General features: G+C 35.3%; 8 protein-coding genes across 12 annotated transcripts; 2 read left to right on the top strand and 6 right to left on the bottom strand.

Annotated features, from left to right (window-relative positions):
- Positions 1-7,850: 7,850 nt before the first annotated feature.
- LOC106674019 lies at positions 7,851-10,368 on the bottom strand. The gene is made up of 3 exons (XM_014406449.1): positions 10,210-10,368; positions 8,083-8,289; positions 7,851-8,026 (listed from the first exon to the last, which is right to left on the bottom strand). Exons 1-3 carry the CDS (start codon positions 10,246-10,248, stop codon positions 7,901-7,903), a joined length of 372 nt encoding a protein of 123 aa, XP_014261935.1. The 5' UTR covers positions 10,249-10,368; the 3' UTR covers positions 7,851-7,900.
- Positions 10,369-14,810: 4,442 nt separating this feature from the next.
- LOC106674220 (intraflagellar transport protein 88 homolog) lies at positions 14,811-29,278 on the bottom strand. Of its 2 annotated transcripts, XM_024226675.1 has the most exons (18): positions 28,628-29,278; positions 28,492-28,565; positions 21,507-21,737; positions 21,395-21,448; positions 21,175-21,332; positions 20,921-21,116; positions 20,644-20,861; positions 20,439-20,548; positions 20,263-20,378; positions 20,038-20,188; positions 18,078-18,277; positions 17,835-18,021; positions 17,375-17,522; positions 17,209-17,320; positions 16,918-17,152; positions 15,813-15,938; positions 15,060-15,194; positions 14,811-15,001 (listed from the first exon to the last, which is right to left on the bottom strand). In XM_024226675.1, exons 3-18 carry the CDS (start codon positions 21,669-21,671, stop codon positions 14,862-14,864), a joined length of 2,451 nt encoding a protein of 816 aa, XP_024082443.1. In that variant the 5' UTR covers positions 21,672-21,737; positions 28,492-28,565; positions 28,628-29,278; the 3' UTR covers positions 14,811-14,861. The 2 variants fall into 2 exon arrangements, with proteins under 2 accessions (XP_024082443.1, XP_014262316.1); XM_014406830.2 differs by lacking the exons at positions 28,492-28,565; positions 28,628-29,278 and adding an exon at positions 26,415-26,695.
- Positions 26,678-30,363, top strand: LOC106674221 (60S ribosomal protein L24). Its single transcript, XM_014406831.2, has 6 exons — positions 26,678-26,787; positions 26,879-26,954; positions 29,285-29,370; positions 29,435-29,596; positions 30,112-30,175; positions 30,248-30,363. Exons 1-6 carry the CDS (start codon positions 26,783-26,785, stop codon positions 30,320-30,322), a joined length of 468 nt encoding a protein of 155 aa, XP_014262317.1. The 5' UTR covers positions 26,678-26,782; the 3' UTR covers positions 30,323-30,363.
- A 2,529-nt stretch (positions 30,364-32,892) lies between these two features.
- LOC106674314 lies at positions 32,893-37,564 on the bottom strand. Of its 2 annotated transcripts, none has more exons than XM_014406957.2 (3): positions 36,469-37,564; positions 35,548-35,673; positions 32,893-34,843 (listed from the first exon to the last, which is right to left on the bottom strand). In XM_014406957.2, the coding sequence occupies exon 3, from the start codon at positions 34,213-34,215 to the stop codon at positions 33,532-33,534; it is 684 nt and encodes a 227-aa protein (XP_014262443.1). In that variant the 5' UTR covers positions 34,216-34,843; positions 35,548-35,673; positions 36,469-37,564; the 3' UTR covers positions 32,893-33,531. The 2 variants fall into 2 exon arrangements, with proteins under 2 accessions (XP_014262443.1, XP_024082444.1); XM_024226676.1 differs by having other exon boundaries at positions 35,542-35,673.
- Positions 37,565-38,180: 616 nt separating this feature from the next.
- On the bottom strand, positions 38,181-41,609 carry LOC106674301 (prefoldin subunit 1). Its single transcript, XM_014406939.2, has 4 exons — positions 41,393-41,609; positions 41,177-41,299; positions 38,468-38,596; positions 38,181-38,411 (listed from the first exon to the last, which is right to left on the bottom strand). Exons 1-4 carry the CDS (start codon positions 41,426-41,428, stop codon positions 38,307-38,309), a joined length of 393 nt encoding a protein of 130 aa, XP_014262425.1. The 5' UTR covers positions 41,429-41,609; the 3' UTR covers positions 38,181-38,306.
- A 2,783-nt stretch (positions 41,610-44,392) lies between these two features.
- On the top strand, positions 44,393-101,697 carry LOC106674061 (WD repeat and FYVE domain-containing protein 3). 3 transcript variants are annotated; one of them, XM_014406501.2, is made up of 49 exons: positions 44,393-44,800; positions 48,750-49,765; positions 49,838-50,004; positions 51,485-51,687; positions 51,909-52,057; positions 52,130-52,419; positions 52,506-52,621; positions 52,682-52,921; positions 53,539-53,684; positions 53,757-53,895; positions 53,954-54,106; positions 54,205-54,419; positions 55,401-55,699; positions 55,756-55,977; positions 56,063-56,464; positions 56,543-56,679; positions 56,804-57,259; positions 59,058-59,290; positions 59,356-59,583; positions 59,654-59,871; positions 60,070-60,251; positions 60,309-60,457; positions 60,522-60,699; positions 60,761-60,919; positions 74,837-75,038; positions 75,097-75,301; positions 75,368-75,460; positions 75,565-75,718; positions 75,789-75,953; positions 76,127-76,416; positions 79,005-79,125; positions 79,202-79,358; positions 79,420-79,574; positions 79,635-79,867; positions 79,934-80,050; positions 80,481-80,619; positions 84,391-84,602; positions 84,682-84,814; positions 84,916-85,304; positions 85,916-86,136; positions 86,192-86,445; positions 86,508-86,735; positions 86,918-87,109; positions 89,540-89,753; positions 91,840-92,171; positions 94,351-94,685; positions 96,863-97,054; positions 99,957-100,065; positions 100,663-101,697. In XM_014406501.2, exons 2-48 carry the CDS (start codon positions 48,777-48,779, stop codon positions 100,054-100,056), a joined length of 10,503 nt encoding a protein of 3,500 aa, XP_014261987.1. In that variant the 5' UTR covers positions 44,393-44,800; positions 48,750-48,776; the 3' UTR covers positions 100,057-100,065; positions 100,663-101,697. The 3 variants fall into 3 exon arrangements, with proteins under 3 accessions (XP_014261987.1, XP_024082447.1, XP_014261988.1); XM_024226679.1 differs by lacking the exon at positions 100,663-101,697 and having other exon boundaries at positions 44,394-44,800; positions 99,957-100,144; XM_014406502.2 differs by lacking the exon at positions 100,663-101,697 and having other exon boundaries at positions 44,394-44,800; positions 91,840-91,994; positions 99,957-100,144.
- On the bottom strand, positions 67,311-72,528 carry LOC106674062 (intracellular protein transport protein USO1-like). Its single transcript, XM_014406504.2, has 2 exons — positions 72,291-72,528; positions 67,311-71,531 (listed from the first exon to the last, which is right to left on the bottom strand). Exons 1-2 carry the CDS (start codon positions 72,336-72,338, stop codon positions 67,428-67,430), a joined length of 4,152 nt encoding a protein of 1,383 aa, XP_014261990.1. The 5' UTR covers positions 72,339-72,528; the 3' UTR covers positions 67,311-67,427.
- A 1,433-nt stretch (positions 101,698-103,130) lies between the features above and the next one.
- LOC106674267 (probable pyruvate dehydrogenase E1 component subunit alpha, mitochondrial) lies at positions 103,131-108,274 on the bottom strand. The gene is made up of 7 exons (XM_014406890.2): positions 108,098-108,274; positions 105,877-105,945; positions 105,641-105,814; positions 105,370-105,588; positions 105,069-105,317; positions 103,543-103,791; positions 103,131-103,428 (listed from the first exon to the last, which is right to left on the bottom strand). The coding sequence occupies exons 1-7, from the start codon at positions 108,134-108,136 to the stop codon at positions 103,240-103,242; spliced, it is 1,188 nt and encodes a 395-aa protein (XP_014262376.1). The 5' UTR covers positions 108,137-108,274; the 3' UTR covers positions 103,131-103,239.
- Between the last annotated feature and the right edge of the window lie 3,128 nt (positions 108,275-111,402).

Below are 111,402 nucleotides of genomic sequence, written 5' to 3' on the forward strand. Positions count from 1 at the left end.
GAGCGTCGTGACCCTTAGCCCTTTGCAACCACCGACGCCTCCGAGGTCAGAATTTTGAAGAAAAATTAAACGTTTTTGGGGAAGAGAGAGTGAGTGATATCATTCAACAACACACACATTAACAAACTGACGTTTGGGATCGAGTATGTGGTCGAAGTGAAATAGTTGTATCTTCATGCCAAAGCAGTCTGGGAGAAAGGGATCCAAGATAATGGTTTAGATATGGCTCCAAAACCGAATATTGGTCAGGAGCTGGCATTTATGTAAATAAACCAACGACTAGAATTCTTATAAGCCTTGGACAATATACCAACGTTGTTCAAGCGGAAACGGGAGATAAAAAAGGCTTGGGATTATCAATAGAAGAATAGCCATCTACTCGGACAACCAGGTGGCACTGAAGGCAATTGCCGACGGTAAAGTCCAGAGTCGCTTGGGATTGCATTAGAGTCTGTCAGACATTGTGGAAAATAACAAATCAGGGTACCTGGACATACAGAGCAGAGGGGCAACGAAGATGCTGATAAATTGTCCAAGGAAAGTTCAATGAGGAAACGTATTGGCCCTGAACCGTTTTTTGGCTTACCAAGATGCCAAAAGCGCGGATACATTAGACAATGGATTGATAATAAATCTTACGCTCTATGAGAAAGGCTTTATCAAAAGTCCATCGCAGAACTACTACAACAAGGACATGCTAGGACTAGTATAATAGTTGGAATGCTAACTGGACACTGCAGACTCCGGAGGTATACGTGTAGGACTCGCGGTGGCAGAAACAAGCCTGTGCAGATATTGCCAAGAAGAAGAGGAAGCAGCTTATCATGTCCTCTGTTGGTGCTAAGGTGCTATGTAGGCTGAGATTCCTAACCCTGGGAGAGAAAAAGCTAGGACCTGAAGGATACGCACAGGAGTCCTTGAAAAAGCTTTGGGGTCTGGCAAAAAGCTTCAAGCTTAACGAGGAGCTCTAGATAAAAAAAATGAAGAGCTCGATAGACAACTGGTTGACTACTTGCAATACTGGTCGCAGTGCACGGGTCATAAAGAGGCCGGCTCCTACATAATCTATCTTCATGCTAAGCTTTGGACTTTTTATTCTTCAGTGCTCCACAAAAAGATAATTATAATTGTTTTAATGGCATTCGCTCACAATAAATCACTCACTATCTCTCTCTCTCTCTCTCTCTCTCTCTCTCTCTCTCTCTCTCTCGCACGGTAAAATATGTAGGACCATCACAGTTTTCAGTAATATATTTATTTTCATGTCCCAACTATCTTTTAAAAAAAAGTTGAATGAATTCACCGACTTTTGGGGTGACCCACAATTGGGTTAATTGTATAATATGAGTAAAGGTTGTGTTGCGAGTGAATGTATTTATTAGCGTGATTGTGTGATGTGACAAGGTCTATGGCGGGAAATGAGTACCCCATCGACCCTCAATTGGATCGTGGGTTCGAATCCCGCTCGTGCCATTGACTTTTTATCTCAACTAAAAACCTTAATTAATTAGTGAATTGAATGAAACTAATTGTTGGGTTCACCAAGCTTTCGGCAACTTATAGTGCCATCATCAGAGCCTATTTATTAAAAATTTAAAAATTTATAAAAATAAATAATAGACAATTAACAAAATAAAATAATGTACATACTTTCCCAAGAGAGCAGAAAACGATTAACATGGTAAAATTATTGTAAAAAAGTATTGGGTTTAAGGTTATGAAGCACATGGCCAGCAAATTACATTAAACATGGTGAAAACAGTCAATTATAAATAATTATTAATATACACTATTTAAATTAACAAAAACAATAATTTATAATAAAATCTAACAGTACCTCGCTAGTAAAAATCCATATGATTGTGGTTTCAACAGTTTTGTTCTGACTAGCAATTTCTTATAGGTAACATTTATGACCACAGAGTATTTTGACTAGAATTATAGCTATTTATAAAGACTGTACATAGGATTAAAATTAATGAGAGAGAGAGAGCAACAATTTTAATCCATGTACAGTCTTTATAAATAGCTATAATTCTAGTCAAAATACTCTGTGATCATAAATGTTACCTATAAGAAATTGCTAGTCAGGACAAAATTGTTGAAACCACAATCATATGGATCTTTATTAGCGAGGTACTGTTAAATTTTATTATAAATTATTGTTTTTGTTAATTTAAATAGTGTATATTAATAATTATTTATAATTTTATATATCGAGTGTGGCATGAGGCCTGCTATATAAGATTAAAAAGTTACTGCCCGATACATACTACCGGCTGGTTAAGTCCTATGTGACCGACAGAAAATTTTTTGTCAGCTATAAAGGAGCGAACTCGGAAGTACACAACATCTCAGCGGGTGTTCCTCAAGGAAGTGTTCTGGGACCCCTCTTTTACATTCTGTACGAGCATGACTTTCCAGCAGATAGCAACATCGAAATAGCCCAATTTGCCGATGACAAAGCAGTACTGTCCCAAAGTATCACGCTCAGTGATGCTGAAACGAAGATGCAGAATTACTGCCAAAAAATTGATGATTGGGCACCCAAGTGGAAAGTTAAGCTGAATTCAACTAAGTCCAAACTCATTAACTTCACTTATAAGAAGACCTCAAGGCCCTCACATATAGTACTCGGTGGAACCTACCTCAAGCGGACTCGTATAAATACTTAGGGCTGCACTTGGACTCGCATCTCACCTGGAATAACCACATATCCTCATGTGTAACGAGAATTCGCTTGCGTATTCGCAATATCAAACCAATTCTCTCTAGCAATTCTGTCCAAATTCCACTTAAGCGACTCCTTTATCTAAGCTTAATAAAACCAATTTGGTTTTATGGCTCGCCCATTTGGTGTTCTGCACCGCCTCGCAAATAAAAAGGATACAAACGCTGCAGAACCGTGTATTACGGTTAATAACAAACGCGCCCTGGTTCGTAAGGAATGAACAGCTCCACCATGAAATATCGTTGACATCGGTAGAAGACGAACTAAAAAAGAGATACCCGATGCTGCTTGCCAAAGCTGACTCCCACCCGAATCCGGCAATTGCACAAATTCCAGGGAATATGCCTCCACCCCGCCAACAAAGACGGCTAAAAAGAAAGCATCATACGGACTACAGATTATAAATATGTGTTAATGTAAATAAGTGCTAGTGTAAACGTGCGCCTGACGTTATATGATTATAAATAAAAACAAAAAAGTAGGTTAATTTATTTATTAATGAGATATTTATTTATCTCAAATTATTATACTCCAATGAATTATTGTGTGGACTGCCATAGGACAGGACCCACCCTCAAATGTCATGTTAATCACACTTTTTGTGTGTGCTGTATATCAGTATTTATTAGCAAAACATAATGTGTATATACACAAGAGTTAAATAAAATAATTTAAAAAAAAATAGGCCCTGATGATGGCACTATAAGTTGCCGAAAGCTTGGTGAACCGAACAATTAGTCTTTTCCTTTCTTCGCCTATCTATTGACCCCCATGAAGATTAAAACTCCACATAACACGTTGTATTCCTCATTATAGTAAAAATTCGTACAAAATAGACTACTGTGTCTAGAGTAGTACATTCCCGTATTAAAAAATTTGGTTTATTGAGAGTTATTCCCTTGACGGGTTTTAAATGAATTGTAAAACGCTCTCAAATAATTCAATTTGTATTTTATTGTCCAAGGGAATAAATGCGATGATAAAAGTCGAAGGTTTTCGATTGTTTAAAAGGCAGAAAGAATTGTTTCATTTTCATATAATTCCCTAAGAGATAAATTACATCACACTGTTAGTAAAGTTGCATTTGCAATTCAAATAGTTTGTAATTCCGTTGCGACAACGAGTGGGGTACATGTGAAGCACTGCCCTACCCATTTCGAAGATTGCCTAAACATCAATCGAGAGCGGATTCGTATTGAATACCTCTCGAATACATATTTTTAACAAGGCCGATATTTTTATGAAGGCCTTATTTTCACTGGAGATAAATTTAATTGCTCGGCAATGATTACGACCAATTTTTTTTATAGTTGAAAACGCAATTTCTCCATTTCGCCACAGTTTGATTTGTTCGTTATGGTCAATTTGCCGTCGAGTGAGTTGTTTCACAATTTTAAGTAATTATGGTCTTGATCTCTAAATAAGCAGTTAATGTTAGTTAACATAACATAATTAACATTGTCTTTGTTTTCTTCCTATTCAAATTAAAAACCTATTATAAGAGAAGTTATCCGATAATTTGTCACGCCACCTCTCCTAAGCTCAGTTTGTTTATTGTAGTTATGTGTGTATATGTGAAAAAAGAGATAAAGTATGCGTATAGATATGTAAAATACAGCCTGCAATGCTCTCTCCCTAATCCAAACTTAGGTACGCTGAAAGTCCGAACAATCCAGCAATTCGAACTGGGAAAAATTCAAGAAGTAAGAATTTCAAAGGAACGAATGTAATTTATTTGACAATTAATTAAGGTTTTTAGTTGAGAAAAAGTCAGTGTCACGAGCAGGATTCGAACCCACGACCTTCGGCTAGATACGCCGCTACTCTACCACTTGCGCTATCGTGACTTCGATCCACTCGGGGAAGATCGTGGGTTCGAATCCCGCTCGTGACACTGACTTTTTCTCAACTAAAAACCTTAATTAATTGAAAGATATTAATTGGTCAAGCGGACTACGAAAACTAGTGAATATAATTTATTTGAATTCGTAGGTTGTATGCAAAAATGAGGTTCCTTCCTGTTCCCAAATATATTCAGGTGTATTTTAAGCTAATGAAAACAATCTTTTTTATAAAGTATTTTTTTTAAATATTAAAAACTTCACTTATAATATATAATTAAAATAGAAATATGGAAGGGGACGATGGCGGAATATAGACCCTCAATTGGGTTAATTGTATAATATAATAAAGTTTGGGTTGAGAATGAATGTATTTATTAGCGTGAATGTGTGATGTGACAGGGTCGATGGCGGAATATCGACCGTCAATTGGGTTAGTTGTATAATATAGTAAAGTTTGTGTTGAGAGTGAATGTATTTATTAGCGTGAATGTGTGATGTGACAGGGTCGATGGCGGAATAATGAGTACCCCATCGACACTCAATTGGATTACTGGTACAACATAGTAAAGTTTGTGTTGAGATTGAATGTATTTATTAGCGTGATTATGTGATGTGGCAGGGTCAATGGCGGAGTATCGACTCTCCATTGGATTAGTGGTATAATATAGTAAAGTTTGTGTTGAGAGGGAATGTATTTGTTAGCGTGAATGTGTGCTGTGACAGGGTCTATGACGGAATAATGAGTACCCCATCGACCCTCAATTGGATTAGTTGTTTAATATGAGTAAAGTTTGTGTTGAGAGGGAATGTATTTATTATCGTGAAAGTGTGATGTGACAGGGTCGATGGCGGAATAATGAGTACCCCATCGACACTCAATTGGGTTAGTTGTATAATATAGTAAAGTTTATGTTGAGATTGAATGTATTTATTAGCGTGAATGTGTGATGTGACAGGGTCGATGGCGGAATATAGATCCTCAATTGGGTTAGTTGTATAATATAGTAAAGTTTGTGTTGAGAGTGAATGTATTTATTAGCGTGAATGTGCGATGTGACAGGGTCTATGACGGAATAATGAGTACCCCATCGACCCTCAATTGGATTAGTTGTTTAATATGAGTAAAGGTTGTGTAAGAGTGAATGTATTTATTAGCGTGAATGTGTGATGTGAGGGAGTGGCGGAATATCGATTGCTTCATTGACATTCAATTAGGTTTGTTGCATTACATGGGTAAATAGAGATGGAGGAATATCGAGTACTCCAACACCCTTATTATCCACCCAGGGAGTTGTAGCCCACTCAATGTGGAACTACAGCGTTGTATAATGTGGTTAAGGCTCGGGGTCCTGAAAATGGGCACCTCGTGTCTGTGACCCCTCCCAACGCTTGGTTTCAAGGGGGTGTCCGGGCACAAAATAATGGTGCAGCCCCGAGGGCGTGGCAACCTCTCTAAAGCACAAGCTGTACTCCTGTCGACCTCGGGTTGGCATGGTCTGCGGGTGCCTTATCAGAGGCACACGAGGGTTAGGGTTCCAGATCCTGTCTGCATAGACGGGGGAGGGTGCTTAACCATCTGTACTATGGGGTAACAGAAATGTTCCAAAATCCAACCCCTGCTAAACTGGGAATGGATTCGTAGTGGTACGTGACGACGCCTCTGGCGGGAAGTTAGAGAACAGGCTGTCTTCTACCTGCGACTTTAGCACGACACTTGCGTATGATCACCGTTATACACTCGGCCTCTCGGCAGCGTATAAGCGTTGAGGACGCTATGATTATGTTGAAAAGTCCCTCGAATGCGTGAGTAGTGGCGGATGGGAATGGGTAGTGAATCGGTTGCTCCTACTCGAGTATGATTTGCAAGTAGGTGTAGGCTGAGCTCGACTGGAGGCTTTTAACGTAGGCGGTCTCCTCTAGGGGGTGGTTAGCAATTCCACTTTAAACAAAACCGCGGCCGGAGTGGATCCGCTAGTTTCTACGCTCGAGAAGCCCCAGTACTCTGGGAGGTAGAGTGGCCTTCTCTATCTAGGGAGTGCGTGGGAGGCCAGGCTGATGTATTTCGGCTTAGGTAGTGCGGCATACGGTCTGATGCTTAATGCAGACCCGACCACTCGGAATGGGCAAGCGGGGAGCGAGGTTGTTTTGGGCCTCCGGGGCTGAGCTGCCTCTACACCAATGATGCGGCAGTAACACCATTCTGTCGTATGTGGAGGTGTGCCAGCTCTCATCTTGAGAAACAAAACGTCCGATAAGGCCGAATAGGCTTAAAGTTAAAGATCCTCATTGTCCTTTTAAGGACGACCGAGTATACGGGAAAGCACCCTTATTGAATGAATAAATAGGAGTGAATGTATTTAAGGATGAACGTGAATACGAATGGTGCTGATTTGACCTAGCTGTTGATAGCACCTGGAGCCTAACCTCGGAGGCTGGACAAATAAGACTGAGGTCTGCCCCAGAATTGCCAACACCCGGGGTGGGTGATTCTCGAGTCTGCCGGCAATGTACTATAAATAGAAAAAGCTGGAATTGCCGGTGGACTACGAGGAGCGAATAGGCTCCACTAAATGTTTGTATGTATGTAGATGTACGGATTGGAGCTTATGTAAACCCAAATCCTAAAATAATAATAATAAAACATTTAACAAATAAAAACAAAAAAAGGTTAACAATGGTTAATGTTTTATGGTGTGGATAATAAGTAAAACTCTGGTTATAATAATAATAAAAATTAAAATAATAGAAAATAGTATTTGGTGAGGTACCCCTCGACCCTAATTATAGATTAGATTATTAATTTTGTGTGTAGGTCGATTTAGGAATATCGTGTACTCCACTGACTAATCAAAATGAGTGCAATGTAGATAGGTGTGTATTGTATTTATTTGTGCGACTGTATTATAGTTAGTTTCAGGCTAGATTATATTTTGCATGCTTTGGATGGAATGACCTAGCTGTCGAAAGCCCCTGTTGGAGCCTACCCCGTTGGTTGGGGGGTAGGTGAACTCTGAGGTATACAGCAAATCGGAGAAAATGAAAGTTCAAATATTTGGTGGACGCCTTCTACCTTTGGTCGTTATTTTCCAAATCCACATTGTACCAGACTTGTGCCGCATAATAAACCTCTTGTCTTCAGCACCCAACTCATATAATATAATAGTTTGAAGAAAAATGACAAGTGGAATTTTCACATTTTGGGATATTTCTTTCAGTGGGAAACTTTTAAATTCCTACGTTCAAATAGAATAAATTAAAGTGACCAAAGAAAAAAAAAAGATTTATATGATAGTTTAATTTTTAAATTAGCCTTGAAAAAGTGGAACTAGTCTTCCCCGCCTCCGGTAAGTTCTCTCAATGTGTAGTAAGCCACCTTGGCCACGTAATCCATCGCTTCGTAAGGTATGAGAAATTTATGTTTTCCCGTGTCAAATTCGTACTTGCTCTTTAACTATAAAAAATATTAATTTACTTATTATTTCTATAAACGTTGCCATGGGCTCTTACGTTGGGAAATTTTCTGATTTCTTTATACTCTTCACCTGTCAGGGCTGAGGTCGTGTATACCGTCACCTCGCATCCGTGGACACAAAGCTGCCTGGGGTTCTTCTCCGGTTTGATGTTGTACTGAGGGTTCTTCCAGCCGAACCCCTTGGCCATGTCCCGCAGCTTCAGGGTGTAGTAGTCTTCATCATACATCTCGACCGTACTGCACTGTTAAACAATTGTGGTCATCACCATCGTTTTTTCACCAGGGAGGTGCAGGGTGAGATATTTCTCAACCTACACAACCGAGTATGATTTTGCTTTCGATTTTAACTGTAAAAAAATGTATTTTCGATTCCGTTTTCAAATAATCGAGAAGCAACCGAACAAACGAAAAAGCAAAATAACATCGCAACCATGTCGAAATAAAATACATTCTTATCTGATGTTGAGATAAAAAGGCTGGGATTATCAATAGAAGAACAGCCATCTACTCGGACAGCCAGGAGGCACTGAAGGCAATTACCGCATCGATGGTAAAGTCCAGAGTCGCTTGGGACTGCATTAGAGTCTGTCAGACATTGTGGAAAATAACAAATCCGGGTACATGGACATACAGGGCAGAGAAGCAACGAAGAGGCTGATAAATTCACCAAGGAAAGTTCAATGAGGACACCTGAACCTTACCACGATGGCAAAAACGCGGATACATTAGACAATCGATTGATAATAAGTCGTCCGCTCAATTGGAATGTAGACTAGCACAGAGGCACGCGACAAAGTTGATCAAAGGACCGTCGCTGAAACTAACAGTACAACTACTAAATCTAAGACGTGCTCTGACTAGAATAATAGTTGGATTGCTAACTAGACACTGCAGACTTCGGAGGAATATGTATAGACTCGGAGTGGCAAAAACAAGCCTGTGCATATATTGCCAAGATGAAGAAGAAACAGCGGAACACATCCCCTGATAGTGTGTAGGCCAATGGAGGTGATTCTTAACCCTGGGAGAGGAAAAGCCAGGGCCTGAAAGATCACACGGGAGCCCTTGAAAAAGCTTTGGGTTCTGGTAAAAAGCCTCAAGGTTAACAAGGAGCTCTAGACAAAAAACGGAGATGCACGATAGACAACTGGTTGACTACTTGCAATACTGATTGCAGTGCACGGGTCATAAAGAGGCCACTGCAGTATAATTTATCCATCTTCATACCAAGCTTTGGGTTTTTTGTTAAGCCTTCTTTAGGGCTCTACAGAAAGGCAATTATAATTGTTTTAACAGCATATGCTCACAATAAATACAATGTTTGCAATGCAATAAGAGAGAGAGAGAGAGAGAGAGAGAGAGAGAGAGAGAGAGAGAGAGAGTGAGCGCCGTGTAAACGTCTTAACCGTTAAGTACACCAGCGCCCTTTATTATTTATTGGACTTATACTCCGAAAGGTTGTCACTCCCAGATGTGCTGACCCTAGGGTCTATACGTCAGGGGAGTTCACCCACCCCTTTATGCGGCCGGGTCGCTAGTATCCCCCTTAAGCCAGATGCCCAGGAAATCGTCGATTCCCAACCAACGGGGGCTGTCTGGAGATGCACAAAATAGACCGATACTGGTCGCGGTGCACAGGTCGTAAAAAGGCCGGCTCCTATATAATCTAATCTATGTCATGTACAAAGCAATTTCCTGTTCTGTCGATAGTCCAGCTTTTCAGCTGACAACTTATCCACAAAGACGCTTTTGTACGCTTGTTCTTCCTGGAGCTCGGCATACACCTCCAATACCGCCTCGCTGCATATTTTGCAGAACATTGGACGTTTATAAACTGCCTATGTGCTGTGATGATCTTCAATGGAGAATGTGAAGGATCGGATTCCTAAGACACGCGAGACATGTTTTCGACGTATCACCTAAGCATTGATATACTCTGCTGAGGACTATGATGTAGATACATAGCATAGTTAAGCATATTTTAAGTCACTAAACTAGATACCTGAGACTAGAGTTTTTATAACTATCCCTTTAATTTAAATTGTCAAATAGTTCGGAGATATTCATTTACTAGTCAGTAGGTTATAGCACAGCCGAAACTCCTTAGTAAATACTATAAATATTATAAATTATTTATAAATAAACTATTCTCGCATACTTACAGATTTTTTCTGACCCCCTTCATATTGTTGAACTTCCATTTTTCCAGTTATAATGCCGAAAACTATTGCCTAACAAACGGCAAAGGTGGTAATGTGGGAAAATGAACATTTACGTTCCTAATAAAATTTATTTCACATGTGTTATTAATCAATAAAAACGTAGCAAAATGAACTGGACGCACTTTTGTCCCCGTTAAAACAAGCTAATTTCACTTATTCGCTTGAATAAAAACGATATATATTACAAACTGGGTGGAAATGTTACGATTCGAGGGGCGAAATGTCACCGATGTTAGAAACTGGGTCCAGTCGGACTGGCAACATCCTTGTTTTCTCGTTCCCCTTGACTCACTGATAATTCGGATTTTACAAAAATATAATATATTCACCTACCGTACAAATACTGAAAATTACACTATTGAACCGATTAGGTAACAAGACTTTAAATACTAGCCGCAAAGAATAATTGATATTGAAGAGAACTTAAAAAATATAAGTATTATGCGGTCCGCGGTTCGACTTTATGCGTTGTCTGTGGAATTTACATGAAATTGTTATTATATAAAAATTTGAACAAGTATTGCAAAGATATTTCTATCGAGGGGGTTTGCTAAACACACCGTTATAACAAACATGGTATATTTAGATAGACATTTATTTTTATATTTACTTTATGTTTATTTTTACGAGCCAAAAACCTATTTTTTTTAAAGCGTATGCAAAAGTAAAGAGAATTTTTTTTTTTTTTTTTTTTTGACGGGCTTCCGACATCTAGGTCATTTCAGCCCCCAACTAAGTCTATATTCTATTTACACTTTCAAACACTACATTCATACACATAAATACATCCATACAGTACACACATTCCGTTTGGTCGGTGGAGTACTTTTATAAATATTCCGCCATCGACCCCGAACACACACTCTTACCCTCTCTACGTTCGAGGGGCAATGATGGCGTTATATTTCACCCTCACCCCTCGCCATTCACGCTAATAAATACATGCACTCAGACAAAACATATAGACACAACACATAAGACATATTATATACAATTAAAAAAAAAATTCCCCTAAAAAGCGGAACAGGGGACTGAAACTCGCTAGTGTTCGAGAACTCTTCTTAAGTCTGGCGGCATGCCTACACGCTCTCTCTATGGAGCCAAGGCATGACACGTCTCTATTATGTGGGACACATCGAGCAACCTTTCTCTACATAAGGGGCACCTGTGCGGGCTTTGGCCCAAAAGCAGGTGCCCAGTGTCAATAAATCACTGTTCTATACATCAATAAAAAAAAATTAAAAGCCTTATGAATAAAACAACATAAAGATTTAATTAATTTTAATTAATTAGGGGGCATAGTTATAATTGGGCTTAAAAAAAAAAAAAAAAAAAAAAAAACCTGTCTATACAGGGTGTTCAGCTACTCGTCTTACAAACTTTGCCAGTAAATTCTACATTCAAAATGGAACCAAAAGCTCTACTTAACTATGGTCCAAATCTCAACATTTTCGGAGTTATTTAGGATTTCAAGACCTTGCTTCAAATAAACGATGATAAATCCAAAATAAAAAGGTTTTTGAAAAATTCGTTGATACCATGTCACCAATACTAAAATTGTAAACGTTGGTGAAATAGGCGTTTTAGTAGCGAGAACATTGAGAAAAATAATTTTCAAAGTTGAAAAATTTATTATGGTAATTCTAAACTACTATTTCCAAACCGAGAGACTAGCAAATTTCAGAAAACCTACTCCATTTAATATCCTTTTTAATGGTGCAAATGCTTTTTTAATTACTTTAATAAAATCGAGGGGGTTCGATAAACACACCCTGTTATAACAAACTTGGTATATTTAGATAGACATTTATTTCTATATTTACTTTATGTTTAATTTTACGAGTCAAAAACCTTTTTATTTATTTCTTAAAAAAAAGGAGAAAAAAATATATGCAATACAACTAACTCAACATTAATAAAGAATAAATCACAGTTCTATACATCAAAAAAAAAATTAAAATCCTTATGCATAAAACAATAAAACAACATAAAGATTTAATTAATTAGGGGGCGTCGTTGGCCGCAACGGTTTAGGCGTTGACACGGCGCTCATCACCGTAAAGTAAAGGTCCCGGGTTCAAATCCAGCGGCCCTGCATTTGGACCCGACATTATAATTGGGCTTTTTTTTTTTTTCAAAAGCACAGGCACACCGAGGGTTGATATGATCTGTTGAGAACCCTCGTAGAAAAAATAAAAAATTAATTAAACATCCTGTCTATACAGAGTGTTCGGCTATTCGTCTTACAAACTTTGCCAATAGATTCTACATTCAAAATGGAACCAAAAAGTCCTAATTAACTATGCTCCGAATCTCAACAGTTTCGGAGTTATTTTACTTTTTCTGATTTCGTCATGACACCATCACAAGTCTAAATCTGAGTGATTCATTCATGTCGGAATGAAAGCAATTATCGCAAATTTCTTCTTTCTGGCTATGACCGCAATAATGAGTTAAATGTACAAGTAGCTTTGGTTTTTCAAAAAGGCTAGCACAATTTCGAAGTACTGACAGACAAAAACCAGTAAGAATAGATAGGCTAGGATGATCGGGGATGATCAAGTTACAACTTTTTAAGATGATTGCTGTATATTAGACATGTATATGTTACACTTTCTTAATCCGGCTGCAACATGAGTTGGCTCAGTGGAGACAGGAGGGACGTGTGGATTCCACTAAGGGAGAGACAAGAGATGGTCAATGAGACGGGGTGCAAGTGTATTTACAAATATGACGTTAAGTTGGATACTTGGTATTGTTGTGAAGAGGTCACCCCCCCCCAAAAAAAAAAACAGGAAGCACAGATATAATTCTGTGTTTGAACCTGTGTCAGCCAATCTATGCAGCGCTTGCTTCTTGCTCCTCTCCTTGTTGATGAAGTCGTGCTTCCACTAAGGCAGTGGTCGGCAAACCATCATCCAAAAGAGCCAAATATAAACAAAAATACAAAATTGAAGTTTATTCAGATCCATTTTTTAAACTTAAGCTTTGTTTTAGTAGACATTTTTATGGAAATAATTAGAATTAAAAGTACACTCTCAAGCTTGCCTTTGCTAAATATGTTTCGTTTAATTAACGGTACATTAAATAAAACTTTGTATCATTCTTATATAAAGATAATATTTATTTAAAAATATCACAAGTTAAATAATATAAAAGGTATTCTTAAAAAAAACTACAAATATTCCACTAATGGTCTTGCATTTCCCTGGAAAGTAGGGGTAAGTCAGGTTTGTATGTTGTTTTTAATTTTAGGCACAATTCCAAGTTCTCATCGATAAGTCGATTTCTTAATCTACTCTTGATAAAGTTCATGCTTGAAAATGATTGTTCACAGAAATATGTAAACCCAAATAAGGAAAGAACAACAAACGCTAGTTTTTTCAGTTGATCATCATCATCCAGGTGTTAAAAATCAACATATCTTCCCTTGCCAGATCTTTCAAAGCAGACCATTTGTGCTGTAAACTTAATTCACATTTATTTTTCGCCAATAGCTGTAAATCAGTTTAAAGACGCTCGAATTTTGAGCTCCAAAATTCTTTATTTTTTAAATTCAGCAACTGCGTTTCAAAGCTGCCAATATCAATATTGAAGGGCAAAAAATTAATGTTACCGTGGCATTCAGAGGTTTTTTTTTTAACAAAGGCTAGTGTCGCTTTGTTGTTCCTAAAGTCTTTGAACCTGCTGAGCAAATTTCTTCAGAAAATGTCTGCGCACATCGTGCTTCCTGATGAATAATACAATGGTAAGTAAGTATCTCGTGATTAATTTTTTCTTTAAAAGTAGTGAAAATCCCATTTCTTGCACCTGTAATACTTTTCACTCCGTGTCAGCACTAAACATTTAGTGAAAGTGCCGCAGCTAAGAAGTCAAAGAGCCGTGGTTTGCCGACCACTGCACTAAGGGAATTAACTTAATAAAGTGCTTCCTGCTTCTACAGAAGTTAATTAATTAATACAAGTAATGTCCTATATTTAGGGTAGAAAATATGATTTTTTTTAAAATTAATACAAATAACAATTATTCTATTTAGCACTATTTTTTTTTTAATTAAACTAAAAATAAACGGAATTCCATTCTATACACATGTCTAAAGTTCCAAATTATCAGGACTGATAAAGAAATTAGAAAAGAAACAAACTCACGAGTCACTCTTCCATTTCAAGCTGCACCATGTTTGCCGTGATCAGCAGCGTTCTCTTCGGGAAAAACCTTTTGCGTATATCAAACACCACTGGATCGCCACACTCTGCTTTTTTTACAATTTCTTCCATGTCTTTTTTTTTTTTCCAAACTCAGAGCCCACTAGCCTCAAAGCCCTCGATTCAAACTAAGCTCAATTCAACTTCTTTCTGACACTTCTGAAATTTATTAAATTTGTTCGGAAAAAAATGTAAAATATATATATCATACGACACATTTTAAACTGATCGGCACTTGATCAGTCCTAACGAGTCTGCCTACTCTAACACGATATAAATTCGCAAGAGCAGACTTACAATAATATTGGTAAATTGGGTTATAGCAACCCCATGAAATTTCAGTCAATCAATAAATAATCGGTCATATATTTTTTTATTACAAAAGTATTATTCTGGAAGAAGGTCTTGAGTGATTTCCTCATCGGCGAAGTCCTCCTCTAAGCTCTTCCCCCATGGTGTCTTCGGAGGCAGCATACCAGTTCTAGGCCTCTCTTGGATTGGTCCCAATGGATCACTGTAGCTCGCTTCTGAAACAAAAAGATTTCGATGTGAATTAAAATTAACTCGGCTGGATAAAAGGCTAACCAATGTGCTGCTGGTGTGTCATTTGCTGCTGTTGGTGTGATGTCCCTCCTCTTGACGGTGGCAAAGGGGAATCCAAGTTTCCTGGGCTCAATCCTCCCCTACCGCTTGAAGACCTTCCACTACTACGCCTTGAACCTATGTACAATTAATAATAACAATATATTTTACAGAAAAAATATAACAATATAAAATCAAAAATAAGAAAACAAAGGAAAAAATTACTTACGTATTAAACAATATGTAAAGTAAGAAAATAGCTTTAAAAAATATTTCATACAAATATACAGAAAAAGATCAGATTTATCATTGTTATTTTAAAATATAAATGTTATTTATGCCAGAAATGTACCATTTTAACAGGATTATAGCAACTTTTTTTTGTAATATTAATAAAATACCCCTTAATATTTTTCTGTGCAATAACATTTTCTATTTAATAACATTATAGAATTGCATAAAATTCAAATTAATACTTAAAGTAATCATTTTTTATCTAAATTAATATCGCGAGCGGGATTCGAACCCACAACCTTTGGCTCAATTTGGCACTGCTCTGGCATCGAAACTTACTTGGTTACTTAGCTGGTTGTGGGTTTGAATTCTGCTTGTGAAATTTTTTCAACTCAACCAAGACCTTAGATAAAAGTATAATTAATTAAAATAATTAATGCGGTCAATTATGTCTACTAAACATATATGTATTAATTTAATGCTTAATGTTTGAACATCAAGAATTGTCCAAGTATTCCTTACCAGACCTGCTGCTGCTGATCCTCTCGCGGATTTCTTTAGCTTTTTCTGCTCTTTTAAGCTCCATGGCGTATTCTGTCGTTTCTTTCAGACCGAGATCGCTACAAAGCCTGACTAAATACTTTAGACCTAAAACAGAGCATTTTATTGATAATTATTACTTATTAAATATTGTTATAAATTAATAAACACAAAATAAAACAGACACACACTTTCATTTGATTTTGTGTGGGTCACAGCAACTTTCTTATTATTAACTTATAGAATTTCCTTGAATTTCCTTTATTATATTATTCGTGCAGACCTTAGAAATTAATAGAGCTTTGAACTGTTGGTTATACATTATTATTCATTATTTATCACTGAACAATCATGAAATTATTCTCCCCATTTCAATTTCTGATGTCACTGTTAATAAAGTCCATGAACCTCTTACTTACAAGTTTTTTTAAATGTAATTAACTGACTAATTTAATTTCATTTTACGGCTGCATGAATAAATTGTAAATATATGTTGCATAAATTCCTGGGATTCAGATGTTTTTTCACTAAAAGAGCTCAGGTTCAAAATGAGGGCCACTGAATCCGACCCGGAACATTCTGAGTCTTGCTTTAATTGTTTAACCGGAGGGAAAGGAAAAGAGAGTGTGATTGTGTGAGAGAGAGAAAGAGAGAGCAGAGCATAAGAGAAAGTGAGTGGGAAGGAGAGTCATATGAAAGACCAATTCCAGCTTAGCCTCTATTTTCAAATTTTCGATCCGTTCTTTTGTTCAGTGAATCCCACAACTCCCTTCAACTTCAATGAAGAAGGAATGAAGATTTTTTAAAATGATTTTTTGAAGGAAAATTGCCAGTATTTTTATGTAACAGTATTCTAATTTGCAATAATACTGTTTTGTATTTGCAATAATAATAAAGTTTTGTGTTGGTTGTTAAAATTGGTTTTTTGTGTCTATTTTTTAGCACCTTCTGTAATTCAAATTTTTCAGTAATCCGAATACTCCCCTACAATAATTAGTTCAGATTATAGAATTATCATATTCACTTGTCATATTCACCATCTGTATATTAAATTCTAATCAACTGTATTTTTAAAATTATAACTTACATTCAACATTTTCTGGAAACCTAGTCAAAGTGTTTTTGTATGTGTTAAGGGCTGCTTGATAGTTTCCAGCTCTTCTGTGACAAGAACCGATTAACAACGGCCATTTGCTCTCGTACGGTTGCATCAATGCTGCCTTCTCATAAAAAGGAATTGCCTTCTCAGGTACTCGATGTGTGACATAATAAGCGCCAAGCCAATCTAGAACTCTGAGATCCGATGGCAAATACCGAAAAGCCTACAAATAAAATAAATAAAAATTTTAATTCCGCTTGTTAAATAAATAGTATTTACCTCATAATGATAATGGTATGCTTGTTGCTTATCATTGTCCTCATCATAAATTTCCCCAAGCTTTTGCAAAATACTCGGATCTGCTGGCACTATGCTGAGCAGTTGTAAAAACCTACAAACAATTGCGTAAAAAAATTTCTATTAATTTTGACTCAGTTCTACGTACCATTCTATGGCCTGATCGATGTCTCCGACGAGCTGATGGAGATGAGCGAGTTGATAGAGAACTGGGGGGTGGCTGCTCATTATCGCATGAAGTTTAAGAAAATAATCCAAAGCGTCTTCATACTGCTCTAGTCTTTTGTGCACCAAACCTTTAAATATATTACACAGAAGTGAAATAAATTTTTTTTATTATAATTAAATAGTGTTATTAATGAATGTTCTTGAGTTCAAATCCCATCATAACCCTTAGACTTCTATTTGAAAATAATTTTTAAAAAAGTGTAAAGTCGTTCTAATCTTATCTGTGACACCAAAAGGGTAGAATTTTGTGTGCCCCTCTGTATGACTTACTTTTTAATTTGTTTTCTGCTAGTTGTAGCGATAAAAACACATACAGAAAAAAACTCCCACCAGAATTTATTGAAGCGTGGGAAAAATAATAACAGAAAAAAAAATCATACCAAGATTATAAAGTGCTGCAATGCAAGTAGGATCGTTATCAATTGCTGTTAAATAAAAATTTTTGGCCTTCTCAAAATCTCCTTTCGCAAGTGCACAATTTCCCAGATTCACAAACGCCGCTGCATTATAACTGTCTGAAAGACGAGCAAGCTCTGCAAATTTCTCCGCCTCGTCTATTTCTCCCCGCTGTAAGTAGTTCAAATTAGATAATTGACATGAGTCGTATGACTTTAATTTTATACGTGATAAAAGATGAAGGAGAGGTTAGTAGCAGCGGTGGTCGCTAATCGTGCCTCGGTACTTTTCTGCAAACCTTTCAACGTTTCAATCGCTGGAGGAAGGTCACGCTGCTTTAAATACATGAGGGCTCTGTTCACCTCCAAATCACCCGCCAGGCTAGGATGGGCAGAATTTCTTACCGCCTCCATGCACCAATTGTAACCTAATAACAATTATTATGTTACTAAACTTTTTTTTTTTCGGATACCAGGGACTGGAGGAGTTCCCTCCTGAGCACTGCAGCTGTGCTGTACAGCTTATTGTACTTTATCCCTGGCTCCATATTTGGGGGGACCCCGATATGCCGGTGTTCTTCCATCGAAGAAACTCATTTTTGAAGGAGGTTGGGACCAAATTCAGTGTCGCTGAGATCCGATCCCGCCTCTTCCATTGATGAATGTCGTGTCAATTTCTTTCAATTGCGGCCACCGGTCCCCTTAGGCGACAGAAAAAGTTCAGAGGCGACAGTGGGGATCGAACCCACGACCGCGGGATCTACTAGCTGAGAGTCTGACGCCTTAACCACTCGGCTACCGTGGCCCCCTACTAAACATATACTGCAACATGTAATTTTATTTATTAACAGAATGTTTTCGACCTCATGACAACAAATTGTTGAGTCCACTGGATAGACAAATGTAAATTAACATTGAAGAGGACTTATGTCATGCGGTCAAAGACATTCTTTTAATAAATAAACTTCCAGGATGCAGTATATGTTCAACCACCTACAATACAAATAATAAAGTTTTAAAAGAAACAGCAAAAAAATCATTTTTTTTTTTTTTAATTATTATATTCCCATACATTCTATTTTACTTTGTTACTGATTTACATAACCTTAAATCTGTACGTGTGTGTACATACTACCCACCAACAATTCCAGCTTTTGTAATTAACAATAAATTACTGGCAGACCTCAAGAATCACCCACCTTGGTTTATCCGTCCATTCAACAAGGTTAGGCTCCAGGGGTTATCAAAAGCTAGGTCATTTCAGCCCCCAATGCAATCAGTTCCTGAATCCAAACCTATTTGCACTCTCACTCTTCTTTCTTATTTACTGATGGAGTACTCAATATTCTACCATTGCCCTTATATCTGTTATATAACTAACCTACTTGAGGGTCAATGGGTACACAATATTCTGCCATCAGCCCACTTACACTACAAATTCCCACTAATAAATACATTCCCTCTCAATACATGCTAGGGACATAAAACTATCAGAACTGTATGCAATAAAACAACCCTGATTCCTCCAAGAATAGGAACAGAGGACCCACAATTTGCTGCCATGCTCAAGCACAATTCTCATACGGGTGGCATTCCTATGCCCTCTTTATATGGAGCCAATGGATTGCACCTTTCAATTTGGTACACATCGAGCAGCACTGCATGTCAACCTAGCATGGCCTATTCTTAATCGACCAAGGTTGCTTCTTCTACAAGTCAGATCCTCCAAGGGCCACCTATCAACAATGCCCTTAAAACAGGAGAGTTTCTCTTCCTGCCTACCAATACTCCCACTTTCTTTTAATCAAGTTTTCTTTTATTGCTTTTTTAGTGTCAGAAAGCTGGATTGTGTTGGTTAAGTCAGGAGGTTGGGATTTTCTGGCATTAGCCGCCTCTTCTGCCTTTTTGTTACTCTCCAGACCTATGTCCGGTACACAAACAACAACTGCCTTTTAGTAGATGTGCTACAGTTCATGGTGTCTTTCCAAAAATTCCTATTTTATTTTGTTTGGAATTATTACCATAAGGAAGAGAATAAAGGCAAAACTTCTATGTTGGAGACCATCTGAGACTGCAAAGGTTAAGGCTACTTGGCTTTTTTCAAACACTGGCACCCCAGGGGTTGATATGGTTGATATTTCTTATACATTAGATAATAACTTTTTTTAAGATATAAAAAACGTCTAACCAGCTGTAAAATTATTGTCAATGGCTGGTGCAATCAGTTTTGCTGCTGTTAAAATGCTATTGTAAGCTTGGTTTCTCAACTCTCGTTCCAATCTTCTCAAATTGTCATCCCGAATAACTTCAAAAACTAGCTTTTGGCTTGGATCAACATCCTAAAGGCAATGTAATAACAGTTTTGAATTATTATTATTAAAGTGTTTATACATTATTGTTAATTTATGTTTACCATTGCAGCATATCGTTCTTCATCGATGTCGAGAGGTATGGCAAGCAACTTGGAAAAGCTTTCTTTCATTTTATCCTTGTCTCCCATTGCAAAATAACAGATTACAGTGTATAAACCTATTTTTCGATCAATTTAAATTAATGAAATACTACATTTTACAATTTAAAATATTTTACCCGCTTTGAAATTCGGCCTTTCTTGCATTATATATTCAAAGCTGCTGCATGCTTCATTGTACTGGCCCATTTTGACAAATAACAACCCAATATTATGCATTATTTTAACCCTGAAAATTAGAATAACAATAATAATAAATAGATGCATATATAATGCAATAGACAGTTGTTATTAAAATGTATAAATTAATTTGTTTATTCAAACCTTAAGTCTTTGTAAGTATTGGGAACTTGATCAAGCGCCATTCTATACATCTTTATCGCCTTGGGTATTTGGCCAAGCCTTACATAAAGGTTGCCCATATTGACTTTAAGTTGGTTTGAATTTTGGAACATCCTGTTTGATGTGAGAGCAGTGTATGTATTTATAGCTTCTGAGTTCATTTCATTGTTTTGGTATTGTGTAGCTAAGTTGAACAAAACCTAGAGATAAACAATAATGATTTGATAAAAGTAAAACTATACAAATAACGATTTCATACTAAAGAGGTAAGATCAATGTTATGTGTGTCACCCATGCCAGATTGTTCCTGAACTCTTATCAAGCTTTTTTCTTTTCCTGACGCCTCTTTTGCCTTCTCGAGTGCTCCGGTAAAGTCCTTTTTACTCGCAAGGATACAAGATTCATCAACTAGTTCAGTTATTGATTTTTCAATTCTTCTTATTTTATCTTCAATTCTGGAGAAAAAAAAATGTTTCGTCATCGACATCCTCTTTTAAGTATGATTTTAGTTACCTTTCTTCGACTCTTTCAGTCAAAGGTGTTACAGAAGGTCTAGGAGTGATGATCATATCACTTCTCTGAGAAGTATAGCCGGCGCCTCTCACAGCTGTCATTGGTCGGTTAACTGGATCAGTCATTCCAGTGACTGGTCTAAGACTGCTTTCTCGATACTAATCAGTAAATTGAAATAATGTTGACACTTAGTCGTTAAAAAAATTGTTTAAAAACATACCCCTGATGATGTACCAAGTCGCATAGCTGTACCTGGAGTCTTAAACCCTGTGTACTAAAAGCAATAAAGTTACTAACAATTCAATTATTGATAAATAAATTATACAAATTACCAGTCTTGTCCGCTTGCCGTAGGATGATTTAAGTGCATCTTGCAAGTATTCGTCCTGATCTATATTTTTTGTATTGAAAGCAGGATGATAATCGTCGTAGCCGCTGTAAAGCTCATCCTCATCCTTTGTCGGAGTGGGTGCATGCAGCCTCCCAAGAAAGGCCATTTTTTTGTGTTTTAACCAGAAATTACAAATTGGTTTCTATTGTATTTGAAGCTGATGGTCAAATATCTAATAATAAAAAAATACAATTATTGACAGGTATAAATATTGCAAATTTAAACTATCAATACGTATTGAGTCTATATCTTCTAACATAAATTGTGGATGCTACTTGGTTTGTTGTTAATATATTTTGGGTTAGTAAGCCATTGGAATTGGCAATTTTATATTATATAGTAGAGGTGAAGTGGTCCCATGTTTACAAAGTATCAAGTGTGAATTTCCCCAAGGAAATAATTTATTTAGAAATCGTGAGATGCGGCCTGGTTTGATGTAGGTTTCAGAAAAACATTTTCTTTATCGTGCCAACGTTTCGATTTTTATTGAGATCATCTTCAGGGCCTGGGATTTACATTCCAATTGGATGTGGAAAAGTGAATTTATACAATGCAAAATATATTTTTTATATATTCAATCAAAGTATTTCTACTCACTCAAAGTGTTTGTCTTCTGTGTAATTGTGCCATTCTTGCATGTCGTGTCGAAAGTGCCAGTGAGATTTTGCTATTTTGTGTTTATATACGTTGGATTTTGAAGGGGTGGGGAAAGATGTCGGTATAGAAAAGACATTTTTGAAACGTTGGCACGATAAAGAAAATGTTTTTCTGAAACCTACATCACACCAGACCGCATCTCACGATTTCTAAGTAAATATCGATTAACGGTCACTAATCAAGGAAATAATGTTTGTTCTTATCCTTGGTCTGAAATCTAGCATTACAGACAATGTACCAAGAATCATTGTTGATTCAGAAGTCATTATTTATTCTTTGTTGGGTGATGAGGAGTATAGTAATACCTGGGGCTGATTCGCCTCAACTAACTCTATAATAGAAGATTGTAATTTGTATTTATAAGCTCGATAAAGAATTGGAACAAATTAAGTCTCATAGAAGTATAAATGACAATAGGCTATTGTAGCAGAAGGTTAATAAAGGAAGGGTCCCTTTTAGGTCAAAAATAACTTCGGAAGAAATAAGACATTGCATAAGACATAGGAACATTAATCTCCAGGAAAGAAGATATTGCAAAGATGGAGCTACCGCTATAGCAATCTGCTCAATAGTGACAGATGAGAAGAAGAATTTGAGGACATTGGAAGCATAAAGTTCAAAGAAAATGAGGATGTAGTTGACAAAAATGATGGGTGCAATAGGTAAGAAAAAACCTTTAAAGCCCCTCGGATTGACAGTCTACCCGTGGAGCTATTTAAGCGTGGCTAAGGGGAAAGCTATAAAACACTCCATAACCTAATTATATCCATATGGTGGCACAGTGGAGGAAGGATATTTTATGACAGTACACAAAAAATGGTGTCAACTGGAGTGTTCAAATTATAGAAGCATTTCACTCCTAACATCTGTATATAAGTTTTATCAAACATCCACTTTAATAAGCCCCTCTTGGCCGACAAAGATTAGAAAATACCAGGCAGGCTTTAAGAAAAATAAGTCCACAGTAAAGATCTTTTCCCTTCGGGTTAATTTTCTAAAGAAGTATTAAATTCCAGGTGACCATACATCACTTCTTTATAGATTTAAAATTATAGACTTAAAAGTGCTCATGAAAGTGTCATACACCCAAGACTGCCCAGATGCCATGCAAGAAATCAATATACCACAGGATGATAAAAATGACAATGATGAATAGACATGTTTAGTCTGGATTCAGGATGCTGATTTCAGACAGATAAAATACTGAGGCAAGGTGACATTCTAACCTGCCTCCTGTTTGACATAACCCTAAAAGAAGTAATAAGGGATTCTAGCAGCCAGACCTCAGGAACCATATTCACCGAATCCATACAACTATTGTCCTATGACATAATAGCACACACACTCCTAGAGCTAAAGGGTGGTTTGCAAGAAGCAGCCATAATCATGGGTCTTACCATTAATGAGGACAAGACCAAATATGTGTATGTAGGAAGAAGTGGCCCACTACCATGGCAAAATGGTATGGCAAACTGTTGTGGTTCAGACAAACTCTACAAAGGGAAGTAAAGAAATTCCTTGGTCCATTGATTTTACTGAACCTTAGTTTAGACAGTAGTCTGCATATACTTTCCCGTTTAGGTTACGTTATAATCCTTTTGTCATGTTTTCTGGCATATTTTGTTTGTGTGCAATTATGTCAGTGACCATGACCGGCTTTTACAAAATATGAACTGGCAGCCTCAGCAAGGAGTTTGGTTTTTGTATTTATTGCTGCTATGATATTATACCTAAATCAGGAAGATATCAGTACTATTTTTACTTAATTTCATCAAGCCCTGTTTAATTGTTGTTAATGAGTTGCCTCTAACTTTGAAAAGCATACAGAAGCTGCCTGATGGGACTAAGGAAGTTCAGTAGTTGTGTTCCATGTACATTACATAGCTAAGCTCTATAGATAGAAAATATTTGTAGCAATCACATTTGAATCATGGTGCCATCAGCAATGTTTAGAACTGCAGCTGTTCCCTGAGGATTTGGAACTGCCTCTGTACAGTGCCATCATTGAGGATCAACGACCAACATGCTGCATGTCCTTTGCAGCATATTGCATTTTTTTTGCCAGGGTCTTGTTGATTTTGTTCGGAAAGCCTGGTTTTACAGATATGAATATAGGAAATTAATTTTCTATTCGACTTATTTTGTTTCCTTTTTTGCTCTCGCAGGTAATACATATAATTTCTATTTTATGGGCTTCTAAATGCGAATTCTGTTTGCCGGTAGGGGCCCCTTTGTGAGTTGGAATCCTTGCTTTAGTTCTTTGAAGTGTCATTTTTATTATTTTCAAAGTTTATCGCATTTCAATCTTGTAATTTGAAAATCCTGTAAATAATTGTAACATCTGAAGTTGATATTGTAAATTCTCCTTTTCTTATAATTACATAATTATGTATATTCTTGGAATAGTAATGCACTCCGAACTCTGGTTGACAGTCTTAATACCATGCCATAGTAATACTGCGTTTTTTTATTTTATCATTTAATGACCTGGGGGGGGGGGTCTTTGTATCTCCCAAGAAGCTTTTTTTTTTTTTTTTGGCCTTATGATCTTTGCATATTAGCCATGACGAATTCTTATATATGTTGTTCAAATTGGGGGTTATCGGGAAAAAAGGGCCAGAGGCGACAGTGGGAATCGAACCCACGACCGCGGCGTGAGAGGACTCTCACACTAACCACTCAGCTACCGCGGCCCCCCTACGGCTAAGCTATGTCCTTTACGACCTCAAGTATAGCTAAGGTCAATAGATAGAAAACATTTGTAGCAATCTTATTTGAATCGCGGTGCCATCAGTAATATTCAAAACCTCAGCTTCTGTACCCGGAAGGATTTGAAACCGTCTATGTATACTACCATCATCGAGGTGCAACATCCTATTTGAAAGCAACATTTGACAGAATCAGGCATACTACTCGTTCCTTATATTGTTGAATGACCTTTGGGAGTTTCTTTCTATCTCCCAAGGAGCTATGTCCTTTATGACCTCAAATATAGGTAAGCACAATAGATGAACACATTTGCAGCAATTTTATTTGAATCGCAGAGCATCAGCAGTATCCAGTACCACAGCTCCTGTTCCCCAAAGGATTTGGTACCATCTGTGGGCAGTACCATCGTTGAGGGGCAACGTCCGATTTGAAAGCAACATTTAGCAAAATCAGGTATATTAGACATGTCCATATATGATTTATTGACCTTGGGAGAGGGGATTGTATCTCCCAAGGAGCTATGTTCTTTACGACCTCAAGTATAGCTAAGCCCTATAGAAAGAGCACATTTGTAGCAATCTTATTTGAATCATGGTACATCAGCTGTATTCAAAACCACAGCTTCTGTCTCCCAAGGGATGATACAGTATCATCATTGAGGGGCAACGTCCTATTTGAAAGCAATATTTCACAGAATCAGGCATATTAGTCGTGTCCTTACATCTTTTAATAACCTGGGGGGGGGGGTTGTATATCCCAAGAAGCTATCTTCTCTGTCAGAAAGTTTACTTTTCCCAAGCATAGTCCTTGTATTCACATAATATTGGGAACCCTAAAAAATGGGTCTTTAGAGTTCGGTTTGGCAAATTGTAAAAGTACAAGATGTAATGTCCTGGTGAGGGGTCCTATGTTCTTTATGATGTCAAGTATAACTAAGGTCAATAGTTAGCACATATTTGTAGGAATCATTTGAATCAAGGTGCTGTCAGCAATATCCAGTAGCTGACCTCCTGTTCCCTGAGGGATTTGGTTTCATCTGTGGGCAGTTCGTCGAGGGGCAACGTCCTACTTAAAAGCAGCATTTATCCAAATCAGGCATATTAGTTGTGTCCTTACATCTTTGAATAACCTGGGGGGGTTGTATATCCCAAGAAGCTATGTTCTCTGTCAGAAAGTTTACTTTTCCCAAGCATAGTCCTTGTATTCACATAATATTGGGAACCCTAAAAATGGGTCTTGAAAGTTCTGTTTGGCAAATTGTAAAAGTACAAAATAATAATTGTTAAAAATTAGTAACAATGAAATAAATTTGTTAAATTCAGCTGTCAGACAGCACAAATTGGCTGTGAATGAAATTTATTTTTCCTTTTTTTTTTTGTTTAGTGAAATTGCACAACTGGCAGTTGATATTTTAGAACATTTATAATTACTTATTTAATAGAAATTATTAAATTATATGTTTTGTAAAACAAATTGTAATTACCAAATGGTTTTTGGATCCGAAAACGTCCCCTGACAGCTTTCTCGTTTTGGAGTCGTCGGCTAGTTTCTACGGCGACTGGGTTGTAAATAAAAGGAAATCAATCTTTTTTTTTAAATCTCCCGCGCATATTTTAAACGGCAATTCCTTGTCGTCAATTTTTGTAAATAATAAAATATTAAATGTTATAAATATTAAAAAAGGAAGAAATTTCTTTTATTAACCGTATTCAGATTTTTAACATATTTTTTGGGGTCTAAGTTTTTATGTCAGCAGTGAGTTCCGATATGAAATCCCTCTGGAAACCTGCCTAGCCTCTAACCAACTGGCAACCGCACAGTCAGTCTTTTCTGTCCGCGTATCTATTTACAATGAAGTCAGTATTTTTATCCGTTTTTATTCAATTAATCTTCTCTCTAATAAAAACGGAAATGTGTCGATTTTTAATTGTTTGCCTTTATTTACAGGATCGGCCTCTGCTCGTACAGCGGGTACAAAATCTACCCCGGACATGGCAAGACCATGGTCAAGTCCGACGGAAAGGTTAGTTCTATTGTTTATTCCATCCTTTCTTTTTTCAGTAGTCGTATTTTCTTGTTTGAAATTGTAAAAGAAAAAAATAACATTATCGGTCTGTCGAGGTCTTTATCATTAACTATATTACAAAATATGTCAATTCTTGACAACAATTGTGTAAACTTGACATCTCTGAAGTTTCTAAAACTGGGCATCGTGTGCTACCTGGCTACGTTACAATGTTTTCAAACACTTTCACACAAAACCAATATGACACCACAAGAATAGCACTTCGTTTATGCCCTGAAGATGATCCGAATGAGAGTCGAAACGGCGGCAAAAAAATAAAAAAGGTGTTTTGTAAACTACTTCATTCTTGACCGCTTCTCACGAATCCGACAAATTTATTATGCACCTGCTCCCATATTGACTACAGGTATGCAATTATTACATTTTGTTTTGATTTTTTAACAGTGCTGAAAGTCCTATGTATATATAGGTATCAAACACTGATGACTTGTTGGCATCCAGATTTCCTATATAAGTTTTGAACGTATCGGTTCCTGGTTCGGGCAGTCATGGACAAGGACCCAAGTCTGTGATTGTTCTAAACAATGGCAGGTTGCATCCGGGATTATATTGAATCTCTTTAAGACGTCATACTAGATGCAATGCTACGGAAGTTTTTGTGACGGAAATTTCGTGATAAAAACCCGCCTAACCCGAACAAGCCACTACAGCAGAAATGAACAGAATGATTCCAACGACTGTTTGGATATGCAGTTGATAATGTGACTCAGTTGAGCGTGCACGGTACAATGAAACTTTTCATTTTGTGTGTTTACAAGGCAATGGAGAAGCGGAAGAGAAAGAGAGAACATTGGATTCATCCATTGAATATGAAAAGGGTATCACTTGGTCAGTTACACTGCCTGTATGGGGAACTTCGAAGATATCCTCTTCTTCCAATACTATAGGATTACTATAGAAATTCCACAAAAAATTGGTCCAAGTCTATCCTAGATCAGCTTCACTTGTAGTATGCTTGTCCAACTGCCTACCACTTCCGTTCTACACGTCAGTCATAGTGTGGTGCACTCCATCTGTTTTGATCTCTTTAGACAGAACCCAGCGGAACATTCTGTTGACGGATGCTGGTGCACCAACGGAGAGACGTCAGAAATTTCCGTTCAGTCTGTTGCTGGCTGTCTGTTTTGAATGTAAGTTTGTGCAGCGGAAATTTCCGTCTAGTGTGCGGCCTAAGTATTCACCAATTCGTCCATGTCCGCTCAACGTTTGTTTCAGCATGTAGGGATAGTTGTTGAAGTTGTAGGTTCTCAGGTGAGGTACTGCGAGTGTAATTTCGTGCTGTACTTTCTTCACTTTTAAATTGAAGTTCAAAGAAGAATTTCTATTGCTTAAAACTGTAAACAGCATTGTTTTTCATTCTTGGCTGTGCCGGCGCACGTTACGTCGGGGGGGGGGGAATGAAAAACGTGTTTTTCTAAACGACCTCATTCTTGACCGCTTCTCATGACTTATACAAATTAAAAAGTTTTCAAACCTCTGCTCACAAACTGTTTGTATGTTTGATGAAAAGAATCCTTTACTGTGTGAAAAGTTCTACTTCATTATCACCTAAAAATTAAACACAAAAACTAGAAATGGAAAAAAAGATATAATTACAATTTATTTTATACCTGGATATTGTAAACGAACACAAGTGCGATCAATAGCACCTATGTACTTTGGAAACTTAATTTTGAACATTTCACACAAACAGCCATTCTTCTAGATTCACACAGATTTCTAAAATCACAAACTGCCATGATCCTGTTGCATAGAATCTGAGTGTAGTGTGTAACATAAGTTCGGTATAGATAGCATCATTTCTGAAAACATAACATCAAGACAACAAAAAAATTAATAGCACTTAACTGGTAATAAGAGGAGTTATTGTATTTCTTATCATCTGTAATCCAAAGCTTGCTGCATTAACCTTCTGAATCTATTAAAGAATTCATCATTATCCCATTCGTGAAAGCGTTCCTGTATGGTTCTAAACCCCTTTCTTTGTAAAGCTATTAACTCAGGGAAATCATCATCTATTAATTCCTTTAAAAAAATTCATCCATTTCAATCTATCTCAAGACAATTCCATTTGGAGCGATCAGTACTTGCTGATCATTCAAATGCTCTACGTGGAGCAGGAAATAACCCTGTAATCTCATTGGGCATTTGATAAAGTCCACAAAGGAACAAGTGGACATAATGCAATAATTTATAAATGCCATATAATTTAAGCAATCCATTTTCAGTTTTGTTTCATACAGTCATGTTGAAACTTATTTTTTCAGACATTCACATTTCTTAATGCTAAGTGTGAATCTTCCCACTTAATGAAGAGGAATCCAAGGAATGTCACTTGGACAGTCCTCTACAGGTATTTATCAACTTATTTTAATTAAAAATTGTATCAGCAAGTAGTATTTTTTTTTTCTTTTAAGGCGTAAGCACAAAAAGGGCCAGGAGGAAGAACAGTCTAAGAAGAGGACGAGGAGAACGCAGAAGTTCCAGAGAGCCATTGTTGGTGCATCCCTCACAGACATTCTTGCCAAAAGGAACATGAAACCCGAGGTCAGGAAGGCGCAGAGAGATCAAGCCATCAAGTGAGTTATTTTTATTTATTTTTTTAATATGATTCGCTAGGTTTATTTAACACATTCAGTAAAATCCAATGGGCTGGTCGGACGCTCAGGTACGTCCTCACCCCTTTTATGATCTTTGATGATTGGTGAGGGTGGGTTTCTGGCCTCAGTTAGACCCAAGCTGTTCTATATTTTTTTTCTCTCTTTCTTTTAGACATCCATTGTGTATTAGATACAAACAGTATTTCCTTTAATTGTCGTGCTCGATATTTTAAAACAAAATCCATTTCATTACAATTTAATATCCTTTTGTTTTATTTCTTCCCTTCTCTTTGGTCTTTCCCCCTCCATTTTTAATAAAACGTCAAGTTTAACTTAGCTCAACTCTTTTTCATTATTAAGGTAACATAAATACTTGCAATTATGCATAATGTAAAATGGGGGTTAATGTGACTTGTTTATTTAATAGAGACATTACTTCAGTTATTTATTGTTCGTTAGATATTATTTTTTTAAGATATATTTCCATTTTACAGGGCTGCCAAAGAACAAAAGAGGGCGACCAAAGCGGCCAAAAAACCTGAAAAGGTTGCCCCTAAAGTGAGTTATTTTTCCATTTAATGTTGTTTTTTAATATTAGGTCTGTTTTTTCAACAAAATGTTGTTTTTTAGGTCAAGGCACCTCCTAAAGCCAAGGTATCTAAGGTACAACAAAAATCTGCACCTAGAGTCGGAGGAAAACGATGATTTGTAATAATGTTAACTTAAATACATCTGTTTCAAATATATTTGAGGTTTTATTATTTTTCCCTTATCGAGTGTTACAGTACTTAATTTATTTGTAATAGTTGAAAAATGTGTATTTTTCCATCCAATACAGATGAAAATGTTCATTTTAATTTTAAACCTGATAAAATGGTAAAGAGAAGTAACTGAGTGATTAAATGAGTTAATTTATAATGCTCATGTAAAAAAAAATTCTTTATGTTTTACATGTTGAGCACCTCCCATAGACCTTCTGAACATAGAAGTGCTGGTAGCACAACCCTGTCCAACTGATCCAAGTCCCATTCCAAATCCTCATTAATCTACTTGGTTGGAAACTATTTAACCAGCATACAGCATATCACATCTGATATTCTTTATTAGACATTAATTGTTGTTTAACATACACATGACATGGTGAGCCATCACTTTTATTTCACTAATTTTATTACACACACTTTTATTACACTATTTGCTTTCATAAATATTTTCCCTATTACTCACTCTAGCTAAACCAAGTTCCCACTGTTTGTCGAATAGTAGGTCAGTCTAATTTTCTTCTTACTCCCCGATTATGAACATTGTTTACTTAATTACTTACATTTACTCTATTACTTAAAAAAAATCAAAATATTTCACGGATTGCTCATTGTTCTATAGTTTTGTAATTGCACAACAGATCGTCTTGTGAGTTGGGGGAGAAGTATACTGTTGGAGATTGTGTGGGTTTGGGTAAATATATTGCCTTTTGAATTTTTTCAGTTGGTATATGTGAAAAATTACACTACTCTAGTGACTTGAAATTTATCTTTGGTTGTCTGTTATTACAGCTCAACTTTTCTTCCTTTCTCTATTTAGATACTCAAATATTTTCAATTGACTACTATCCACTATTTTATCAAATTTTAAACCTAGTATCAGGGGCATTTAACTAATGTATAATTTGTGGATCTACCTTCAGCCTGTGAACTTTTTTTTTTAAACAAGTGTCATTATTGCCATTAACATTCAACTGTTAACTTAGCCAGTATTAAAAATTATAAGTTTTGCTCAAATCACGCAAAAGGGTTTTTTCTAAAGTTTTCTGCTTAGTGATTTGGAGATGTAGAAGTGAATTTTAGGGGTATGGGGTGGTTATTCTGAAATTTTAAAGAGCTATTGTATTCTCTCTTCATTACCTACAGTGCATCAAATTTTATGAAGAAATTTGATAATTGCCCAAGTTTGTTTCCTTGACTATTGTGTTGTACATCTGTACAGGAGGTAGTAGGGCGTGATCCTTGTTTTACGTGCATAACACATTAATTTGGTTTTGCAATTAAACATCATCATCAAACATGATTTTTCATGAAAGCAATGTCTTAAAATTTGTATCGCTTCCTCTTGTTCCTTGGTCCTCAAAATATGGGTGAAGTAGATTAAGCTGTTTGTCCCATTGTCACTAGAAAAGGAGTAGTCACAAACCGTTTAATAAAATTTATTACAGTTAAATTATAATTAATTAATATAAGTTTATATAATGATTTCAGCTTCTCCACCCAGGGAAGAAGAGCCTGCATTAATCCAATCCGCATACAGCTGGAAAGAGTACTGCAAGACTGTTGGCTGTCTCCACCTCAATCAAATTGGAAGAACAACCAAAAAGAGGCATCATGTCAGTGTAATTATGGGTTTTCGTTAGCATAACAACATTCAATGATAGTAGTACGTTTTCTTAATTTGCATGCTTATTCATTAAATAGATATAGGTGATAGTTATAATGAGTTCTTTTTTTAATGAGGGTTCGCAACAGCAGAGGTTATATAAACCCTCGGGGTGCTGGTGTTTTAGAAAACAAGCCCATTTGTAAGTATGTCGAGCTTTCCTTCTTAAAGTTTATTATGCCCTTATCCAGTCCCATATCCAGTATGGTGTAGTTTGCTGGGGGAGTGCCTATAGAAGTGTGACCAGTCCGATCTCTGTAATTCAAAAAATAATTTTTGTGTGCCGGTATTTTTGAAAACAAGCCCATTTGTAAGTATGTCAGGTTAGAATGCAGGGCCGCTGGATTCGAACCCGGGACCTTTACCTTACAGTGTACCTTATGGTGTGTCTAAACCATTGCAGCCACCGACACCCCAATGGATGTTGTTGATATTGTTTAAGAGATGTTGATGGGAAGGTGAAGTGAGGGGTGGTTAAGTAATTGGTAATTTTGAATATCTCAACATAGGGAAATGAACAACCAGAGCCCATCTATCTACTTTTTAATGGTTCTGCGCCGCCGCAACCTCAGGGGATGTCAGCCTCATCCGCAATCTGTATTGCCCCTCCTGTTTTTTTCTTTTTTTTTTTTTTCTTCCCCCCTTCACCAACAGTAAGCCCTGATGGAGAGTTTATTTCTGCATGCATAATAAATACAAACAATTTTACATTTTTAATTTTTTATATATCTTATTTTTAATGCATGTTATTTTTTTAATTATGATAAAATCAGAAAAACATAACAACATGACAAACATAAATTTTAAAAAATATATTTAAAAAATAAATAATAACAAAATAAGCTTAACTATCAGGCATTAATTAACAACATCTATACGTTTAGTAAAAATAATGAAACTGTCTTTATCTTATTTTAAGAAGTCTTTCATATGGTAGCCATTTTTCCCCGGTGCACTACACCTTCCTCATAAGTTGTACTCTTTTATAATTCATAATTGTATTCTATTCCAGCAGGAAACAATCCCAAAGGATATGCCTGATGTTTTGGGCTGCGCTGTTCCCACAGCACAATTTGGTGACAGAATCTCACTTATCTTGTGGAGGTAGCCTCTGAATATGGACCATGCCCAGTCAGAATGGTAGTCGTGTTGCTAAGGCTAAGTGGTAAATCCTTTATTCCTACCTTAGAGTGAAAAAGGAAAAAACAGCCTTGTTTGTGCTGCTCCTGTTGTCTCCTCCCAATTCAGGTACCATTAGTTGATGGCCTGGTATTTTGTTGAATGCCACTACCAGGAGGTCATTAGATGATGCATTTTTAGCAAGGCAGTCCCCTACCTCGTTACCTTCTAATCCGTTGTATGCCTTTACCCAACTGATATATGTCTGGATTACCTGTTGTGCTAAGTTATTAATTTTGTTTTCTCGATCAGGTGATCCAGCCCATGTTTGTTATACAATGACTCCAATGCCATTTTGCTGCCTATTTTTATGTGGGAGAATGCATTGTCCCTGCATAAGAAATCAACTCGGCAGAGGGGGTGTCATTCTCTTCTGCTATTTGCCTTGCCCTTCCTGCATATGAAGCCACCTCGACAGAGGAGGTGTCATTGTCTTCTGCGATCTGCATTGCCCCTTCGGTGTATGGAGCCTTCTCAATCTCGGATTTGTGATCCTCTTCCATGATTTGCATTGCCCCTTCTGTGTTCAGAGCCTTCTCGACCTCGCGTATATCATCTATTTCCATGATCTGCATTGGCCCTTCTTTGTTCGGAGCCTTCTCGACCTCACGGATATCATCTTCCGTGATCTGCATCGCACCTCGTCCATTTGGAGTCGTCTTGACCTCGGGTTTGTGATCCTCTTCTGCGAACTGCATTGCCCCTTCTGTGTACAGAGCCTTCTCAACCTCGGGGATGCCATCAACTTCCGCGATCTGCATTGCCCCTTCTGTGTACAGAGCCTTCTCAACCTCGGGAATGCCATCATCTTCCGCAATCTGCATTGCACCTCCTGTGGACAGAGCCGTCTCAGTCTCGGGTATGTCATCTTCCGCGATCTGCATTGCCCCTTCTGTGTACAGAGTCTTCTCAACCTCCGGGGATGCCATCTTCTTCCGCAATCTGCATTGCCCCTCCTGTGGACAGAGCCGTCTCAGTCTCGGGGATGTCATCTTCTGTGATCTGCATCGCTGCCCCTCCTGCGTTCAGAGCCATCTCGATCTCGGGGTTGTGATCTTCTTCTACGATCTGCATTGCCCCTTCTGTGTTTGGAGCCTTCTCGACCTCGCAGATATCATCTTCTTCCACAATCTGCATTGCCCCTTCTGTGTACAGAGCCTTCTCAACCTCGGGGTTGCCATCTTCTTCCGCAATCTGCATTGCCCCCCTGTGGACAGAGCCGTCTCAGTCTCGGGGATGTCATCTTCTGTGATCTGCATCGCTGCCCCTCCTGCATTCAGAGCCATCTCTATCTCGGGGTTGTGATCTTCTTCCACAATCTGCATTGCTCCTCCTGCATACGAAGCCGCCTTGCCCTCGAGGATGTCATCCTCTTCTGTGATCTGCATCGCCCCTCCTGCATAAGGAGACACCTTGACATGGGGGATGTCATCCTCTTCTACAATCTGCATTGCCCCTCCAGCTTATGGAGCTGGCTCGATCTGTGGCGTTGTGTTATCCCTAGCATTGTCATCCGTTATCCAACTTTTCAACAAAGACAGTGTAGCTGGAGTAGGTCTTTGCGGCCGTTGCCTTTCTGTTAAGCCAGACAACAGTCTTTGCAGTTTTTCCCACTTTTTCCTTAAAAAAGATTGATTATATTAACAATAATACTTTTTTTTTTTACATAATGGCTGGTCCAAAACAGCCACATATTTGTTTTGCCTTTTATCAATCCAACTGAAAATAAATTATCTATCTATTCATTTGAAATTTGACAAACAATCGTATTTATTGATCAAAGAGTAACATATTGTGTCACATACATAAGTCGATAAAATTGGGGCAATTCTGTTAAAAATATCTTTGTTTTTTTAAATTTGAGCATTTAATTCTCATTAAAAGGTAGATAGATGGGCACTGGTTGTCCATTTCCCTATGCTGAGATATGGGAAATTACCAATTACTTAAACACCCCTCACTTTACTTTCCCATCAACATCTCTTAAACAATATCAACAGCAAGTAATATTATCATCCGCCTGAATTGGAGTTGTTATGTGACCCATGTGAATGAATAAAAAAAGCTCATTGAGAACATCTCTGAAAAAAGTGAAGTAAGCTGCTGGATATGACACAGTTCTAGGTCCTACTTGGTAGCATAACCAGAAACACCACTACAATCCAACTTCTTTGGATAGGCTCAACGACTTATTAATCTTTGTACTCATTATAACTATCACCTATATCAACTATATCCATTTAATGAATAAGCATGCAATTTAAGAAAACGTACTACGATCATTGAATGTTGTTATGCTAATGAAAACCCATAATTACACTGACATGATGCTTCTTTTTGGTTGTTCTTCCAATTTGATTGGTCTGGAGACAGCCAACAGTCTTGCAGTACTCTTTCCAGCTGTATGTAGATTGGATTTATTGCAGGCTCTTCTTCCCTGGGTGGAGAAGCTGAAATCATTATATTAACTTATATTAATTAATTATAATTTAACTGTAATAAATTTTATTAAACGGTTTGTGACTACTCCTTTTCTAGTGACAATGGGACAAACAGCTTAATCTACTTCACCCATATTTTGAGGACCAAGGAACAAGAGGAAGCGATACAAATTTTAAGGCATTGCTTTCATGAAAAATCATGTTTGATGATGATGTTTAATTGCAAAACCAAATTAATGTGTTATGCAAGTAAAACAAGGATCACGCCCTACTACTTCCTGTACAGATGTACAACACAATAGTCAAGGAAACAAACTTGGGCAATTATCAAATTTCTTCATAAAATTTGACGCACTGTAGGTAATGAAGAGAGAATAGCCCTTTAAACTTTCAGAATAACCACCCCATACCCCTAAAATTCACTTCTACATCTCCACATCACTAAGCAGAAAACTTTAGAAAAAATCCTTTTGCATGATTTGAGCAAAACTTATAATTTTTAATACTGGATAAGTTAACAGTTGAATGTTACTGGCAATAATGACACTTGTTAAAAAAAAGTTCACAGGCTGAAGGTAGATCCACAAATTATACATTAGTTAAATGTCCCTGGTACTAGGTTTAAAATTTGATAAAATAGTGGATAGTAGTCAATTGAAAATATTTGAGTATCTAAATAGAGAAAAGAAGAAAAGTTGAGCTGTAATAAACAACAGACAACCAAAGATAAATTTCAATAGTCACTAGAGTAGTGTAATTTTTCACATATACCAACTGAAAAAGTACAAAAGGCAATATAGTTACCCGAACCCACACAATCTCCAACAGTATTCTGTTCCTCTCCTGACTCACAAGATGGTCTTTTGCTCTTCGATCACAAAAATATAGACCAATGAGCAATCTGTGAAATATTTCATTGATTAATATATATTTCTTTAAGTAATAGAATAAATGTAAGTAATAAGTAAATAATGTTCATAATCGGAAGACAGGAGAAAATTAGACAGGCCCACTATTTGACAAACAGTTGGATTATCTAGAGCATTGGGAAAATATTTAAGAAAGCACAAGGTGTAAGTGAAATAAAAGTGATGGCTCACTATGTTGTGTGTGTTAAGCAATAATTAACATCTAATAAAGATTGTCAGTCAAAATCAAATTTGTAATTTGCTGGATGCTGGTTAAGTATTGTTAACAATCAAGTAGATTAATGAGAAGTTGGCATGGGACTTGGGTTATTGGAGTGTGTATAATACTGCGCCCTTTAAGAGCTGTCGTATTCCCCATTTTGTGCTTAAAGCACACCGGTAAGACCTAGTTCATTAAGAAATTTAGTAGGCCCGGTTTCAGTGGTTAGGTCTCTTCTACGGTCACAATAAATGTCCCAAAGCACTTCCTCCTGCGGGCAAGTGTAGCACCAGTTTTTTAGGTGTGTTGGTGTTCTCTGCTTCTTTAGAATCTGCACTTTCCTGTTTTCTTCCATAGTTTTTTAGGAGGTTCTTGGATTGTTTGTGTCCAATGAGTGAGTTCCATTGAGTGCTCATTATCTTTTTATCCTTGTCTAAGCTCATTGATAGTGAGCATTTTGATGCCACAGAAGAGCTCGTGTCTTATCAGCGTTATAGCAGCCCCTTTTCTTGCAAGGGCGTCTGCTTTCTTGTTTCCTTATACTCCCACATGTCCCGAGGCCCTTCAGTTGAATTTGCAATTCATGTTTGAGCTGATATTTGAACTTGGTGCTTTGGCTATCTTACTTGATATTCATTTAAACTTCTTTATTCAGATTGAATTGGGTAATTTGTCAATTCTATGGACTTCAGCTTGGAACATTCTGGTGTATCCTTCCTTGGGTGAATATTTGGTTCCACCCCAGGACCTTCTTGCATTCTAGGTACCAGTAGATGGTGTTTTTTTCTTTCCCATTCCTTTTTGGCAAGCCGAGATTTATAAATATCTCAAAAAGGAAGGCAAAGGAACTCCACTTTCAGCAGGCTGGATTTAAGGATTTAATGAAAAGTTAAATTTTCTTATTAAATTAGAGGGCATAGGGTGTATATAACTAAACTCCATTTCCCTCGCGCTTAGCATGATCAAAAGTAAAAAAACAACTCTTTTTTGTTGTGTACCTCAGAAGAGCTTTCATGGAACCTTTAATAAATAAAATAACAGTTAAAACGTATCGATGCAGTTGGCAAGGTGTGGTAGACAGGGCGGCCAAAAACGACCCCTCGATGCTTGACAACCCAACAGATTTAAACATATTAATTTCAAATACAGTAAAAAAAGAATATTAAATATATATAAGTAAAAGGTTTTAACTCTGTTTTGACTCGTGTTACGGAAGCAGCATGCCAAGGGTGATGTGCGAGACATAATTCATAGGACACAATTAATAGGATTATAAACACATAATTTTTTTGTCATATAAAAATCAGATTTTATTAAATGTTATGGCATCTGAATAAATAAAGTTTTTTGAGATTACACAATAGCAAATGGTAATTAACTGGTTTAAATTTGCAATACTTAACAAATGAACAAAAAAAAAATTAATTTGTAGGTTTTCAGCACATTACAACCACTTTAAAAATTAGTTTTGAGTCTTTTTTTTTTGTAAGATTTTTTTAAAGTTTTATTCAACACTAAACAATATTGCTAGTGCCTCCGTTGTCTCTCCTGTGTGCTACCATTTCCCTGAGGTTGTTCTCGCTCTCTTTTAATGATTTTTCCAATAAAGATTTTTCAACCTGAAATAAAGAAAATATAACATTTCTTTCTTTGCGAAAACTGTTTCATCATTTACCTCGACATTTTTCCTTTTGTTTTCGCACAGCTTTGATTTTTCCTCTAGGCGGCTAATTAACACCGATGCCGGTTGCACCATGAAAAACCTTCCAATGGATTCATACAATTTTGTATTTTCAGGAAGTCCCTAAAAGAAAAGAAAAGAAAAAACAAAGAAAAAAAAGTATTTTTGAAATCAAAACAAAGTAAAATTAATAATAACAATACTTTATTGAACAACTAATAATAATAATAATAATAATAATAATAATAATAATACAAAGAAACAAAATTATTTTGCAACAATGGAATTTTATCCGTTACTGGAGGTTGAGTTGTAACGAAGAGAACAAAAATAATAAAAATATACATTATCAAATAATATACTTATATTATGTTGTAATAAATACAAAAGGAAAAAGTCAAAAAAATATTTATAATAATAACTTAAAAATTAAATTGTTCAATGAGCTCCCCAACTACTCATGCTATCTACAGGCTCGGTTCATTTAGGCCTTCTGGGCTGTAGATTAATTTCTGCAAGTCTTCTTCTTAATGCTGATGCTCTTATGGACACATTTTGCACAATTCTTTTCAATGAGATATTTCAGAGAGTGTACAATCTAATAAATCGGTTGTCAGCTGGCCCCCTTGCTATTGTCTTGTCATGGAGTCTCCAGTTTAACGTTCCAGTACTTCTGAATGCCCAACAGTGATTGCAGTCGTATCGCTGATGTCTTCCATCCTCAACGAGTACAATGACACAGACTACTTACTAGCTGATTATAGGATTTATCTTTTTCTGTATTGTTAGGAGTAGTTCTGACACTGTTTGGTATCCTTGGAATTTGCAGACTTATTCAATCAAATTGGAAAAGGTCAAAAAATTTTTTTTTGCAAAATTCATGGTTTTTAAACCAGGAGGAAAAGGAATATGGTATTTGGGCTCAGAGTGCCGGCTCATGAACCTTGAGAATAATAGTTTGGTCCTTGGCATGTTTTTTATTGAAGTTAATGAATGGGATCTATTATAGTCCATAGTTATTAATTATAATACATTTCCTACTCCTTAGTAGAAGTTTGTTAATATGTTTTATCGATAATTTCATCAAACTCGTTATAGACAGTGTGGGTCAATTCTTTTTATCATTATTTGGAGGTCGTTAGATGTGGTCAGGTGTGACGTAGGTTTTACAAAAACATTTTCTTTATCAAGCCTACATTTCAATCTTTATTGAGATCATCTTCAGGGCTCAAAGTGTTGTGTGTGTAAAGAATATGTTTTTCTAAAACCTACGTCACACCAGACCGCATCTCACGACCTTCAAATAATCATGTCACAAAACATCACACTCTCTTATTATCAGTGGGCTTTTTATGATAAATTTGGCAACGTAAGAGTTTCTGGGCTGTAAATTTGATACTTATAAGAAAAATTTGAATAAAGTTGTTATTTTTTCTAATAATTTATGCTGTTTCTATTACATTTATATTTTGTAATTTCTTATGTACCAGATCTACTTTTAACTTTGCACTTGGCATGCTGCTTGTTTGCTGCTTATAAATTTTATATATATTTCTCACTACTCATATATAAATGTTATGTTAATTATTATGTAAGATCATATTACTTGGGAATTTTCTCATAATGTACTTAATAATAAAGAACGGGGATATTGTAATTGTTTTTTTGTTTCATACCACCAACACAATAGTAAATAAAGGCATTTTTAAAGGATTTAAATGGCCTTGTTGATGGCAAAACATTGTGGAGATTTCAAATCAAATTATGAATTAAGCAGTTCGTCCCCATAATGGGCAACAAAAACAAATAGTTTCCATCTAATTATAATTATTAAATAATTTTTTAAGTAGTAAAACAAAAAATTAGGTCAATACATTGTCAAGTTAAAAAATGAATTAAAATTTAAGTGTGCCACATTTTTATGGTGTGTATTTGTGACGGATGTTGTGTCAAGGCCTATGCTTGCCTATTTTTGCCAGTTTTGTCCGTCAGTTGTTCTTGCATTTCACCTTCTCCAACGGTGAATCAATGATTGTGAATGATAGACAAATTCTATGTGACGTGATGAATCAGTGGTTTGATCATTATCGATCATGCTGTTTTGCCTATTTTTGTCTGTCAGTTGCATTTTGACATCTTCAATAGTGAATCAATGATTGCAAATAATAGACAAATTCAGGGAAATATAATTAAACTGCAGCATGACGATAAATATTACAGTGCTGCATTATGCTATGAACACCTTCCAACATTGGACGATTATGGCCAAACCTCAACTGTGCAAGCGTCCAATGTCAAGCGTTGAACATTCATGTTCCAACACGATCAATTTTTGGGCTTTTACATCCGAGACAGGGAGGTCTTGAAGGAATGAAGGCATTTGTGTTGGAAGCCTGGTCACATGACTGCGGTGAAAGGAGTGCAAACAGCTAATTAACATAATGGAACAGGACAATAGCACTACAGCAGGAACCGTTTTCTCCGCTTGCTAAAAGGTTGGATCAAACATAACTGAGCAGAAACACTCGCCTCAACCTCAATCTATCGCGGAATGAGTCAAGGTTCAACGCATCATGTAATGCCGGTTTTACAAGGGTAAAAATTCTTGCGTGAGCCAAACGACAATGAGTTTTCTTAAAATAGTTATAATTTTTCGTTAAGTCAGACCCATAGGTAGAAAATATATAAGTGAAAAACACTCACTTTTATAACTGCACCTGTTATTTCCGCTTTTTGCTTGGCCTTTTTAAGGGACTCGGCCTGTAAATCCATTAGTTTCACCTTACGAGTCGTTTCTACCATTTTTTGATGGAGCTCGGTAAAGGCCTGGAAGGAAGAAATCAAAGAAAATAAGGTGTGCCAAATCAAAATCGGACTTACACGTGAAATTACTATATTATTTTCAATTATTAAACATACCACTTTAAGCTCCATATCAACTTTCGCCGCGCACATTGTTTATAAACAGTTAAAACAATTAAATTCTGAACAATTTCAATTTAGTTTGAATTTTTCAAAACTTCTTGCACCCTAGTTACTTTGTTATAACCTTATCTCTATGTTAAGTAAAGGTAGAAAATTTATGTGTGGGATTATCCACCAGGGATGCCACAAAAGAAATTCCCTTTTTTCACAAGAAATTATGTGCATTTACATCTGAATAATTATTATTTAAGCTGAATGAAAAATTAACATATTCACGATCTCGTACTTAATATGTAATTGGTCTCTTTTATATATTTTTTTTAATTCTGATGAATTTAGCCAATGACTCACTCCATTTTTTTAAATTCATTCATCTTCACTTTCACTATTGATAATATTGCTCTTCCTTCTAAAACTACAACTAAAAACCTTGTTTTTTTTTACCACAAATTAAGTTCTACTACTAAATCCTGCAGCTAAAAATGCTGGGTTTCTTATCTCATTACTCTACTGATCTTAACCATAACGCCTTGACTACGCTTTACATATTGCTAATAAAATCAATGTTTTTTGTAACCCTCGGAGCGCTGATGTTTTGAAAAAAGTAAGTATGTCGGATTTGAAAGCAGGGCCGCTGGATTCGAACCCAAGACCTTTACCTTACAGTGATGAGCGCCATGTCATCACCTAAACCGTTGTGACCACCAATATATACCGTTAAGCTTCATGTACAATTTTTTCCAAATCCTTGCTTATAAAGTGCGAGTAACTATTACTAATATAGACAATTTAAACAGTACTAGAATTTACTTCCTCTAGAGACAGACTTATCTCTAATATACTAACCCTTTTCAAAATAATCGATTATTAAACTGACAGTCTTTTTGTAACTTAGTAAAATTAACTTTTCTGCACCGAAATACTAATCATACTCGCAACATTTCCAAAGCTATCTTTGCTCAACTATGCTCTTCCTTCTTTCAATCAATGGCCAAGTAATAAGCCCAAAAAATACTCATTAATACAGTCTGCATAATCCTTTCTCATACCAACAGCTCACCTATTAATTTTTCTTCTAAAGTTAAAAATCTTGGTGTTATTTTTAACTCCAAGCTTACATGGCATGTCCTATTATTAAAAACATCTTAGCTTTTTCACTCTACTGAAAACTATAGTTCTTCTTATTAAAAGTCTAATAATTCCTTTATTTTCTTGTTCTAGCAATATTTTTATAACTTTTATTATACTCTCATCTGCTCATTGCATTCTAATTGCTTACATTGCTGAATTAAATATTCTTATGATCTTAAACCAAGAGATCATATTTCTTCCTACATTAACATATTTTTTTGCTGTAGTGATATTTTTTTTCAACTTTTATTAGACTCTCATCTGCTCATTGCCTTCAATTTGGTTACCATTGCTGAATTAAAAACTGTTATGATCTTAAACCAAGTGATCATATTTCTTCCTACATTAACATCTTTTCTTGGCATCAATTTTTTGTATAACTTTTACTAGACTCCTATCTGCTCATTGTCTTCAAATTGCGTAAGTTATATAGTTATAAGTTTTATTTTATTTACCAACAATTTTTATATGACTGCGTACTTAGGCTAAGGTCACACCAAGGTGTCCCATTTAGTGCCCAGTTACTTGATGATTGAAAAATGTTAAACTTCTTAAAAACCAAGCTTTTATAAAGTTAAGTTTGTTAAAATTATTTTTTAAATTATTTTGGGGGAACATTTTTGTATTGATGTACTGGAATCTTTTCAATCCGGCCAAGATTTGTATTTGAGTATGATAGACATGCAGCATTTTCACAAAGTACATTCATATGCTTACCATACTTAAATGAACAATTCAATTTAAATGGCTGCTTACTTAGGCTAAGGTCATACGGAGGTGTCTCGCTTGGTCCCCAGTTAACTGATGATTAAAAAATGTTAAACTTATTAAAAGCCAAGCCTTTATAAAGTTTTTAAAATTATTTTGGGGGGAAATTTTTGTATTGATGTACTGGAATTATTTCAATCCAGCCTAGATTTGTATTTGGGTATGATAGACATGCCACATTTTCACAAAGTTTTTTGCATACTTTTACCATACTTAAATGAAAGATGTTAAAACATGCCAATGTTATTGTGTATTAAACTTTCAACTTTTTTCTACATAATTTTTATTATTGTTTAACGTTATTGATCAATAATTCAATTTAAATGTATTTAAATTTAAAACACTCAGGTGTCTTGCTCGGTGCCCAATGTCCTGGTGATTAATAACTTTTTAAAAATCAAGTCTTTCTAAAGATTTTGTTTTTAGGGAATTTTTGTATTGATGTACTGGAACTCTTTCAATTCAGCATAGATTTCCATTTCGGAATGCTAGACATGTGCAGCATTTTCACAAAGTTACATCCATACTTTTACCATACTTAAATGAAGATGTTAAAACACGCCAATGTTATTGTTGTATTAAACTTTCAATTTTTTCCACATAATATTTATTATTGTTTTATTTTATTTATCGATAATTCAATACTCCTTACTTAGGCTCAAGTCACACCGAGGTGTCTCGCTTGGTCCTCAGTCAACTGATGATTAAAAAATGTTAAACTTCTTAAAAAACAGGTCTTTTTTTATTTTGGGGAAATTTTTGTATTGATGTACTGGAACTTTTTCAATCCAGCCAAGATTTGTATTTGGATATGAAAGACATGCAGCATTTTCACAACATTACTTTCATACGCTTACCATACTTAAATGAACAATTAAATTTAAAGGTCACACCAATTTTTCTTGCTTCGTGCCCAATTATCTAACGATTAAAAAGTATTAAACTTTTTAAAAACCAAGAATTTCACAAGTTTTTGTTTTTTTTGGAATTTTTTTGATTGACGGAATTTTTCAATCCAGTCTAGATTTATAGAAATTGTATTCCCCTGGAGACAGGAAATTTTACGTTGAAATTTCTCATAGTTGCTAACTCGAACTGAGTCCGCGTGACGGTGCGTCGTTGGTGTTCCTGTTACACTTGCATACAAGTTGTCTCGGCCCGTGAAGCGATTTCTGCTGAACGCTGTCAGATGAAGTAAAATCTCCCGACGAATCTCTGTCGACGGCCGACCCCTTTCAAAAGGCCGTTTTTCACCTTTTTCCCAGCTTTGTCCGAGTCGAGACGACGTGTCCGGTCATGGCGAGTAAAAGGCCGGATTTAAGCAATCAATGTTTTCTTTCAGAAATCGGGTCGAACGTTATATCGTTCTGCCCATAGTTTAGTTTTTTTATCAATTCCTGATTTGTCTCTTGAGAATTTGTTTCCCTTTCCTTATCGGGTTTGGGAAGAAAACGTTTAAAAATCATGCGAACAGCATCGACTTTTTCGGATTTCCCAGTCAAGGTACGTCATACAGATCAATTAAAAAAATAAACAGTTGCTTTAATGTTGTACCTTTTGAGAGAAAAATTGCATTTTTACAGTTACATCCATACTTCTACCATACTTAAATGAAAGATGTTAAAATATGCCAATGTTACTGTTGTATTAAACTCTCAATTTTTTCCACATAATATTTATTATTAAGTTTTATTTATTTACCAACAATTCAATTTAAACGACTGCTTACTTATGCTAAGGTCACACCAAGGTGTCTTTCTTGGTACCCGATTACCTGATTATTAAAAAACTTCTTAAAAACCAAGTCTTTATAAAGATTTTTAAACAAAATTTGTATTGATGTACTGGAATTCTTTCAATCCAGCTTAGATTTGTATTTGAGTATGATAGACATGCAGCATTTTCACAAAGTTACATTCATATGCTTACCATACTTCAATGAACAATTAAATTTAATGGCTGCTTACTTAGGCTAAAGTCACACCGAGGTGTCTTGCTTGGTGTCCAATTATCTGATGAATCAAAAATATTCAACTTCTTGAAAACAGAGACTTAGTAAAGCTTTTATTTTTTGGAAATTTTTGCATTGATGTACTGGAATTATTTCAATCCAGCTTAGATTTGTAGTTGGGTATGATAGACATGCAACTTTTTCACAAATTTACAACCATACGCTTACCATACTTCAATGAACAATTAATGGCTGCTTACTTAGGCTAAGGTCACACTGAGGTGTCGTGCTTGGTGTCCAATTACCTGATTATTAAAAACCTTCTTAAAAACCAAGTCTTTATAAAGATTTTTAAACAAAATTTGTATTGATGTACTGGAATTCTTTCAATCCTGCCTAGATTTGTATTTGGGTATGACAGACATGCAACTTTTTCACAAAGTTACTTACATACTCGTACCATACTTCAATGAATAATTAAATTTAATGGCTGCTTACTTAGGCTAAGGTCACACCGAGGTGTCTTGCTTGGTGTCCAATTAACTGATGATGATCAAAAATATTCAACTTCTTGAAAACAGTCTTTCTAAAGATTTTGTTTTTTGGGAAATTTTTGTATTGATGTACTGGAACTCTTTCAATCCAGCCTAGATTTCTATTTTGGAATGCTAGACATGCAGCATTTTCACAAAGTTACATCCATACTCTTACCATACTTAAACAAAAGATGTTAAAGTATGACACTGTCATTGTTTATTAAACTTGCAATTTTTTTTCTACACAATATTTATTATGTTTGATTTTATTTATCAATAATTCAATTTAAATGACTGCTTACTTAGGCAAAGGTCACACTGAATTACCTGATGACTTGCCTGGTATCTCGTGCCTAGATGCTTTGATGTGCTTGTCACCAGAGTTGTTTGATCGTTCACATTATTGAAACAACATTGACCAGACAAATTCTTTCGGCAAAAATATATCTTTGAAATACGAACAATCGCAGAAGGTCCCTTCATGCTGGGTGATATGTAATTGTGAGTGTAGTGAACATGGCCCTTTTCAACACCTTCCCACATTTTTTAGAATGATAATGTTTTTAAGAAGGTATGTACAAAACAGCTTGAAAGAACAATGCATAGGGATGGAGGTCAAGCAGGAAAATAGAACCTTTATAGGGGACCAGATATGGTAAAGGCCATAAAACTATATTACACAGGGGCTGGACGCAAGAACTGACAAATGGGCTGGAAAAAAAATGGCCAATGGGAAAAAGCTATAGTGAAACAGCGGACAAGGAAGATCATAGCTTAGGAGTAATGAAGATAGGGTATTAATTTTTTTCAAATGATGGTTTTGTGATAAAAACCATCATTTGAAAAAAGTGATCAAAGCTTAGGTAGTCAGATAGAGTTAGAAGGGCTGCTACCACCATTAACATGACACATTAACATAAAATTAGTAACAAATGAAGGCACTGGCCATATCTTCTTCACAAGTTAGCCAAGGACTGTATTGCCATTAATATTTTTTTTCTCCAGTGGACCATGGAAAAAGAGAGTTTATTTTGCATACTCCTTAAAACTAACACAGGGCCATTAATGATGAGGTGAACCATATTAATTGTGAGAGAAGTGAAAATGGTTAATTTCCTTTGTAACATCTTCCAATCTTTAGAACCATTACGTTTTAATAAAGATTACGAGTTGGATTCCACAAACATTCTTGTTCAAAAATTGCAGCTATTAATGCGTCATCCATGATCAGGCTTTAAAAACCACTAGGAAAAACCAACTCGACGGTGCATCTAGAGAGGCACCAAGCATGACCACTCTCACAGATTCTAGGCGGTTGTTTGCTATGATGTATCACCATGCGAGTCTTCAGGTAACTAGGTGCCTTCGGTATGACCTTAGACTTAGCCTTTTTACTCATTGGGTGTATTTCTCAATTATAATTTATTTTTATCAATAGAATTGGTTTATTTTCTGTCAACAACCAAGTGTTATTCTAAATCTATTTGCATAAAAAATTGCATATAGTTTAGATTAGCTGTCATGGACAACAGGCCAATCTTCTGTATATTCATTATATATCGTGGTCCTATTGACCAAATAACTTTTTTCGATTAATTAATCTTTTTATGTAAAGTATTGGTAGAAATGAAAAAGTTGGTTTCGCTGTCCTGCTCGTGACACTTCTATTATTTTTAAAATGTTGTATTGATTATGGTATGAAAAAATATTTGTTGATCTTTAAGCAGAAAGTTCTTTTGCATATCTACAGAACAGCTTGGGAGAACAATACTTGGGGATAGACGACAAGCTAGAAAATAAAGTAAAGGTCAAAAACTAGATTACACACGTCTAAAAAAAAGTTCAAAGGGAAAAAGCTAGAGGGAAACAAATGACAAGGAAAACCAAAGCTGAGTGGTCAGATGGAGTTAGAAGCTGCTACCATCACTATCATAAATAAAGAATAGAAATGAATTGAAGTGGGATGAGTATGGAAGTACATTTTTTGGAACAGCTAGTTCAGAAGTCTGTGGGTAGAACTATCTTTTCTAGAGGTAAGTAAATAAAAGTAGCTGAAAATGAAGAGACTGGCTGTAGGTTCTTCATGCCTAGGACATTATTTACTCACGGGCTGTACCACCATAGATGATTACAATGATGATAATATTAGAAATTCAAATTGTGAACCGTTTTAACTACTATTTAAACTGTAATTTGGTTGTTATCGATTATTGTAGGTTTGCCTATCTTCACTGGGTTAGTCTGTCAGAGTATAGATGAAAGGGTATAAAAAAAACCCAAGAAATACATGGTGTTGTTTTTATTTTCTAGGCGTAGTAAGTAAAGAAACGTCCAAAAAATAAAAACATCATGGTTATCTTGGAGTTACTTTCCACGGATACTCTTTTATCTTCTTTTCTATCTGATGTGTCTGACAAGTCCAACTCAGCGAGCGTAGGCAGGCCAAAAATAATTTTACATTAGTTAAAAACCATCATTATTGATGACTGAAAAGAAAATAATTTAATTATCATTGTGTGATATTTAAATATGTATTTGCAATTTTTCCACTGCAAAAACTTTAACTTTTTTTTCTTTTTCTTAGATCTATATGAGCAGAAGTTATTTTGCCTAGGATCTATTGTTCACTTGAATGTAGTCTTGGTAAATTTCTGTAAGGACAAGGTTCTGTAGAGATCCTTTTTGAGGGAATTCATAAAAAATTCTATTGTTTTACACATTTTCAGTCTGGTTTTTAGATGTGATAAGATGTGGGCTCAACAGTCGAGTTTCTATTTGTCCCCCTTTGACCTCTTATGTTGCATTAGTTAATGACTCTGATCTTATATTTTTAAAAATTTAGTAAATTTTTAAAAATATAATAATATTAATAATAATGGAAGCATAACTGTAATTTCAGGCATATTATGTTTATTTAACAATTTGTTTTCTATTTAACAACTTGTTTTCTTTTTTCCTTGTGCAGTGAAGGCGTGAATAAACTTCTATCAAGATGAACATTATGAGGAAGCTGAGAGGCAGTGCAGCGAATGTTGTCAACACGGGGGCAATTGACGAGAACAACGCCAATACGCAGCATGCAGCTTTGGGCTTGATGCACCTTAAAAAATTATTTTCTGAATACACCCATCCCCCACAACCACTTTCTGAAAAGGAAAAAGATGACAAACTCTACAATATGCTTCCTCTCTTTTGCAAGGTTTTTGGAAACTGTCCCTCATCTGATATGATGGACAAATTCCGAGACCTCGTCTCTTTCTGCCAGCAAGTGTCAAAATTGATGGTCTCTGAGATCCGGCGTAGGGCAAGCAACTTGTCAACAGAGACGGCGAGTTGTGCTATCGCCAAATTTCTGGAAATTGAAGGCTCTGAGGAGTCGAGCAACGGTTGGATGCTACTGTCGACGTTGAACCTTCTCGCGGCAGCAGGAGATCCACCGCTTGTTCAAATCATGACTTCGGTCTCACTGCCTTCTACTCTAGTGAAATGTCTCTATCTTTTCTTTGACCTTCCTGAAATGATTGAGCCGGATAGAACAGATGTGGACAGTGAATTCACACCTAGGGAGAGGCGGATCTTACTACAGAAAATCTTTGTCCAGGTGCTTGTGAGGTTGTGCAGTCATACCGAGCCTGCTGAAGAGCTCTCTAGAAAAAACGACCTTACACTCCTATTCTCGGCCATAACTAACAGCTGTGCACCACACAATATCCACTGGCGTAAATCTGCTGCTGAAGTTTTGATGACTATATCTCGCCATGGACTCACACCTCCTGTCGTAGCTTACATTCACAGCAAAGGCTGCGTTGCTCTTTGCCTGGAAAACATGCAACGAGGTCAAGACCTCTCACCTCTTGAAATCGTCGAGATGTTTGTTGCCGTGTTTTGCTTCTTAAAAGATTCCAGTGAAGTATCACAGACTCTTTTAGAGGATTTTAGGACATGTCAGGGTTACACTTTTCTCAATGACTTTCTACTAAAGTAAGTTTCTACATCTTGAGTTGTACTGATTGTTATTATTGATAATACATGGGTTTTTTTATTTTTTTAAAGGCTTGAGAATGATAAATCTGCTGAAGCAGTTGAAGCAATGCGCAATTTAGTTCTAATGATAGCTTCATTATCTATGTGCGGCCAAAATGAACTGAGACCTAGCCAAGCCAGCATGGGTTCATTGTTTCAGATGCTTGGTTTTACTCTGCCTCAACCGTCTGGTAGAGGTATATAATTAACTGGAATCCAATCTAATCATTTTAATAAATATTGTTTGTTGTAAAATTTAATATTCTCTTCATAGAGTAACAAACATAACAGAAGTGTGTGGTGATTATTAGTGACCATTAATCGATAATTATTCTGAAATCGTGAGATGCGGTCTGGTGCACCATCTCACGATTTCGGAATAATTAAACATAACAGAACTAGGAAGTATAGAAGTTTAAAAAAAATATATTTTTGTTCATTATTAGTTGAAGTTTCTTGAGTTAAATGACCCCATGACCTGTTGTGGACAGGATCAAAGACAGATCATTTGTATAATGTTTTTATGAATAGTGATCGACTGACAAAATACTTATGTCTTTTCCTTCCCTGGCTGACTCTTCAACTAATAATCAACAGAAATGGAATTCAACGTGGCAATGAAAATACAGTGCTCTCTCAATAATCAGAACTAATTTCTCTAGGGGAGTATTCAGATTGCAGAGGGTTAAAAAAAAGTACATTTTATAAAAAATACTATTTAGAGATTGTGAGATGAGGTCTGGTGTGATATAGGTTTAGAAAAACATTTTCTTTATCCAAAGTTTCGATCTTCATTGAGATCACCTTCAGGACCTGGGATTTAAAAAAAGTGAAAATGTTTTTCTAAACCTACATAAACCAGACCACATCTCACAATCTCTAAATAATCAGTAATTAATGGTAACTAAATATTACACATTTTATACAAAGACAATTTCAACACAACAGTTAATTTTATTGCATACCTATTAGAATACATATATTATCAATTTTGCTTTAAAAAATAAGTTCAAACAATTTACTTAAAATTATATGTTTATTAAATGTAAAAAAATATTTTGTTTGTCTCCTCTCTCACTCACTCTACTCTCTCTCTCTCTCTCTCTCTCTCTCTCTCTCTCTCTCTCTCTCTCTCTCTCTTTCTCTCTTTCTTTCTTTCTTTCTTTCATTCTCCCCCCAAATAATTTTTCATTTGTTTCCTTTAAAATTCTCACTCCTTGAATTTTTTTTCCAGTTCCAATTACTGGAAAGGCACTGTATTATATAATATTTGTACTGCTCTTAAGGAAAATGCACATGCACATAAATATTTGATGTAATTAACTTGTCTTTATCTTTAATATCTTTAAACTTTCTGTTATGGCTGTTTATTATTTTTCTTTTTAATTGTTTCCATTTTCAATAACAATGAACAACATAATTTGACCTGATTATATTTAATGAATCATATGTTTATTTTGATATTACATCTTCCTCCTAACATAAGTATCTTTGTTTTCTTTTGGTTAACAATAAAATAAATTAATAATGTAGAATTAGCATACAATAAGTTATGAGAGTGTTGTGGACTAGTATGATAGGAGCCCAAGGAGAGACCCTGTTATAAAAATTCTGCATTAAAAGTGCTAAAAGAAAATAATTATAACATCTAGTATTAATTGGTATTTTTAATTTTAGGGGCCAGTGTCCGAAACATACAAGCCTTTTTAGTTCTCCAGACCTTATTTTTAAAATCGAACTCAGCAAATCTTTGCTGTACCATTTTAGATGCCATTTCAAGTGTTTACCATGCAGACAATGCCAACTATTTTATTCTAGAGAGTCAGCACACGCTGCCCCAATTTGCGGAGAAAATACACTTAAAACCTCTAGAGATTCAGGTGAATTTTCATTCGTTCTGTTTTGATTTTATTAAAATTCTACAGCTTTCAAAAGCTTTGAGACAAATTAGACTAATTAGGGATTTATAATTAATTTTACATTTGTTGTGTTTCAGAGTTCGATACCAAATATTGTTTTTTATGTTCCTAAATTAAACTTCTTATTTCTTGCTCATCATTGTTGTATACATTCATATTAATTTTCCTTATTTTTTTTCCAGGAGAAATTTTTTAATCTTCTCGAATTCATTGTATTTCAACTGAACTTTGTACCTTGCAAAGAGCTCATATCATTATCAATATTGTTGAAAGGGCAAAATTCAGTATCTTGCAGCATAATTTGTATGAAGACTCTACTTAACATTCTTAAGTCAGTGGTGTTTCACTGTCGTATTATTCTTAATTATGAGTCTTTTGAGTTAATAATTATGTTTGATCGCAGGCACAATGTGATTTTCAAAGATGTCTATCGAGAAGTTGGCATCCTGGAGGTTTTTGTGACTTGTCTTCAGCGTTACAGCACACTTCTGAAAGAGAGACAACAGTCACAAGAAAAGAACATCGAATTTGTGATAAACCCAGAGCAAGAGAACCTTGGTATGCTAGTCATCGAAGCTCTGACATCCCTCTTGAATGGAAACACAAGCAATGCCAACATTTTCCGAGAAAGTGGAGGAGCAAAATGTGCATTGAACATGGTCTTGTATCCTGAATGTCGACATCAAATTTTAGGTATTGGTTTCATTTGTTCCGTTATGTTTTATTATGTGTAATCCTGCACATAGTAAAGATTTTAATGGAAAAATTATACTTTACAGGCATAGTACGAGAATTAATGTTAAATGTAGGTGGGGATGATGACATGGGTACTTTACTAGCTTTAATGCACGGTTCTCCAGCTGAGGCTATTGCACTGAAGGGACATATTTTGAAGGTAAATAAATTAATTGTTACATGGTCCGACAATTTATAATTATACCTTGTATGTTTCTAGTGTGTTCTTCAGTGCCTTAGAGAAAGCCACAGAACGCGAAATGTCTTTCGTAAAGTGGGCGGATTTGTGTACATTTTAAGTGTTATTGTTTCGATGGAAGGTAGCCTGAAAAACGAGCCACAGCCTCCATGGGACAAGTTTACCCCACAACAGATCCTCAGTTTGCTGCATACCATCTTCAACACGATCACAGTCGCCATGCGTTTTGAGCCAGCCAATGCCAAATTTTTTCACCAAGAGGTTTGTCCAAGTTTTCAATTAAAAAAAAAAAAACTTTTAAACACCACCAGAGAGGAATCAGAAGAGGTCGGAAATAGTTTGGTTTTTTAGCGCAACTACTACAAGTTCAGGACTAGTTCAGAAAGAAAAATATCTAGAAATATGCCCTCAGGCCTAGTGCATTAAAATTCTGCGCATGCGACTCTCATTTATTTCAAGTTCATCTTCTTCAGACTCCTCTTCCGATTTTTTTTTTATGACAAGAGAGGAGTTGGGAGCGACTTAAAACCCTTAATAGTTAGTACTTATTTTGCCGGATGGTATGATAGTGTGGAATTATTCAAGCATTTTAAGTTGGTCAGAGAATGAACAAAAAAAAATCTGTGTATTATTAGATACAAAACTATCAAAATTATTTAAAAATTTGGAGGAAAAATTTCTCCAGTAAGGGTTCCAGCTGCGCTTTTTTGGAACTTCTTCCATACTTTTACTGCCCTGGGGTTAAGCACTGTTTCCTGTACGAAACTTGCTGCTGAAACAAACCTAATTAAGTTAAAAAAAAAAAAAAAACTAGACGTTCTTAATACATATTTATTTTTTGTTTTTTAAAATAATTTTTATTTTATTATCTTTTTTAGATATGTTTAACAAGTCTTTGTGATACACTCCGTCTCCTGGGATGCTTCAGTGATAAGACATTATTTGAAGTAGCAGATAGTTCTATTCTTCCTTCAACTGACGATACATTTCATAATCTTTTCATAGGAAATGTCCAAGAACCAACGTAATTTTTTAAATTTAGTTTTTTCAAAGCAAAACAATTCCATATAAAAAAAATTCTAATGAACTCTTACAGGTTACCCGAGTCTCTGCCTAAACATGTGGCCTATGCATGTCTCGTCATTAGGTTGTTGTACGATGTAGCCATAGATCTGTATGATAAGCCTAATCAGAACAAGATGCTTTTTAGATCACCGTCGCATAAACATATCGAGGTGCAGAACTTTTAATCTGCTGTTTAAGCACACGTTATTAAATAATGGTTTGTTTTAGGGGCAGAAATCTTTGGAGTCGCCCTATTTGACTCGTAGAGTCACTAGTCTCAACTTGACCCCTCCAACACCTGACCCAATAATTGTGCATTCTGGTGTCGTTATAGCTCTATTTCACATGATTCCATCAATCTTCCATCAAAATTACCCCCAGGTACAGCACCACACTTGAAATTGTTTCGACTTGTTAGGAATACGGACAAATTGTCATTTTTAATCGTTTTCTTTATGTTTTAATTTGTTTTATTTTAGCAAACACTTCAACTAGAAATTTATTGTGTGGAAATTGTGAAATCTCTTGTTCGTTCTGAAAGAAATCAGCAGATCATGTGTGAGGCAGGACTTCCTGCTGAGCTTTTGTCCATTGGTTCTGTACCGCTCCAGGATGAAAACCATCCTCTTCATCAACCCTTACAATATATGATTGAACGCCTTGCTACACAAGCAGTCGAACCTAAGGATTTAAGGTATATTAACTTAAATAGAAAAATTCTTCATCTTTTTAATATTCTTGACTGAAGAATTGCAATTTTGGATCTTGATGTGTTTCAAAATGATAGCCATTTATTTTCTGAGCTGACGCAGACTCAGAACCCTGTTGTTTTTTTAATTTTATTTTTAATTCCCTTTGATTGATGTGGAGATCACACATCAATAAAAGGTGTATCCCATTCAATAGCAAACAACTTGAGGAAATCCAACAAACTACGAGAAATTTGATTAAAAATGAAATAAATGTTGATTAATGGACATGGCCCGAAATGTATTAGCAATAAAAATATTTCGCATAAAAATAAATGGTGTTTAATTACAAAAAAAAATTCTAGATTTAAATGTTGATACAATAATAATAATGATAATGGCTAGTGGCAACAATGGTTAATTTGTTGACACAGTGATCGTTATTTGAAGGGTCCCAATTTTAAATTTCAGGGTTTGAACCCAAAGTGCAGTGCTCTCTCCCTAATTCGAACTTCGGTACTCCGAACATTCCGGTAATCCGAATTGTAAAAAAAAAATCTAAGGAGTGAGAAGTTTAAAGAAACATTATTTGCAGGAAAAAAAAAGAGCAGGGGAGCGAGAGCGTCAGCTAAATAGTCAAAGAATGTGTGTGAAAGAATGAGTGAGAGAGTGAAAAAGGAGCGAAAAATAGAGGGAAAAAGGAGGGAGAGAGGGTGGGAGGGAGTGAGTGAATGAGTGAGTGAGTAAAAAAAAGAAGAGAGATAGAGTGGGGAAAGATTGAATGAATATCATTTTATTTAAAAAAATCTCACAAATTTATGTTATGACCTCTTACAATTAATGAGAATGAGGGAGAGAAAAAGAAAAGAGAGAGAGGGAGAGTCATGAAAGACAAAGACAAGCTTAGACTATACAATTTTCAAATATTTCTTTTGCCTAGTGAATCCGAATATTTTATCAATTTTTTTAAAATTAATTTTGTCCAGGGAATTCTTAAGGCTTGGAAATCCTCTTAGCTGCTTATCATATAAGGACTTGAGCAAAGGGTTAAAAGGTGGTGGTGCAGTACCACTTACAAGGGTAAAAACCCTGGTTTCTATGACTACTCCTAGATCTCAGGGGACGAATTTCTCACCACCTTTTACCGAATTCGACATGTCTGCTGAGGGCTTTGGCTGTCTTTATTTACCAAGCGTAGCTCCTCAGTCGCCAAATGGACCATCTGTTGTAAACGTCGCCACATTGACATCGTCTGACATAAGCGTCGTAGGCGGAATTGGTGCAGGTAACACTAAAGTTAATTCAATTGGTTTGACAAAACACTACATTTGATTTTTTTAGGTGATAGGATGTTTCCTCCTCAAACTGGTTTGAGTTATTCCACGTGGATTTGTGTCGAGCGTTTTTCAGATCCCAGATCCGATCCTCATTGTGTGCGACTTCTTACTTTAGTGCGAACTTTACAACCAGCTAAGGATCAGCACTTAATATGCCTAGCAGTTGTCCTTTCAGCTCGAGACAAGGCAATTATTATAACAACACAAGAAACTCCACTTTTAAACAGTAAGTTGTACCTTGAAGGATGTTTATAAAGTTGATTTTAGGCCGTAACGAATATTTTAATGGAAAATGTTTATCTTTATTTTAGCTGGGAATGATTGGGAGCCAGAAGCAGCCTCTGACTGGACAGCCAGGGTTTGGTGTCCTGACTTATTACAAGAAGGTCACTGGCACCATCTCGTTCTTGTACTTAATCGGGCAGTGCTCAAAAATAGCGCTCTTTCGATATATGTCGATGGCCAGCACATTCATACACAGAAACTTCACTATATTTCTCAGAACCCTGGCGGGGGTGCTGCAAATCTCACTGTAGCTTCTTCTGTGTACGGCTACATCGGGACGCCTCCAATGTGGCGCAGGTACTCCAGGCTTTCCTGGAAACAAGGCCCTTGCCATTTAATCGAGGAAGTGCTCAGTCCTCATTCTGTTCCTATCATGTATCAACTCGGACCGCATTACCTAGCAAGCTTCCAAGCACCGCACATTCACGGTATTTGTCGTATTTGAATATATAATCATTATTTAGCAGTTTCGGTGATAATTTAGTATAATAAGTTTTATTTTTAAGGTAACGAGCCAATGCCACCAATCGTAGCAGAGGAAAAAATAGTATTTGCACTTAATGCGAAAGCAGTTTCTCATTTGACATTAGCAAAAATAAGAAAGCTTTATAGCCGTGCTGATAATAAATCTATTGCCAAACAGGTAAATGGTTTTTCCAAATGAATATATTTCCTGTAAACTTGTTAAAAAAGCATATATTTCCTCAAAAATAGTCATTAGTCTTCTATTTTATGGTTTCTGATATTTCAATAATTTGTTTTTACAGGTTGGAATGTCATCTCATGAGAATGCGACACCAATCAGAGTGTTGCACAATGCAGCTGGTCATTTGTGTGGAGCAGCCAGGTCGCTTGGTGGCGTCATAGTAGGATATTTGGGCGTGAGAGTCTTTACTCCACGTCCTGTCTCAAAGGTGATTGACAGTGTAGGGGGCTGTTCTGTTCTGCTCGGGCTCATCTCGATGGCCCAGGATGTCGAAAGCCTATACGCTGGAGTCAAAGCCCTCGTCTGTGTTGTGAAGAGCGATAGGGTCGCTCAGTGCGAGATGGACCGACGGAGGGCATACCAGACGCTCGCTATGCTACTGAGGCGGAAGAAGCAAATTTTAAACAGCCACATTCTTCACTTAATCTTCAGTCTTGTCGGGACAGTTGATAGCGGAAGAGAGAGTTCTTCAATTCCTAATATAATGGCGTTTCAAGATTTACTTTGTGATATTGAGGTAATAGTTTTATGCTTGTCAGGTTTTTAGTTAGCCCAGACAATTAAAGGAGGTCAACCTTGGATTCTTTTTCCTAATGTTTCTTTAATATTTTGTGAACTAATAGTCTGATCACATGAAAAATTACTCTCATTTTCCTCCCATACGAAGAACCTGCTGAGGCATTTTTTGCAAATTTTAAATTTTACTAATTTTTACATGATGTTAAACATTTAATAAAACTTTGTCCCTAATTACAATCATTTAAAAAATTTTCTCATGGCCTTAATTTTATTTCCAAGATAGCGCTCAACACAATCTTTAGTTTTTTGCCCTTGTTAAATTGGAAAAAATAAGCAATTCAAAATATTGAACAGAAACTGTGAAAAGGAACATGAAGGTAAAATGCAGATTTTTAAGTTTATGTTCAAAGTAAACAGTTCAATAAATAAAATATATGTATATTTAAAAAAAAGAAAATATTTTTGGCCAAAATTTCCAAAATTGCAAATCCTTTACACCAACCAAACATTGCATAAAAATTTAGTTTAATAAAAAAAATTAAATTCAATTTGTGGTCAAAATTTTCAAAAATGTCTTGCTAGTACTTCCTGTGCTCAAAATTGCAAATCCTTTATGGCAAATGATGCAGAAAAAAGTCCTAGTTTAATGAAAAAAAAAAAAAAAAAAAAAAAAGGCTTTTTTAAAACCACAATTGGTTGACACTCCTTTAACACGTTTATTTTTCTTTTCTTTTTTTAATTATTATTATTAAAACTGAGAACTAACATAATTTATAGTAACTGGTATATTTTGAATTTGTCTTAAAATCTGTTAAAAGAGAAGAGGAGTCTAATTCCCAGTCATGTCTGAACTGTTAAATAATCCAAAAACCAATAAAAATAAAAATATTTTTTAAAAACCTGGACTTTGAATTGAATGGAAAATTGTGACTTTTCNTATTTTTGGATTTAAAAGACTTCGTAAACTTTTCTAACTTTTTGTTTTAATAATAATAAAAAAGGTGGAAAAGCTTACGAAGTCTTTATAATCCAGATTCTCATCCATATCCAACAAAAAGGAAAGCAAGAAAAAAGATTTTTGGCCAAAATTTTCAAAATTGGTTTTGATCACTTCCGGTGCTCAAAAAATCCTTTATGGCAAATGATGCACAAAAAAATCCTAGTTTAATTTAAAGAAAATGTCTTTTTTAACACCATTGGTTGATCCCCTTAACACATCTGTTTTTTTATTAAAACTGAGACTAACATAATTAATAACAACAGGTGTATTTTGAATTTGTCTTAAAATCTGTTAAAAGGAAGAGTCTTATTCCCAGTCAAGTCCAAACTATTAAATAATCCCAAAATAAATTTAAAAAAATATCTGTACTTGAAATAATAATAATAGTATGGTAGTTGCAAGGGGTTTAAGCAAAATTGAATAATTTATCCTCACTAATACTTGGATGGTCAAGGATTTTACTGTCAGGCAACGTTGGGACTGAGTCGGTCTTCAAAGAAATTTGAAATCTGTGAAAAACTTACGCCAATTTGTAGATATATTTAAAATTGTTTTGTCCTGCCTGATGAACTTAAAAACCTTAAAATAGGTCGAAAGCTTGACAGAAACAACTGTATTTGCTTTTTCATGAAAACCACACCATGATCTAAAGTATTTGTGGGTATAAAAGTGGTTGATACATCTAAAACTTAATAATTCATAATAAATAGTACTAAAATGTGCTAATAAAATATACAAAATTTATACAATTAATAACCACAATTTTTGATTATATATACTCACTTGTTCCTCTTAGGTCTGGCATGAAGCACCTGGTGATCTACAAAGAAGTCTTTTTGAGCATTTGTATGAATTAGTGGCTGAGTCTAGTGAGAAAAAATGCAATATCAATTTAATAAGACAAATGAGGCTTATCCAACGGCTGCTCTACATCCTCCCAGCAGTTGCGAGCAACCCTACAAGAGATTTGATGCTTACGTTGCTTGGAGCTCTTCTACTGGCTCAACCTGATACCAGTGATATTCTAGCGTAAATTAATATAGTTTTATGCACTATTAACTGATTAAAATAATATATTTTGAATTATTGTCTAGGTTTGGTCAGTTCATTATATCAACTCTTCCTTGTTCCACGACTGCATCAGAGAAAACAATCATATTACAAGAACCTTCACATACTTCTTCTGGAAATTCTTTTGACCATGCTGACCACGTTGAGATCTTTGATAGCGGTGAAGGCGCAAGCTCAATTATTTTGAGAAACAGATGCTTGCAGCTCCTTCACAGCTTGTTATTCACCCCTAGGAATGCTGTGAACACTAGGTTTCTTGTTTTATTTATGGATTTATTTTATTTTATTTTAGTTTTTTTTAACACTAACTTTGGGGTTTAGCTTCTGTGAGGAGATCGCCCTCGTGTTAGGTATGGACTGGCCCTTGTTATTTCTCCAGCCACAGCTTCACTCTTCAACAGTGATATGGGGCTTGCGGATCCTTGTCGTCCTATGCTCAATTCCCAACCTCATGATTAAGTTCAAGGATGGGGCAAGTTGTGGTGGATGGCTGCATGTTGCAGATCTTGTACTGCAAAATCGAATGGGTGTAGTTCTAGGTAAAGGAATAATATGAAAGTAACACATTTTCCTTATTTTTCTTATTTTTTTATTGTGAATTTTTAAGGTTAAATACATTCAGTCTGAATTTTTGTTTTATTGTGAATTTAATTTGATAATTTCTTTTCTGGTTCATGCCTATTTTAGTAAAAGTTCGTGAATTTTTTCCTGTTCCTTAAATTAATAACGTATTATAGCTGGTTGCCAACTTGGATCTGCTATACCAAAACGAGAATCGAAAATCGAAAACACAGGTACTCCTGGATTTCAACAGCTCACCTGGCTCCTTCAGCATCATACGGATGTTTCACAAATATATTTCCTTCTTATGGCACTGATGATGGGCCAACCTGTAAAACTCCTTCCCGCTGATTCAAAAGTAGGTAAAAATTTGAATAAATGTTTTTATTTCATTTATTTATTGTATGCTTTAAAGCTTGACCTCCTTAATGCGTGGAGTCTGTTGTTTGGAGTACCGGCAAATCAACCGATGGCGAGTGTCATGGGAAAAATAGTTCTCTGTGCTGAAGCAGTTACTGCAATGCTTTCCATGGTTCGCGTTCTTTTAAGTAACCACATAAAAATGTAAGAGCAAATTACCCACGTCATATCTGTCCACTATTTCATATTAAATAACGTATATTTTTAGATCGTCCGAAGCCGAATCTGACAGAGTGCATTATGCAGTGAACATAATTCAGTTTTTGTTCCTTGTCTACCACAGCAATCCTCATTTGATGTCTGTATTTATGAGTCAGGAAGTGTTAACTGCTCTTGCAAACACTCTTTTTCCTGTAACAAGTGAACCACCAACACCTGCAGATGAAGTATTACTACTTGTTTTCTCATACAAATTCAAAAATTATAATGACATTTTATTTGTTTAAGGTATTTCAGCCGGAAGTGGCAAGGGTGTCAAGCCATGATAATGTCAGCAATCACCCTGCTCATAAATTTGTAATGGATTTTATCAGATTCATTATTATGGACTCCCTCTCGCTCCCGGTCACTGCCAAAAGCACACCACCTCTTGATATTGTACTTGAGGTATTTACTTTTTTCAATAAAACACTATTTCTTTTGAGTTTTCCTTTTTTATATTTTATTATATAGAATAATATAATATATAAGTATGGAATCATAAACTCATTTATTTCAAAAAGCAAAATGTTTATTAAAAATTGTTTCTGTCTTGTGTATTGCTCCGCTTATCAAATGTATAAGCCTGTCGATTGTAATACAGTCGCTATCTCAATAATCTGTCTGAATTGCTGTAGGATGTTAAAAAATTCATATGTGGACAAACAATTTTTTTCAACTCAACACTTTATTATTATGTGCACAAACATTAAACCGAGGGATTCACTGAACAAAAGAAATTCTGTGAAATTTGTATAGTATATCGGTCTTGATTTTTCGTATGACCCCTCTTCATTCACTCTTCTTTTCTCTTCTCTTTTCTTTCTCTTTTTCTTTCTTTATTTTACTCTCACATCTATATAGTCTTTTGTATGATCCCTTTCACTCAATCTGTCTTCCTCTTTCTCTCATTCACTCCCTCACTCTGTCTCTCCCTTTCCCCTAAATTCTGCTTCATTTGTTTCCTTTAAAATTCTCTAATAATACCTTGAATTTTTTTCCAGTTAAGATTACTGGATTTTTTTTTTGGGGGGGGGAGCATGAAAAAAAGACCAGAGGCGACGGTGGGAATCGAACCCACGACTGCGGGATCTACGACCCCGAGAGTCTCTCACGCTAACCACTCGGCTACCGCGGCCCCCCTACTGGAATGTTGGGAGTACTGAAATCAGATTAGGGAGAGAACACTATTTGAAATAGTAAATAGTTTTTTTTTAACTTTCAGAAAACTAAAGCTAGTTTCAAACGAGGCAGTTTTAGATAATTCAACTGAGTTGCTTGGTTGATTCTCAAATGGTTACTGCCAGATTAAGACTTCTTTTATCTTTCACACTAGGCAATTTGTGGAATCAACTTCTCTTCCCAGTGGGAGTTAATACGATGTTGGAACCCGAGGAAGCAGGAGAAGCACTTTTTGTGCCTTCCCTTCCACTTGTTTGGAAATCTTAGTGCTGTTGAAATCGGGATAACTGGTCACTTCTCTGCAACACTTCTTTTAATTTTGTATAATACTCATTACAGCTCAACCCACATTTTTTCAATAAACTGTTCCACATTGAAATTTGAGGAAGGAACGCTTTCCATGTTGTTCCATTTAATTGATTCTACTAGCAGACTGGTGTGAAGGGTGAATGGCAACTAGTCTCTTTTGAGTCGGGTCAACCAGTGGAGATGAGAATGTTAATGTTGCTTCACTTATTGACACCTGCTTGGTCAACTAGTTGATTCAACTAACTGCCTCGTGTGAAATAGGACTTATTCTTCAGTGGATATTGAATTATACACAACACTAAACGCCTTGTTACAATTGATTATTTAATAATAAATAATAACTGCTAGCGGAAAAAATAAAAAATGGTGCCATATTTTTTTAAATAATTTTATATTAAAAATCTGGGATAAGGTCAATTTGAATAGAACAATTTCATCCACCTTACAGATCTAGAACAACAACAGTTCCATTTTAGTTTGTACTTGTTGCTGTCAAAAGTTAACATTTAATTATTGTAAATTTTATTATTTCTGAAACATTTCTTAATAAAATCAGCATTGAAATAAATTAACTTAAATTTGCACACAATTTAAAAAATTAAATCAGTTGTTACAAAATAATTATATTGTGCTTAATTGACAAGTTTAATATTCACATCATTATGTCAGGGCAATATCAAGAACATTTCATCTTTTGTTTATCTTCTGTTCCTTTTTTCTTTCCTTCAGTTTGGTACATTTCCAAGTCGTACTTTGATAATAGTTTTCCCACTTCATCCAAGAGAGTTTCTCTTTCGTTCTGCAATAAATTCCTCGCGTCTTCTAGATTCTTTCTTTTTCCGATCAAGGAACATCTTTCGTAAGAAATGGACAACTCTTCTAGCTCCAGTTGTTTCTTTTCACATTCAAGGATCTGTTTTTCTGCCTTTATCTTTGTTAAGCAATCGGCAATTGCATTTTCAAAATCGTTCTTCTTGCTGTCCTCTCCCTTGCAGTTTAAAGAAAGATTTATTTCTTTGGGGCCGTGTTCCGGTTCACTCTTTTTGAATTTATTTTTCACATTTTTCTCCAGCCATTTCAGCCTTTCGTACTCCTTCTTTGGCATGCAACAGATCTCTTTTCTCACTTTTGAACACGTTTTGCAGTCACTGTCACCTTTATACAACTTGCCAATGAACTGCCGAATAAAAGTCGCTTTTCTTATTAAGTTCAACACTTTTGCGATTAAAAATTTTTGTCCCTTTTCTATTCTATTCACTTTAAACTGACTTATATTTCTATTGAGGCAGAGATGATTCATTCTTGGCGCTCCTTTGCCATACTGAAACAAATAATGCCAACCTGTTTAAGGCCATCATACCGTATCATCCTCAAAATGAATTTTAACTGCCCCATCTCAAATAATATCAACTAAAAATTAAAACAAGCTGCACAAAAACTTAATACTAGCCGTTTTTATTTTTATTATTTGTATTGTAGGTTGTTGAACAATAAACTGCAGTGTGGGATTTTCTTTAACAGAACGTTTTCAACATTTTTTCAACAATATGGGACAATTCACACATTGTTAAGAGGTCTACTGTATATACAAATGTAAATAACCCTGAAGAGGACTCATGTCATGATGTTGAAAATGTTCTGTTAATAAAGAACATTTAATGCTGCAGTGTATTGTTGAACAACCTACAATACAAATAATAAAATTATAAAATAAAAAATTAATTACTTTCTATTAATGCTTTATCAATCAAAAATTGAATTATTTGTGATATTAAACTCTTTTTTTTTTTAAATGTGCCGATTTATTTTCATATTAGAATGACTCAGTGGGAAGTCAGGAAAATATAATTTTAAACAAATTTTTGAATTACCTTCACCAGCGAAGGATCAAACATATTTTGATGCTAGTTACAGCAGGTGCTAAATGATATCTAATATTAAGAAACATGGAAGCTAATTTCAGAGAACAAACAAACCCAATAAAAATATATTCCAAATGTTGTTTTTAAACAATAATTTGTTACACGAGTCAGACATACACACACACCACAAGAGGTAAATGTTTTAATGTTTTAGGAGTAATACATACATATGTTTGTTTTAGAACAAGCTGAAATAATAATTCTAAAAAAATAATGTATCACGGTCATTAATTTATTGAATATCCTACAAAACTCATAAGTGCTTTTTTTTGTTTAGCTTTTTCCAGATTTGTTTTTTTTTTCTTCAGCTTCACATTGTTCAATACAACGTTTCAGATCACTTAACATTTTCTTTTCAGACGTAAAAATTTTTTTTTCTTTTTCAAATTGGCTAGTTTCTTCATCGCACAAGCTCTTTTCTACTTCGACCAATTGCCTTTCTTCTGACATCCTTTTCTTTTTCTGCAGCAAAGCCCGCTTTTCCTTGTTGAGCGATATTTCTTCCTTTTCCACCTGTTTCATTAGTTTCAGGTTTTTATTCTGATCTTTGTTCGAAGACTTACTAGCTGCCCATTCTTTCCCTTTTTGTATTATACCTACAAGTGATGATTTTTTCTTTCCACATGCATCTTTTTTCAACTGACTCTGAGGCACTGGCACTAATGCTAAATTTAATTGTTTGCAACCATCATTTTCTTTTTTTGGCATGATGACATTCGAAGGTTTTTCTTCTAAGCAAAGCTCTTCTGAACACTTATCACATGCTTCTTTGGCTTTATTACTTTCTGCTGGCTTATCACAAGTTTTACTTTCTGCTGGTTTTACAAGTTTATCCAATTTTTCTTCTGGTTGGCAATCATTTTTCTCTTCTTTAGTGGAGTTTTTCTTCTCAACATCTTTTACCTCCTTACTATCACCAGTTTTAGATACAGCTGTCTCATTTTTGCAGGGACTGGCAGCTTTTATCTCTTTCTTTTTGGCACATTTATCTTCTTTTGATACATTTTCATCCTGTTGTGATGTTTTTTGTTCCTCTTTCTTTTGGTTACTACTATTGTCTGTTTTAGCTTTCTTATCATCAGCATTTTTATCTACTTTTTTTTCTTTGAATGCATTGATATCTGATTCTTTTTGATTAAATGGATTTTTACAAGGGTCAAAACTTTCTTTTTCTTTACCTTTGCCACTGGGTCTCTTGGCACAAGGATCTTTTTTCGAAGTTTTTTTCGAGTCTTTTTTTGACTCTTTTTTCGGCTCTTTTTTCTTTTTATTGCATTTTACTACTACTTCTTTATTTTTTTTCATGGACAGAAGCTTTTTTGCTTTACTGCTCACACTCTCCATCTTCTTTTTACACATCTTACAACCTTCTCTTAAAGTACAATCTGACTGGGATGTTTTTAATTCAGTGGACTTTTGGTCATGTTTGTTTTTATCTTTCTCAGCCTCGGCCTTTTGTTTATCCAATCTTTTTAATCGGCAGTATTCTTGTTTCGATATACAACAGTATTCATCATCTTTAGTTGGCTTTTTTTGCTTTGGAGATGAACAGATTATTTTCTTAATGAAACTCAATCGCCTTGTCTCAGTTCGGATACCTATTTCTGGAACCAAACCATTTCTTCGTATGGTTAGTTTGTTAGTAGTCTTACTAAATTGTCGGCTGTAATAATTTTCTTGTCCACCTAGGACCTTAGATACTGAAGGCAAGTAGTACTGAAACAGATAAAATGAATTGGATGTATGTACTTAGCAAGAGGCTACAAGGTATTGTTTGTCATTAATGTTAATTATTATCCATATCATTCCTATTAAGTATATTTAAGATAGCACTTTACAAAATAATACAAACACCTAAAGTTCAGTGTTATATGGAGTAAAATATTATTCATAATCTTCAGATTATCGACATTTAAATTTTTTTTTATAATAGTCATTTTTTACTTTTAATGGGACCAGATTGTTTCCTTCACTGTTTTGTCGGTAAAATCTATTCATTGCAATAAAAAAAAAGTAGCATTAAAATTCGGTCTAATGTCAACAGGGAGATAAACGATTACTGATATATTAATTATAAAACAAAGATTTGTTCACCATTATTTGCCAAAATCTGTACAGTTAAAAAACCAGGTAACTGGAAAAGTTGGTGCCTGTTTTTCATTTGTGTTGTCCTGTTTTAAAACTTTCAATAACGAATTTTATTAACAGAAAAGAATTAGGTGTTATAACATGTAAAACCAAGACGATAATGCTTCAGTACATAAAGAAAAAAATGTCTTCTTTCTCATAGCTTCAAAACTCATAATTCATGCATGCTTATTGCATGAATTTAAGCTCGATACTAGGGGTGGTCGAAAAATTGTAAAATTTGCACTTCAATGATGAAACAATAAGTGAGTGCACTGCCCAAAAGTGGTTAAAAAAGTTTCCTTCTGGTAATTAAGGGATTGACCCTCTTGAAAGACAATGAATTATATTATCGAACTTGATTCAAGTAAAAATATCACGGAGCTCACCAGCGATGAAACCTCCCGCTCTTGCTTAGTCGACTTGGGAAAACAAGCTGAGCAAATTCCTTATAAATTGACTGACAGTAACAAGCTTCAGCAATCTAAACATTTGCTTTCGCAGACTTTTTTGACTGGATTGTAATATGCAATGCCATATGCTGTACAGTAACATCAGGTCTTACCATTGGCTGCCACCATATGTCCCATTGACCCGAAAACCAAATATTTACTAACAAAAGGTGATGCTTTGTGTTCAGTGGAGTGTGCATTGTGCGCTATGAACTCTATCTTGAAATCTCAAGCCAACTGCATTGATTATCTCCTGCTCTAGCCAAGAAACACGACCTGCTCTTGTGAACAGATTAGGTGTAATTTTTCTCCTGGATAACACGAGATCTCATACGGTGATAATGGTTGGGAAGCTCTACTACACTCTGGATCGGGCCCCATCTGACTTTCGCCCTTTCTTAGCAATGGTCTATCGTATGCGCACAATCTGGAGTTCAATAATCACCGACAGCTGGAAAATAAGCTGAATTTATTTTTTAAGACCCAGGACCCAAAGGGCATAACTGGGCTTGTAACTCGGGAAAATTATAGATGCTGATGAAGACCCTGGAGAAAAAATTTTCTAGACTTAATTTTAATTGTGACAATTATTAAACACTTTAAACCCACACAAACTTTTCTGGTTACCTGGTATTTTTTAAATTATTATTGCTGGAATTGCTTCACTTTCATAAAAACCTTGAATTATATACCAATAATTTTGATTTTGAATGTCTTGAAGATGAAAATTATGACTAAGATATTTGTTATTTTACAATTTTCTTGTTATTACATATAAATAACCTAAAATTTAAATTAATAACAAAATGATACCGCACATATTTTATTGTTTGTTTAATGAATTTGCACCACAACCATTTAAGACACAAATGTGAAACGTGCTAATTAAATTATCTTTAAAAAATCTTTCTAGATCACATTTTTTTACATCATGTTATTGCTGAATGGGTCATCTAGTTTAGCTACACCGCGTGAACTGTGCCTGCATGGAGACTCTCTTTTCCATGGAAATTTTTCATATGGCCAGTTCTGGTCGATATCAGACCAATAATCCTCTTCGTCTTGACATAAAGGTTCTTTTTGTTTTGGACAGGGTAAAGAAGGGTGTTCTGGAGGGCAAGGCTCTTCTTTGTCTTCACATTTGATTTCAGGACATAAAGTATCATTGTTATCTTTGTTATAAACAGTATTTGAACCTGTGATCCAAGCCAGTTGGCCGTTCAGTAGTTGGTGGTCAAGAGATGGCTCAAATGTAGAAAGAACCTTTTCGAAAAGAGAATCTTTTTTCCATTCAGCTTCACTGTAGGTGTCTTCCATAATCACACTTCCCAATCTGCTAGTCAAAGATTGTACCCCTACCATTCTGATCCTGCCAAACAGCTTGTTGTTGGCGTAAGGATCATCGAGTTTTCCAACACCGCGTCGTTCTTGCATACATGGTGGTTCTTTATTCCAAGGGAATCTTTCATATGGCCAACTCTTGTCTATTTCAGATTCAATCTCTTCTTTGTTTTCTTCACAAGCAGGTGGCTTCGAGGAAGGGCATGGAAGTTCTTCTAGACTAGGTGGGCACGGTTCCTCTAAATCCTCTTTGGAAATACTATTAGGGCAGAAAGGATCACTATCATCACTTTGTTGGGCGAACAGGAGCTTATTTACGGTTTTGACATTTTCATTGATACATGAGCTTACAAATCCACTTACAGTCACTAATAATCTATTACCGAAAATAAAACCAGGACAGTTATTGATGAAGTGTGCAAGATTGTGATTGCTACATATGGAAAATAAAGACGACAATGAATTAATGTTCAATTCTTTGTATGATGAAGCACTTTCCTCTTGTGTGATCTTACTCTCCTTACATGAAGTGACAATAAAATTTTGAGAAATTTCATTTATTATTTTGCTACTGAATAAGTCTTTCTTGCTACTCAATTTACTGAAAAAACCTTTGATAGATTTCTTTGGTTTATCATTTCCTGCCTTTGGCTGACCATCTGGTTGCTTTTTTTTCAAAGCTTCTTTTCTTTTATTCATTTTATCACATGGATCCTGTTTATCATATTTTTTTATATTTATTTTGTTTCCTGATTCAGGTTTTTTACTGCATATATCTTTGCTCTTTCCTCCTGGGCATTCAAACATCATTCCTTTTATTTCTTTTTTGCTAGGGTCTTCCTGTTTCTTAGAAGGTTTATCATCCTTTTTACCACAAGGTTCACTTTTTTTCAAGCTTGGATCAATTTTCTTACAAGGTTTGTCATCAGTTTTACTAGAAGGATCGCTACTTTTTTTCTTGCAGGGATCATCCTGTTTCTTACAAGGTTTATCATCATTTTTGGTACAAGGATCACTTTTTTTTGTGCAAGGATCGTCATTTTTCTTACAAGGCTCATTGGTTTTGGTAGAAGGATCACTTTTTTTTGTACATGGATCATCCATTTTCTTACAAGGTTTGTCATCAGTTTTACTAGAAGGATCGCTACTTTTTTTCTTGCAGGGATCATCCTGTTTCTTACAAGGTTTATCATCATTTTTGGTACAAGGATCACTTTTTTTTGTGCAAGGATCGTCCATTTTCTTACAAGGCTCATTGTTTTTGGTAGAAGGATCACTTTTTTTTGTGCATGGATCATCCATTTTCTTACTAGGTTTATCAGTTTTACTACCAGGGTCCTTTTCTTTTTTCATGCAGGGATTGTTCATTTTTTGACAAGGGCTTTCATAGCTCTTAGAACCCGGGTCAGTATCTTTTTTCATGCAGGGATCATCCAATTTTCTACGGAGCTCCTTCAGTTTCTTACATGGGTCATCCATTTTCTTACAGGGATCTTCCAGTTTCCTACAGGGATCATCCAGATTCTTACAGGGATCTTGCAATGTTTTACATGGATCATCACTTTTATCACATCGATCATCATACTTCAATTGCTTCTCTAATTTTTCCTTTTTCTTTATAACTTCTTCCACTTCTTCAATTTCTCTTTTAATACATCTCTTTTTGTCACACTCTTTTTCAATATCTTTTAACTGACTTTGTAAGCATTCTTTTTTCTTTTGAGTTTCTTTCATCTCTTTCAGTTGTTTGCAAGGGTCATCATATTTTTTATTGTAAGCATCACTTTCATCAAGCTCTTTCAACTGCTTTTCAAGCTCCTCCTTTTTCTTGCAAGCATTTTCTGATTCTTTTAATTCTTTGCAAAGACTCTGTTTTCTCAAACATGTTGCTTCCATTTCTCTTATTTGCTTTCTTTTCCTAGCAATTTCTTCCATCTTTTTTTCTTTACACGCTTCTTCAATCTCTTTCTTTTTTTTACAATATTCTATCAATTCTCTCCTTTTTTTACAAGCTTGTTCTAATTCCTTTATCTCCATTTCCAGCTGTTCAACCATCCTTTGTTTCTTACATGCCGCTTTTAACTTCTTCTGTTGATTATAAAGATATTCTTTTTGGCTGCAAAGTTCTTCTAGTTGCTTTTGTTGTTTATAAAGACCACACTTTTTTTTGCAAATCGCTTCCTCTTGTTTTAATTGATTATTAAGGTCGCACTGTTTGCTGCAATCATCTTCCATTCGTTTATGCTGTTCTTTAAGAGCACACTTTTTATTGCATGCTTCCTCGGCTTCTTTCACTCTTTTACGCAAGCAATCCTTTTTGATACAAATTCCTTCTAAATCTTTAATTTGCTTATTGAGGCACTCTTTAATCTTGTTAGTTTCTTCCAATTCTTTCAATTTGCTACAGGGATCCTTATTACAAGGGGTGTCATTCCTCAATTTGTAAGACTCCATTTCTTCTAGGTCTTTTAATTCTTGCATAAGTTTCTCCTTTTTCTTACAAGCATTTTCACTCTCTTGCAATTTCTTTTCAAGTTCACCCTTATTGTTGCAAGTTTCTTCCATGGCTTTTAATTTTTTAGCAACATCTTCCAACTTATCACAACTCTCTTCCACTTGTTTCAGTTGCCGAGCTAAAGCTTCCTTTTTCTTGCATGCCTCTTCGGCCATTCTCAATTCGTCTTCAAGTTCATCCATTTGTCGGCATGCTTCCTCTGAATTTTTCACTTCCTTTTTAATTTTTTCCATTCCTTTGCATGGGTCAAAGTCTTTTTTCTTACAAGGATTTAATTCATTATCACCATCAACCATTTTCTTGCAAGGCTGGCTATCATTTTTTTTACAGGCCTCTTCCATCTGTTGTAACTGTTTCTCTAGATCCTGTTTCCTTTTGAAGCTTTTTTCAATTTCTTTCAATTCCTTGAATGGGTCAGTACATTGTTCTTTAGCAACAGTTTCAGCACCTTTGATTTGTTCAGCCTTCTTTTTGCAAATTTCTTCTAACTGTTTTATTTGCCTATTAAGACTTTCCTTTATCTTGGCAGCACTTTCTAAAGCTCTCTTTTTATCGGCTTCTTCCATTTCTTGTTTATTACACTCTTTTTTCAAGGGAGTAGTAACTTTTACGCCTTCTGCTTTCTTACTCGGCTTATCTGCCTTGGTTACCGGTTTATCTGCCTTGGCTACCGGTTTATCTGCCTTGGCTACCGGTTTATCTTTAATAATTTTGTCCTTAGTTTTGGATACTACTTGTTCCTTTTCCACTTTACCTTTCTTGCTCTCTTTAGGAGCCTTAGATTTGGCTTCTTTTTTCTTCATATCTGGGCAAATTTCTTTTTTCACACCATCGACTTTAGACTTGTCAGAAGCTTTACCTTCCGTTTTTTGTTTTGACAAACATTTTTTCTTTCTTCTCGGTTTCCTTTTCTTGCCCTTTCTTTCACTCTCCCCTTGGTCATTGAGTTTTTTTAAATTTTTCTTTTTCTTTCTGAAGAACTGCTTTAAGAATGGAACCTTTTCAAGTGCCTTAAAATAAAGCCCGAACGGTGTGTTTGTGAAATCTGTTGTAATAGTTAAGAAAGGCCTTTTTTGAATGGATAAATGGTTTGCGAATTTAGGAAAATGGCCGGTCAGGTACCTCCCTCTACAGTTCCTTGTTACTTCTCTGAATTGTAGCAATTTAATGGGCTGCAACAAAGATAAGAATATTCAATTAAATTTCAAAATTAATGGCTGATTTTAGATCAATTAGGGGATGATCAGAAACAAATTTAGATAGAAAATGTCATTTGAAAAAAAATCAAGGAACAATACCAAAAAAAATTTTGAAATAGTGCAATCAATTTTTTTAAATCTATCAGATATTCTACCCTTGTTATAGATGTATTACATAAATGGTTTGAGTGGATAATCCCTGACTACCCGAATTCAAAATTTATCTGTTCCCACAGAAAAAAAAAAGTTGAATATTATATTATCTTTGTTTTGCCTTGATTTTTCATATTCATTAGACTTATATGGAAAATAGAATGGAGCCATTCTTACTGTCACAACAAATTCACATTTATTTTTATCAAACAACAGATTACAATTAGTAAATGCAAAAACATATTGCAATGTAAAAATTCAAGAAAAAATATTACATATGCAATATGATAACATATGATTNTATATATATATTTTATGTATACTATATAAAAATGTATACAGTATTAACCAAAGAGCCTAGATTTTTGCACAATAACAGTACTTCGTATGTTAGTTTTTCTGTGGAATATTATTTTCTAGGTGTGAATGATTGAACATGATAATTTTACATTCCTAGTGTAAATTGTTAAGTTGATTTAAGCCTTTAAGCCTTAATTTTGGTTTTTTTAACACTTATATTTTTCTTAAAAATTAAATTAAATTGTATCAATTATGTGGAAAATGTTAATTTCGACTTACCCTGGTTGATGACCCGGTAGTTACAAATTTACTCAGTTGACGTAACATTTTCTTATGTGGTGCTTGAACTTGTTAATTTTGAATTAGTAAATGAGTTCTGATCACATTATGTTGATTGTAATTTGGAATGGAAATTCTGACATCGTGTTGTGCAAATGTGCTGTGGTTTATAGTCTGAGTTTGTACATGTGTGAACTTGGATCATATGTATGATTTACATTATTTTTATAAATTATGATTTTATTAAAACAGCCCGATTAGAAATTGTTTTTTTAAACCATTTTTTTAATAACTTTTAATAATTCCATTCTGAATAAACCAAGCATAATAAATTCTTCTATAAAATGTATTTACTAAATTACTACCATTACTAAATTATTTTAAGCAAATATTTGTATACGTAATTTTATCATTATCAATTATTACAGTCTCCTTTATCTTCACTGTGTTGGTCTGTTAAAAACTTCACCACATTTAACAAGGAGACTTCAGAAAAATCACCCTGGCCCAATGCATAGTCTATTCTCCGTCCAGAAAGTGCCTGCAGAAGCTCGATAGGCTCTACTGTCATAAGTTACTCGCTAGATTTAGCACTACCCTGGACTTCCAATTCTGGGATGGCTACTCTTTATTCCTATATTTATTAGTTATTTATTAAAATATTATACATATAGTTTTGTTAAAAATGTATTTAAAAGGGTGAACCAGCAATCTAAAGGGGGAGACTTTAAAGTAAATTAATAATAAGAAAAATATTTCCCTTGAGCCTGACCTTTTAGGGTAAGGTTGAAGGAAGCTGTTAAGTATAGGAAGTTCCCCTAATTTTGTGAACCATAAGAACGAGTTTAGTGGTCGTGGTTCACCGGTATGAGGGCTCCCTTAGAAACATTGGGGAAGTGGATGGGTTAAATTAAAAAAAAAACCTATCAGGGCATTCACTCCGACACATTTAGACAAGCTCTTTGGCCGGCATGTGCTGGGAGTACTGCTGTCTGAAGTTTAAAAAGAGCAGCTTTCTCAGCATGCAGTGGGGTTCCTTGCCAAACCGAGGCATTAGCTTTCGGGTGCAATCCTTAGATGCCAGTAGAACAGAATATATGAGCGACTTCAGGACTGGACATGACTCCTGTGAGTATGCATTGGCGAAGGCTTAAGGTATTCTCAAGGTACTCAAGCGGGAAACTCCACCCTGAGTCCTTCCAACCGTCCGGAAGATCTTTCCTTGTTATCCAAATCGTCTACACTACCGTACCTTTACCGAGGAAGTTCTTGGAACTTAGATTGACCTCGTCTTCTCCAGAAGGGGTCTAAAACTGGTGTGTGTGTCCACTTCATGGTCCAACCACACTGTAATGTTTACATATGCAAATTGCCATATGCTTGGGTGATTCAAGACAACCGTGGCTCTACTTACCTGGTCTTCACCAATTCTTCCTTCCTCAGTGTGGTTCCCTGTCAACCCTCTCATTATGCTCTTGTTGGAAAGATACCATGAACTCGAGCGTCTCATCGAAACGAAAGTTGTATCAGTATCTGGTCATATGTGCCTGGAGAGTAAAGAAAAGATAGACAAGGCAGCTAAGGTCGTGATGTACCAACCTCTGCTTAACCACTGCGATATGGCCCTCTGACTCTAAATGCAATAAAAGGCATGATTAAAATGAAGCGGCATGTCGATGGACCAGATCGGCAGAAAAGCTCTTGCATATCGAGAGTAGTCAATAGGTAGCCCTTGGAGGGTCTGACTCATAGAAGAAGGGTCATCTTCATCCGATTGAGAATAGACCATGTGAGGTTGACATACAAAACACTTTTGGTCCAAAGCCATGTAGAGGTAGGTTGCTCGATATGTCCCTCTAAATTGAAAGGTGCCATTCCTTGGCTACATGTAGAGAGTGTATAGGAATGCCACCTGATTAAGAATTAAGTTTTAGCATGACAGAAAATATCTGGGTCTTCTGTTCTGATCGTTGGAGGAAACAGGGTTGTTTTATAGAAATGATAAATGGTGGAGTGAGTATGTTATTCCATCTTTTCACCTTATTTTATATTGAGAGTTTTGTGTCCCTAGAGTGTATTGAGAGTAAGTGTATTTATTGGCGTGAATGTGTAGTGTAAGAGGAATATCACTGACCTCATCGACCCTCAATTAAGTTGTTATATAATAGGTGTAAAGGGCAATGGAGGAATATCAAGTACCCCACCACTCTAACTGAGGGAATAGTATGTAAATATGAAAGAAGAGTGGGTGAGAGTATGTAAGGGTTTGGAATTAGGAAGTGATTGCATTGGGGGCTGAAATGACTTAGATGTTTATATACCCTGGAGCCAACCCCAACAGCTGGACGGAAAAGACTGAGGTCTGACCCCCCCTCTCCCGAGGAGGTGATTCTGTAAAAGCTGGAAGAGTAGTGGTAATAAGTAGAGGAATTCCTGTCATACAGGAGAGCTAACCACCTGTTGGGTGTTGCAGTCAGAGCATATTTACCTTTTTGTTTATGTACATAAAAATTATTATTCCATCTAAGAAAGGAATTATTTTTTAGTGCTCAGGTGATGTTGGAAATGTGTCTGACCAGTCCAGAATTCAAACTGAGGTGCTAAGTGCATTGATGGAACATTTGCTCGCGGCGGATGTTCTTTTAGGCGAGCAGGCTGCCCTTTCAGTGGTTCAAGGTGGCTGCATACAAAATATACCTTCAAACGTGTCTTACTTAGCTGCCAGAACTGTTGACAAACTGTGGCAAGGTACGTTATTATATTTAATGCTTTTTGTTACTGTTAGTTATTTCTTCTGTTTTTGAAGGTATGCTGGTGAAAGATCCACACGAAGTTTTTGACTTTATCGTGAAACTTCTAACTCTTGCAAAACGAAGGCAAAATTCAAATTGCACCGAAACACTGTACCACTGCCTCAATAGAAGCATTCTTTTCTTACTTTCGAGAGGAACAGACACAATCGCTGACCAAATGTCTGTCCTGGAAGCTCTCCACAAACTCACAAACAACAGGTTTGTATATTTTTATCTTTCTGTTTAGTTTTCGTTTAAGAATTTTGATAATTGGTTTTTGTTTAGGGGACTTATATTTGGTGCTGGAAATCATGAGTTAGAATTCATTGGCTGTCTCACTTACTGTCTTCTTCAACTAATTTCTGAAATGAAAATCATGTAAGTATTTAACTATTTTGTTTTTCATTAATTGTTAATGATTTTTTTTTATTATACGTCTAAATCATTTTTATTATTTAAAATGTCTTTTTTGTTTGTGTTAGAATGGATGCAAATGCTAAAACAACATGGCACATCAATCCTCAAAGTGAAGAAAGTGAAGAGCTTACGTCAAGACAGGGTCAAAATTTAATTGGAGTAGCAGCAAGACGAGTCTGGGATGAGTTGTACGTGTGTAAAAAACCTGCAATTGAAGAGGTCACTTTTTAAAACAATAAAAAATTAAAAATTCTAACAATATACTAGGTATATCTACGTACTGTTTCAGGTCTTTAAAATGACTTTGGTTTCTTCAAACAACAAAGCACCCGATTTAGGGTCAATTAGGGAGCAAATATTTGAGTTAGCTTCTAAAATTTGGCTTAACTACGTTGACGCAGAGAGGAAAGCAACATACAAAAATCCTTGGGAAATGCACAATCAAATTCAATCTGTAACTATTCTTTTTTTTTTTCTTTTGCTGTATGTTACACCAAGTCAACTTAATAACTTTAAATAATTTTACAACGATTTTTATCCATTATATACGTTGTTTAATACAACTTCAATTTTTAATACATGTTTTAATTTTAACATTGTAAAATATGTTTCTATAAATTTTCCTAGAAAATTCAAAAAGTGACGGGAGGCTTAACAAGGCTAGCAAGCCGTTCCAAAGTAAAAAAGGAAGAGTCGCTAAGGGTAAAGTCGCAAATTAGTGGAAGTGGGAGCGAAATTGAGACAGCCGCAGCTGTCCAGGCGCAGGTGGCGCTCGTTAAAGAACTCGTCGATCTCCAGGCGAAACAACATGCACTCACTCAGGATTACACTGAACGGTATGTTTTGGAAGAATGGCTCCAAATTGAAGCTGAGCTCACAAGAGAACGGGCACTTTGGGGCCCACAGCATCCTTCCAGGTATTTTAAATAAATTAATAACAATACAGTGTCTCTCAGTAATCTGAACTAATCACTGTAGTGGGGGGGGGATTCAGAATACTGAAAAATTTGAATTACAGAGGGTGTTAAAAAAACATACATATCTAGTTGTTTTTTTTTTATTTAAATATAAACACAACTCTTTACTATTATTGCTTACTCAAAAGGTTAAACCTGTTGGAATGATATGTTTTAATTGGTCCTATTGCTGAACCAGATCAATTATTCATAGATTTGGAATTTTATTTAAAGTGTGGTTGAGATGAAAAGATTAGCGTCATGAACGGGACACAAAACCGCGACCTTTGGCTCAATACACTTCTACACTGACTACTTTAGTACACCTGAGACACCAACTTATCTCAATGTACAACTTTTTTTTTCCAAATTCCCCACTTTTATGCCTCATATTCAAATTTTATGTAATCATTTTGGATTGTTGACGGACATGAATAGGCCAGAGGAAATTGATAAAATTATAAATCACTGAATAATTGCTCTGGTTCAGCAATAGGTCCAATTCCATAACATAATTGGCCTTCCATTGACATAAGAAAAGTAAAACACAACAGTGATTATAAACGAAAGGTTATCGATTACCTAAAATTAATCAATGCATATGGCTATATATTAACCACCTCACATGGTATATTCCTCTTATTTGTATGAATGTATTTATTTGCTTGAGTGTAGAAGTATGCATGGGTGTGGCTGTGGCGGAATATCGAGTACTCACAGGCCCATCAAATTAGTGTATATATACAACTGAGTGACAAAATTATAGACACACCCTTAATTGTTATGATTTGTTAATGTAATGGGTTTGTACTACAAATATTTACTCAGACACATGAAATAAATATTTTTCTTCATTAAACTTTAATTTTTCAATAAATAAGAGAAAAAATTATTAAAATACTAAAATTAAACGATTTTGTCTGCGACAAAATTATAGACATTTGGGATAAAATCAATTTAAAACAAGGTTTTAATATTTTGTGGCATTACCAGTATTATTATTTCCAGTAATCTTTCAGAAATGGTTTTGTACAAATTTTGAATAAAATCTTGAGGCAAATTATTCCAGGCAGTGGTAACAGCTGTTTTAAGTTCGTCGACAGAGTTGTACTACTTACAGTCTTGATATACCATCCTCAATAATTTTCCCCATACATTTTTTGTAATGTTCAAGTCTGGTGAGAGTGCCGGCCATTCAAGTTTTTCATTGCTGTTCTGTGAAAACCATTCTTTAACAATTTTTGCATTGTGTATGGGTGCGTTGTCCTGCTGTAATATTGGAGTCCCTTCGCATAAATCGCTGAAACTAGTTTTTTCTTTGTCCAGTAATTTCTTGTAATATTCTGAATTGACTTTTTTTTGGAAGAAAACAAAGATTCCCTTTTTTATTACACCCAATACACCCCCAAATCATCAATGACCCACCACCCATTTGGCACCATGACAAAATTTTTTCTTCTTTAGTGAGATCATGAAAGTAGAATGCGTATCCATCCGGCCGTCCAAATTGAATTTTTTTTTTTGTCAGAAAAAATAACTTTTCACCAATAATCTTCATTTTTCAAAATGTGGTTTTCAGCAAATTTGACACGGGCTAGTTTGCGGTGGGGTTTCAGAGCTGGTTTGCATTTCAGTTTTCTTTGGTCTATGTTTTCATTTTTTTAAGGAATCTCTGAACAGTTCGAACAGAAACATCAACACATGCCTTCTCTGCTATGGCTTTCGCAGTCGAAAAGCTGTTTGAAGCAATACGCAGGATGTGCAATTTGTCTCTTCTGGTCAAGGAAGGAGGTCTTCCAGAGCTATGCCCTCTTCTGTAGTCTTCACCTAGTCGTATTATCTTCGATACCGATGAAAAACTTCATTTTATGTGTCGGGTGATATCTCGGCAGCTCATTCCATCTTCATTGAGCAAGTGAATCAACCGGCGCTCCTCATCAGAAAATCTTCCTTTGTGCATTTTAAAATAACTTTGAATTGCTCCAAATGAACTCACAGTAATCACTTTACTAAGGCTCAGGACAGTGAATACTGAATAAACCTTTGGAGTTATAAAATAAACGTAAACAAAATGTCTATAATTCTGTCGCAGCTAAATCAAAACAATACTGTTTATTGAGATGTACATTTGTATAAGATTATCAGATCAAGCCATTTTCAGAGTTAATTTTCTTTTAATATCATGAACAATATTCTAATGGCAAAAGAAATAATTTTTGACTGTTGAAATCATGATTTTTTAATGTATCTATAATTTTGTCACTCAGTGTACATGAGGCTCTGGCGATGACCCTGGTAGTTAGCCGGCAAAAAAAAAGTCCAATTAAAACATAATATAATAATTATTTGAAGGACTAGTACTTCACTAACAGCTCCCTAGATGCACGTTTATACTCGCTTTGCCTGTACATCACATAAATTCGTATATATCCACATACACTTGCACATATTACAGGAAGTTTTTATGTTCATTTACTGAAATAACTGTTTGACACCATTAATATTTTCTAAATTTATTATACATATATTGAAATGGTAACTAATCTTAGATTAGATAAATGGATGCTGGATATGACTGAAGGGCCGTGCAGAATGAGAAAGAAGATGATGAGGAATGACTTATTCTACACACATTACCCCTACAGGCCAGAGTTGGAAGCCAGTGAAAACGTAAGTGGTGTAATTATTTATTACATTGGTCAATCTTTGAAGAAATTCTTATCATATTACCGATCTACCTTTAAAGAAAGCTCTCAAGTACAAAGTAGCATCCTGCTGGGACAGCAAAGAGTATTATATTATGTACCGGGCCAACACAATCGGAGAGCATGAGAAGTTAGTACTTGAAGATAAACAGAATAATCAGATCGACAATTCAAGTGACGAAATCTCAAACAATAATGGTAAGAAGATTCAGACTGTCTATTATGACTAGATTTTTAATCCTCTGTTGTGTAATATTAGGTTTAGAAAATCTAGCACTGAGAAGAGCAGTGAAGAGGTCGGTTTCAGAACCAGATGATGCCAATGAGGAAGGAGATATCGAAGGCAGTGGTACTGAAGATGACAGCCTTCCAGACAACCAGTCAATATTGAGGTTGCTGGAAACTAATGAAAAGGTTTATTGGAGGAAACGTCAGTTTTATTACAGTATATTAATTTTAAAAAATTCTTTACAGATAAGCCACATGTTTAGATGTGCCCGGATTCAGGGCCTTGACACCATGGAAGGCCTTTTGCTCTTTGGAAAAGAGCATCTTTACATAGTGGACGGATTCACGTTGCTCAAATCTCGTGAGATACGAGATATAGAATCCCTCCCTCCTGAATGTTATGAACCAATCTTGCCACCACAGGGTACGGTCTCTTCCTCAAAACGTCAGTGCTCAAAATTCAGCTATGAAGACATAAGGTTTATTTTTTTATACAATTTGATTTTGTTATTATAAATTCTTTTTTCTAATTATTTGAATTTAAGGGAAGTGCATAAGAGAAGATATTTACTACAGCCGATGGCATTAGAGGTCTTCTCAAGTGATGGAAGAAATTATCTTCTTGCATTTCCTAGAAAAATACGAAATAAGGTGTACCAAAGGTAATAGTTTGCTTTGAAAATAAGTGTAAGTTCACATGGAGCAGTTTTTGTTGATTTAACAACTACACAAAATTAGAATATTTCAAAATGTCTAATGTTTTTGAGATCACCAAACATCAGTTCAGCATGTCATTTAATTTAAAAAGAACAATGTTAAAATCACTTACCTTACCCAAAGCTTCTCAGGTCACCGCATGGTGTGAACGTAGAGCAAAATACGGTTTGAACACCACTGTAAAATGTTGAATGATGGGTCAAAATGATCTTTGTGATGCTTGAGTGCCGTTGATAAAACCATAAGTCCCCTACGGTGTTATGTATACACCCTGCTTTGACTGATACAACTATCCACCAATTCGACAAAAACCATTCCATGATAACCTAAGACTCAATTTATTGGTCTATTTATCTATTTATAATTATATTTTAGATTTTTGGCTTTTGCCACGGGGATAGCCGATAGCGCTCAGCAGTCTGTTGCTGGACAAAAAAGAACTGCTAATGTTGAGCAAGGAGCTAGTCTTCTTTCTAGTCTTATAGGAGAAACTTCAGTAACTCAACGTTGGGTGGTATGTTGCTACAAATTATTAAACTACAGTGAAACTTCCCTTAATAGACATCTCCCTTAAACGGACAAATTCTGATTCCTAAGCATTTTGTCATTAATTTCTCATATTATAGTTTTCTACAAAGCGGACACCCCAATAACAAAAAGCCCTTGTCCACCCTGTCAATAAAACCCCCAACCCATCCTCCCCTACAAACTACCGGGGAGTTTCCATCCTCTCAAACCTGTCCAAACCCCTAGAAAGATTAGTCCAAGCACAAGTCTCCAGGCACATTGAACAGTCCCATCTTCTCAACCCCCTCCAATATGGCTTATTATTATGTTATTCCACCCAATCAGCACTAATAAAAATTACCAGTGGCCTCCACTTAGTAATGGACCAATGGAAAGTTACTATACTAGTCCTTCTTGATTTTTCTAAAGCCTTTGATTCTGTCCCTCACTCTTCTCTCCTAAACTCGAATCTTTTTCCTTCTCCGCCAGCACCATCCGTTGGTTCCACTCCTACCTTACCAATCGCCACCAAGCTGTCTCCCTTCCCAATGGCCTTACCTCCTCCTCCCTCCCTCTAAAATCTGGGGTGCCCCAAGGCTCTAGCATCTCTCCTATCCTTTTTTCCATTTATATCAATGATCTGCCCGACTCCATCCAGTCCTGTAACTAACACCTATATGCCGATGACTCCCAAATATACATATCCTTCCACCCTTCCGATCTTCACTCGGCCATTCTCAAGATCCAAAAAGATCTAAACTCCATCAATGAATGGGCCCATAAAAATTCCCTAGTCCTCAATCCGTCCAAATCCACCGCCATAATTATCGGGTCCAGGCAACTCCTCAATTCTCTCCCCAGCATCCCACCTGTCATGCTAAATAACATCCCATCCCCTTCTGTTCTTCGGTTAAAAACCTAGGAGTAGTCTGTGAACAAAACCTTTCCTGGCATTCTCACATTTCCCAAATTTCCCGCCATTCCATTGCCTCCCTCAGCCTGTTTCGTCGGTCCTGGCTTCTCGTACCTTTCTCCACCCGCAAACTCCTTGTATCTTCCCTTATACTTCCCTTCTTCGATTATAGCTGTTTGGCATACGGTGGTCTCTCGGAGGGGGAAAACGCGCGATTGAAGTGTATTATGAATTGTTGAGTAACATTTGTGTACAGCACCCCACGGGGATCCCGGGTGTCGGGGTTGTATTCCCAACTTTCCTGGCTATTCCCCTCCTTCCGTGCACAGTATTTCCTAGGTTGCTTTCTTTTCCAGTCCATCCACACTCGTCGTCCTCCTTACATCATCCAATCCCTACAATTCAATTCCTCACATCTCACTCGAAGATCCGCTCATCCCCAATCGACCTTATCCTTCCGCAACATACAACCCGTACCTTCGAAAGATCCTTTCTGATCCGAGCCCCTAAACTCTGGAACTCCCTTCTCCTTTCTATTCGTCACGCTGCCTCCTTTTCCTCCTGTAAATCCCACCTGTATAATGACCTCCTCTCCCTCCAAGCAGAGACCTCACGTTAACATTTGTTATTTTTGTTTAATATTCTCGTAACTCTTCTGACCTGCCTTTCTGGTATACATTGTGCCAAGATTTCTATCTTTTTTTTTAACTTTTAACTTCATAGAAGGAACTTCCTTTATTTATTTCATGTAAATTATTCTTAGGGGACACCAGTCCCAGAATAAAGTTTATTTTTCTTCTTCTTTAATAACAAAACAGCTTTTACGACTATATTCTGGCTCTAAAACTCTCCCAAAATGGACAGCAGTCGCAAGTTTCCACTTAAACTTCTTCTAAACTGTGTTTGACACTTAAAGAAAAAAATAACACTTTCAGTATGGCAGTGCCTTACAGCCTTTGTAGCCAAGACAGAACGTGAACTACCTGCTCAAAAAAGTAGGATGCTCAAGAGCGTTGGGAACCCGATCCACTTACCTTTTTTTCTATTTCTCTTTATCCCTCATTTTATGTATTAAAATAGGGTTGTTCTTAATCAGGTAAATACACCCTGAGACAAAGTTTGTAACAGAATTTGTTTTAGTCAGGTTAAATATAAGACTCGATTTACAAAGTGTATAGTATGTAATTTGGTTTACCATCTTATCAAACATTTACAACAAAAAAATTGTGCAAAATGTATTTTTAAAAAAATTAAATATACAATGAAATACATTCATAAATTAAGGGTAATGCAATTCATACATTTGTTAATAATTGTAACATTTTTGAAAACACTAAACACAAAGCTGGTTGGTTAAGACAAAAACCTATTCTAGAATTACTCAAATTTCCTCGTCTGCCATGAATCTTTAAAAGCTTTTTGTTTTGGAGATCAAAAGCCCAGGGGTTGGCGACAATGATCACTAAATAGCAAGAAAATATAAAGTATTTATAATACTTATAATACAAGTAAATACAGTCAACAGTCCCCCAAAAAAATTCATCATACCTGGGAAAAATTAGGAACCTTCCGAAATCCTAAAAATTTGAAGAAAAAATTGAATGAATCAATGATGATTGATTACGAAATCAATAATGTAACTGTAAGCAATAAGTTATGATAAATCAATCTGAAGAAAGAAATGAATGAAAACGTCAATAATAACATATAAATATGTGTTTGATACAGATTTTGCTGAATTTTGTGACAAAAATATGTAAAAAAAAAAAAAAAAGCCGGAATGAGTAGGGCGTATTATAGGACAGCTTGGTTCAAAACGAGGCCAGATAGAGGCAGGTAGAATGTTTCCACAGAAAGCTTACCCCACAAATCATCAAAAAAAAAATAAATAAATAAAGGGCCTAAGACACATGCAGTGGCCCATTAAATGTTAACTTACTGACACATCTGTTCATCCTCCGCACCGAAAGTGTTAATATTATTAAGTGAGTGAAAGTGAAAAACAAAGTGTGCAAGACTTAGCCACAAAGTTTTCCATCAGTAAGACTCAGGCTGAAAAGAATAAAAAGGAGGTTTTAAGTCCCGCAGATTTTTTTTTTCTAAAATGTCTGGTTTAGCCACAAGGACGTATTTGAATTGTTTTGCCAAGCTAGGGCTTGTAAAATACCACTGTCTGGTCAGTTTATCCGAGCAAAGGTTTAAAAGCTGCAATACATTTAGGCCAAATTCTGGTTGGCTCAAGCAATTTAGAAAAAGGGCATAACGTTTCTTTTAAGACTTATTAGTGGAGCGAAAGACTGAAATTGTAAAAAAACCGAATGGAAAGGTTAATATTGTGCCGATTTGCCAGAGAGGAAAAGTTTCAAAAGAGCGTTTAATTTTTCTCTTATGCAAAAATATGCTAGATGAATTTGAAAAACCCTCTCGGGTCATAGTATAGGCTAGAAATCCTCGGTGTTTCAAAGGTGTCAATCTTGTAATCCTCTTTGTGCCCATCTTGTAATACTAAAAAATTGTTTCATTCTTATCCCAAAAGCAGACACTTCTGTATAGCGGACAATTTCATCCCTTAAGAGTGTCCATTATATGGAAGTTTCACTGTATTATTATTATTATTTTTTTAAATCTGTTTAATGCTTAGGTTAATTTCTTTGACTAGTTTTGAGTATTGTCATCACAATCTGTGTTTTTGTGATGTTTTCCTCAAATACAATATTTATATGTTATGAACTGTTAAAATTAGATATACATAACAGATTGCTGTTATATAACAACAATTGTTTTAAATATTTTAAAGTTAAATTTTTTTTTTAGATATAATGAATAATTTACTATATTTTTATTTTAATTATCACGATGTTGCAGAGAGGAGAAATAACAAATTTTCAGTATTTAATGCATTTAAATACCCTTGCTGGTCGAAGTTACAACGACTTGATGCAGTATCCAGTTTTTCCTTGGATTCTCGCTGATTACGATTCTGAAATACTTGACTTGACCGACCCAACAACATTTAGAGATTTTACTAAACCTATGGGTGCCCAAAGTCCTGAAAGACTGTCACAATTTAAAAAGAGGTTAGTTTTATGTTAAATTTTAAATTTACTTAACCGCTAAAACATTTGGAAGTCGTTATATCTTATTTCCATGATGTAGGTATAAGGAATGGGATGATCCACACGGTGAGACACCTCCATATCATTATGGAACTCATTATTCATCAGCAATGATAGTATGCTCTTACTTAGTAAGAATGGAGCCTTTTACACAGCACTTTTTACGTCTTCAAGTAGGGAAACCATAAATTCATTATAACATTACATTTACACTATATCAAGCTAATTCACACACATGCTTCAATATTATTGACTAAAACTAATTATTTTTTAGGGTGGACATTTTGATTTAGCAGATAGGATGTTTCACAGTATAAGGGAAGCTTGGAACTCAGCGTCAAAACACAATATGGCTGATGTCAAGGAGCTGATTCCTGAGTTTTTCTATTTGCCACAGTTCTTAACTAATGCCAATAACTTTGACCTGGGGTGTAAACAGAATGGCGTTATGCTCGGAGATGTGGTTTTGCCGCCATGGGCCAAGAGTGACCCACGAGAATTCATCCGTGTCCATAGGCAAGCTCTCGAATGTGACTACGTGTCGCAAAACCTCCACAACTGGATAGACTTGATTTTTGGCTGCAAACAACAAGGCCAAGCCGCAGTCGAAGCAGTTAATGTTTTCCATCACTTATTCTATGAGGGGAATGTTGATATTTACAAGTAAGTTGTGCCTATTTTCAATATTCATTGCTTGTGCGTTCGCATTAACCCATTAACAATATCATGCTCACCCATGCCTCTACTGCAGATATTGCAAGAGTGATGTGCTTTAATTTCTTCGCTTTTAAGTTCAAAGAAACAGTGTTTTGCTTAAAACTGTAAACTGTTTTATTTTTTTATTTCCCACTCTCACTTGCTCCAAAAAAATAACTTAAACAGCTCACTGCTTTTATGTACCTGAATCTAAAAACGAAAAGAATACAGCATAATATCTTAACCAATACCTGCATTAAAACATGTAAGAATAAATTTAAAAAATATGCCAAGTTCTCAATGTACGAATTGTCTCATGTCTTTTTTATTGGTGAAGGGGGACAGATAATTCAATTTAAATTTTTGTTTAATTTTATCCATGGCAGTTTCTTACCATCCTCAAATTAGGCATATTTGTACAATATGTAAATATAAAATAATGCTATAATAATAAAAAATATTTATATTACATTTTTATATATTAAAAATATTATATAAATTATTGTATTGTATTTTTCAAACAATATCAATGTTTTATTTATTATTTAAATAATATAAAAACTAATAATTTCTTTTAGTATCGATGATCCCTTAAAAAAGAATGCAACAATTGGTTTCATAAATAATTTTGGTCAGATACCAAAACAGCTATTTAAAAAGCCACATCCTGCCAAAAAGCTGGGCCAGAGGGTTTCAGTGCTCGACCCTAACCCAATTTCCACAGCACCGTGCTTTTGTGCCGAGCGTTTATTCTACCATAACCTTGATAACCTGCGTCCATCGTTGCACCCTATTAAAGGTCAGTGTTTTATTAATTTTATTAAACATAATTTGTAATAATGGTTTAAACGTAGAAGTCAAAGGGCCAGTCGGACAGATAATTCAGTGGGAGAGAAATGTACTTGCTGTCGAGCAAAATAAAGTCCTTGTCCCGCCGAACTATTCAAAATATGTCGCTTGGGGCTTTGCCGATCATACGCTTCGTATGGGAAATTACGATAGTGATAAGGCTGTTCTAACATGTGAAGCCGTCATACATACAAGCGGGGAGATATTGGCCTGTGTCTGTCCGAACTCAAAGACGATCATAACCGCTGGAACTAGCTCTGTGAGTTGTACTGTTTTTCTGCTTTTGTATCTGAATTGATTGTTATTGGACTTTTGAAACAGGTAGTTACAATTTGGGAGTATAACAAGAAACAGATAAGTGTTGTACAGACCCTTAATGGCCACAACGAAGCAGTGACTTGTTTGGCGACAAGCCCTGCCTACAATGTGATAGTATCGGGTTCGAGAGATGCAACAGCTATAATTTGGGATCTTTCGCATAGAATATTTGTAAGGCAGCTGATAGGCCACAATGCACCCGTTGCAGCAGTTGCTGTAAATGATCTCACAGTAAGTTTCGCTGTACTAATATGGCAAATAAATAATTTTTTATTAGTTAATTACCTAAATTAGTTCATTAAAATTACCTACAGTGAAGAGTATTTAATGCTATGCCTAAGGCGATTATTTTTCAGTATGAATGTTTTCAAAATTTAAATTTACTAACTGAAAAACATTTGTGATTTTGTCAGGGTGATATTGGAACTTGTGCTGGAACTTGGCTTCATGTTTGGAGCATCAACGGAGAACAACTCTGTTCGGTCAACACTAGCGTGGGTCGTGCCGATAGGATGCAACAAATTCTGTGCGTCGCCTTTTCACAGTGTAGAGAATGGGATGCACAAAATGTTCTACTCACTGGTTCAACCGATGGTGTTGTGCGGGTATGTATGAACGATTAAATATAAATCAAATATATTAAATTATGAGATTCCCCCTTGGTCTGAAATACTTGAAATTTGATCCTTATAAATTATTTTGCTTTTGGTCCAATTTTTCAAAAATAAAGTTAAATCTTTTGCCATATGAAGCATAGCATTATTTTTAGGGGGTTTACGTTGAATTGACAACTCTGCAAAATTATAATGTCAAATGTCTTCTAGTTCTTCCAATGTCACTAGGTTGCTCAGCCTTACTGATGAAGTGGTGTCAATTGAACATTAATTTATTAACAATTAATTAATCTTTTTATGTAAGGTTATGGTTGAAATAAAAAAGTTAGTGTCACGAGCGGGATTCGAACCCACGACCTTTGGCTCAATACGTCCTGCTCTAACCACTTGAGCTATCGTGACAAGAAGTTAGAGCAGCTTTTTATTGAGCTGAAGTTCATCGGTTCAAACCCCCCGGTGACTCTAATTTTTTCATTTCAACTAAACATACATGTAGGATGTGTGCACTTTGATTGAGTCTAAAATTTCTGGCATTGTATAAACTCATTTTTTCACATCCTACATGTATTTGTATAATTTAAGCAATGTTTATAAATCCCAGGCCCTGAAGATGATCTCAATGAGATAGATAAGTTGGCACGATAAAGAAAATGTTTTTCTAAAACCTACATCACACCAAACTGCATCTTACAATCTTCAAATAATCATGAACTATCGATCATTAAACACCATACATTATTCTTATTATTATGCTGAAGAAAAAATAAGAAAAGGAAAAAGTATGTGTGGATCCCTCCAATATTATCAAGCATTCAGAGAAAGGGTTTTTTTAAATTAGTTGTGGCCTCAATAAAGAGATTTTTTTTTTTAATGTCCATAGTCCCTTTTTACGAGCTTCTCAGTGCAGGATTTTTGCGGAATTTCAATTAGTGGGCTTTATGATAGTACCATTATAACTCAAAGCTTCTCAGGTTACCTCACTGTGTGAACAGAGAGCACTCTTTTTCAAGTTTTTTGTGCCTATAGAACAATAAAGTGCTGCTGTTCAATTAGTTTGTACAATTTCTTCAAAATTAAACTATTATACACTGAAAGTTCAGACGTTTTGAGGGAATAATTTGCATTGTTCAAATAATGCTATGGCTTTAAGTTCATTTTTTTTTTTTTTTAAATAATTCACCTTTTGTTTCTTGTACAGGTAAAATTGTGCAGTGTATTTACTAAACCCTTCCATTTCTTTTGCAACGCTTCAACAAATCATAAATAAGTTAAATCATAAATTAGTTTGTTTTATTTACAAAAATAAAAACTGATCAACATTTGTTTACTCTACTGGGTCTGTATTTCTTTTTTTATTGGAAAAATTTAATAATAATACTAAACTAGCACAATAGAAATGGGAGGCAGTTAGGTCAAGCCGAGGCTGATTGGTGGGGCGAGGCCTGTTGTTGAAAGTCAGCAAGAAGCATGAAGTGTTTTGTTACTTGCAAGATCTTGACCAGAAGGCCATCAGGTTCAAAGCTAGTGGGCTCCAGGTTTGAAATTAGGAAAAAAAGAAGGCCAGTTGTCGTACTGTGAGATCGAAATCAAAAACTCTTAGTGTCTTAGTGGGTCTTCTATGGAACTAGGTGTGTTTTACGGGTAAGGCGGCAACTCATGAAGAGGATGGTGCAGATCCGAGTTAACACGGTGCAGCCCCTAGCCGTAGACGAGCAGTTTAAAGGTTTTGTTTTTTCTTTTATCAAGCCTGATACTTTTTGATAGTGTTTAATTCTGTTTCCCATTGTGTTAAAGAATTTGCTTCTTTAGAAACAGGAAGCACTTGATATTTAATTTAATTTACATTTACCTTGGGTGGAAGTGCTACCTCAATCTACATATCTGTTATGTACTTTTTCTTTTCTTTTTTTTAGGGTTTTGATGTTGATTCTTCCCCAACAATACCAAGGCACCCAAAATTTAATTATTTTTCCTCAATGTAATTTTCTTTGCAACACCCCCATTCTTCATTGAGCTACCGTTAACGTAAGTTACAGCCACGGTCAGGACGGCGTAGCATCTGTCTACTCTTGCAGGTTTTAGATTTCACTCAAGTGTGACACTTGATGCTGTCTTGTATAAGGAACTCTCCTGTTCCTTTCTGAAGATGGTGTGATGCCAAAAAGGCATTTGAGTGAATTCTGAACCACCGAGTGTAGAAAACCCCGGTAGAGCAATCGAGTGTCACATCAGTTCAGCGTGTGTTCAACAACTCGCATGCCCATAACCACCACTATCTTTATGCCTGAAAAAGTATTTTGGCCATTTTTGTTTTGTGCATTAAATTTGGGAATATCTACAAACAAATATTGCCCATTCTTAAGCTCTGTAATTTAATTAATTTATTGTCCATCTAATGTTTTTGTGTGTTTAATATTATAGATGTGGTCAATTGACTATGTGCAAGTCCCAAGTGAAGAACAGGATTCGTTGGACCATCCGAAGGAAGTCGATAATGTCAATAAAAAGATTAAACCTCCTTTGAAAGAACAACAGAAAATTGAGGAAGTAACTAAGGGAAGGATGCAAAAACGATTAGGAAAGCAAATGAAAATATCCTCTGTGTCCTCCGACTTCTCTGTTGATGAGCCTAAAGGTATTTTAATATTAAACAAATAATATATAACTCAAATTATTTGTTTTTGCAACTCTAAAGAAATTTTAATTATATTTATTAGATTTCATCGTCCATCCGCTTGACCAAATAAATTCAATAAATTTTAATTAAGGTTTTGGTTGAGATAAAAAAAGTCAGTGTCAGAAGCGGGATTCGAACCCACGACCTTTGGCTAAATACGCGGCTGCGCTACAACTTGAGCTACTAATTTTTCTTCTCAACCACGCACAAAAATTGAAAATAATAATAAACAATTAACAGATAATTAATCAAATAATTACAGTGAAAATCCGTTTATCCAGACTTCAGGATCATCCGGACTCATTTGTTACAATATTTTCTATAAATTATTTGGAGATCTTGAGAATATCTATGACTATAGTCCTATAGTCCCACAATCTCCAAATAATCATTAATTAATGGTCACTAAACACCACACATTTTTTAGAAATTTTTCATAAATCTTTTTTAAATTCATAATAAATGAGACCTTTAATTCGTTGTTTGAAATTTGTAAAGGCCACCAAATCGCTCTTCCACTAGTCACACGATTAAAGAGGCTGTAGAGGCACATTTTTGTTAAAAAGAAAAAAAAAATAAATAAAAGAAAAAATAAATAAAAGTTGTATACTATTTTAAAAGACTAGAAATTGTTGTCTCATGTTGTTCATATGTTGGCTTCCATTGAAAAGGTTTTTTTATTACTTATATTTTTATTAGGTATTTTTTACATATAAATTTTTCAAGAAATGCACGTCCGGACTTAAACAAAAATAAAACCAATAAAAATTATCTATTACTTTAAATGTTACTTGATATACGAATAAAAGAGTTCACCTTTGTATTTGTGTTTTTTTCCCATTTTTATGACAAGATATTAAAATCATAAATTTTTGGATTATCCGGACTTTCAATCATCCAGACAATTCCCGGTCCCTTCAAGATGAATGGATTTCTACTGTATAATAAAAGAATGTTACCCTTACATAAAAAATTCCCTGTTGCTAATCATACATTGTAATGCAATGAAATGATGTAAAGGGGAAATTTAAATAATATCGGGCTGAGAGGAGAAGTCGGTGTGGAGATTGAGGTCACAATAGCTCAAGTGGTTAGAGCACCTGCGTATTTAGCCAAAGGATGTGGGTTTGAATAATTTTTCTTCTCAACCGTCTTTGCATAAAAATTGGAAATAATAATTCACAATAACATTTTCTTTCTATTGTTATGTTTAACTAAGTATACAGGCGTTATCAAATTTGCCCCAACTGACATCATGTAACACGTGTTCAAAATTTTGAACACATTAAGAACACTATCGTAGACGTGTTTCAGCATAGATTTAGGATTTTGTGAACAGTGTTTTCATGCCTGCTTTTTCTACCTCGATGACAAATCCAAAACGTTTCTATAATTTTCGTAAAACGTTGCAAACTTTGTTTGACTGAATTTTCATTCAATGGTCGAAGAGTGGTGCTGGAGTGGGCCTAGGTTAATCCTTACATCTCCAGACTCAAGTATGTTGTAAATATTCTAGATAAAAGTATAAATGTCGTTGGCGCAATCTATAAGAAAACAAGTTGGCTCGTGTAAGTTGTAAACTTTCAAGAAATCACCTGCTACCTTTGAAAACCTCAAAATGCCATATGTTTTGTAAACTTCAGACCGATTGACGTCAGGAAATGTAATGAGAGCCACTTGATTTTCCGCTCTCATATTGTTGACACTAGTGTGACCGTCCTGTCATGTAGGATTACTTTTCCTTTTCGGCACAAAGCACACCACAGTAAACCCTCACATCGGTATGGTCGCCATCACTGGCAAGCCTGCCTCAAGCAATCAAAATTTGCCTTTTTGTTCACTAAATGTATCCCATACTTCTTCGCCCCTTGAGATGACAGGGGGTGTACTTGTAATACTGCATTGATTTGTTTTTAACCTTTGAAATGAATATGATGAAGCTAAAAGGAGGAAGCAGTTGTAGCTAGCTTAAAGTACAAATGCTATTGCTTGGCATAACTAATAATTAGCTCATGCCAAAAAGTTATAAAAATGAATTTTTTAGTTTTAGGGAAAAGTGGATCAGAGAGCTCACTCTCAGAGGAAGGCGAAAAATCCCAAGGCCATTCGAGTGACGGTTCAAGCAAGAAGAAAAAAGAACCAGACGTTCAGGTTGAGGAAAAGGAGAAATGCAGTGACGATGAGGTGAAGACAGAAGAGGTCTGTACCAAAGAGTCTCTTGATAATTCTAACAATCAAAGCTCGGATGGTTCTAACACTAATCCTGGTGCTGGGCCTGTTGTTGTCGTGTCTGAAAGCACAGATGCTGATGTTGAAGAAGACCCCCCAGTCCCAGTCGTCAGAAGAAGGCGATCCTCCGCAAGAGCCAATGCTCAGGTTTTTTTTTAACAAGATTCAGTAATAATAGAGATTTTTTTAATAAGCATGACCTTAGATGCTTTAAACATTTGACTTTCAGAGTTGCTGTAATGCACAATTACCTATTAGTTATTTTGAAAAATTCTTCCTATTAGGAGTACTGGAAAGTTTTTATTTATTTTTTATTGAGGAAAATAAATTGAGTCATTCATTTTAATACAGTTTTATTTCTGCAGTTTTTTGCTTCTAAAATTATCACTGTGGGCTGAATGATAGATTGTGCAATGTCTGTAGAAAGGGTGCGCAAGAATGTCCTTGCTGTATTTGGCAATTTATGCAATGCTGTCATATGCTCACCTGTAGTTGTATCACTAAGGCTGCTCTCACACAGTAACATGTTCAATTTTTGATATTTGCAACTTCGCAAAAAGAAAAAAATAATAATTCCTGTAATACGGGGAGACCGTGGTAGCCGAGTGGTTTAGACATCAGACTGCTAGTAGATCCCACAGTCATGGGCTTGATTGTCTCTGGGCTTTGTTCTGACAAATAAAGCTGCGATGAAAGTTACAATGACTTGACACTCATCGGCGGAAAAACCGAGGCAGGATCAGGACTCGGTGACCCTAAATTTGGTCCCGACCCCCTACAAAAATGAGTTATTTTGATGGAAGAACACATCAAGGGCTCAATTTACACATGTTTTGTCAACAAAAAATGAAGCCAATAAGGGATACAACAAGCTGTAAAGGGGGGCTCAGGGGGTATCCATTTCCTAGTATCCACAATTTAAAAAAAAAAAAAACAATATGTAATAAAACCACAATACTTCTTATGTACTATTCTTAATTAATAAGCCATGGGCTGTGCCGGGTGCCGGTTTCGAACCCAGGACTACTAACACGGCAAATATCTGTCAGAAGCCCTAACCACTTGGCCACTGCAGTCCTGTCCTGGAGAATGTAATCAGCTCTCTCACGCTGGAACTGACTTCATCATGAATGTTTTGTTTTGACCTGCGATTCTATCCCCAGCAAGGTGGAATTTTTTTGACTGACAACCCAAGAAGAATTGTCATTGCATTGAAGCTTGTATAATCTTTTTTTTTTAATTATAGAACTCAATAAATGATATTTTTTATTTATTTAAACAATTTTGCGCACAAAAAATGTTTGTATATTACATATGTAGTAATTATTTTATCGTTAGTCCTATAAAAATCCTCTCCTGGATGAGAATTTTTTACAGTCCATGGCGGGCTGAGGACCCATTCTCAGTAAAAATACAAACTATTTTGGATCTGTTTGCTTCCTGCAAATACATGCAATATTTCTGGGGAACGAGAAGGGCACAATAGTACACAATGTACTTGTGTTTGGATCGTCCACCCATTTGCAAGCGAATTCTAGTCCCTTAGGATGCGAGGCCTTAGTATGCTTTTTGATGTGAAGTTAGGATGTTTCCTAAGTAGCCGTAGACACAAAATTGTTTTAATCCAAGAAATTGCTTTTTAAAATATTTAAAGAAACCTAAAACTTAAAAAAAATTCCAAATGCGTGTCAACCAAATAACCACTACTGACGAACAAAGCCTCCAAGTCTGTTCCAGTGTGAGAGCTAGGTGTTGTCGATTCAAGCTTGAGACCAAGCATCACATACTTTTGCGTAGCAATTTTTTTTTTTTATAATTTTACTGCACATCATTAAAAAAACAACTCAACTTGAAACACACTAACAGTAGTAAAATTTAAAAAACTTTCCAGTATGCCTTTTTAATATCCTATAGAAGTTTTAAACATTAACTTGTAGATCAAGTAGAGATTTGTTTCTTAATCTAAGTGTATGTTAAAGTTTTGTAACAAATTTGGTTGTCTTTGTGAATTCAATTGCATTGCCTTATTAATTCTTTCTTAATTTTTGTTTATTTTTAACAATTGTGGATCTGATGACTAAAAAATATTCAATTAATTTTAATTATTATTCACTGCTAACGATAGAAAGTGTATTAAAAATTGTGCAGAACTAGTGTAGAAAATAAAAACGAGTATGGCAGGTCGACATATGATTTTTCCAGCACTTGTGTTTATCTAAACTGCACACATATGAATAGTTGAATTGTGTTTGTTCTGATTTTATATTAAAAAAATAAATAAACAAATAAAAACTTTCTGTCTTTATATTAACATCTTATTTTTCAGCTGAGGAAGTCTGAATGCATATCAGGAAGGCTCGCAGAAGTCGAATCATTGAGTGTAAGCTCGGAAGAAACACTCGGTCGAATCCGGCCGAGTAAAAGTGACACATCTCTCACCGAGAGCTTTGTCATCGTTAGCGGCAATGGCGAAGAGGTCGGCGAAATAGGTCCCACTCACACGCCACCACTGCGGCGTGCGAAACACTACCAGCACATTCTCAGAGAAGGTTTTGTATGGCAAAAGCAGCTCGTTTTTAGGAGTAAGCTAACCATGCATACAGCTTACGACCGGAAAGATAACTCAGAACCTGCCTCTATAACATCGCTTGCCGTCTCTAGGTAAGTGTAACAACTACACACACACATAATAAACTCATCCTATTGGAAAAAAGTTTTATATGTTTTCAAGAATTTTATTAAAGTGATGTACAATTAAATGCTAGCCACAAGTTAAGGTGTTGACACTCATCACTGCATCACTGGGAGGTAAAGATCCTGGGTTCAAGTTTAGCGATCCTGCATTCAAACCCGACATACTTACAAATGGGCTTTTTTTCCTCCTCCCCTAGAAAAAGAACCGGATAACATGAGGGATGTGATATGACCTTTGCTGCTGAGAGCCCTCGTTTAATTAAAAGAAAAAAAATACAAACTCCTTGAATTAAGGGTCACAATCTCCCTAAATAGATGCTTTTTTGATGCTTTCCCTTCCCCAAATAAGTTTCTTGCTGTTCATTATATATACTTCTACTCTATTCTCATATTTTTCAAAATTTATTTTAAAGAAAGTTAAGCAATTCTTGTCATACTGGAGAGCTTAATGTCCAAGTACACATTGGGTGTTGCCAACAAGCAGTCAAACCACTTTACAATTAATAATAAATAGGCTATGCTGGGATTCAAACCATGGACCACTACCATGGCAAATATGAGTCGGATGCCATAACCACTTGGTCAATGTGGCAAATTCATAAATTCATTCATCATCTTTTCTACCTTGTCATTGTGCTTTTGTAGTCTAACACCACAAACTGGATCTTGACAAAACATTGGTTGTTAGTTGTTGTCCCAGTAGCCAGACACATAAGTCTGGCAAATGAGGGATAATAAGGCCATGAGGTATGCCATTCCATTGGCCCTCTAACAAAATTTATGCCAATAAATATATTCACTCTCAAAACACATTAGAGACGCATAACTATCAGTGCTATATATATACAAGCTAGCCTGTTTCCTCCAAAAATTGAAACGGGGGACCAGGTACTTGCTGCTGTGCTCCAGCATGTGACATACCTACACACTTTCTATATGGAGCCAAGGAATTGCACCCTTAAACTAAGTAGTATACAATAAGCAAATTTTCTCTACATGAACTTTGGCTCAAAATAAATGCCTGTGTGTCAACCTTGGACAAGGACAAACAAGGACCTCTAGCATGGCAAATATGAGTCAGATGCCATAACCACTTGGTTAATGTGGCAAATTCATTTTCATAAATTCAATCAACATCTTTTCTACCTTGTCATTGTGCTCTTGTAGTCTAGATACCACAAACTGGACCATCTTGGCAAAACATTGGTTGTTAGTTGTAGTTGGTAGCCAGACACATAATTCTGGTGAATGAGGGATAATAAGGCCAGGCCTCCATTCTTAACCACTATGATTCAGCCTTCTTACGCTAAAAAGGCAATAAAAAACCCAATCAAAAGAAAGTGGTCAGTCGGCTGGATTGGCAGAGATCAATCAAGAGCACTGTTGATAAGTGGCCCTTGGAGGACCTGACTCGTAGAAGGATCATCCTCAACCGATTAAGAATAAGCCAAGGTTGACACACAGGCATTTACTTTTGGACCAAAGTTCATGTAGAGAAAATTTGCTTATTGTGTACTACTTAGTTTAAGGGTGCAATTCCTTGGCTCCATATAGAAAGTGTGTAGGTATATCACGCGCTGGAGCACAGCAGCAAGTATCTGGTCCCCCGTTTCAATTTTTGGAGGAAACAGGTTAGCTTGTATATAGCACTTATAGTTATGTGTCTCCAATGTGCATTGAGAGTGAATGTATTTATTAGCATAAATTTTGTGAGAGGGCCAATGGCGTACCTCATTGACCCTCAGTTGGATTAGTTGTAGAATTGTACATAACTAGGTATTTAAGAGTGAGTGAGAGTGTGAAGATATTTAGAAATCTATTGCATTTGGGTCTAAAATGTCCTACCTATTGACAGCTCCTGGAATATCAGAACTGTACAACTTCAAAAAATTAAAATTTAGTTTTTAATTTTAAGAAAGACTTTACCACTCATTATCATGGGATAATATTTACCTGAATATGCATACGCCAAGCAAGGTAAACAAACGCACATTTACTTTTGGGCTAAAGTACCCCAGTTTCGGTATAAGTAAATAAACTTTGCAAAAAGATAACCAAAAAAAAAAAAATTAATTCACTTATGAATTACACATAAGATGAGTCAGATTTGTGCATCGAGTGTCAAGTGAACTTTTTTTTTATAGAGACCATCGTGTTGTGTATGTCGGCGATACCCGCGGTCGAGTCTTTTCCTGGAGTGTCGCTGATCAGCCTGGCAGGGCTGACCATTGGCTCAAAGACGATGGCGCAGAAGCTTGTACAACTTGTAAAGTGAAGTTTTCGATTTATGAAAGAAGGCATCATTGTAGAAACTGTGGCCTTCTGTTCTGCTCAAAGTAAGTTTTGTATATCACTGACCATTATTGACATATTCTGTTGATACATCTTTTAACTTTATTTATTTTTAATTTGTTTTATTTTATTTATTTATTTAACAGCTGGTTAGCTGCCTATGCTATGCCGGCACCTCACATTTCTTTTTCCACCTCATATTTAAAGAAAAATTTTTTTTTTACAATTATAAGATAGTTCTCCTGTAGGAAGTAAGGTGATCTTTCTGGTAAAGTTAATGTTACATTATTTCTACATTTTTAGCCCCTCCACGCTTGGTGAAAAGGAACTAAAACTCTCAAACATTCAATCATTACCTAGCCTAATGTGCGGGTTTCAGAGTACTCGATATTCCACTGAAAACCTGCCCTCATTCATGCTACTAAACACATTCATACTTTATGTACAATTAAAATTTATATTTGCACAATGAATGTAAAATACTAACCTAGATTGGTGGGTTTATGGTGTACTTGATATTCCACCACAGACCCACCCTTGCGTACACTACTATCACTCTAATAAATGCATTCACTCAAGTGGTATCCACTCATTCTAGATGTACAGCTAAGAATGCGGAACCACTGGTGCATTTAATATTACAACAGTGCCTCCGCCCATTCATTCTTCAAGAAACACCTAGCCTAATACTAACCTAAATCAGTCAGTCTGTGGAGTACTCGATATTCCTGCACTACCTGCCTATTCGCACTTACTTTCGTGCCAATAAATACATTCATTCTACACAAAACACACAAAGAGAAAACTAACCTAGTTCAGTGAGTCTGTGGGTTACTTGATATTCCGATATTTCGTACCTTTTAACATTAAACTATAAATAAATTTTGCAATCAACAATAGGAAAAATGTAATTCACAGAACTAGAAAATAATAACTGTACAAACTTCCTGGTCTTAACTGACAAAAAACTACAATTTGATGAAGCACTGATTGTTAATATGTGACAGATAAGCTAAAAACAATAGAAACCACAGGCCACAATAACAGCTACAATACAAACACAATCAACAAAATAATTAATGAAATGCACAGACAAAAACAAACCAGACACTAAATGAGCCACATTCACATGCATAAGGAAAGAAATGTGCAAACTAATGAATCTATTTATTTTTTTATTATTATTTGTTAGGCATAAAACAATAGTGAAGTCCACGAATACAACCAAAACTACTCAACAAAACAATGACAAAGCCACACTTGTCAAAAATGGAATGTACACCATAACGTGAATACAAATAGACAAATAAAATGCATTAGACAATAGGGCAGAAGTACAAAAATCATAACAAAACTTCCCCTTCAAAATTGTGAATTCTCGAATAAATCAACTTTTCATATGAAACTTCTGAAAACAAATAAATAAACCGTTTGCATATTACAGAAAAACATATGCCATAATAATAAAAAAATATTTATTGATGATAAACTGGAAATAGTAAAAAACTTACCTACAAAGCTCAATAAGTTGGAAAATAGATGTTTTGCTTGAACTAAATGTACTTGCATGAAAGTCAGAGGCTGGGTGCCATATTTCCAATGCTTTGCTCACGAGTGCACCAGTTGGGCAAATCTAATAAAGCTAGAAAAGGTACGACCCCCCCGTACTGGGATAAAGGATCCCAGGTCCGTTCCTGCTATGGCGCTGGCAGCTAACATGCTAAACTGATCTTAGTATTACTATGACTCCTCCTCTCAGTTACTCACTCACTCTCTCACAATGTATACAGAGTGATTTACAATTTTTATGTAAAGTGAGGTTGAGATGAAAAAGTTAGCGTCATGAACGGGATTCGAACTCATGACCTTTGGCTCCCCTCTTACATGGTCTTACATTCAACGTGTAATCATTTAGATTCTCAGTGAACCTGAAGTGGTCACAGGGAGATGTTAGTGACGAAAGGTCCTTCAGTAATTATTATTTTAATATGTTTTAGTAGCGATTATTCAAAATTATTTATAATTTGTATGAACAACCACTTGAGCTATATGCAATGGTACAAAAGTCATAATAACTCAAGAAGTCAGCGCAGTGGCGTATTGAGCCAAAGGTCGTGGGTTCAAATCCCGCTCGTGGCACTAATCTTTTCATCTCAATCATACTTTAAATAAAAATTATAAATCACTTTGAATAATTATTCTTTGGTCAGCTAAGACCAATTAAAACATATTAATATAATCATTCAATTAATTAATCTTTTTATGTAAGGATTTTGTTGAAATGAAAAAGTCAGTGTCACAAATCACGATAGCTCAGGTGATTGGGGCAGCGTTGTACTGAGCCAAAGGTCGTGGGTTCAAATCACGCTCACTGACTTTTTCATTCAACCAAAACCTTACATAAAAAGATTAATCAATTGAATCAAGTTATTCGGTCAATAGACCACTACATATAATGAATATTAATATAATGTATACAAACATAACACATTTCACTGTACTCATAGACGCCCAAATTAACAACAGTTCGCATACATGATTTACTTCATTTTAAACAAAAGGACTGAAAATCACACTGACCAAATTACAGTGTTATTTTATTTAATTTGATTTTTAATGTTTTAATTCATATCACTTCTAGAGAAAATAATTTAAAGGATAATTGTTAAAACTCCTTTTTAAAATTGTATTTGTTCCATGTTAAATTTCAACTAGCAGTACAGATGTGCATAAATTGTGTGGATGATAACTTTTAAAAGAATTAATCTGTTATTTGTACGACTTTATTTAAAGAGACTTCAGACCATGATTCCGACCTTTCATTCTTTTTTAATGCGAAATACTTTTGTAAATCAGATAAATAATTAACTTTAGTATAATAATTAACAAAATTATTCAAAATGAATATATTTGTTATATTTAAATAACGTATGTGTTTGTTTTAAGATGTAGCCGATTTGAATCAGAGATCTCAAGGCTGAGGATTCTAAAGCCAGTTCGGGTCTGCCAAGGATGCCACACGTCACTCAAAATACAGCAGCATTGAGAAAAATTAGTACGGATCGATTTATTTAGCTGAATTCAGTGTCTGTCTCTCACTCGCTCTCTCTATCTCTCCCCTTTTCCTCCCTTATCCCGTCGTGTCTGTGTGTCTAGAGAAATTCAATTTAAACCTAACTTTCAAAGAAAGCCAAATCGATAATAATTACACACTCCGGAAAATATTATTATTACATAGAAACACTATATTTTGTATATATTCTTTAACTTGTGAAAATGTATCCTAGAATAGAGTCACTCTGTTTAAGTGAATTTACCTATTGCTGTGATAACAATTACTACACTAAAAAAATAAAGGGTTTGTAAAGATATATGAATTTTAATTTTCTATTTGTAGTTTTAAAATATAAATTTAAAAAACTACAAAGAACTTTTGAAAGAATTGATATTTCAAAAGCAAAATCTTTTATATAAAGTTTTCTCCCTCCCAATTAGTAATATCTCATTTCCTTAATGGAATAATATTTCAAAAGATATATTTTAATAAAAATAAACGACTAAGTAGTTAGAGAGTTAGATAAATTGGTTAATTTTATTAAAGGTTTCTTTTTCTTCTTTTATTTATTTATTTATTTATTTTTTTTTTTTTCAGTTTAAAAACAAAAACTGTAAAAGAAGACTATATAAATCAATCTGTTCCAATATCGCATAATAAACATGAAATATTATGTACCTGCTCTGTTCATAATGATCTTCATGAGCCTCTCATATGGCTGGACTTGATTTTATAAAAGCGTAAATAGTTTGTAAGTGATTTTCATGAAAGATATTGCATTTATACCCGGAGATGTATATTTCCCTATTTCCTATTATCTTTGTACCATAAGAAAATTTAACTGGAATTTTAAAAAACAAAAAAGGGAGGAAATATTTGTATATTACGAGGCCAACGGCGTTCGATAGTATTAATTGTTATCACATTTAGTTTGTGTGAGTGAATATAATCTTTGTGAATGCGATAAATTATACAGGACGAATGTAAGTTGTTGCCTGAAAGTAAAACAATAATATACAAAATACTGACAATATTATTTAAATATATGGAATTATATATATATATATACTTTATAGTAATTCTGGTGCAATTTATAGCATTAGTAAATTTGGAACAAGAATTTATCAATTCAGTCATAAGCACCAAAAAAAGTTCAAGGAAAGACTTTATTTATATTAATTGTAGTGTCGCTTTTTTTAAATTCAGTTCCAGATTTTTTTTGCATATTTATAAGCATTTACCTGTTACAAGAAAGTGTGATATTTTTACTCTGTGTTACTGTATTTTCATTATTATGAAATAAGAATTATTTATTTTATTTTTGTTAATATATTTTAAGTTTCTGTTGTAGGATTTGTTTTCTTTATATTATATTTTATAGTTATTTTCCAAAATAATATGCATTTACATACCATTAATCTGTAATACAATAAAAATTAGTAATAGTGTATTTGTTTTGTCAAATAACAAGAAAAAAAAGACGATAAGTATAGTGGGTTATTTATTATCATCCTGACAATATACAAAAATGTATGAGTATAATCCTGAAAAATGTCAAATGTAAAGTAGTCGATGCTTTAAAGCTACTGTTGTTTAATGTCAATAACTGAATAAAGGATACCAATCAGTTAATTTTTTTTAAACTACATTTTCCCTCAATAATTTATTCTATAAAATGATGTTTTGGGAATGGGATGTAGGAATTAACATCAACAATGAATCGAGTGTTGTGGACAAGAGGCTGAATAGAAATTGTGGATGATAGAAATGCAGAATTTTTTTTTCCCAGCCAGCTTCCTGCCAAGGCTATTGCACCTCACCTGATAAAATTTGGCGATTTTACATTTTTTATCGTACTTCTTAGACTCGATGTTTAACTGGCCCTTTCCACACATGATGGAAAGACTCTACACCTTATAACACACACATGTGGACTAATGTAAATTTGGTAGGCCTCGTGAGCTAGTTATTAGTTATAAAAAACTGCCTTGTTATATTTGAATATTAGTAATGTAAAACAGGAATAATGACATTCAAATGACAAACCTTAACCAAAAAGTGAATAATTAATTGTTAAAATATTGGAACATAAATAGATAAAAACAGAAAAATCTAAAAAAGTTTTCAATCGATAAAATCAACCTACAGGTACGAAATAAACTTCAAACCTTGGATCTTCTCTTGATTAAGATGTTAAAATTTGACAGATGAATTAATTAATTGGAAATAATCAAACAGGTCCCATGTTTGGTCTTAAACTGGCGAATGAGTTGAAAATCTGAGTTGAGTCTTCAGCGAAATTTGATAGAACCGGAGAGTGATAGGTTTAAATTAAAATAAAATGAAACGGAAGAAATTCTAATTTGTTTTTAAATTTATTTTTTAACAGACGCCCTTCAAATGATCTAAAATTTATGGCAGTGAAACTTAGCGGAACCATTTCGGACATATCTTTGTAATTTAAATATTATTTTGATTGCGATCAAAGTCTTAGGATTAAGATATCAGGCCTGGTGGGGTTCAAAAAGAAAAAGGGACCAAATACTTAAATTGGGTCCGTCCTTTCTCACTGTTACTCATTCAAAAGAGAAAATTTCATCGGACCTCGACCGAATTTCGTTATTCAAAGGGGGCCAGTGTTAAATTTTCTTTAAGAAGGCACCATTCTAGAAATAACTACACATTCACACTCTCTCTCTCTCTCTCTCTCTCTCTCTCTCTCTCTCTCTCTCTCTCTCTCTCTCTCTGTATATATAATATGTAGAGTGAAATGAGTCATATTACTTGAGTTAATTATTAGTTATAAAAAGCTGCCTTGTTATATTTGATATATTGATTTGAAACAGAAATGACATTCAAATGACAAACCTTCACTAAAAAATGAGTAATTTATTGTAAATTACTGGAACATTAATAAATAAATTTATAAACAATTTTTCAGGTAGACCGGCTTATAATCAGGCAGTATTTCTCTCATGCAGGAAAATGAGGAACAGATTATTTCATAAATTTTTTCCCATTTAACATGTAAAATACAATTTATTTTTTAGAAAATGGATAAATAGATAACAACAACAATTCATTTTAACAAGACATTTAACATACACAAGAAAATTGGCATTTAAAAACTTTTTCAAATTCTGGTAAGTAGTCGAATCGTAGTTTAACAAGCATTTACTGCGGCTTAAGTTGAGTTCCAAAATTTTTGTGCTTAAGTGGGTGCCAAGGGAGAACGTTACGCACTTTCGGCTCGACAAAGTTTAAACAGATATCCCCGGTTAATTCCTCAAGGGGAACTTCAGGGTCAGTTTTCGCCCTCATCACAGCAGCATCAATTTCTTTTTTAACTTCAGAATCGATCTCCTAAAAAAATAAAACCTTGTAAATAATAAGGAAAAATTAATATCAACACACACATCCAAATTTCTAATCCGTCTAAAACATAAGAATTGTTTAGAAATTTTTTTTTATATAAACCTTAAGTTGGTTTTCAGTGGCCAATGCTGAGGTCAAGATTTTCTCCTTGAAGGATGTAATTGGGTCTCTTGTCTGTCTCACTTCTTGAATTTCTTCCCTTGTTCGGTACGATGTGCCTGGATCTGACATAGAATGGCCACTGTACCTGTATGTTACCATTTCCATCAATATCGGTCCTTTTCCGGTTAAACAATGGTTTACAGAAAATGTTGTAGCTTCCTTTACAGCCAAGACGTCCATCCCATCTACCTAACAACCACAACAAATAGTAAATAAAATGTATTCATTGGTAATTTAATAATTATTCATATCCTTTGCTTGTTAAATGTAAGAAAGGTCCTTGAAACCTAATTTTGCGAGCTTTTATAAATAATAAATAAATAAATAAAAAATTCATCCATACTTGCTTAGTGGTCATAATTGACCATATTAATTATTCTTTTTATCTAAGGATTTTGGTTGAAATAAAAAATTAGTGTCACAAGCGGGAACCCACGACTTCGATCCCCTCTGACACCAACTCCTCATCTCAACCTACAACTGTTCGAATTTTCCCTATTTTTGGAATTTTTTCATTAAAAATTAAATAAATTAAAAAACGTTAGAAGAGTAAATTTTCTTTAAGAAGGCACCTTTCATGAAATAGCTCGCATTCACTCTCTCTCTCTCTCTTTCTCTCTCTCTACCTCTCTTTCTCATTCTCTCTTACTCACTTGCTCTCTGTTTCCATTCCCATCAAATTTCATTTATTTGCTTTAAAATTCTCGAACTTTTGCCCAGTTTGGATTAGGGAGAACTCACTGTATTTCTTGCCTTTTTGAATATTGCTTACATTAAAGGCCCAGCCAGGCAGAAACCAATCTTTTGCTAACAGCCTGATTTTGTCATGATGACAAATGATCCACTTGCATATCATCACAGATTGCCCCATTGTATGTCTGATATAATTTAAAATGAGTGATCAAATCGAAATATATAAAATAAAAATTTATTAACTGTATGAATAATTAAGTGGTGGTATTCCCATATTTTTTTCTTATTAATTTCATGCATTCGACATAGACTTTTTTTTTAATTTTTGCAATGATAATAGCAGGAATGGTTCTTCATCCAAACGCATAATCAATAACAGTAGAAAAGAAAAAAAAAACAGGGTAGTGAAAACATAATCTGTATAAAGTAATACAGGAGGGCTTAACATCCAACTTCCCGTTGGGTGTCTTGGACGAGAGGTCAAACCACATTACAATACATTTTCATACATTATCAATTAAAAAACCGTGAGCTCTGCTGAGATTTGAATCCAGAACTTTTAGTGTTGCAAATGCGAGTCGGACGCTCTAACCACTCGCCCACCACATCCCCCCAGCTATGTATATTCAAGAAAAAAATGAGTAGACTCCCCCAAGTCAAAGACTGTCACGATGAGTGATGGATCACTTCCTGCTGCAACAGATCACTTTTTGTCTGGCCAGGCTTTTACGCTATACAAAGGAAATACCAGACAAAATAAAAACAATAGTTACCAAAATTCCTGGAATAAAATCACCCCTTGTATAATAATTTGTATTGGCAGATGCCCTTTCTACACTTGTCCCCATGCCATATCCATTGTTTTCGCAAATAAAAATTATCGGTAGGTTCCAAAGCTTAGCTATATTGTACGTCTCGAACACCTGTCCCTGGTTAGCAGCTCCATCACCGTAAAGTGCTACACAGACTCCACCTGTTTTGTTATAAAGATGCTCTAGTGCAATACCAGCACCGAGGGGTATCTGAAACAAGTAATATCAGTAAAACACTTTAGAAATATTTGAAAGTCAATACCTGTGCTCCAACAATCCCATTGCCACCATAGAAATTGCGTCCATACATGTGCATGGAACCACCCTTTCCCCTCGAACAGCCTGACTTACGCCCGGTGAGTTCAGAAAGTACACCAAATGTCGGGACACCCATAATGTACGCCCAACCGTGGACTCTATATGCTGAAATCACACTATCCTGCTCTCTCAAGGACGCTTTGATCCCAACAGCGACAGCTTCCTAAAAACCAATTCTTAAGATGGCCACGCTTGCAAATATTATGAGTCTGTACCTGTCCTGAATATAAGTGGCAGAAGCCACGGATCAACTTTTCTTTGTACAAGTTACCAGCAGCCGTTTCCAACCTCCTCACTACTTGCATTGTCCTATAGAAAGACAAAGCAACATCTGACGTAATAGACACTTTCGTCGACGGCCCTTCAGTCAATTTGAACAGTTTGAATGGCTTAAATAATTACATCCTATTATTTTCTATTGTTTTATGGTATTTCTATAAAAATGGACCACCTTTGTTTCAAATGAAGCACTGCTGGCATAATCATTTTTCTTCAGAAGTATGAGTTTATCAGCAAATCTCTAAAATTAAGACATGGAAAAATAAATGAATTGATAGTGAATTTAAAATTGAATCACAAATATGTATCTGTAGTTTGGAGATCTCTGATCATCCTGTACTGTCAGCAGGCAAACAAGCAATCTCGTTTGGTATGTCATGAATGTTTTACCAGATCAGTAGTGGGTTTGTGACCCAGTTCTCATTAAAGTTCAACAAAACTAGGAAGTATAGGGGGAAAATGGTTAGAAATGGCCAAACTATGTGATCACCTCACATATTTCAACAAAATACCTATCAATAAATATTTATGCTGCATATTTAGCTAAAGTAAAATAACATGTGCCCAATGCAAGTTAGCAGTCTGAGTACAGGAATTTCATAATGATTCCATAGGGGGATCATCGGTGTGGTATGGTAGAAAAGAAGAGTTCTTCTTCTCCTTCATAGTCAGACTTTATAGGAAGTTGTGAAGATTGTTTCCGGGGTTCCCTGTGGTGCTCAAGGCGCTGTGGCTTCAAGGATGCAGGGCATCTTGCATTTCTATACCATAATTACACAGATCAGGAGCAATCACGCCTCATGGGGTGCACATAAATATAGATCTGGTCTAATGAAACCTACCAAGTGCACTACTTGTGACTGCATTGAATTGAACAATATAATTATGGAATGCCCATGGAATTAATTAAGAAAAAAATTTTTTTAGTGGTATCAAATCCTTACTTAAGAGTGGACAGGAAGTGGGGAGGACATGAGATAGTCAGGGTGCAATAGCCCCAGTTATTCTGAGAACATGCTGTCAGTAATTTTTATCCATTCCTCCAAGGAGACTGTGAGATTAAAAAACATGAAAAAAATTTATATAAGGCAAAGAGCTGTCCTCCTCTTCTACCCTGCTGGGTAATATACAAAAAATATGTACATTTCTTAAAATTAAGTTTTAAATTTACTTTAAATTTTTTTTTTTTTTTTTTTCCGGCTGGCGCAGGTAGGCTATTGCCAGCTCCTCCAAAATACAACTTTATTACACGGACAAAGTACTGATACCAGAATGGGAGGAATAGGCCAAAGAAACACCGCTAAAGGCAAATTTCTACTGAGGTACAACACCAAAACTGACAAGGGTACGGGGGCTGGATGAATAAAAAGACTGAACTTATATAAGTATGCTACTGTTTTCCAGTCTGAAATCTTATTGATTGAACACTGCGTCATGGAAATAAAAAGGCAAAGAATTCATTCCCGGAAGACAGCCATCTTCTTTGACAGGCAGTACTAAAGGCCCTAGTCTTATGCGAGGTGAAGGCAAAGTATTTGAAACTGCATGGAGACATCAGCGACATCAATGACCTGACCTGGACATGGGTCCCTAGAGATTTGGGTATGCAGGCAATGAAAAGATTGACATGTCCAAAGAGGTAGCCAAAATGGATTCTCTAGGTCCCGAACCGTTCTGTGGCCTAGCATCCAAAGAGTTTACACATTAAAATGGATCATTAATAACTCCCAAGTTTGGCAGAATAATAGCCCAGATATTCTTAGCAGGGCTATCTGCAAAACTTACAAGGCAATTACCGAAAGGGAATCGCAACCGAACCGAGATTCTGGTTGGACTCTTGACAGGGATCTGATGCCTAAGAAGGCACATGCACCGATAGTAGTACAGACTGAAGACCGTGCAGATATTGCCAGGAAAAGGAGACTGCAGGACACATTTTATGCTTTTGTGAGGGTCTGTGCAGGTGCAGATTTTTGCAAATAGGAAAGGAAAGCAAGCAAGATTCTATGCTGGCAAGGCTTTGAAGGTTGATCAAAATCTAGCTGGCCTTGGTGAAAACCACAGGAGCACAATAGACCTACTCAGGTCGAGGTGCGGAAGGCCTTTGGGATGGCTCTTTCATCCCTATCCCTATTCCCAGACCTAATCTTTCTTGTGTTAAAAATAATAAACTTACTGCTTAAAAATGAAGGGAAGCAATGTAGAAAATGGTAAATTTTAAAAAAAATTATTTCCAATTGACAACTTGGTTAGGTCCATTGTAGTAGGTAAAGGATCTAATTCATACATTCGTGCTAATAAAACTGAAAAATTTTCTAAAGAAAAATAAATAAAAAATAATAATAATAATCAGGTAGGAGTAAAAACTGAAAATATCCTCAGCGCTTGCTCACCTTTGTTGTCAATCTTGAGCAAAGATTCTGAAAAGCCATTGCGCCAAGGTAGATTGAAAATATTTAAACGTTTTAAAGAATAAAACAATTTTTTCCCAGATAAAGTACGATCTGTCAACCCTTAAATCCTAGAAAATTTAATCAGAAGGCAACAACATAAGAACCTCTGTCAAACAAATGTTTATAGTAGAAACTCATAAACGGAATGATGTCATGATAGTCCATGACTAATTCTATGGTCTGATTCATTTGTACAGTCATTCAAAGGTGCAAGAAGGAAGGATCAGACCATTGAACATAAATTAAGTGCTGTTGCTATTGAAAGCATTCGTGATAAACTTGTTATGCTTCTTATTCAATAATTATGAGTTATGGTAATCTTGGAAATGATTTTTCATCAGTTGTTGATTAATTTTAATAACTGCTTGAAGGCCTGGGAAGGAGAAGTGGATAAACTGCTAAAATCACTGCTGCAATTGGAGAGGGCTAAACTCAGAGGAGAGGTCACTGACATCTGAGAAAACATCTACACAGCATGGGCATAAACGATGATCCCATCTGCAGATTATGCAATGAGGAGGAGGAAACAGCTTCCCATATCATCTTTGAATGCGAATGCAACAGCTCAATGGAGATTTAACCTAACATCCGAAAAAAACTTATGGAATGAAATTGTAGCAGCGACAGTCAATGACCTGATACTTCTAAGGAGAAGGATTGACTTTATTGCACTGAACTAAGGAACTAGGAGGGTACAATAAGCCAGAAGACTACAATGCCTGGGAGCACAAACCCCGCTTCCTAGTACGATCATCATCATCACTCTTAGAAGATCGGGAGGCCCTCATGGGTCTGGGCTTGGGTATGGTATGGTAATAAGGATTTTTTAGTCAAAAACATAATAAATCAGGTCTGTTTTGTGTTAGAAGATACAAATGATCCCAAAAAAAATAAGAAAGGCACATATAACGCAACTTAAAGCATATAGTCAACCTAGTATAAATTAAGCTATATTTTAATCCTGTTTATTGAAAGTTACAAAAATTAGCCTCTTTGAAGTTTCATTTTGTTGTTAATTTGATTTATAAAATAAGTACAAGATCATGCTCTTAAAAGATCACTTCATTTAGATTGTTAAAAAATATAATAAATAAAAAAGAAACAAGAAAATAATAAATTTGACAACTTTAAAATTTAATAATAAAAGCTAATTTTAATTGGTATAAAACAGGATTTTTGTATAAGCCAATGCCAAGTCTGCCCCCATGCTCCAAATGCTATCCTCTTGATCAAAACTTACTCACTACTTCCTTAACTGATGACATATGATTCAAAATCATAGCAAGAATTCAGTTGTTATGGATTTTGCTACATTTGAATGAAATTGAACTTTATGGCTAAATCCTTTGATCAACCAGGAAAGATGCATAGCCTCAAACTACCTCACACCATCGCAGAAAATAGTTCAATCAAGAACGAAGAAAGAACCTGGCGTGGAATTTTGGACTTTTCGGATTTATGATCAGACCCTAAATGGTTTTTGGGTCCACAACATTATGAGTTCTCATCTTCTGAAACCCACGGATATACACCATCCATCCACACATTGTATGAGCATACATGACTTCAGAGGAGCCCATTCAGCATTTAGATGCATTCCAAGGAGGTCAAATATACGGTGGGAGAATATTGTAAATAGTTTTAAGTTTGAAAACAAACTCATTTTATCCAGGCCTTTAAGGGTGAGAAATTTTGTCACATTTCAATTTATTTCAAAGTGACAATGTTGTGATTTAGATTTCATGATTAGGCCTAGAGCAAAAAATAAGAGAGGACTGGGACATGCCATATATTCAAATTTTAGGTATTTTCCTTTTATTCAAAAGATAAAAAGGGAAAGGAGAGTTAAATATTCTGGATAACTATCACTCAATTTAATAACAATATATATTTAATTTATTCATCTTTTCTGAAATTAATTGATATCTGGAAAATTAACCCCCACATTGAACCAGTGGGATATTGGGTAAGGAAATCGGTATTTCAAATTAACGAAAGCCCTTCCCCCAACATAAATTGGTCCATTTTACGAAAAGGAAAAATGCGCCTTAACAAATTGTTTGTTTAAAATTTAAAAAGGAAATTTGTTGATTTTAATTGTTATTTTCTTGCGTAATTAATAAATTGTTTTCAAACTTGAATTAAATTTTATTATAAAAAGAGTCCTGATCGATTGTATTCAGGTTCGATCAAGACCTGTGGGGCTCTTTTTCTAATAAAAAGGATTCAGAGTCGGGCCCGTCTTGTTGAATTGAGAACAGACCGTGACATATGTACTTACATTTATTATTTATTTTATTTATTAAATAAACTAGGGACTCATATGTAGATTATTATATTATACAAAAACTAGATTTGCATCACAATAAGAAATATTAGTTGTACGGTTGTTTTTTAAATTTTTCCCCAGCAGTATAATATATTTGACTACCATTGACAAGTTGCCAATAAATTGTGTAGTGAATAAAGGTATTGTCCTGCATACAATTTTTGTTTGCAAACAATATTTGTTTCTTAAAAAAAAAAAAGAAAAGGATATACAGTAGGATAAGGAAACAAAATTGTTGTTTTTGGTTTTTTATCAACAAAAATCTATTTCATTGCCACCGTTCCCTTTTGACCATGTGTAAATACTAAAGTTGACTTTTATAGGGGCTTATTAATTTAAGGAATTCTCTATACACGTAATCTGGAATTGTATCTTTGGAAAAACGATTCAACGAGAGATCAGTGTTAGGGATGGCAATTAGCCCTCGATGTTTAGGGAATGTGAGTGTTTTTTGAATTTTTGGAACTTTAACGGAATGGTTTTCATTAAAAAAAAGACTGAAACTCTAACTGCAAAGTGACGTCTAGTGGTTTTTTATCACGTTCTATTCTGCCTAAGGAATGGGTTTTCAGAAATAATTCTGCAAGAGGGTGTGTGGAGGCAGGGAATGACCAGTTTTGTAAAATATTTAATTTCTAAGAGGCATCGTCGCAGTGGAAGTCTGACAGGAGCAGAAGCTATCAGAATAGTTTCATGTAGACCTCTGCTGTGAATTGTGTTGATAATTTGTCTAATTCGTTGAGAAGCAGATCCATACGGTTGACAATCATAGTCTATTTTTGACTGAAATAGACTCCTATCCAATATTCAACCAACAATATTCTTCACTCATTTTCTCAGCAATAACTATTTACAAAGTGCTAATAAATACACTCATTTCTCAGCAAATGCCATACTATATACAGTTAAGAATAAA

This window comes from Cimex lectularius, unplaced genomic scaffold, assembly GCF_000648675.2.
Source record: "Cimex lectularius strain Harlan isolate CLEC.00 unplaced genomic scaffold, Clec_2.1 scaffold89, whole genome shotgun sequence".
In the NCBI taxonomy this organism is placed as follows: domain Eukaryota; kingdom Metazoa; phylum Arthropoda; class Insecta; order Hemiptera; family Cimicidae; genus Cimex; species Cimex lectularius.

Coding starts and splice junctions, on each gene's coding strand:
- LOC106674019 (XM_014406449.1), bottom strand. CDS start 10,248: ATGGAAGTTCAACAATATGAAGGGGGTCAGAAAAAATCT. Junction 8,290..10,209: donor AAGGGGGTCAGAAAAAATCT/GTAAGTATGCGA, acceptor ATTGTTTAACAG/TGCAGTACGGTCGAGATGTA. Junction 8,027..8,082: donor AAATCAGAAAATTTCCCAAC/GTAAGAGCCCAT, acceptor TATTTTTTATAG/TTAAAGAGCAAGTACGAATT.
- LOC106674220 (XM_024226675.1), bottom strand. CDS start 21,671: ATGGCCTTTCTTGGGAGGCTGCATGCACCCACTCCGACAAAGGATGAG. Junction 20,549..20,643: donor AATACTTACAAAGACTTAAG/GTTTGAATAAAC, acceptor TCTAATTTTCAG/GGTTAAAATAATGCATAATA. Junction 15,939..16,917: donor GTTTCCAGAAAATGTTGAAT/GTAAGTTATAAT, acceptor GCTCTGTTTTAG/GTCTAAAGTATTTAGTCAGG.
- LOC106674221 (XM_014406831.2), top strand. Junction 26,955..29,284: donor TGGTCAAGTCCGACGGAAAG/GTTAGTTCTATT, acceptor TTATTTTTTCAG/ACATTCACATTTCTTAATGC. Junction 30,176..30,247: donor CTGAAAAGGTTGCCCCTAAA/GTGAGTTATTTT, acceptor GTTGTTTTTTAG/GTCAAGGCACCTCCTAAAGC.
- LOC106674314 (XM_014406957.2), bottom strand. CDS start 34,215: ATGACATCCCCGAGACTGAGACGGCTCTGTCCACAGGAGGGGCAATGC.
- LOC106674301 (XM_014406939.2), bottom strand. CDS start 41,428: ATGTGCGCGGCGAAAGTTGATATGGAGCTTAAAGTG. Junction 38,597..41,176: donor TAACAGGTGCAGTTATAAAA/GTGAGTGTTTTT, acceptor CTTTTCTTTTAG/GGACTTCCTGAAAATACAAA. Junction 38,412..38,467: donor ACAAAAGGAAAAATGTCGAG/GTAAATGATGAA, acceptor TCTTTATTTCAG/GTTGAAAAATCTTTATTGGA.
- LOC106674061 (XM_014406501.2), top strand. CDS start 48,777: ATGAACATTATGAGGAAGCTGAGAGGCAGTGCAGCGAATGTTGTCAAC. Junction 50,005..51,484: donor GCCTCAACCGTCTGGTAGAG/GTATATAATTAA, acceptor TTTTAATTTTAG/GGGCCAGTGTCCGAAACATA. Junction 54,107..54,204: donor TCCATCAAAATTACCCCCAG/GTACAGCACCAC, acceptor GTTTTATTTTAG/CAAACACTTCAACTAGAAAT.
- LOC106674062 (XM_014406504.2), bottom strand. CDS start 72,338: ATGTTACGTCAACTGAGTAAATTTGTAACTACCGGGTCATCAACCAGG. Junction 71,532..72,290: donor CTACCGGGTCATCAACCAGG/GTAAGTCGAAAT, acceptor TCTTTGTTGCAG/CCCATTAAATTGCTACAATT.
- LOC106674267 (XM_014406890.2), bottom strand. CDS start 108,136: ATGGCTTTTCAGAATCTTTGCTCAAGATTGACAACAAAG. Junction 105,589..105,640: donor GCCACTTATATTCAGGACAG/GTACAGACTCAT, acceptor ATTGGTTTTTAG/GAAGCTGTCGCTGTTGGGAT. Junction 103,792..105,068: donor ATTTTATTCCAGGAATTTTG/GTAACTATTGTT, acceptor TGTGGTTGTTAG/GTAGATGGGATGGACGTCTT.